Below are 144179 nucleotides of genomic sequence, written 5' to 3' on the forward strand. Positions count from 1 at the left end.
ATCTAGCCTTGTATCTTTCAATTGAATCATCTAGCCTCATTTCCTTTTGAAAATCCACTTGCACTTAATAGGATTACTTCCTTTTAGAAGATCTACTAAATTTTAAGTTTGATTCTATTGGGATTGATGCCCTAAATCTCGTAGGATCCTATAGTTTGTAATAGTATTGTACAAACATTTTATTTTTGTAATAAAATATGTGATGTTTTATTTTAAAATTAGTTGCATTAACCACAAACCAATAAACTAACATTCAAGGTTATCTTGTAGCTTAAACATGTATGTAGAGACATACGAGTGGATCATGTTTAAGTGATAACCTAAATGGTTTGTAGTAGATGGATAAGGTTGGATACCTTATCCTGGTGACACAACGAGTATGACTTATTTTGTAGATGTTACAATTGTTGTAAAGTGCTACAAATGATCTGATCCTAATCATTCATGTGGAGACATGTAAGTGGAGATATTCTATATAAAGGAGTTTGTATAGGACTGGACCATGATGTTGGGATTGGTGTCCTAATTCTCCTAGAGTCTCGTAGTTTGTAAACTGTACACATTGTTATGAATAAAATAAGAGTTATTTTATTTGATATTTACTCATATCCAATAAACGAAGCTCCATGGTTATTGTATGAAAACTTAAGATATACAATTGGATCATGCCTTAAGTGATAACCTAAAAAGGTCTGTAGTATAAGGATTAATAAGGGATACCTGATCCTAGTGACTCTATGGATACGACCCGCTTTGTAGAGGTTTGTAAGTGTTGTGAACTACTACAAATGGTAGATCTTGACCATTCATATGGAGACATGCAAGCAGGGGTGTCCTATATAAAGAGTTTGTATAAGATCGGACCACGAGATGACTAATCTCTTTATATAACGTCGTTGATACTTGAGACTTACATCTCACCTAAATGACCATAGGTGACATGACCTTAATCCTGAGTGTTTTGAGAACTCATGCCTTTGAGGGTGGTCCTTTGATTAGCATAGGTAAGATTGGCTAGATTGCCAACTCAACATGCCTACCTTTTAGGGGATTTGTCTGATTTGGGAGCTGGAAACTCAGTTACACAAGATGAAATTCACTCCTTCCCTAAAGCAAGGGTAAGTAGATAGATTGCTCCCTTAAGGGTTGGTTCCGAGTCTTGAATATAGTGGCCACAATCTCTCTTTGGAAGAGACTCCTTAAGTACCACTGATCCCTCTAATGAACATAAGTCATATAGGACTATGACTTATGTTCATTAGAGGGAGCAGTGGTACTTAAGGAGTTAGATGTAACAATAGAAGCATAACGGTTTATTGGTCCAGCTGTACTTACGAGCGATCTGCGAAGGGTTATCGCACTGTTGATTGGTTGATATGAACACAGAATATATCTGTAGTAAGAAGAGTGCAACTGTCGGTCTTTAGTGGAGTGTCCAGCAGTTAACGGATTGTGGATATCTTGGCTAAAGAGTTTAGTCAGTTATTCACGTACCATTGGAGTTTCAAGCTATAGACATAAGGTCCTCTTGGTTTGGTAGCTCAATGAATTCAAGTCGAGAATCAATTCTTGGTGTTGATTTGAAATGTTCAAATTGGCTAGAGAAAATTCAATTATATATGATATGATCGGCGTGATATATGAGATACATCAAGTGGAGGATTAATGTAAATGTGATTTACATTAAATACCATAAAATAGAAAAAGAACTATGGTTTATACGTTTCATGAGATGAAATATTAAATCTATAGGTTATAAATATAATATGGTAAGTTAGTTACCATATATATTTATAATAATATTAATTATTGGATAATTATATATTTTTCTCTAATAACCAATTGAGCGGGAGGTTATTGGTGGTTTTATGGTAACCGTGAGATAAAAGGAAAAAGGTTTTCCTAAATTTAGTAGAGTTGCTATTCTCGGAAAGAACTCACGGAATTGTTGTCAAGTGAAATGGTTTCACTAAACGATAGCTAAAAGAGAGACTAAACGATCGTGGAGTATTACTATACAATAGTTCACTCAGCTGGTCGTAGCTAAACGATCGTCGGGCATTTTCTATACGATAGGTTGCCTTCTTATAAACGATTGAGCATTCGTCTATACAATAGACACTTTTCATCTCCCACTTGCTCAATCATCTACACGGTTGTTATTTGTAATGACCGACCCCCTAGGACTTAAGTTAGGCCATTACTAAACACATGCATGCGTGAAACTTAAAACGACACTTTGTTGTGGTGAAATAAATGCTAATTAAATAAGATAAATTTAAAAGACTTATGCATTTAATTTTAAATATTAAAAACAACAGTAAGGTACCCATAAAACATAAATGATAATAAATCTGGAAGCGATTCTAAATAGTAAGTTTTAAGCATCAACACTGAAAGCCAAGAAAAACATGAAAAGAAGTTTAAATCTCATGAGCGGAAGCATAAAATTGGTCCCAGTGGCTCGATCACGAATTCCGTTTGTCATTCGCCGGCGCGTCCCTACTTTTACCTGAAACATAAACATGAGAAAATGGTGAGTATAAAATACTCAGTAAGTAACCCCACTACTGGGGTCAGGCTAGGCATTTATGTCCTCTAGATGCCTACCTCTAGTGGAACATATAAATTGCTCTAGTCCTCATGGGACACATATATACATGAAAAACTTATTTCTATCCTACTGTAGTTGAGTATGTCCACTGCCTTTAGTAAGTCCCATAGGACCCACAACCTCTGATGAATCCCGAAGGAAACACAATCTCTTACATACGCATGGTTATGCATACACCTCTTTCGTATACATATAAACCCACTTAATGTGTACCTCTTTCGTACACATGGTTATGTATACACCTCTTTCGTATACACATAACCCACTGAAGGTGTACCTCTTTCATACACCTGGTTAAGTATACACCTCTTTCGTATACACCTAATCTACTAAGTATGTACCTCTTTCGTACATCTAGTTATGTATACACCTTTTTCGTATACACATAACCCACTGAGTATGTACCTCTTTCGTACATCTAGTTATGTATACACCTCTTTCGTATACACATAACCCACTGAGTATGTACCTCTTTCATACACCCTAGATCCTCTCTATAAATGTAGGGATGCGTACCTCTTTCGTACACATGGTTAGGCATACACCTCTTTCATATGCACATAACCCACTGAGTATATACATCTCTCGTACACCCCAGTACCCTCTAGGTATGTATTACTTTCATACACACCAGCCCTAGTACATCTCTTTCATGTACTAGCACCCTTGGACGTGCATTACTTTTATGCAGTCACATAGTCTGGAAAGGAAAGGAGATTGCATCTAACTTCATATTACATATAATATTCACCTAATCATGAATCCTCTAAAATCTCCTTATTGTCAACCTCATGTTAATTAACCTCAACATACGTATTTAATCTAGTTTTAAATGGATCAATTGTAGCATATCACTTTCATGCACTAAATCATGTAAACAATACAGTATTCGGGATTTCGTAATATATCATACAATCTATACATTCTCATAATAAATCGCAGAACTATATAGATTAGTAAATGTCCAATGCTCATCTAGCTTTAAGGCACTCCAATAGGAGTGCTACTTCACTCGTAATTTAAGGGTCATGCTCAATCATCATTTAATATAACTCATAAAATTCCAAATCAAGCTCATATGTAATTATACTCTGATATATTACCACATGCTCATATATCCTTCATAAGTAGTCCATCCAACCTCAAAACAATCAAAATTATTCAAAGAAAAACTGCTGCAGGATCCTCAATGTTAAATCTACAGTATATCGCCTCGCACAAAAGTGATTCCAATAGTAAGATTACTTACCTTAATCGAAATTCCACAGATAAAATCAAACAACCAAACGATGACCACAGTTTGAAGTAATGGCCCCAAAGAACTTGATCAACAACCACTCCCAAGATTTTAACTCCAAAATCTTCTACTAACAGATTTTTAAATCCCAATGGACGATGACTTGGAACCTTAAAGATACAAAGGTTAAGTCAAACTTAATTCAGTAATCAAAGCGTGCCCACAAACTAACAATAAAGACCATAACTCTTATCAACACTCTTGTCGAACGATCTTGAATCCGCTGGACAGTCGTTGCTGTGATTTCTCAAGTTCAAATATAAAATTAAATAATGCGTCTAGTTTAATCCTTAATCCAACTTAGTGGGCATCCAAAATCTTTCAAGAAACCCAACCACCAAAATAGATCTTACTAACAACTAAAAGTCAAGCTGCAGAAAGACGGCGCAGAGCGTGGTGGTTAGGGGGTTGGATTGGCTGCGCAGACGGCTCTTCTACTGGGCGAGTGGTACAACAGGCGGTGGAGTAACTGGCTAGGCGCACGATGGTGAGGGTCTGGGCAGTGAAGGAGGCGGCGGTGGCATTCGAGTCTGGGCAGTGAGGGAAATTTTGGGGGAGAAGGTTAGTGCGTGAGAGAGAAGACAGTTCCTTTTTTTATATATATAATAACTAAAAAAGGAAATAGTATAACTATAATTAACTCATTTTCTTATTCCACTTTATACTATTTAATTTCTTTCCTTTTCCAAAGAAAATTAATTCCTACCATTAATTTTCAAATTGAATTTCAAAATTGAATCATTTTCACGTCAACATTTAAATTCTCGCACTTATACTTCAAATCCAAAATTCCAAAAATGCCCTCCAACAAAGGACAATTACTGAATTTCCAAATAATAAAGTTACTGAAAATTATATTATTATTATATAAAAATGTGTGGGGTGTTACATTATTCCTCCGGTCTCTTCCTCTAACCAGGTCCACACAGAGCCCACACTTCTGGATTCTCACACAGCGAATACCAAGGTGACACTTGTGGTGATGTCCTCACTCAACTCGACTGAGTTTGAGGTTTTAGAGGCCATTCGTTTAGTTCGTGTTTGCTATTGATCATGTTGTGTTGCGGTCGTTGTGTTCAAGCGTTTGTGTGTTGCTGTCTTGGAGACTGATCGAGCGTTCGTGATCGAGGGAGTTTGAAGAATGAGTCTTCAAAGGTATGATATTCTATCCTTTGATGATCTTAAAGCATGTTGTAATTTCGTATTGTGCATGACCTGTAAGTTTTCGTTTCTTGACTGTAATTGTTCGAGTTCAATTTTGAATGGAAATTAGAACGATCATTTCGCTGCTCATGGAAATTCTCACGTCTAATTTCCTTCCCACGAAATTTTTAGTCTCATTATATAACGCCGTTCATAATAGAGACTTACATTTCACTAGGATGACCATAGGTAACATGACCTAAATCTTGAGTGAGTTGTGAACTCCTGCCTATGAAGGCAGTCCTTTGATTTGTATGGACGAGAGTGGTCAGATCGCTAACTCAAAAAATCTACCATTTTGGGGATTCATCTAATTGGGGAGATGGGAACACAGCTACACAAGAAAGAATTCACTTCTTCCCTAATGTCGGGATAAGTATATAAATTATTTCCTTAAGAACTGATTCTAGGGCTTGAACAATGTGGTGTCACACCCTCTCCTGGTTTGAGAGGGGTTTGGTCATAGTTAGATTATGATTTATTGTTCATTAGAGAGATTAGTGGTACTTAAGAAGTTAGATGTAACTAAAAGGGCAAAACGGTAATTTTAGCCCAGATGTACTTACAAGTAATTTGTGAAAGGTCATAGTATCGTTGATTGGTTATATCCAATGGACACAAAAATATATTTGTAGTACAAAGAGTGCAACTATCGGTCTATAGTGGAGTGCCCGAAAATTAATAGATGTTGAATAATTTAAGTAAGCTATAGGTCCATGAAGTCTCTTCAAGCTATAGGTCCATGAGGTCCCTTCAGTAGCTCAACGGGATTTTATGAGAATCAGTTTTTGGATTAATTTGAATTGTTCAAATAAATTGAGGGAATTGATTATATATGATATAATTAATTAATTTTTAATTATATATGATATAATTACTATAATGTATTTGATACGTTATAAAAGTATTAATTTGAGAGAAATTAAATATTTGAATATGATTCAAATATTAATTATGTGAATTGGATTCATATAAATAAATTTAATATAAATAGGATTTATATTAAATATCGTTGTTGGGAGAATTAAATTATAGGTTATATTGTATTGGATACAATATTGAACTATAGGTTATATGTTATATTTGATATAACGTATAGTTTAATATATGTTATATCATAAAGTAGTTATCACACACACACATATATATATGTGTATGTTTTAGGAAGGGAGTTGTAACTCCTTTCTCATTTTTCTCTCCACAATGTGCAGGAGTGAGGAATAGCCTTCGGTCTTCTTCTTCTTGAAAGAAATACATAGGATAGTTCTTTGTGTTTTCTTCTTTATTCTTGATCTCTTCTATCAATCCTTCTCCCTCTCAAAATCCAAAATAGCCAGAGCCCACTCCTCCTCGGTTCTCATCCCAAAAAATACTGTAATAGTCATTATGGTGCTATCCAATTGTTTGAGGGAATTTCAATTGAAGAATAATTCTTCAAAAGTAAGGGCTTTGACTTCTATTTATTTTTTTTTCTATTAATTGTTACTTGCATGTTGTATTATTTATTGTTAAATGCATAAATTTTGTTGTTTTACTGTAAAATTTTCATTTTATGAAATTTGGAAAAAAATGGGACGATCCGCTTCAGCTTATGGTTCCTTCATATTCATGATTAGATAACCCAATTCACTCTTAATAGCTTCCTTCCATAATCTAGAGTCTATAGAACTTAAGGCTTCTTGGTAGGTTTTAGGATTCTCAACTATTAGATACATATATGCAAACTGATAATCTATATCATTTGGCCTCTCAACTAAAAAAGTAGTTAAAAATTCAAGACCAAAATTTTTCTTAGTTCTCTGTCTCTTACTTCTTCTAGGTTCTATATCTAGTATTCTATCTATGGTGCTAACATCTACAATGTCAGACATACTACTAGAAGTTATATTATTTCTTGTTTCATGCATACTATTAGACAAGGAAGACACGAAAATAGAACCATTCTCACAATTAGTCATTCTAATGGATTCAGTGTTTCCCTTTTTCAATAGAAATACATGCTCAAAAAATTATGCATCCCTATATTTACATATGGACCTATCATTCAAACACATAAATTTGTATGCAACACTATCTTGTGCATAACCAATAAACACACAATCAAAATTTTAGATCCTACCATAGGTTTCTTGAATGCAGGATATGGTACCTTAGCCAAACATCCCCACATCCTTAGGTAAGAGAGATTAGGTGCATATCCTCTCCAGAGTTCATAAGGTGTCTTATCCAGTTTCTTGTGAGGTACTCTATTAAGAATAAAACAGGCCGAAAGTACAGCTTCCCTCCATATGTTATCAGACAATCCAGAACTTAACAACATAGCATTCATCATCTCTTTAAGAGTTCTATTTTTACGTTTTGCTATACCATTTTGTTGCGGTGAATAAGGTGCAGTAAATTCATGAATAATGCCATTTGATTCACAAAATTCTTTAAATGTATTATCACTATATTCACCACCTCTAGCTAATCTTAACCATCTTCTTATCTAATTGATTCTTTACTTCTACTTTATATTTCAAAAACATACTACCAGCTTCTTTTTTTTTTCTTTAAAAGATAGATTTTAGTATATCTAGAAAAATCATCAACAAAAGAAATGTAGTAATTTTTCCCACTTTACTTGTGGTGTTATTTAAATCAGCTACATCAAAGTGAATAAGTTCTAGTAATTTTATACTTATAGATATGACGGGTTTAAAAGGTTTCTTGATAAACTTTGTTTCTACATAAATAAGACATTTACTAGTTTCATGCGTTTTGGATGCATTAATCAATTGTAAATCCTTAAGTTTCTTAACTGATGCAATATTCACATGACCTAGTCTACCATGCCACATATCAAGAGACTCAACTATGTAAGCATAATTAAAAGCACTTACATTCATCATATTTGTAACAGAGACAATATTTAGTACAAAAAGACCATCAGCAAGATATTCCTTACCAACAAAGTCTCCATTTTTTGTAAGGACAACCTTGTTGGCTTCTAAGACAACCTTAAGCCCAACCCGATTCAACAGACTCGCAGATACTAAGTTCCTACGTAAGGAAGGTATATACAATACATTACTTAAGGATAAAGTTTTTTCAGAGGTTAATTTTAAAAGAACCTTTCCTTTTCCAAGCACTCATGCTATGGCCAAGTTACCTATGAACACAAATTCTCCATCAGCAGTTTCCTCGTAGTCATGGAAGAGCTCTCGGTTTGAACATAAATGTCTCGAAGCTTCAGTGCCCAAGTATCCAGTCAATTTTGTTTTCCACTAGGTTTGTTTCCACAACAGCAATGATTACATTATCTTGTTCAGTAAAATTAGCTTGTGGTGTGGGTTGCTAATTTGGCTTCCTTTTCTTTGACTGCATTGGTAGGATTTGTGCTCAGGTTTCCCCAGACATAGCAAATCAATTTTTTTTTCAATATTTCCACCAGTAGTTTTATGACATTCATTCTTCTGAGAAAAACTATTCTTTCCAAATTGCTTCTTATGATTTTTGGACTTGTCTTTGTTAATAGTAGAAAATTCAACCAAGTTAGCATTAACTGAATTTGGATTTCCAGAAATTGGCTTATCTTTTAGCCTGTTGGCTTCTTCTGTGCACATGTAACTAATTAACTCCTTGAGTGTTAGATCCTTCTTTTTGTGTTTCGAATGATTTCTATAGTCATTCCAAGATGGGGAAAATTTCTCAAGCAGTACATTTGCTTGGAGAACCTCACACATTTTCATGCCCTCAACCAGAACGTTGGCCACCAAATTTTCATATTCATGTATTTGTTCCACTACTGGTTTCTCATTTACCAACAACATACTCATCATATCCTCTATATCGGAACTCCAAAGTACTCCAAATTACCCTTGTGGACTTTTAGACCATGAACAAATCGAACATCAAATCTACATATGATTCAGCAGATGGCCAGACTGTTTTATTGTCTTTCTCGTACTTATGAGGGTCAATCGCAGAGGACTTCTTTGGTTAATCAAAAATATCAAGAGGTTGTTTGGAGGATTTTAGATTAGAGACAGTAGTCACCTTTTCGATATCAGTAGGCACTTCTGTGGTAAGGATGTAACCAATCTCCAATAGCTCGAAGAAGATTAAAAATTTCTGAGACCAACAGCGATAATTTGCTCCGTCTAGTAGTTCAAGCTTGGACAAATCAAGGAGAACCATATCATTCTTGATCGACATCTGGTTAATTACTTTCAAATTATTAGAGTAGATGTCATGAAAGGTTGTTGTGTCATGGAGAAACCACTGCCCTGAAAGTAATTACTGCACGACCTCGATGCTTATCGCTATGTCGGTTGCACCCTAAAGTTAACGTAGTCTCCAAATTCAAACGTGTACTCGTTGAAAAATGTACTAGAACCGATGAGAAGAATACTAAGAACAGAAGAAGAATTTAGAAGAAAACATAAGAAGGAAATCGAGTTGTAGTGTCTCCTCTTTTAGGTCTGATCTGTGTCTCCAAGACATTGGTCTCTAACTAGAAAAGTAAATGCTTGAGCTTTAAAAGCTTCTGGTCCAACCGGCCTGTAAAACTCGCTCGAATAAGCAGTATTATTGAACCAGACAAAATAACAAGCAATAAAATAAAAAACAGATAAAGCACTTAAACTGTACGACAAGTAAGCTTCTCCAAACCATACAAGTGTATGGTGAGCCCATGCAAAGGGTTTAGTTAAGATATGTCAAATTCCACCATGTATACAAATGGAACCTAACCATACATGTCCCCCAACTATATCTTCTAAATCGTCCACACTAACAATCCACCCTTCTCCGCCAAAAGGAGATTTTAGTAAATAACCAAATATAACACTGAAACATACTGTCACAAACGAATGGTCACAAACCAAACGGTCACAAAATGAATGGTAAAAAAAATGAATGAACAGTCAACAAAATACTAATAAAAATATTTAATAAAAAAATTATTCAAAAATAATTTAAAAGATAAGTAATAAAAATTTCAAAAGCCTACCCATCTAATTACATAGATGACAACATGTGATGAAAAGGTTATACTTCCACCACCAACACACTTTGAATTCTTATTTAAAATGCCTTGATATTTATACCCTTTACGCAATTCTAAATCGATCAATGTGGGATAAAGCTACACACTCCCCTTAACTTTTTTAATGGGCTAAGCCCAAAAGTAATTTCCAATAGAGTTCGTTAATTCTTCAAAATTGTATACCATGTGATTATAAACTCATGCTCATAAAATCCTCAAACTAAATACATATCATTTGATCGATGATCTACAAACATGAATCTAGTTAAGTGGAAACAAAGATTCATATTGGTGAAGGAAGGAAGAAAAAATAATATCATATGAATGATATCAATTATCTTTATTAGTATGAGACTTTAAATAGTTTTAAAAGTAAAATCACGAATCCATATTTTTAGTAGTCCAACTTAAAAGATGAAAGATATTAAAATCATGTAAATGTATATTTTCAAATGCCTTCCACTTTTGGATCACATCATATGTACCGTCCAAATTTGAAGAATACTATTTTTAGTGTCCACAAAATTAATTGATTCCTATTGATATCATAATGAGTATAGCTCATTTGACATTGTTTTTGTACTATTAACATCGAAATCATAAGTTCGATTCTTCCATCTCAAATATTATAAAATTTACATTTATCTTCCATTAAAATAAAATAAAATCCCATTGATACAATGGGATAACAAGAAATTGAATACGAATAAATAGAACCAAATAGACTCTTTAGACTTCCATTATTCATTATTTTAAACAATCTAAAACATACATATCGCAAAATTATTCAAAAGGTTCTTAAACTTAGTTTCTATACATTAAAGCTTTAAAGAGAGAGAGAGAGTAGAGATTTTATGTGCATAATCTTAATTTCGCAATCAAAATGCCATTTCTTCCGAGTTTTGGAAATAATGAAGTATGCCCTTCTGTTATTTATCAGAATGTGCACCAAAAACTATTAATTATCCATATAGCCACTAGTTGATTTTAACAAGTATGAAATCTAGGTCATGCATACCATAATGTTGTCACACGATAGGATTTTTCTCCATTTTTTATACGTTTCTTTCATTCTTGCACTCGCATTCAACTAATTCATCACACGTTAGAGCTCTTCCTCTTCCATTTTTTTGCACTCATTATTTTGATAACTTTCAATTAATACACTCGATAATGACAGATGATTATACTTTTAGTATTTTCAAAATTTGGGACGACTAACATCGTTACAAATCCGAAATTAAGGTCATACCAAGAAAAATTGTTTTTTTTAAAAAAAAAAAAGAAAAAAGAAAAAAAGTGGGAAAAATGGAAATTTGTGGTTTGATGTTCCCAAGGAGTTAATGATGGGAGTTATTAGGGTTTGAAAGGAAGAGGAAGAGGAAGAGGAAGAGGAAGAGGTTGAGCGGTGCAGCGGCTTGGTAGCTGTTAATGTGTACCTAAAAAGAGAATAATGGTAATAAGTCCAAATCATACTCTCTTCTCTTTCTAACATGAGATTTCATTTCATACCATTTTCATCTTTCTCTCTTCATTATTATATCATCCTTGAGTTGGCAGAAACATTCATTAGGTTTGGTTGTGGACTGAGGGAGGTACCTTTAATATCATTAAATATACCAATACATTCAAAAATTCAAATTCTTTTCCTGGTCATTCCATCATTTAAAATGGTATTAAAACAGGTTGATTTATGATGTTATGTGTTCAAATTCTTGTAATGTTATTTCTTCCTCAATTCAAATTAATTTTCACTAGTTAGATTTTCTTCATTTTTCAAACTCACAAATGAAGGGGAATGTTATCGGTGATTTAAAAGTTGATGGACGAAGGTAAATTTAATTATAATATTTAATCTTTTTCTTATTTTTTAGTTAAAAAAATTACCACCATTAATACTAAGATATTAAATATTTGTCTATGTGTCAACATTTTTCATCAATATTTCTATGTACATGTCCATAATTTCGACATTGATATTTAGAGTGAATCAGCATTTTCATTATGTGGTAAGAAAATCCACACAACATAAAAACAAATAGGGTAAAATTGTAAAAATCACCTATGATGGTAGTTGCAATTATATCCTCAAACATTCAAATTTAAAAATTGAACCTTCAAAATTATATAACAATTAAAATTAGGTCAAATTAGGTCTTCAAACTTACATAATTATTTAAATTATAACATTTGTATAAGTTTAGGAGTTCGATTTTTATCATGTTTTAGTCTATTTTCTACAATTATTATAAGCTTGATAGTCCAATTTTAACACTTATAAAAGTATATGGATCCATTTTTACAATTGAAAGTTTGAGGGTGTAATTACAACTACCAATATACTTCAGGAGTAGTTTTTGCAACTTGCCCAAATAAATAAAACAGTAGGTATCAATATAAATTATAGACATATCCATGGTTTCCAAATTTTTAAGCCTCATTTGGTAACCATTTGGTTTTTTTTTTAAAAAATTAAGTCTATTTCATCACGTTTCTTACAATAATTTGTATTTTTCTTAACTACAATAGTTACATTTTTTACCAAATTCCAAAAACAAAAACAACTTTTTGAAAGCTAGTTTTTTTAGTTTTCAAAATTTGGCTTGGTTTTTTAAACCACTAGCGAAAAGTAGATAACAAGGAAATAAATTTGGAGTAGAATTAGTGTCTATAAACTCAATTTTCAACATCGATATCGACATTTTGATAAAATTTAAAAACATCGACAATTTTATCAATATTGATATTTTAAATCTTAATTAATACTCATTCTCCAATCTCCTGAATTTATTTATTTATTTTTTTAACTCTATTTATAACTTTTGAGATGATAATTAGTATTTGATGTCCTTATTTATATTTAAGCGATGAATGGATTTCTACCACTTACATCGATTTAACAACATTAGATTTGTGTCCATTTTTTTCTCGTTCAATAATTATGATGTGGGCGAATAATAGATATCAAATTATCGACCTTTTAGAAATAATTGATGTGCCTTTATACCCATTGAGATAGGGTTGGAATGGCTATGTACTAAAGCAACAAAAACGCCAGTAATTTGAATAAAATATAGATAGTAAATATTTTAACTTATTTACAAATACTATATGACTATTTATTAAATTAAATATATATATTTTTTTCACCTTTCTTGTTTTTATAATATTTTCAAATTATTCATTTACCTCAACATCCTATCCATATTTCATCTAATTTTCATAAAATTGAAATCGATACACACCAATAACTTAGGTGATAAGTAAGAAATGTCCCATAAGCGTACAAGACTTTTGTACTGTTATTATAAATATATATGAGATTCACTTTACAAAATAAATATATTTAGTATTAATATGGCTAAATAGTGGTGAGAGCAAAAAATATGAAATGTATTTTATATTATATTATGGTATTAAAAAAATCAATTTCAAAGTGAATTTAGTTCAATGATAATTAACTTGATTATTATTTTTCTAAAAATTGAAGGTTAGATTTTTCTTTTTCGAGTTGCATTTAAAAAACAAAAAAAGAACAAAAACTCAATAAAATGTCCAGTACATACTACATCAATATGGGAAGTAATTTTCATTATTAGGACATACTATATTTAACATCAGCATTTAAAATAATTAGGACCACTGAATTAAGGCCCATTTGACAATATATTTGCTTTTAGTTTTTTTTTTAAATAAATATTTCATGATATTTATTTTTTTTTTTTTAAAAAAAAAAAGTTATATTTTCTCTTTTTCTTCTCATTCTTTTGACCCGCTAAAAACACTAAAATATGAAAAATATGATAACAAAAAATTAATTATCCAATGATCTCTTGTAGTTTTAGAAATTGAATAGATATAAAAAAAAAAAAAAAAAAAAACAAATAGATTGTTATTAATTCATTAAAAGAACCCTAATCAAATAAAAAGATGCAAGCAAACGTTAAAATAAAAAATGGAAAATTATTTCAAATGATAAAACTACTGAAAATATTTATAAATATAACAAAATTTCAATATATATTAATAAACACTGATAGACTTCTATCGGTGTCTGTCAGATTGATAGATTCTGAAACTTTGCTATATTTGTAAATATTTTGATTCATTTTGCTATATTTGAAAATAGCACATTAAAAATTCGATTTTGAATGTCTTTTTTTAGAATAATAGTAGTAGTAATAATAATAAAATATTAATTGGTAATAAATAACAATATGATATCAAATATTTTTTTAATATGGGTTCCATCTTGAAACTAATTCACAATGAGAGGAGTAACTCGTATATCTTACAAATATCGTGAGATCTTTTAATTTTTTCAATGTGGGATCCTTCAATACGTCTTTCAAAATGATATATCTTTGGATTTACTATTATTCTGATATTAGATTTCGTTTTTTTTATTTTTAGACCGAATACTCGTTGGGAACATACATATGGAAGTATGTAGACACCATTATAGAGCTAAGAAAGATTGTGTTAGATAATGAAAAGGGGTTGCTTTCAAAACCACAAAAATCTATGCAAAAAGGGTGAAATGTTTTGCTCTTTGTTTTTTAAAAAAAATAATGGGAATTAATTGTTTTTATTAGAGGCAATTTATAGTGTGAGAGAGAGTTGAAGGAAAAAGAGAGTGTTATTAAGAAGCGTGGGGTTTTGTGGGAGTGATGAGTGCGACCCATCGATAGACAAAAGGGCAAATAATTAACCATTTTCAAATTTATACTCACTCTTTCTTTCTGCCACAAACAATAACACCACACCATTCATTCATTGTAAATAAAAGGCTCTTCTTTAATTAAACCCACTCATTTAATATCATTAGGGTTTTTAACCTTTTCATTAATGTCATTTGTTACTGTTAATTTGGGAGTTTTCACAACTTGTCAAAGGGGTAATTAAATGTGACCTTTATTATTATTATTATTATTATTTTTAATAATACTCGGTGCATCTTTGAATGACATCTATCTCTGTGTAGTTCACTCCAATCACACAATAAAAAAATTTCAAAAGAGAAGAAAAAAGAGTTCGACACATGGTAAACTATAGTTACACAATTGAGTGGATGACATAGAGATAGATGTAGCTCAAAGATCAAGGATTGAAATCTTCGTCGATACGTGGATGTATCTATAAATTAGAGGGTTCGACATCAATATTAAAGGTTAATCAATACTTTTTATAAATACACATATAAAACATAACAAATCATCATTTATGAATACTAATTAATTATAAGACCTATAACATGGTTTAGAAGTAAAAAATAACTCGGTATCAATATGTTATCCAAAATTAATTTGTTGCATCTATCTCTGTGCTTCCAATGTTACATATATTTTTGTGTAGTCCACCTAAGTGCTCAATTACAAGTTGTCACGTGACAAACAGTGTGTGTTTTTTAAATATGATTTTAAACTTTTTTCTTTTGTAATTAAAGAAGATGCATAATTGCACTCAAATATATCTCTATTTTATCGATATATCTGAAATTTTGTAATTTCAATCTCGATATCAACATTGATATTATAATCTCACCTATGATGCACTTAAACTCAATTGTTTTTTTCAAAAAAAAAAAAAAAAAAAAAAAAAAAAAAAAAAAAAAGTGCATAGGGGATTTCCTAGGATTCCATACATAATGGTGAAAAACACAGTTGGACCCATGAAAGAGGGGGTGTGTGTCTGCCTTAGCTCCAAAAGTCAGTGTAGCCCACTAAACCTCTTTGTATTGACCATTGGTAAAATATATACACCTACTTACATCAAATGTGTCAAATATAATTTTCCTTTTCTTTATATATTCTTCTCTCTTTATCACCCCTATAATAACTTTGAAATTCTTTGGTCAATACATCAATGAGGACATCAAATAACATTGATATTTGTGATCACTAAGTTGGTAAGAGAGAATTTAGGTAAAGTTCTTCTATATTTGAGTAAAAAAAATAATTGATTTTTTTTATATGATACAATTGAGATGTGTAAATATGAATGCATCTTTAGGATGTACTTAAGTATTGCTCATTTTAATATGTTAATGTACCATTTTTCATATAATCATGTTAACTCTTCGTTACTATCAGAGATCTGGTTATAAATTACGGGATGGTAGAATTAAAATTTTCGTTTTTTTTTTTTTTACTTTTATGTTTTGTCAAATATATTTAAAGTCAAAGAAGATGACCTTAATGTTTGTGAGTATTAGTTGGTAATGAAAAGTGGGTTAAAAAAAAGGCATAAGTGGTGAGAGATATTGTCAATTTACTTTAATTAAATAATTAGAAGTCAAAATTTTCCCTTCCTTTAATTTCATTTTTATTTGACACACATTTCATTTATTAAAAAAAAAGGGATAAATTAATAATAATGATGATGATAACGAAAAGAAAAAAAAATAAATTCATCCTAAAATTGATGTGAAAGAGAAATGTCCAAACAAAAGAATTGGTAGTGCCATAGTAATACAAAAGCTACTCCTGTACTTGTCATGCACACGATTACCTTCTATATTCCTTTTTATAAAAGTAAATGCTTCTACTTTACAAAGTTGTACTCTTTTTTTTTCCAAAAGAAACTTTTCTATCAATAAAAATTAAAAAATCACCGTAACATATATATGTATAAATTTTTTTTTAAAAAAAATTATCTTTTTAGTCTTCAAATTTGGAAGAATATGTACATTTAGTCCATGAGTTTTTAAAAGATATATCTCAATCCCCAAATTTATAAAAATAGGTCAATTTGATCCCTAAATTTTCAAAATATACCTTTTTAGTTCTCCATTTTATAAAAATATGTTTAAAAGGTTCTTAAAATATTTTTTTATTTGATTTTAAAAAAAATAAGTATATGATATTTAAAATTAGAAAAAAAATTAGTTTTTAGAGAGTCGAAAGGATGTGATTTTTAGAAATTATTCTTCTAGTTTAAAATGTAATATACTTTTTAAATCTATCTTAAAAGTTTAGGAACTAAAAATATACATTTTGAAAATTCAAGGACAAAATATATCTAATCTTATAAGTATGAGACTAAAAAGTTACATTTTAAAAATTTATGAATCAAACACACATATTCTTTAAAAATTGAGGACTAAAAGGGTAATTTTGCCAACACCTTTTTATAAGTAATGATAAAATAGTTGATAAGGTGAATATAAACAAAAGATTTAATTTACAATAATAATAATATATAGTTTGAAAATTAAGAAAAATAAAGTATTTATTTGAGAAGGCATAGGAATAATAGGAAAGAAAAAGGGAAATTTTTAAATATAGAAAAATAAAATAAAATATTTACAAAATATAGTAAAATTTTATAACTATCGATGATAGGTGCTATATTACTAGACACGGATAGAAGTAGCATCTATTATTGATAGTTTTAAAATCTTACTATATTTTATAAATATTTTCAATAAATTTACCCTTTGAAATAATTTACCAAAGGAAAAAAAAATTGAGATGAAAATTGAGGGTGAGTTTAGTATAGTGGAAACCTCAATGGGATTGCTGGGGAAATGGTTGACAAATAAAAGCGCATGCCAAACAACAAACAACAACAATATTTGTGTGCTCTTTGCCAATTCCCATTTGTTGACATAAGTGCCCCATCTTTTGCCTTTCATTTCTTATTCTCATAATTCTATTTTCTAATATTAAAGTTGCAAACAAAAAAAAACCAAAAATCCTTTTTTTACCAAGATTTAATTTTAATTTTTAGCTTTAGTTTCTCCTTTGACAAGTTTCAAAAAGGAAAAAAATAAAGGTATAAATCTGATTTTGATCCTTGAACTTTGACTAATGTTCTATTTTAATCTCTAAATTTTAAAAAATATTTGTTTTAGTTGAATATTATTTTATCTGGGTCTCTAAACTTTTAAAAACGATTGTTTTGATCCTTGAACTTTTAAAAAGTGTTTGTTTTGGTTTTAACATATTAAGATTTTGTTAAATTTTAACAAAATGGCAAGGTGATTTGTAATATTTTTATGACTAGGCTACCAAAGTTAGATACGCTAAAAAATCTAGCGTTTCATTTTGAATGAGGTGGCAAAGCTGGAGAATTTAAAATACATTTTTAGTTCAAAATTTTGATGTGTATTATTTATTGACATTTTATTTCACCTTCATCTTACTCAATACACCTAGAGCCTACTCATCAAAAATACAAAGCTCCTTCACATTTCTCTTGAAGAGTTAATATATTTTTAATAACAAAGACCGAAATAAGCATCACTTGAAAGTTTAGGGACTAAAATGAATGTTTCTAAAAGTTTAGAGAAAATTGAAAGTTCAGAGACTAAAATAGGATTTAAACCAAAGAAAACAAACCATACATACTGAAGTATATCCAAAACTCAATATCGAGTGATACAAATTTAAATGAGATTAAATTATAAGTTTAGATCATGTACTCGTTGATATGCAAAATTTAACTTTTTAAAATTGATGTATTTATTGGATACAAAATTAAAGTTTAAGGTTTGATTAAAATAAATTAAATATTCAACAAACAAACACAAAGTAGAAAGGATTTTCATCATATATCTACATTCTTCGCATCTGTCAATGCTTGTTACTAATTCGTCCTCGTTCATTAGTGTATTAGCAATAACTTCTATTAATAAAATGATATATAAGTTGATGTATGCTAATAAAAATAAATTAAAAATAAAGATGTCATATTTACTAAAATATATTTTTGTTTGATAGTTCTGCGCAATTATGGCAATCAATTTTGCCACAATTATCATTTTTATTCTCAAAAAATCTTAAATGACAATTTATTGAAAACAAAAATGCAAAATCATAACTCTTCTCAAGAAAATAATTTAATGTGGTGTGGCCACCGCAACAAAACTTAGTTGTCTTATAATAAATAATAATAGCTGCAAATTCAAAATCTTGTATCCTTATAATCATTGGAAGATAGATTTGACCATTTAAATTACCATTCAAACGAATAAAAGGGTGATGACATATAACTTCGACACCTTTAAATTAATTGTAAATTCAAACCTAATTCAATAAATAAAATATCAATTACCTTCTTAAGGATGTTTGGCTTAAAAAATTAGGGTTGTGGCATCTACCATTTTGTTTAGTCCAAAGAATCTGTAACTTTATGACTTAATGTCTTCAAGATTAAACAACTTTCCAGACGTCACGACTTTACTCTTTAACTTGTCCCAAACACTCCCTTTAGTAGTTGATAGTTCAATCTTTAGACCACATTTACCAATTCATCATAAAAATTGGTGTAGTCGTAATGAGATTTCATTGCTAGATCAATCATAATGAGTCATAATCGCAAACGTAATTAGATTGTTTTTTTATCATATTTACTTAAAATTATGAATCAGTCACATTTACTGCTACCATTATCAATTAGGATCAAACAATAACGGTAAGAATAAATATGACGGATTTCGTGATTCTCATGCTATAACAGTACAATAATGATAACTGTAACGATAATGGTAACGTAATTTTCAAACGCATTCGAATTGATCACTCTCCGCTTCTCGATCGAATTGTAGTTTGATTTGGAAGTGAGCCCCAAATGTCAGTATAAGTACAAAACACAAGTAAACAACACCAAACGGATAATCAAATGAGATTCACTTTTCAAATTATCATTGATTTATTAAGTTATTATAAAGTAAACATGGCATCGAATATGTGATTATTATTATTATATTTCTAAAAGACCCCCACCATGCCTAATTTATGTGTCCTCGTGCCCCAATGACAAAACATAGCATAACATAACTGATACGCAAGCTAAGGAAACACATACATACAAAAAACACAACTCTAAACGCATACGTTTTAATTTTCCTTTGGCCACACATCTTCCTTCTTTCTAATCTCAATCACCTCAAACCCATCTTTCTCGATATTTGTAGATCTTCTTCTCCTCAGTAACACCAAACCAAACGCTTATTATTATTATTTTAAAAAAAATAAATTTGTAAATATTATTTTCATCTACTCATCTATTTGTTTTTTTTTATTTACTTTTTAAAAAATAAAGCTAAGTCTTGAAAACTCTAAAACAATCTTTTTTTTTTTTTTAATATTTTCATTTTTAAAATTTAACTAAGAATTTAAGTGTTTATTTAAAAAAAAAATGAAAATTATGGTAAAAAAATAATGAAAAAAGAAATATAATTTTCAAAAATATTATCGAATGGAGCTCGATAATTATGAGTGTTTGTGGTATTATGGAAAATTTTCTCTATTATCTATATTTAATGCTTGTCACTTCATGCGTTTTAAAAAGTAGAGTGGAGTTTACTAGCATAAAAAAAAATCATGAAAACAAATTTATGTTATAGACAAGGAATCTCCATATATTTTTGTGACAATGGTATGATATTTTACACTTTTAACATGAAACTTTATTTTCAGTTTCATAAAAACACATTGTAATAGTGAAAATAGTTGTTCTTACTTATATACACACGATCTTTCAATCTAGTCAATATGAAATTTTGGTTGCATTCTTAACTATTTTAGTGTAAAGAAATGGAGTATAATATGGTAGAGATTTTGTTTTGTTTTGTTTAAGTTTGCTTGAAAATGTACCAATTTTAAGGTGAAAAGAATTGGTATATTTTTTAAAAATATATAAACATTGTTATATGACAAATTATAATTGAACAAATTGATGAAATATGTAAAGATAGATACTAAGGTGATGTTCCTAAGGGGTGTTTAGTCCACCAATTTCATAAGTAGACGTCAAATGACTATTGAAGTTTGCATACATTTATGAAGTGAATTCATATTTCCCTATTTATCTATTTTGCACATTTATATCTTACAATTCTCCACTCGAAATACATACTTACTAACTCCATCATATTCATTTCAGACTTCATAACTCAATTTTGTTGAGAAAAATCTTCCAGTTATACCACATGAATAAGTAGAAAAATAACATAAAAATTAAAAGAAAACAATAAAACTGAAAACAGAGTGGAAAACTCAAAACTCAGAGAAAAACCACAACCATCATGTAAAATAAGTCTCTCTCTGATCACAATTAAAAGAACACTCTCTCAAAATCTTTATACTATTCATATTTCTTTCCACTCTCAACCTAGAGAATATATAAAGGGAATTTAACTAGAGTTAAACATACACTAAAGTTTAAAGTATCTCTAATTAGGATAAGTTAAAATCAAAGACAGAGAATCCTTTTATGATATCTGACTTTTTTTAACTTTTCGACGTGGGACAACTGCACCGTAAAAAAGCGAAAAAAAGAAAAGAAAAAAAAAGAAAAGAAAAGCGTTACTTGGTTGGTTTGTTCATCAAGAACGAGGAAAGAATAACCATCATTCATCATCCTTTCCTTTCCTCTCTCTCTCTCTCTCTCTCTCAACTGCTTCTAAATATAACCAAACTCTTCTCTCTTCTCTCTTCTCTCCATTATTATTTGCTCTTAAATTCACTCCCATCTGCCTTCTTCTTCTTTCCATCTAATCACTCACTCTTCTCTTCTATGGCTCTCTCTTTTGCCCTTTCAAGAAGGAAGAAGAACAAGTAAGAAGAAGAAGACGATGATGATGATGCTCTTTCTTGAAGTCTCAAAGCGTGTTTTCATGGGGGGTTTCTCAAAGGGTTTCCAACAGAATTTATTGGCATTCTGTCCACCTCCTTCTCTATAGAAACACACCCATAATTTAAGAGGGCTTTGGTTTTTGGAGGTGGGCATACTGCCAATTGAGCTCTGTTTGGATCCTCTTTGTAACACCCTTCTTGATATCCTTACATTTTTAACCTTTCATTATTATTTCATCTCCCTCCTCAGGTATTCATTTCAATTTCCTTTTTTTTCCTAATAAAATTTTAGTTTCTGAAATTTTTTATTTGGGCTTTTGAAAATAGTGGTGTGAAACTAGAAAGTAGGTAAAGATAAAACAAATAAACTTGTAAATCAAATGGGTTTCAAAATCTCTGACATTATGTTTTATGCATCATATATATTGTTCCTCTTTGATTTCTTAGCTTCATCAGTCTCAATTTTACCAAAATCATCCTTTTTTTTTTTTTACTTGAATTTCTTCTGGGTTTTTTGAGGTCTCATCAAATCATGGGTTTTATAGATCTTCTTTTTGAATATCTCAAACCCATGAATCTAGATTCTCAAAAAAAAAAAAAAAAAAAAAAAAAAAAAACCATGAATCTAGGGTTTTCTAAGTAGACAAACTAGACATAAGGTTTTTCATAACATGCACTTTCTTTTTTGTTATTGACTTGTTTCGAGGTTTTACTCGATGAATCTTCATTTTAAGGGTCAAGTTATTTATTTATTTTTACACTAATTTTTCTTTTTATTTTGTTGTCCCTATATATATATATGAGATTTATTTATTTATTGATTGATTTATACAGCCGCAGTCATTGATTTACGTACGTGGGCTCATGATTAAAGCCTGACAAAACCCATTAAGTATTTCTCTTAAAAGACGATTTTATCTTCTTCATGGCCTAAAAAATAAAAAAATAAATAAAAGAATACTGCTGGCCTGTTGTAACGTAATCTTAGTAATATCTCATCAGCAAGATTCTAACCTATTGGATGAAAGTGGCCAGTTTTTGTTTTTGCCGGCGATCATGTACGGCGGCGGCGGCCCTGCAGCTAGCCCTTGCTACTGTTCCTTTTATTTATTATTACTACTTTTTCATTTTGTTAAATTAGGTTCAGGTTGGTTGACATTAATTTTACTATTGGATAAAAAATGGCATTGTGTAGTATTTTGGGGATTATAATTAAGTTTATAGTAATTTTTTTTATAGAATTATAAATTAGCAAAATCTAGATCTCTCTACTAGCAATAAGGTTTATCACTCAAATATTTTGAAAGTAAAATTTAAATTTTGTTATATTTACAAATTCTTTTGTACTATGCTATGTTTACAAATATTTTGAGTCTAATTATTATATTTGCAATGACCCATTTATCATTTCTTAAACAAATGTGAAACCCACCCCATGTTAAATTAGGATTGGATTCTGAATTCTGAATCTCTTGATGTTTTGATTCTATGTCACAGATTCTAAACCATCTGGAAAATTGATAGCTAGCAGGGGGAGAATATGAAGAATTATGAATTTCAAAATGGGTGAGTGAATTTTAATTTTCTTTCTTTCTTTTTCTTTTTTTTTTTTCTTTTTAAATTTCTTGTGGATTTATTCTTCATATATATATATATTTATTTTGTGATAAAAGGTTATTACTTGTGAGGATCTGTTGATTCCATATTTCATTTTTAAAAAAAGAGAAACAAAATCGAAAATAATAGTGAGAGGGCGTGCAAATTCTTGTCCCCAAAGGCCAAAGCGATGGGCCAGCTAGTAAGAGTTTTTTTTTTTTTTTTTTTTAAATAAATAAATAAATTGGGATTTTGGCGCGGTAATGAAAAGCCTTTTAATTTCAAATTTTTTATGGCAAAATTATTATGGGAGTAACTTATAACAGCAATAATTGTAATCTTTCAAAAAAAAAAAAAACAAAACAAAAAGAAGTAATAATTGTAAAGTTTTTTTTTTTTTGGTGGGTTTTGAAAAGAGGAAGAACACTCCTTGAAACAAAACAAGTTTTTTAAGGTTAAAAAAAAAACAATATAGGAAAGAAACAAGAAGTTCTAAAATGTTTTGTAGTCAGACTTGAATTTTTAACACTTTTGGTCTTGTTGAGTTTTCAATTTTGGCTTTTATTTATTTATTATTATTATTTTTACTTTTAGTTATGTCTTGAATGTGAAACAAAAATGTGGTTTGATAGATAATGGTCATTTTTAATCAACAGATGGAGTAAAACTATGTTTGGTAATAATTTTGGTTTTCATTCCTTAATTCTTTTAGATGAACGTTTGTGTGTTTTTTTTTAATAACTTTTATGTTGTACAAGCAATTTTAGAGTTATAAATATTAAACATTAAATTTTTTAAACGTTAGAAACATGAAATATATGAAAGAAGATATATATGTATTTATATGATAAGAAAGTACCCAACTCTTATTTGTCAACAAATATAAATGAAGAAAACAAGTGTTTAGGAATTAGGAGTTGCCAAAACAGCTTGCTAATAAATGTTTGAAGTTGATGTCTTGGGATCTAGTGAAAGGATTCCTATAAAAGGTTTCATTAACTCCTAATTCATGTCGAGTAGACCTTGTTGTTGCGAGAATTCTTAATTCATGAGTTGTAGGGAGGCATAGATTTATGCTCATATAAGTTTTAAATTTGAGGTTGAAGTTTTTTAATATTTTTCTTCTAAGATTATTATGATGTTTGTATTTGATTAATGTTTGTATTTGATTAAAGTTTGTAATAGATATCATGGATATTTGGTATTTAATATTTAAATTTCATGAGATTTTAATGATTAGTATGTGTTCTAGATAAATTTAAGTATTTTAAATTAATAAGACAAGAACCCAATAGTGGGTTGGAGACTCTGTTTGACTTTTTTGAGTAGTTAGCTCGACTAACCAGGATTTTTGAGTTGGTTCAAAAAAATCTCTCAACTCAATCTAACCAAACTCATGTACGTCTTTAGTAAAATTCATGTCCATCCTATTATATTAGGGTTGGTTGTATAAATAACAATAATCATCCCAAAATAATAAAAGATATAGAACAAGGATACACATATTAGAGATATGACCAAAAATTAGTGCCATATATCACTGATAGCAACAATTAATAATAGCTATCCGCACGTAGCACAACATTTGGTGCTTCTTCTTCTTGTTTTTTCAAATTGAAAATTATCACTGGTAGCGACTATCATTGATGATAATTGATAGTAGTTATTAGTGATAGCTACTGATAGTTGTTATGAGTGATTACTTTCAATTTGAGAAATATTAATACAGTCTTTAAATAATACTTTCAATTTGAGAAATATTAATACAGCCTTTAAATAATAACACTTGAAATATCACTTTTCAATTTGCTATCAGTTTTCAATGACTATCATTGATACACTTTGATCAATTATAATCAAACTTGAAATATTAAATACCTAAAGCTATCAGTGGATATCAATGATAGACTTAATAAGTAGTTATCAAGTTTTGGAAGGAAACTATCATCTTTAAAAGATTAACATTTAAAGCTATAATAGATAGAAGTCAATCAATAAGAGGTTTATAAGTGACAATCTCTCTGATATTTACTTAAGTCATATTACCAATATCATTAATATTGTTTATTTTATTGATTTATACCTAAGTCATATCACTGATAGCTATGACTATCATTAATAGTTTTAATCAATGGTTATCACCAATAACTTTTATCAGTGGCTATCAATGATCATCAAATGGAGTTGATTTTCTTTGATATTATCAATACAGGGATATCACCTAAATTCTATCATCATATCATTTATATCACTTATATTTTAGTTATAGATGATAGCTTCTATCATTGATAATATGTTATTAGAGAGAACTTTTGTCATTCTTTTTTACCATCAAATAACATATCATCGTTGATAGCTTTTATTACAGATAACATTTTATTAGTGATAACTTCTTAGCATTCCACTTATACTTTAGTTCGAGATTCAACTTTATTAATTAATTAGCTAAGTTGGTTATCAATGATAGACTTCTATAAGTAGTGGGTATTATTTGTGAAAAAAATCATCAAAGGGTAAGCTATCAATGATAGAAAATATAAGTGATTATCACTTATAGACTTTCATTAGTGATTTTCGATTTTGAAAGATTAACACTTAAAGCTATCAGGGGCTATCATTGAGAAAGTTTTATCATGGTTATCAATAATAGGCTTTTATCCCTAATAGACTTTTATCACTTATAGACTTTTATCACTATTATCTACCTAAATTCGATATTGCTAATACATGAGTATGACTGATATTTGTCTAAGTTTTATCAGTAATATCACTAAAAATTGTTATTATCAATACACAAATATTATAGTACACAACACAAATATTTTAGTTTGTGCCCTTCATTTTGAGCCATCTATGTCATTTTTTCAAATTTATTTTTGATAGACATCATATTCTTAAAGTCCTATAAAAAGAAAAAAAATTATTGGCATGTTTGATATCGTTCACATTTCTTATTTTTGGAGAAATAAACATATTTAATAACTATTATTGTTTTTTATTTCAAAATTTTAAGAAATATTTCTAAAAATGGTGGAAATTTGTGAACTAAAAAAAAGTAGTCTCTTTCAAATCTGTTTTCATTTGTTATTTATATTTAATGTTTCATTATAATAATCAAATTTGATGATTGACTTGTTAGTATTAAGTCACATATGAATTGGATACTTTAGAGGGTATAGAAAACTAAGTCTCATAATTCTTTTGAAAAAAAAATGTAAAAGTTAGATAAGGGAAAGAAAATTAAAAAAGAAAGAAAGAAAGAGAAGAAGCAAAAATTAGAGAGAACACAATCTTTTTTTTAAAAAAAAGAAGCAAAAATCGAAGATAGAAGAGAAAACAAAAAAGAAAAGAAAAGAAAGGGAAGCAGTAAAAACCAAAAGAGGGAAAGAAAATTTTTAAAAAAAGAAAAAAAATAAAGGAAAGAAACCGAAACGATTAAAAAAAAGAAAGGGAAGAAGCAAAAACTGGATAAAAGAGAAAGAAAATAAAAAAAGGAAAGGGAAGAAGCAAAGTCATAAGAAAGAAAAAGAACAGGAAAAAAAGAGAAGAAGAAAAAAAAAAAGAAAGAGTAGAAGCAAAAATCGAGAAAATAAGAGAAAAGAAAAAAAGAAAAAATATCGAAAGAAGCAAAAATTGAAGAAAATAAAGAAAAGAAAAAAAAAGAAAGGGAAGAATAATGTGTGCAACAAAATAGGCAAGGGAGGGTTAAATTGAAAATTAGAAAAAATTCAAAAGTTGACTAGTCAACATTTCTATGTTTGCAAATATTTTAGAGATGTGATATATTTTTAGATATGTTTCTCTTATTTTACTATCTATTACAAATATCCACTATATTACTAGGTAAAAAGCAATACCGAGTCGTGCATCACTTCAATTATAAAGGAAAATACAATTAATTTTTTTAAGAAGAAGAAAAGTTTTGAGGAAACTGTGACTGGACATTTGAGTGGCGGCACAAAGAAAGGTGCATCTGGGGATTTTCTTAGGTAAAGTAACTTTTTTGTCTCAAAGTTTTGGGTTGAATTTTCATTTGTTTCTTAGGTTTCAAAATGTTACAATATTAATACTTAAGTTTCGAGTTTGGTTTCAACTTAGTTTTAGGTTTCATAGTGTTATAATTTAGTTATTAAGTTTCAAGATTTATACTTTTAACTTCAATTTTTACTAAATACTCAATTTTAATGTTTAGAGTTAATATTTATTGATTAATCGAGGAGAATCATAATTAATTAAGTTTCACTATTTTTTCAAACGATATTAAAATTAATTTAAAATTTTTATTTTATGATTATTTTAAATTAATTAATAGACATTAATGCTAAAATTAAAGTGACTATTTAGTAAAAAATCGATGTTAAAAATATAAATCTTGAAATTTAAGGATTAAATTGAAAAAAAAAAAAAAAAAAATCACAACTCAAGACTGAATTAAAGTCAAACCTAAAATCTAAAAGGTTATACGTGTAACACTTGGAGAGAAATTAGTTCCAAAACCATGTTGTTTTCTTTTGTTATTTTAATGACTTCTAATTATTTCTTAGGAGTATTATAAATTGAAAATGATGTTATTAAGCACAATAAATTAACATGTATCTTAAATTATTTTTGCAGTTGGAAAAAAAAAAATAATTATGACTTCAAAATTTAAGAAGCCTCACCATTCAAAATTAAATTCTCCAAGATGATTATGGAGTAGGTTTGAAAAGATTATAAACTTTCATTTAATGTTCTCGAGAGTAAAAGCTAAATTTAAAAATTAAAACAAGTAGTTTTCTAATATTTGCTTTTGTGTTTAGAATTTGATGAATAATTTAAGTGTTTCTTTAATAAAAGTGAAATTTAGAATTGAAAAGTTGGGAAGAAACAAATATAAATTTAAAAACTGAAAACCGAAAATGTTATAAATTAGGGCTAGTATGGTTATCAAACGAAGACTATTTTGTGTATATTAACAAGCAAGAAGATGCAACAAAGGCTACATTAGCCACTGCCACATTGGAAGATGTTACTACCACATCAAATTCAAAAAGCTTAGACAACTCAAGGCCACACCAACTTGGCAAATAACTCAACATTTGAATTTTGTGCAGTTCTGAATTTCTTAATATTACCACTCTTCAGCTGTCCTAAATTAAATTACTATAGAAACCAATATAGAAATAATTTTCAAATATTTGGAGAGTGGGTTTGGGATGATCTTTGCCACCAAATATTTAGGGGACGTTCGGGACAAGAGTTATCATTAAAATATAATAATCACCTCTTGCTATGATAAAAACTATTTCAAAACCTCTCATTAGCTACCGTCAACACTATTTCAAAACCCCAATTTGTTACCGTATTTACTATTTATTACCGTTTTTACTATTTTACCTTCATCATTTTTTTTTCTATTATTTGCTATGGTATTTACTATTTTCTTCTCAAACTAAAATAGTTTACACATCAAATACATAACTAAAGTAATCTACACCCCAAATGTAAACTATCGTAACCCAACTATAATAATCTAGGATTATAATAATTAACTCATTGTCCAAAACGCCTTCGTAAATATGATTTTGATACTATCTGATTGTGAATCACAAATCAAATTCACAGCTTGATAATTGGTTAAATGGGGATGGCATAGCTACGAGGCATGCAATTTGATATTATATTGTAATGAACATCTTCATACCCTCATCGATTAAGAATGGCAAATACAAAGGGCGATTTGTTATGGGCTTTGAGGTATTCACCCAAGCCAACCATTAACTTCATTTGCCTATTCACGTACTGGCGAATTGAGATTTGGATGGAGAGCTTCCACAAGGATCTTGACCAAGTTTATGATAGACTTCTAAGTCTTGGCCAACATATGATCATATCAAAGTAAAAATACTTGATTGCATTCTAAATACTATATTTATCTTTGCACATTTTGTTTAATTGTTAGAACAATATTTTGTCACACGACAAATTCTTACTTCTTTATGTGTGATTAGAATAAAATGCATATGCTTCCATTATTTCTCTGTTTCTACTTAATTTTGTTACTTTCATTGTCTGAGAAAACATATTGGTATTCTGGACTCTAGACGATAGAGAAAATAATCCGATCCTTGATTATCTTTCCATCGAATAAAGTGATACGTGTTGGGTTTTTTTTTTTTTTCCTTCTTTTGTATTTTGTATTTTGTTATTCTTATTCATGTTAGGTAGACCAATCTTTGTAGGGGCAACAGATTTGTTGCCAACTGCATTATTCAAAGGAGAAATAGTGGAGTTGAGATGCAAGAATGACTTCTTAAAATGCAAAAATCTCTCCCTTTGTGTTCTCACCTTGAAGTTGAGAGAACTATTAACAAAAGTCAAATTTTGGTTGAATGAAACTATAGTGTAAATGTTGAAAGCAATTGATTTTTTGTAATTAAACTACAAAGAAAAGGAAAGAAGCAACTAAGGAATTCTACCTCACTGTGGGTTAGAGGTGTACATGGGTTAGAGGGATTTTTTGGACCAATCCGAAATTTCGAGTTGGCTACCTGAATGACAACTCGAATAAGGTCTCCAACCCAATCCTTAAAATTTGGATTGGATTGGATTGGGTTATCGGGTTATTCATTTTTTTCTTTTTTTATTAACTTAAAATACTTAAATTTGTGCACGCCACATACTAATAATTAAAATTTCATAAAACTCAAATATTAAATATCAAAATCCAAGATAACTATTATAAACTTCATACAAACATCATAAAAATATGAGTTAATATATATATATATTAAAAATTCAGGTTGAGTTGGATCAACCGAAATTTTTAAAAGTGTAACTTGAACCCAATGCAACCCGAAAAAACATAAAAAATTCAACCAAATTCAACAAGATTAAAACTAGCTCAACCTAACCATTACAATTTGAATTATATAATCCAAATTGTTAAGGTTGTCAGGTCACTTGAATACCCTTACTACGGACATCTAAATATGGATGTCTAATTCGACTTGCAGTTTTTTTTTTAATTGTTTGTAAAGAAAGCATACTCTCAGATGATGCTCATATTTAGAGGAATGGACTTGCATGTCATTTTGAATCTTTGATAGAGATAGAAAATCTTTTGAGAATAGTGGAACTTGTAGAAATATAATTTATTGTGAGATTGAAAAAGTTTATTGTGTGGCGACTAAAATTCTTTACGTTGTACAATGATGCACACATTGGCACACCCACACCACACCTTTAGGAATGCTATTAAGATGTTATTAGAGTAGTACTTAGGATGTTATTCCAGTATGAAAAATATTTGGATGCAGCTCTCGCATCTCTTGCTACACCCAATTAAAAATTAACATCTGTCTATTTTTTTTTAAAAAAGTGATTATATATATAAATATATATATTTATGTGTATGTACAGGAAAGGGGAGTATGGTAGAGTATTGCACTTCTTATTCTTGTCTGATCAACCACTTCTTCATTTCCATGGCAGTCGTGTAAATAACAATTCAAGAATAACTGATCTAATATTCCTCTTCTCTTTAAACTACAATCAGAATTGTTCTTCACTATCATGCTATCATGTATAACCATAAAATTTAATTCAAGAAGAATCCAAATTGAAGGGGGGGGGGAATGGAGATAAAATCACAAGCAAATTTATGAATTCCATTCACTGCATTACCCACATACGTTTGAGATCTTTATTCTGCCAAGAAGAAAGGGAAACATTCCAAAACAAATAAGGTACAGTCGTGTGATTTACTAGGGAGCTTAGTCATATGAATTACCCTAAAGAAGCAGAATGATCAGAGGTCAACTTATTCATTTCCAACATATTATATATGAAGGTACCTTCATAATAAATTTACAGAGACGAAGCTACATGATGAAGATCCACGTAGCCAGATAACACAGCCCGGTTTCGCTCCTTTACCTTTGTCTGATAAAGGACCCTACATTGTATATGGGCAGTTCTCTCATCAGTTTCAAGTCTATTTAGAATGGAACTTTTATCACTTCTAGAATAGTATAGAGTACTTCTAAGCTCAAAAGCACAGATACAAATATAAATATAATATACCGATACAATAGAACAGAGTGATGCGCCAATTCCTAAAACTAACATACGGATACATTGAAGTTACGTTATTTTTTAAGAGAGTGGGAAAAAAGAATCTAGCAGCGTGGAATCATGGTTAAGCAACTAGAGCAAATAATAGAGGAGTAAGAGAAGAAGAATGAAGTTGAAGGTGAAGGGAGAGGGGCATGAATCATGATTTAGATAGTGAGAGAGAAAAGAAGAATGAAAATTTAATTACTATTGCAGTTTTTTCTTTTACCTTTTCTGTTTTTATTATTTTATTATTTTATTTTTAATCTATTTTGTTTGGTTTACTAGATTTAAGTGAACTTTAAATAAAATAGGTTATGAGTTGGAATTTTTAAATGGTTGGACTTAAATTTAGAAAGAAAAAAAAAAGATCCAGCATATCCCCTTCACGTATCTAGAAGGGGATACGCACATCTAAAAAATAAAAAATTTAAAAAAAATTAAAGAAAAATCATATACCTCAAAACACATATTTCTCACGTATTTGGACGTATCTGTATTTGTGCTTCCTAGCTTCTAAGTAAAAACACTTTTCAAATTCATCATAATCTTTAGGCTTAAAACTTTAAAGTATTTTGAAAAATTGAAAAAGCATTTCTATGTGCCTTCTGAAAAAAAAAAATATCCCCTAATTTGTGTTTTCCAAAAGTGATTATAGGAGCATTTGACTTTTTTTAAAAAAGCTCCTCTTGGGTTATTTTATTCGATGTCTTCAAACATATGATTACAAAGTAGTTAACTTATGCAGTAGAAAAGAAGCAGAAGCATACCTCGAGCCCTCAAGCCACATCTCCGTTACCAAAATTTCACCTGGGTACACGTGCAAAAGAAACTTTCCTAATAAGCATTTTATTTTGCTCAAGTCTCCTTTACACACACATTTAATTACTGCCCGCACAGCAAATCCCAATGTACACAATCCATGAAGTATTGGCTTCGAGAACCTATAACATTGCAGTTGAATAATTTTTCAAGTGAATAAAGTTGCATTTGTTTCAAAAAATATGTGATTATAAACCAAAACTCATATCAAGTGATTTACAAGACTACATTTACCAATGAAATGAAATCAAAACTCCATTCCTAGCATTACAATAACCTTCCTAGCATTACAATAACCATTAAGTCGATTCAACATGGCATGTAGTGTCGTTTCGATTATAACTTGATGCAGACAACACTTTCACCAACCCAAATATCGGTTTGACCTCCCACCCAAAAATTGTTCAACTAAAAAAGAGATATATAGCAAGGAACAAGGCATCAAAATCTAAATCATTATCATTGTACTCATTGTACTCATTGTCCTTAAGGTAACTTCCTAGTTCCTGCACTCTGATCATACATTAAGGATGAAGATCTAGCCAGTTTTATGGGCATTGATGAAAGGACATATTGAATATTTCCCGCTAGGTTTATAAAGATTGATGAACATATTAAAAACGATGACGATTCAAATTCCAAACACTGACAACCAAAAACATAGGAAATTGGATCATATAGCAGCAAACAAGAAGTGAGTGAGATACTAACCCTGCAATCTTTGCAACTACAGGATCAGAATGAAGAGGATTATAGTCACCTGATAAACTATACAGTAATGCCTGCAGATCAAAATAACAAAAAGAGAAAATTCTGTATTAATGAGATAACAAGATTAAAGTATGAGAACAATACTGGTATTTGTATAGTGCAATAAAAATAACCACCCATGAAAAACTGTTAAGCAATGATAACCTGCAATATATAAAAAAAGGAGGAAAATAAAGGTTACATATATTAGAGGGTCCCTTATCTTTTAAATTTTTTTCTCAATTTGATTCTAAATCTTTTAAAATTATCAACTTTACCCCCATATTAAAAATTATCAATTAAGTCTTTCTATTATAAAATCCAGATAAGTTTCGTTAATAGAAAGTTATGTTTCATTCAATTATTGTTTTGTTAATATATTCGAGCATATTACTTACAAGATATGAATTTTGATAATGGACACAGGTTGGATTCTATCAAGCAGGTTGGAGGAGTTTGTATGTCAAATTGTCCATTAATAATCAAGTAACATCATGTCCACTCATCCAAACATGTAAATAAAAATAAAATAATAATTTAATGATATAAAGATTTTTCTTGACAGATTTTAACAATTATATTTTATGGACCTGATTGAGAATTTTAATATAGCAAGGCACTAAATTGAAAAAAAATTAAATGATTAGGAACCATTAAATATATTTAGTCCAAAGTAAAAGTAAAAGTAAACAAACAAAAGTTCGTTGTAGCAGTCATTGCCAACTTACCTGAGATGGTCCAGTATAATCCTCATACACAGTAAAAGGCGGTGTCTTTGGAATTTTTCCTACCAATCCTTGATCTTTCGGGTAGTTTGTATAGGAGAACGGGTGAGAAGAACTTGAGAATCCGCCGGCACCTCGCAGAAAGAGACTTGTCCTGCCAAGTTTATCCAGCCATAGTCAATCCCTCCCATAACCACCTTAAAAGCTTTAGTAAAATATAATAATTATAATAAATCAATAAATAAAAAGAAGAAGAAACACTGCTTACCGATTCATGCATAATAATTGTCCAGACTTTTTGTCATAACTTTTTGTCGCAATCTCAAGAATAGCTGCTTTTCCTGAAAATGATTATGAATATTTATTGACACTTCAAAGAAAAGGTCTAAAATTAATAGATTCGTTCTCTCATAAACCTCTTATATGGGACTTCACTTTTAATCATTTGCATTCAACTATAAGCAACAAAAATCAAATAAATATCGTACAAAAAAAAGTCAAAATAACAACCAGTCGAACAAGTACAAACCTTTGTCATGCAGCCCAGCAAGAGAGACTTTATTCTCCAACTGCGCAGGTAAAACCCCATGAGAATAAATATAAATATATTTCAGCATTAAGGAATGCACATACAAACCTGATATGGGAACTACTAAAGATAATCAAACATAGATTCAGTACGGAGCCTTACATATCCGCTTGATGGCAGTGGCTTGTACAATTCAATGTATTGCTGACCATGAAGAGCGAGCTTTGGGTCAAACCTGATGACAGGGATAAGAAAAGAAAAGATGGCAGAACAACTTTAACAATAGAAAATAAAGATTACACTAGCATTAGCACACAAAAGAACCTTGCTAGCTTCTCAAATGAATACATGAGTACTTACGACAATCCAGGCAAGCTCAGACCCGTTCTCATAGTATCATGGATAAATAAAGCAGAAAATGTTGGCAGAACCTACAGAAAGAGAAACTTCAAGTAACAAATAATTGATGAAGAATCACAGCCGTTTGCTGTGTATTAGAGTTGTAAAAGTGCATGCCCTATAAAATTCTATCAATTGGCTTATAAATTGGCATCTCTGCTCTATGTTGAGCGTGCAGGGAAGAAGATGATGAATCACATGAAGTATTTGAATTACAGATGAAATATACTTTTTAGGAGGAGTGAGCCAATTAATAAAAAGATACATAAAAGGACAAAACAAGCATAATCTGAAGGTAGGGGTCTGTTCTAACAAAGAGGAAAGGACAAATTGATCGAAGGATTAAGAATGAGAGGAGAAGTAGGGGACACAAGTGAGGTTCACGCCTCCAGGGTAAAACACAATAGAGAAGGCAAAATTGTGTAACGGGAATGCAAAATAAGTGGGGGTATCTTTTGGTGGAGAAATGGACGTAGTTGAAGAGCTTCTAGTATCACCATAGTTATCCCCTTTTTATAAAAACCAAATATGGACTCTCTCCTCCATCCCGACACACTCCCCCTCCCTTCTGTATCCAGCAAACATGATTCACCCATCCACCTCCCGGTTTATCTACAGCCGAAATGTATCCGCCTAAGCCTTCCTCTGTGACCATCAACCGGAAAGTCTTCTCCATCGATTCCGACGATCATTATAGGGCTTCCTGCATCCGCCTGACCTGATCCAAGTCCCTTTCCACCTTACTGACTGCCCCATTAAACCAGAAAATTTTAAAAAAATTTCGCTTCGACGATCAAACGATCTGGACTGAAAAATCTTCAAACAGAAGAGGCATCTTGGCCGAGATTGCCAAACTAGATAACAATGGTGGCCTTAACAAGATCCTTATACCGATTGGTGAAGACAGAAGGGAATGGAAAGCTTTTTATACCCTTCTGCAATCCTTCTCACAAACAGCAGCATGGCCCACAACCAGCCACCATTATTGCCCCAACTATCTGGCAGCTCTATACCACCCCCCCACTCTAAAGGTCGACACTTGACGGGACAAACAATCTTTGGAGTACCCATATATGGCACAATCCATTTCAGCACGACTATTATCATCAAGAGGCAATGTTTCCACGACGACTGGTATAACATTATGAGAGCGTTACAGATCCACGTTTGTGATTGTTGCGCCGTTAACCCGATACAAGCCGATGGCACTCTTTTATGATGTGAAAATACTGACCAAGCCAAAATCCTTGATGCAATCAAGGATTGGTACAAGGTGGGTCCTCTCTTTCTTAAATTCTCACCATGGAGCAACAGTGCCGCAAAAGAAAACCCCGTCATTCCCTGTTATGGAGGCTAGATCAGAATCAGGAATCTCCCGTTGGATCGATGGGACGACACCACTTTCAAATTTATTGGGGACGCCTGCGGAGGTTTTATTGAGGCGGCCAAGATAACCCTCTCTCGTTTGGATCTCTTAGAAGCATCGATAATAATTGAGAAAAATTCCCCACGCTTCCTTCCGACAGAAATTGGATCTCTTCCCCTTCCTCGAATCCGGTTACAGTTCAAATCAACTCAGTTTTTTGTAGTGATCATTTTCTAGGTTTTGTCGTCGAAATCCATGGAGCCTACCCACCAGATGATCTCTCCTCTCCGATTAGCACGACGCCCAATGAATCTAAGGATTTGCAGAAAGGTCTCTTTGGACCGTACCCTGTCCCCAATGGTAGGCCTGCCACACAGGTACGTTCTTCTGACTCCACACCAAACCCTTCGTCCTCTCTCCTCTTGACTTAACGTTTCTCTTGCTGACCCACCCGCCACCCCCCAAACCCCTTCTCCAACTCCAACTGGCCCACCAATCTTTTCACTAAAGCCCATCCACCACCCGCTCCTTTTGACACTACCCGATCCAAGCCCACGTCCCCCAAACAATCCATAGGCTTATCTACCTTGGTTGACTCCTTCGCTCTCGCTAACTTCATCAACCCAAATTACCCTTACCCCAACCCACCCTACCCATTTACCACCAACCCGCAAACGTGCACTGATCCATCACCAATTGCCCCACCCGACCCACCCGCCTCCCTACCCCTCACTCTAACCCATTTGATTTATGCCAATCACCTCGAAAACTCTCCATTTCTATCCAAAACAAAGAATTGTACCTCATTCTTGGAACAAAATTCTTATCCTTAGCCTCTTGCCCTAATTTCTCCGACCATGAGGATTTATCTAACAGTCCTCTCCCTCTCTCCACTGCCCCCCCTTCTGCCTTCTCTAATCCCCCTCCTCCTTCCTAGACTGTACCTACATAATACTTTGATCGAAACTACCGTCTTGGCCAAGAGTGACCTTGACCCAGAAGAGGATATGGAACCATCCACACTTGACCCAACTTACCATCTTTGGATTGTGGTCCCTTGGCTCTTGGAGCATAACCTGCGCATCACGGCTATCCCTTCTTCCTCTAAAAGAGTCAAGCGAACATAGAAACAATCAAGAGGCATAAATGAGCTAAAAATGCTCTTTTCATCTATCGACTATGAAAAGATATCCTCCAAGGCCATTTCTGGTGGGTCGACATCAACTAAATGATTATTCTCTCCTGGAACGAGCAAGGTATAAATGCCTGGGAAAAACGAGCTATGGTGAAAAATCTTATCCTTAAACACAACCCTATGATAGTTATCCTTCAAAAAACCAAACTTGAAGAGGTGGATTGTACAATTATAAAGTCACTCTAGAGTTCGAGACATATTAGCTGGCCTGTGTTGGAGGCTTTGGGTACTACTAAAGGTATCATCATCATATGGAACGACCCCTCCTTTGTTTCCAGAGAAGTTATCAAAGGTCTCTTCTCCCTTACTTTGCGTTTCTACTTGGCTGACGGTTTTCCCTTTTGGCTTTCTAGTATTTATGGTCCGTCTCGTGCTAGAGATAGACCCCTTTTTTAGCAAGAACTCTATGATCTCCTGTGCACAAAAAATTGGATCCTTGCAAGTGATTTCAATGCATCTCGATGGTCATATGAAAAATTAAGTGGCAGACCATAATCGGCGTGTATGAAAGCATTTAATTGTTCTATTGATATGGCAGACCTGCTGGACATCTCTTTACACAATGGCTTGTACACTTGGTCTGGTTATAGACATTACCCTGTTTTCACCCTTATAGACAAATTTTTTATTATAGATAGCATACAACAAAAATTTGCCTATACCACATCCAAGAGATTGGAAAGACCCATCTCTGACCATTACCCTATCTTGCTATCCATTGGTGCAGACAAATGGGGCCCTACACCGTTTCGTTTTGAAAATGTGGCTAATGCATAGAGATTTTGGAAGCACAGTTGAGTATTGGTGGAGGAATACTCCTTTGCACGGTCGACCTAGACATGGTTTAATTGTCAAGTTAAAAGGCCTTAAAGAGATTCTCGGAGTATGGAACAAATCCACTTTCGGTTGCGTTCGTACATAGAAAAACCAACTCATGGCTAAATCACTCTGTTGGACAGCCTTGAGGAGTCACATGATAGCCTGCCTATCCATAGGGAACAGAAAAAGAGTCTCAAGGCTAAACTCCTCATTGTGGTGGCCAAAGAAGAAACCCTTTGGCGGCAAAAGTGCAAATCCGTTTGGCTTAACAAAGGTGATCTCAACACCTACTTCTTTCATCGTGTTATGGCCACTAGAAGGAGGCAAACACTATACTTGAAATTATCTCCTCTGATGGTGTGAGCCTTCTTTCGAAACCTGACATTGTTGATGAATTTTTGAATTTCTACACCAGGCTTTATACGAAGAAGGACAATCTACATGCTTTCCCCATACTTGCTTGGCCCTCCCTTACTAAACAGCAGTCCGGTTGTTGGAATCTCCCTCCACCGAACAGGAAATTTGGTGTGCGGTCTGCACTCTTGGCACAAGCAAGTCCCTGGGCCCTGATGGTTAAGTTCTATAAAAAATCTTGGCACATCCTTAAGAACAACATATTGAGGTTGTTCTAGGATTTTTTAATGAAGGGTATTGTAAATGCTAATCTTAATGAGACTTATATTTGCCTCATCCCCAAGCGTGTTGATGCCAAGAGAGTTGGTGACTTCAGACCTATCAGCATCACTACTGGGATCTACAAGATATTGCCGAGAGTCCTCTCTTTTAGGCTTAAGAGTGTTCTCCCCTTCCTCATTTTCAAGCACCGATCAACCTTTGTTGAAGGCCGTCAGATTCTCAATGCATCACTCATCGCAAATGAGCTCATTGAGGAGTGGAATAGAAAGGGCAAGAAGAGCATTGTTATCAAACTCGATACAAAAAAGGCTTTTGATACCATTGATTGGGCCTTTTTGGACTCCATATGACAAGCCAGAGGCTTCGATTGTCTTTGGAGAAAATGGATCATGGGATGTTTTTCATCTGCAAATTTCTCTATGATCATCAATGGTTGTCCTAGGGGGAAAATCCATGCCATTAAAGGTATTAGATAAGGGGATCCCCGCTCACCCTTCCTTTTCAATATCATTATTGATACCCTTAGTAGGATGTTGTCACAAGCATACTTGGATGGGAGGATTCAGGGTTTCGGGGTGGACAAGGGCAAGCTCACTATCACATACCTACAATTTGTAGACGATACCCTACTTTTCTCCACCTACGACCATGCACTTATTAAAAACGTAATTGACGTTGTTAAGTCTTTTGAGTCTTATTGGGGGTTATCCATTAATCACCATAAATCTGAAATTATGGGTATTAACCTCTCTGCTAGTGAGCTCCATACACTGCGGATTTATATGATTGCAAGGCGGATTCGTGGCCAAGTTCCTATCTTGGGCTTCCCCTCCATGGAAAACCTAGAACTTTATCGTTTTGGGCCGTGGTTGAAAAAATTGAACAAAGAATAAAGGCTTGGGGTTCATCTTACATTTCTAAAGGAGGGACGTTGACCCTCATTCAAGCATCCTTGAGTTATCTGCCTACATACTATCTCTCCCTTTACAAACTTTCTAGTAAGGTGGCTCATACTATGGAAAAGCTCTATAGAGATTTCCTCTGGAAAGGGAAAGACGATGGTTTGAGCTTGCACCTTGTTCGTTGGGACAAAGTTACCTCTCCCCAATCTTTTGGTGGCTTGGGTGTCACCTACCTCAAGCTTAGGGACGAGGGCCTTCTTGCAAAGTGGATTTGGCGTTTTAGGGTGGAGAAATCTGCTCTCTAGAGAAGGGTGATTGCTGCAAATTTTGGCACTTCTAGGTGTGGCAACAAGGCCGGTTCCCGCTCTTTGTCCATTGCCAAGGGCCCATGGAAAGCTTTGTCATACCTTCAACCTTGGATAATGGTCGATCTATTTCCTTTTGGGGAGACTCGTGGGTGAATAACAACCCTTTGAAGGTTGCTTTTCCCAATCTATTTGCGTTGTCCCTCGCCAAGGGTGCTATGGTCTCCGAGCTATGGAACTCAATGGAGGGTGGGTGGAATCTTTATCCCCATAGACACCTCAATGACCTAGAAACAGAAGAATAGGTTGTCTTCTCACATTTGCTTGCATCACATCCGCCCCTGCAAACAGAAGATAAGTGGTATTGGAAGCTTGAGCCATCGAGGACCTACACAACAAAATCTTGGATCGACAATAGTTTTGATAATGGCACCAATTTATATGAAGGCCCGATAGGTGCTATTTGGTCTGACCAATATCCCAAAAAAAATTAAAATTTTCCTTTGAGAGCTTGCTCATAAGGCCGTCCTCACTTCCGACAAACTGTAGTGCTGCCTCCCCACAATGACACTTTCACCTTATTGGTGCTCCCTTTGTCAGAATGACATGGAAAACCAAAGTCATCTCTTCATGTTCTGCCCTTTCTCCAAGAAGTTTTGGAACCACATTTTTCGTGCATGCAACTGGTGTGTGGTCTTTCCTGCTGATGTTACCCATTTTCCATCCCTTGTTCTTGACAGCCACCCTTTCAAGGGTAGAAAGGGCCTTATCTGGAAACAGCTCGTTAGAGCTTTTTTGTGGTCGATTTGGCTTGAACGTAACAATTGTCTCTTCAACAACAAAGCCCAACATTTCAATGTTTTCTTAGACCATGTGATCTACATTGCTATCTCTTGGTGTAAATTGTCTAAACATTTCAATTCGTATAGTTTTGATTCTCTTTTGTCCAAATGGAGATGTCTCTTGTAACTCCTTTGGTTCGGGGACTCTCTCCCCTTCTCTTTTGTAATTTCATATATCAATGAAATTTTTTCTTATCAAAAAGAAAAAAAGTTAACCCTTTTTTAAGACTTCGTGCTTGTTTCCTTTGAATGTGTGAATGTAATACTAGTTCCTATTGTTTTAACCACCATGAATGGGCCTAGTAGTCAATAAGGTCCCATGTAAATAATAAAGAGCTTAGATTAAATGAGTTCAAGCTAAGATGCATAGTCACAAACATGGGAGATGTACATAGCAACAAATCAGTTTCTAAAAATATTAAAAACATAGAACCACCATGGGTTGGCCTAGTGGTCAAAAAGGGTCATGAGTATAATTGAGGACTTAGAGGAAATGAATTCAATCCATGGTGGTCATCTACCTAGGATTCAACATCCTACTAGTTTCCTTGGGACCCAATGTTATAGAGACAGGCATGTTATCTTTATCCCGTGAGATTAGTCGAGATAGGCATCCTAAATACTCATGGATATCAAACAAAAAAATGTAGTAGATAAGAGCCCTTTGGGATACATTTAAAAAAACAAAAGAAATATATGTATTATTGATTCATCTTTAACATTAGAAAAGCTCAAAGGCTTTTATTTGCCATGGCTATGCTTAGAGGTGGAAGATGTCTCCTACTGGATTTTATTCGCCAAGGCTATGGTTAGGATGTTATTCATCTTTAACATCTTTAACGTTAGAAAAGCCCAAAAATCACAATAGTGCACTTCCTCCAGATCTCTATCAATTGACTGATCACGACCCCCCAGCCCATTGAAAATGGTAGTCTCAGCCCCAAATTCCCACCATGCTCTGCCCTCTTTATATATCTCAATACATATTTTACAAATTGTAGATGAAGTACCTTGATGTATTCTTGACCATTTTCATTGTAAACATATTTCAGCTCATCAGCATCCACAGCTTCCTGACAACACACTCCAATACCCAGAGCATAGAGTGCAACATCTCTGTCAATCAACAGCAAGAAGCACACTAATCGACAGCAACACTAGCCTCCCTCAAGTAAAATAGTTGAATGCATAAGCTTAGTAATAAGGATTTACCTCTCAGTATAGGTGGATGTCGTCTACAGCAAAAATAAATTAGAATAAATCAATTTCTACACGTCTAATGGAAAAGAAAATCAAAATAACATGTGAAAATTAGTAAATTTTCTTCTCCAACCAATAGATGCAGATCGATAGCCTCAACTAGTGATGTATTTGAAACTAAAGTTGGCAAATATATACATATATGTGTGTGTGTGCATGAACGCATGCATGCACGGAGCTGGCTGTCCAAACCCAAACTTTTAAAAGAAAACAGCAATAAATTTATGATTCCTTCAGAACTTGATAATATACCATCTTATAACATCCAAACCCAAACTTCTAAAAGAAAACAACAATAAATTTATGATTCCTTCAGAACTTGATAAATATACCATCTTATGTCAACATCCAAAAGCTAATGTTAGATAAAGGTGAAAACATACAACATTATCAAGAAGTTGAAGGAAAAAAAAAAAATTATGTATCCAAGATGAAGCGATGCCTTAAAAAAGGTTCTGAAAATGCAAAACCGAACTATCCTTTTTCAAACCATTCAGTATAAGAAATAAAATTCAAAACCAATTATCTTAATACAGCACAATACAATTCACTTAAAATTAACTAATCCGTCGTGTTTGATTATATATCAAACATGGACAGTATCCAACCAAATGTGTCCACGTGTTGTAGAGAAGAAGAAAGCCTAGGTTGTTTATCTATTCACCTTCCAGATCCACTGACAAAAGAGAATAGGAATCAAAAGGCACTGGCCACCAAGAACTCACCCCTGCACTCTTCAATATGAAATTTTCTGTGACAAAATTATTCGCTTCGTGCGCAAGCACAGACCACTCGTCAAAACTCCTGATCCTCACCGAGAACACACAAAAAAAGGGCTAAGTAACAAAATCTATAGCTAAGGTAAGAAATTGGAAGAGAAAGTTAAGTCCACAGTGAATTATACCATTGAAAAAAGAGAAAGACGAGAACAAAAGCAAAAAGTTCACTAAGAAAGATAGAAAAGCCTCGACACAAAAGTTCCTGTCACTTCTAATTCTGACAGAGAGAACAGAACAAAATCCAAAACGACATCGAACTCAATAAGAAACCTAATTAAACAGACTTGAGAGTCAAGAGATGAACAATTCTTCGTGTTCATATATTGTTCTATGTTAATGAAAGCTAGTTCGATTACAAAAACACGAAAGCGAAAGAAAGAGAGCGTAGATTGAACAGAAGAAGGTGAATGAATGGAAATCCCAAACCTCAGGAAATTTGTGAGCAAGAATACGAGCAGGATCAAAGGGCGATGGATTATCCGCCATGAGAAACCTCGAAGCAGCCTCAGTCTATGGGAAACTGAAATCGGCAAAACCAGTTTTACAGATTGGAGAGGATAAGGGGCTATCGATCAGAGCACGGAATGGGGAAGGATGGCGCAGTGACGTGCCAAACCAGGCAAAGTCAGAGACTAATGCTGACCTCCATGCTCAAATGGATAATTTCTAGTGAACCACCCAAAATCAAAATCCCCCAATTTTGGGAAACTGCCAATTCCAACAGTAATGAATCAGAAACTCACCTTTGTATCCACCAAAAAAAACAAAAAAAAAAACAAAAAACAAAAAACAGAAAAAGGTTTATTTTTGGAATCGGATACTTTGTTTGCAGTTTGTCACATAACCATGTGGCAACTCGTTTAGATTTTTTGGTCAGTTTTCGAGCTTGGTGAGGGGATTTTTCCCCATGGATCCGGATTTCTAATGTGAACTATTGCTTTTCTAGTTCATGTTAATTTGGTTTGTGATGTCTTGTTTTTAAAAAAAAAACTAATATATAAATTAACTATTGAAGAAGCTTGTTAAAATTCATAGATTTTAGAAAATAAATCAATTATCTTTGATGTTGGTTTTGTAACAATTTTACATGGTTCACGTGTTTATCAATTTATTGAACACGCAAGAGATTTTTGTTTTTAAAAATATTTGTAACCACGACTTATTAAAGGATTACAATTGCAACACATTCAAAAATTTAAGATCAAAATTGTAATACTTTATGGTTGATATAAATATATTTTATTTTTACAAAACGATTTTCTGTATTATATTCCTACCTCTTCCCTACCAATAAAATAATATAGAATATAAACTCATACTTAAAAGAGGGACCATAAAATTAAATAGGTCATCGTTCAACAAATTAAAAGTTCAAATCTCTATCCTACATAAAGCTGAATTAAAAAAAAAATCAAATATATTTTTTTAAAAGACTATTTTCAAATATACAAAATAAACCAAAATATTCATAAAATATAGTAAAATTTTAGAATCTATCTATGATAGACTTTGACCGACATTAGTATAATAATATCTATCATTGATAAACTTTGAAATTTTGCTATATTTTGTATAAATTTTCAACAATTTTGTTCTTTGAAATATATTTTTTTTAATTTTCTTTTTATGATTTGTCTAATAGATGCCCATTGTCACTAAAGTTCAATATGTCAATAAAAATTTACAAAAAAATAAGCCACAAACGTATTATCTCTTAAATAGGCAATCTACTATTACTTGGTGAAGTATTTTCAATACGAATATAATTATATTTCGAAAGAAATAGTATTTAAAAATAAGATATTTTAAATATATCGTAAATTTATTAACAAAGGATTGAATCCAAATATATATGACATATATTAGGGGTTTGCAGCCATCATTTGGAGTCAACTTTTCGACCAAACCATCATAGTCGATTTAGTAAATGTTCAAACCGACCTCGATCGTCGAGGAGTGTAAAGCAGCCATAGGTCAATTGATTGGTTTTATTCTTTAGACTTTTTTAAAAAAAATTGTCAGTTTGGAACACCAACCGAGTCCCTCCTTTTCTCCGACCGACCACCTTCGATTCCATTGATTTTAGTCAGTGAGCCCGATTTTTTTGGTCTATCATACTCATCCCTAATATATATAGACTTATTGAATATTATCTAATTATATTAGACATACAAATAAAAATAGCTTATTACTATAAAATAAATATATAAATAAACATAAAGTATTTTAGATATAATGTCTTATAAGGATGAATTACTATTTTAAAGATTGGGATCAAACTAAGAGTAGAGATACAAGACAATGTCATATATTTAGGCTTTATCATAACTTTCAACTTGTAAAAATAAGAATATCTATGACCTAATTAACGAGAGGGGGGGAAAAAGAGTTTGCAAGGAAATTGAATGAAATAGTATGAATATAGAAAGAAAAATAAAATGAAAATGACCTCGAGCTAAGGACATTTTTTGAGAAGCAAATAATAATAAATGGGTTGTTCCCAAGCAGAAGAAGGCGTAAATATGAAATGGCAAAACGTTTAGGGTTGGAAGAGAGGCTTATTAGAGTGGCCTGGTTCGTCTCCCAGTGGCTCTGCCACAAAGCAGAGCATTCTTTGGAATTGGATACTCGTCTCTCAAAGATGTCGATGGAGTGTAAACTCTTAAGTAAAATTGTTGCCCTAAGTACTGCCTTGCCCAGAATTCTGACCTTAAATTCCACATTCCTACGTTGTCTAGCGCCACATATATTGCAGTCCATGACTTTGGATACACCTGCCATTAACAATGGTTAACTTCACATCTTCCTTCCAAAAATTATTTTAAAACAATAAATCATAGATTTTAGATTTTTTTTTTCATATTTAAAATCACTATAAAACATATCTTTAATTAATGCATTTTTCATATTATTGAAATTGATTTTGAATGGGTAAAAAAAAAAATTTATATTTTTTAAAATGACAAAAGTGATTTTTTAGGAAAAATCTTATAAGTTAAAAATTTCCAAAAATATTTATATTTTATAGCAAAAGTTTCACAAATGTTTTGTATTTTTAGATCTTTTTGCTCTAAAATGTAAATATAATATTTTTTATATTTAAAAAGACCCCATTTTTTTAACCATTTTACAATCACTCCTAAACATGTTGTAACTAGCTAATAAACTTTACTTCCATCTTCAAATTTCTTATCTATTTTTTACCTATGTTTTTTAAATATGACTTAATTTTAAAAAGTAAAAATAGTAATTTTTAAAAAATTATTTTTTAAAAAAATTAACTAAGAATTCAAATGTTTTATTTAAGAATATTAAAAAACGAAAGTGAAGAGATTGGGAGGAAAAAGCATAAATTTGAAAAGTAGAATAAAAACAAAATTGTTATCAACGGTCTTAAGACTCATTTGATAATTATTTAGGCTCTTTTTGATAACTATTTCATTTTTTATTTTTGATTCTTGAAGATTAAACTTATTTCCTCTCCATTTCTAATAATGATTTACATATTTCTTAAGTACAATGGTTGATTTTCTTAGCTAAATTCAAAAAATAAAACACATGTTTTTAAAGCTACTTTTTTAAATTTTCAAATTTTGACTTGGTTTTTTTAAACCGTATAAAAATTAGATCACAAATGAATAAATTTGGGAGTAAAAGCAATGTCTCTAAGTTTAATTTTCAAAAATAAAAAAATTTAAAACAAAATATTTACCAAAGATTAGTTTTTGTTTTCACAAAAGAAAAAAAAAATGTTTGTTTTCTTCCGATTACTTTCCATTGTTTGTCTTCTTTTTTCCAAGTTAACATTTGAATTTAATGCAAAATTTAAAAAAAAAAAATTAAAAACTATATTTTTTTTCCAAAACTTACACTGATTTCGGAAACACTCTCAAAAAAGTAGACAACAATGAATTAATTAGAGAGTAATGTTTATGAACACATTTTAAAAAAATAAAAGACAAAATATCAAATGGCTATTAAACTATCGTTGGTTTCTTGTTTCGGAAAAAATTTAGCTTATAGACACACTTTTCCTATCTGAGGTTCTCTATTTTGTTATCTATATTCTAATCATGTTTTCAAAATTCATGTAGTCTTGAAAATTAAAAAGAAAAATTTTGAAGTATTTGCTTTTACTTATGAAATTTGATTAGGGATAATTGTTTCTTGAAGACCACACATTTTAGTAAAAACTGGAGTTTGGTTGTACCTGAGTGGTACAACGTGCAATAGCGTCTCGTAGATTGTATTGGTTTCTGCTATTTGATGTCCATTGCCCTCCATCCATACTGAATTTCACAAACATTTGTTTTCAGATTTAAAAAAAAAAAAAAAAAAAAAAAAAACCAAGAGAAATGAAGAAGAAGAAGCAGGAGATGAGAGGTTAATTACCCAACAACGAAGAAGGAGTAGCCATCGAGATGCCAGCTCTGGATGAGGTCTTCGTTGTTCTGGAAAACAATTTCGACAAAAGCTCTGTAATCAGCGCCCATAACAGAGGTGTCTTGGTAGATTCCTCCGCCGTTTGGCCAGTCGGAAATGCTTCCCACCCGGAAAACTCCTCCTATTTTGAAGAAGTCCGCCACCTTCAGGGGAGTATCTGCCGGGATAAATGACACGCTGTTCACGGCGTATCTTTGCTTCCCATTCACAAGCCCCGCTGAGTTCGACAGAACAATGGTTCTGGTTGTGCTGATGAGACCATAGTGATAAGACCCTTGTGGATTCGGCCGAGGCCCACTGGCTGTAAGATTGGTTCTGCAATTCGCATGCCAAATTAATCACATTATTAAAGGCTGCACCATCTAGACAATCTTTTTTTAAAAAAAATAATTATATATTTTTTAAATTCTATTTATAGTGGGTAAGGAAGAGAGGTGGAATTAGATGCAATTTACTAATAAAAGATATAGTGTTTATATTATCAACCTCGTGGTCTGAGATTCGATTCTCCCATCCCACACTTTAATTACAATACATTTGCAAACAAAAAAAAAACTGTTTAACATTTTTATAGAAAACATCTTATTTTTATTGATATTTCAATAAAAGAATTATTACAACATTTTTTATTTTTTTTTTTTTATGATTTTGAAACATATTATTATTTATATTATATTTACATCAGTAATATTTAATTGTTTATTTTCATGTTTCTTGAACTTTTTCTAAGATATAATAAAAATATTGGTTTATTTCTTATGTTGATAAATCTATGAAAATGTAGAAATTAATGGAAATATGATGTTCACCAAAATTTAATATCATAGATAAACTATAAAATTTATCAAAAGTGAAAGATTGAAATTTATGAAATTGAATGCTTCAAACGAAAAATTGTGAAATTGAAGTTTAAGGTAAAATTGGCATGTCTGACTCATTTTTTCCTCAATAAACCAAACATTTTTTCCAAAAGACGATCTTTCTAAAATGATTTTTTTTAGTTTTTCGGACAACGTAATCATCAAATAGTTATCTAACGTACCTCAAAATTTGATTTTGATTAATTTATAATAAACAAAAGTAAGTTAGGTAGGTGGGTAGATTAATTACCGGATGGCTCGAGCCTGGTTAAGGGACCAATCAATTTGGATAGTTGGGCCACCAGGAGGCGGTCCTTGGACGGAGCCGGCGGAGTTGGCATAACGGAGAATAGCGGTGGTGGTGAGGATAGGAGTGGTAAAGCGAGAAGAAACAACAATGTAAAAGTCCTGAGCCGGCTGATCTGTTGTGACAAGAACGGAATAAGATTGGCCGACGTGAATGTCAAGGGAAGAGAATTCCGTTTGGAGGGTATGGGTTCCTTCAACTTCCACCACCTTCATTCTGTGGCCTTGAATTCTGAAGTTGAGAGAGCTTTGAAGCCCCACGTTTGAGATCCTCAGCCTGTAAGTTTTTCCTAATAAAACACATACACAACCAATCAACCAATTAATGATGAGCCCCTCCGAATCTAATTATCCCTTAATAACTACTAGTTAAAACACCACTTTTATTTTCTAATCCATCAATGATGATCTGAAAAGTGGATCAATTTCGTCATATTTGTTGTTGTTACATGTATGTTCTATAATCCTAATGAAATGTGATTATCATGTTTGTTGATACGTAGGACCCGTTAGGACATACCATTAATATTACTGTTACCGATATTATTATTGTTACTTTTATAGTTATCGTTACTGATTGACCTTAAACGACAAAGATAACTATAAGAAGATAATGATACCAGACAACACAAAGCAAACAATCTCAATCGTAATCAAATTACGTTTGCAAAATACTTAAGTAATCGTGATCTAAAGCAATTCAATTATGTTTATCGTTGAGGCTCAGTAGATTGATCTATCAATAAAATTCTATCACGATTAGACTAATTTTAATTACGGATGGACAAACATGACTTAAATTCGACTTGCTTTCACTGAAAAGTTATTAGCCAGAGCTTTCTTAATTACCTTGTTCCACATTGAAAGAGGCAGTTCTATTGGGCCCACGACCATTGATGAGGATTCCGTCGGGGAGTGGGAGCATTGAGCCATTGTCTAGTTGGGCCCTCAGCGTCTGCAAAAACAAATCCAAATTGTTGTATTTTAAAATGGCTAAATTTTAGGGGAAAGGAATACTTCTATAATATAATGCTCAGATCTATATTTAGTTATGTAGAAGATTCTCTCTCTACATTCTACATAAATCGTATATGTTTCTTCTTCACATGAGATGGAATCACTTTCCTAAAAACAAATAGAAAATAGTTTCTCACGTTCCCAATCCTAGTAATAATGGCCCCCCTGATTAAAATTGGTAATAAGCAAAAAAGAGAGACAAGAGCAAGAATGAACAGGACGCACCTTTTTGTTTTGTTTTTTCATTTCCTTGTCAATTGGACTATTTGGAGAATGGGGTTGGTGAAATTCATGTATAAAAAACGTTTATGTTAAAATACTATTTTCGTCCATATATTTTGGTTTCTCAATTTTAGTTGTAATTTTAAATGTCCAATTTTAATTCTTTTCAATAAATCTTAAATTCAAATCCTTACTCTTAGTTTATTGCTGGTTTTTTTTCTTTTAAACTCTCGCTATCTACGTGTATTTCAATATAATTTCTAAAATATATTCACATATTTTAACTTTGGACTATTTATTATTTAATCAATTTTGAAGAAAAATTACCTTTAAGGAACTCAACTATGATTGTAAATGAATTAAAATTAAGCAAATTCAAAATACAGACCAAAATAGTATATTTGTTTTTTTTTTTTTTTCTTTTTGGAGTTTTATATGAAAGTTGGAGATTTATATCACTCACATTAAAGTTGATAATAAATACTCGATGCTAGTTGAAATATTGTCACTTTAACAATGTTTGGCTTTGAGGTATTCCGAGAATCAAACTCAGGAGTTCGCACCCAACCCAAAACTTATTAGAAGGCCAAACCAAACAGAAAAGGACAAGAAAGTGGATTAAAGTTGGGCTTAGAATTTTTTTTCCTTTTTTTAGTATGTTATATTTGCACCGTTACAAATGTGACGCCTTTTTCAAAACGAACCGATCGACCATTCTCTTTCAAGTGTTTCATTTCAGATTCAGAATTCTACCTTCTAAAAGTTACCTTAAACAGGGCTAATAAATTAGCGAGAATTGGTTTATCTCATATAAAGAGAGAAGAAAGAAAAAGCCTATAATAATGACTTAGGGACGTTTGGTATTAAGATTATCTTAAGACTATAGTAACCATCTTTTCTTATGATAAATACTATTTCAAAACTCCAATTAGCTACAATAAACACTATTTCAAAATTCTTATTTGCTATAGCAAATCTATTATTTTTTTATTCTTTGTTATAATATTTACTCTTTCATTCTCAAACTAAAATAATTTATATCTCGAACACATACAGTTATAATCAAAACTAAAATAATCTACACCAAAAATATAAATTATTATAATTTAACTATAATAATTTAGGATTATAATAATCATCCCTAAGAATTAGGTGGGTTGAATACAGTTGTCTTTTCTAATTATGGGGAGAGTTTCATATGGTTAAATTAAATTAAGGAGGATCCTAAGTTGGGGGAAAGCGCGTTTAGGGGAGCCTAGGAATCAGTGCCAAAACGGATTCGTAAGGGCGCTTTCGTTGGCTGGAAAATCTGGATTCCATACAGCCCAACAATACAGAAAGCTCCTTTCGAAAGGGAAAAAAGAAAAAAAACAATGAAAAAGGCTTTTCATCAAATAGATGCACATGTCAACAAATCAATTAAATTCAGCTTATGATTATCGCACTGACAGGCAGCCATGGCCCTCACCATTGAAGAAATAAAGTTCCCTTTAATTAATCCAGCTGTTAATCTGAGTAGAGAGAGACTAGAGAGAGAAGCATAAAGGATATGAAGAGAGTCAAACATTACAGGTCAAGCAGTAGAACAGCAATGGTCTATGTCTACCGACAGAGGCAAAAGGGAAAAGAAAAAAAAAAAGTAGATTATAAAAAATATTTTAAAACTTTGTTATTTCTTTAGAAAAATATCCTCAATGTACTTATTTAAATATATATTTTCAAGATTGATCCATACAAGCATCTTAGTCACTACCCTTCGTTTCACTTCACTCAATTTTTCATCCATCTTCAAAGAAATTTTTGTGCAACTGCTTTTTTTTAAATACTTTTATAATTATTGACCCACTTCCTATAAACATAAAATGAAAAAAATATAACAAATTGTGAGAAAATGAAAATTGCAATAGAGATGATTATTGCATTAGGGTTACCATACACATGTTCATCCCTAATGCAACACGTTATAAAATGTGATAGTACACCCTGAAATAAGTCGAAGTTTAAATTTCATACATTTGTGGGAGATAGATCATTAATCATAAAGGAAAATGGTCATCCGTGAAAAGAAAAAAAAAACTCATATTTAATATTTGAAATATTTTAAAATAAACATATCTTTGTACATCATATATGAATTACCAAAAAAATATTAAAAATATTTTTTTTTTAAAAAAAAGAAAAGTTTGTAGTATTTGTGCGAGATGCACAAAAATAGACCATGGGTTAGAAAAGAATGGTTATTTTTCTTTTTTATAATTTAGCAAAAAAGGAAGAAAAAAAAAGTCAAATAAAACGGCGATTCCATTCCCTTCTATCTGGCCTTATCCCGCGACTATTATTCAATACTTTTTCACCTCTTTCACATTTGCCAGAGCTCAACTTTGAAACTAATATGAATGATTAAAAGTTCAATCTAACGAATAGCTTAATTCTGAAAAGAAGTTTAAAAAACGGGTTGAATAGTGATTAATTACCGTATGATTGGCTTGGTACCAGTCACCGATGAGGACAGTGTAATCGCCGGCAGGATCCGGGAACGGAACAGGAATTCGGGGGCGGCTGAGAATTCTAATCCCACCAAAACCACCGGCGGCCTTATGGAAGCCAAGAGAAGGGAAGTAATAGAAGCTTCCGATCTGATCTTTCATTTGAAGAATGTAAGTGAAGTTCTTCCCTGGAGGAATTGGGCAAGTTGTTCCGTACACACCGTCTTCGTATGAGTTTCTTCTCTGTTGAATCCCATTCCTAATTATCCCACAGTCCACACACCATTTTTCAGTTAATCAAACTTCCAATTAAGACAATAGATCCAATAATAACGATAATTTGTAGGCATTGTCTCAAACACCTTCTTCAACTAATTAAACCAGATCCAACCCCTAAATTTGACCAAATTAACTAGGAAGCATATTTTCACATTCAGTAACTAAAATGGAGATCTCGAGTCACAGATAAATTACCAGGAGAGGAGAAAAGGCTCATCCAAACTATTGAAGACATTGATAATGATATTATCATTAGTAACAGAGTGAATATCAGGGCCAGGAAACTGACCATTAATCAGAATGCCCTAAAAAGAAAGAACAGAGCAGATTCAGATCCATTCTCAATTGGACGAAGAACACAAGAATCAATGAAATTGAAGCGAAAACCTAACCTGCTGGGGGACGCCGAGGGGGTAAATGGTGCCGTAAGTTACATTCCAGTCGAAGAATCTGTAAGGATCGTCGGCTCGAACAATGGCGAAGAAGGAAATGCAGAGGAAGAGGAGAGGTGGAAGAGAGGATCCCATTAAGGCAATCGCCATTGTGAAGGGGGAGAAATGGCGATTGAAGGATTGAGAGGAGTGAGAGAGGAAGAGAGTGGAGGTTTATATTTAAGCTAGGTTCAGAGAGTAGGTAGTGAATGTACAAAGCCAGAGGACTGAATAGCGGGAGTGAAAGTGACGTAGTTTTTTTTTTTGGCTGACTAGACAAATTTAAATCTGGAAATGGATGGGTAAGAAATAAGAATTGCAACAACTTTTGGGGGGAAAATGAAAAACGGAGGGATAATAGATTTAGTTTGGAATGAGTCTAGTTAGAAGGGGGAGACAATTGCCCAAAAGACCCATTTTAAATGTTCAAAATGGTAAATGACTCCGTTTTTGAAAAAAATATCAAATGTCCTTTTGTTGATATCGTGATCATGTGAAGTTACGATATTACCCTTCTTTTTTCTTTTTTTCTCTTCTCAGTGCGAGAAATCTTCCTCTGCATGTCTTCTTCTTCTTCCCCACTTCTTTTCCTCTATATATCTTCTTCTTCTCCAGCACGATGAGTCCACACGAGCAGCTTTGACGTGACCACCCCCGGTGAGCGAGACTGAGAGAGATGAGTGATTTTGTGAGTGAGGAAACAAAGAGAGAGCAAAACAAGTGAGAGTGAGAGAAATAATGATTTGTAAGTGAAAAAGAAAGTGAGAGCGATACAAGCAAGAGCCAGGTGAGCGAGAGCGAGACTTCTTTTGCATGTGTGTGCAAATATATTTTGATAATTTCACCCGAATTTGACGTCAGCAAAGGATCATTTGACTTTTTTTTATTAAAAAAAAAAAAAAAAACCAGATCATTTCACATTTCTTACCTAATTTTTGGGTCATCCATCCGGCGTACCCAAAAGAGGATAATGGCCATAACTTATAAGAAATGTTTTCAAGTTTGTATAAATAAGGTCCATATATTTTAGTTTCTCTATTTTGAAGATAATTCAATTTTAGTACATGTATTTTCAAATATCAAATTTAAGTTAATGTAATTACAATAAATATTAAAGTTAATTTTTATCGAAATTGACTAAATAATAATAATAATTTTCATATAAAGAAGTATAATATGTGAATATTTTTGTAAAAATTATAGTGAAAACACGAATAGATAAAAAAAAAAAAAAAAGTTTATGGAAAAAATCAACATAACAAGCATTAGGACTAAATTGAATGAGTATAGGGACAAAAACAATATTTTAACCTATAAATAGCCCCTTTAAATGAACTTGTTTGTGTGAGTTTATTCAATGACAATCCCAACCATAAATGAAACTAGGTAAGAAAAAAAAAAGCTTAAAAATATAACTCCTCAATGGAAAAACCTCTCATTACTGAATGGAAAAATATCTAATACTATCGTGATACATATTTCTCTCATTTATTTTTTGAAATGTCATAAAATAATTTATTAATTTATCATTCATTTATTTTATAGACTTCACATAATTCTTGAATACTACATTTGTGACAAACAATGAAGGAAGGTATTATGAAAAAAATTTCCATACACCCTCATAGAATTGGGTCTTATTATAGGGTGTGATTCCAAAGGCCATTGTAGATTTGATCTTATGCTTATATATACCATATTGGTGTTTCTTAATTTGAGATTTTTTGCAATCTATGCTTTATTTCAATATCATTTTGTCAATCCTACCCATACAACTCACCATCAGAGAGTTGTCAATCGTGTGCAAATCTAGAAATGGCTAGTGTTTATTTTAGTGAAAAAAATAGGTATTTTAGGAAATAGCAGATGAGCTTAATTGATTAAATAAATTATTCAGTACAGAAGGATCCAACAAATAATACAGGGATTGCAAAGGAAACCCAATGAAAAGATAACACGTATACAAAAGAATAACAAATATGTAACCAAACAAACGACATCATTAAGAATAAAGAATAGAGAGGAAAAGAAAAGGATTAATGATTTATTGTGATGGTCTCTTTGGGCTCTGTTAAGTTGGGCCCCTCTGTTCTCACATCCCCCCTCAAACGAGAGGGTGAAGGTAGAAGCCTGAGTTTGTGGAAAAGAGCAGTGAAGTGGGCCTCTATCAATGGTTTGGTTAAAGCATTTGTTAGTTGATCTAAAGAAGGCACATATCGAAGGTCGATTGTTTTAGGAACACCTTGTTTACTGCGAGAGTGAAAGACCAGATTGGCAGCTAGTGAGAGGGCACTTAAGTTATGAAACCAAATGATAGGAGTAGCAGACGGGCAGAGGTTGAGTTTTTGAAGACGAGACTGAACCCAAGTGATTTCAGCTATAATCTGAGCTAAAGAACGGTATTATGATTCTGTACTTGATCTAGCAACCACTTATTGATTTTTTGAAGACCAAGAGATCAGGGAATGGCCAAGAAAAAGGCAATGAGCTGCAATAGACTTCCTATCATCAACACTACATGATCAATCAACATCAGTATAGGCAACAAAATCCACGTGTTCTATTTTTGGGAGAAACAAACCATAATAGATAGTGCCCTTAAGATAGCGAAGAACACGCTTAGCTGCTTGCCAATGGAGAGACATAAGATGCTGTAAAAACTTAATTTATTTACAATGTATGAAATGTTTCAGTCTGGTGTGTGTGAGATACTGAAGAGCACCCAAAATGTTTCGATATTGAGTTGGGTTGTCCATAGGTTCCCCATCAATAGCAGAGAGCTGCTTACCTATGATGGCTGGGGTTGAACATGGCTTAATATAGGATAACTCAAAGCGATCCAATAGATCAACAATGTACTTTCTTTGTAGTAAATGCATCCCACCAGGAATTCAGAGAACTTTAACCCCCAAATAATAGCTCAACATACCTAAATATTTCAGAGAAAACATAGCATTTAATTGTCCAATGAACCTGTTTATAAAGAATGAGGAGTCACCTGTGATTAGTATATCATTAACATAAATCAACACAAATACCATGTGACCATTATTTCAAAAGAAAAAGAGTGAGTTATCAGCTCAAGAATTGACGAATCCCTAGTGAAGAAGAGTATGTTTGAGATGATCAAACCAAGCTTAAAGTGCCTACTTGAGACGATATAAGGCCTTGTGTAATTTGCAGATATGGGTTGGTCGTTGCAAGTTAATAAATCCATCTAGTTGCTTCATATAAACATCCTCTTCAAAAGTTCCATTAAGGAATGCATTGTTTATGTCAAGTTGTCTGACAGCCTAGTCTTTTGAGACAGCCAGGGAGAGGGTTATACGAATGGTAGGAGCTTTTACAACTAGACTAGAAGTCTCATGAAAATCCATGCCTGGTAATTGATAAAATCCTTTTGCAACCAAACGAGTTTTTCATCGTTCTATGGAACCATTATGAAGTCGCTTGACTTTGAATACCCATTTGTTACCTACAAGGTTGACACCCGAAGGGCAAGGAACAAGACTCCACATTCCATTTTTTGCAAGAGCAGTCATTTCAGTATCCATAGCAGCTTTTATTAATCTTATGAAAGCGCCTCAGAAATAGAGAGAAGCTCATGTGCAGGGGAAAAGGTAGATGCATATAGAGAAGTCCATTATTTTGGCTTAAAGATGCCACTTTTGGCTCGAGTCTGCATTAAATGGGATGGGGTTAAACTTGTAATGGTAGCAGGCCTGAGGGGCAGAGGATGAGCATCTGATTAAGAGGAATAGATGCCTCAACATAGGGAATGATAATATCACTATGAGTAGGTGAGGTGGTGACAAACCGGGGAGATAGAGAGGATGACGCTACACTGACCACAGAAGAGTGAGCTATATTTGTTGAAGACATAGAAGAGGGAGGAGTAGAATACTGAAGGAAATCAGACTCGAGATTTCCATGAGCAGTGGAAAAAAGTTATTCCAAATCACAATCATGAATGAACATTACATTTACAGTCGAACATAAACAAGCGGTTATACAATTAATACAGAAATTATAGCATGAAATCTCAAATGAATAAAGAGAAAACTCTACGAACATTTGAAAATGCATCTCCACACTCCTTTGCGCTCGACCGCTCGAACAACAGCAATCTTGAACGCTCGATTTACATGACCGCAACACAGAACGAACAATTCATACTCGTCCTCAACGATCGCCTCAGTTATGAACTCCTTAGCAACACGAATGACCTCCACAAGATCTCGACGGTGTCGAGTTGAGTATGACACCACCAACAAGGCTACCTTGGTATTCTCGATGTGAGAATCCAAAGGTTGGGCTCTGTTCGGACTTGGAATAAGGAAGATGAAGGAGGAAACACCGATCGTATACATGACTGGGCAAATGGGAGATGGCAGAGACCTATCGTATAGGTCAATGCCCAATCGTTTAGCTAAAGCTATGCGATCGGCTATGCAATCGTTTAGTAAATATTGTACGATCGTTTAGCTCGCAAATGCACGATCGTTTAGTTTGCCCAAGTTGTCGTTTAGTTTATCTATATTTACTTGACAACTCCGTGAGTTTCTTTTTTTTTTTTCTAGAGAAAAATCTCAAAAAACTTACTAAAATTAGGAAAACCATTTTCCTTTTATCTCACGGTTACCATGAATCACTAATAATCACCCACTCAATTGGTTTTTAAAGAAAATAATTAATTATCCAATAATGAATATTATTATAAATATAGATGATAACCAACTTATCATACTATATTTATAATCTATAGTTTTAATATTTCATCTCATGAAACATATAAACCATAGTTCTTTTTTTATTCCATGGTACTTAATGTAAATCTCATTTACATCAATCCTCCACTAGATGTATCTCATACATAATACTGATATAATCAAAATACCTCTTGTCAATTTGAACATTTCAAATCAACACTAAGAACTGATCCTCAACTGAATCCATTGAGCTACCAATGGGACCTTTTGGACCTGTAGCTCGAAGCTCCAACGGTATATGAATAACTGACTAAACCCTTTAGTCACGGGATCCACTATCCGTTAACTGCCAGACACTTCACTAAAACCAACAACTGAACTCTTCTTACCACAAATATATTATGTGCCCATCTTAACCAATCAGTAGTGCGACAACCTTTCACATATCGCTCGTAATTACAGTTGGGCCAATAACCATTGTACCCCTGTAGTTACATTTGTCTCCTTAAGTACCACTAATCCCTCTAATGAACATAAGTCATAGTTCTACTATGACTGAGTCTTCTCTTCCAAAGAGAAGCTGTGGCCACTATGTTCAAGCCCCGGAATCAGCCTTAGGGGAACAATCTCTCTACTTATCCCTGCTTCGAGAAAGAAGTGAATTCCATCTTATGGATTGAGTTTCTAGCTCCCAGATCAGACAAGTCCCCAAAAAGGTAGGCATGTTGAGTTGGCAATCTGGCCACTCTCACCCATACTAATCAAAGGACCGCCCTCAAAGACAAGAGTTCCCAAAATACTAAGGATTGAGGTTGTGTCACCTATGATCGTTTAGGTGAGATGAAAGTCTCTAGTATCAACCGCGTTATATACAAAGTCTAGTCATCTCATGGTCCAGGTCTTATACAGACTCTTTGTGTAGGACACCCCGCTCACACGTCTCCACATAAATGGTTAGGATCTACCATTTGTAGTAGTTTACAATACTTGTAAACCTTTACAAAGTGGGTCGCATCTGCAATGTCACCAGGATCAGGTATCCCACCTTAATCCTTATACTACAGACCTATTTAAGTTATCACTTAAGTCATGATCCACTTGTATATCACATATACAAGTTTAAGTTTATATAAGATAACCAAGGAGCTTTGTTTATTGGATATGAGTAAATGTCAGAATTAAATAACACTTACTTTATTCATTAATCAATGTGTATCTTTACAAAACAACGAGACTTCGGGAGAATTAGAACACCAATCCCAATAGATACGCAAGTGAAGGAGAAGAATTTGGTACAATGGGCAATTGTAATGAAGGGAAAGGAGACCAATGGATAACAATGGAGGTTATGGGATTGGAGGAGGATGTTGAATGGTTGAGAAAGTCAGAATTGAAAGGGAAGGAGGACTCATCAAACACAACATGTCTAGATATATAAATTCAATTGGTGGAGCTGAGACATTTGTAACCTTTGTGGGTTTCAGCAAGGAAGACATGCTTGGTGTTATGAAATTGGAATTTATGAGATTGATATGGTTGAAGGCAGGGATAACAGGCTTCCCAAAGGTACAGAGAAGAGAATAATCGGGCAATTGATTGAAAGCTTTTTGCCAAGGGGAGAGATTTTGTAGAATGGGGGTAGATAACCGATTTATTGGAAAGATAGTAGAGACAAAGGCATCCCACCAATACCTCAATGATATGGAAGCTTGTGCTAGAAGAGTAAGGCCCATTTCAATAATATGATGGTGTTTGCGTTCAACCATACCGCTTTTGGCTGGTATGATGATAGGGGTGACGAAACTCAATCTCATTCTGAGTTAAGAAGGAATGGAATGAACGAAACTCGCCATACCAATCACTGTGATTAATTTTAATTTTTTTTCTCAAATCTATTTTCTACAAGAGATTTAAATTGAATGAAGGCAAAAAGAAATTCACTATTGTGTTTAAGAGGATAAATATAGGTTAGTCTCGTGAAGTCATTGACAAAACTAATGTAACATTGAAAACCCAAGGTAGAAAAAATAGAGGATGGTCCCCAAAGATCATAGTATACAATTTCAAGAGGTTGAGAAGTACGGGAATTTGATCGATTAAAGGGTAGTCGATGCAATTTGTCTAGTTGACAAGCTTCACAAAACTCAATTGCTTCATTAGAAGAAGGATTCAAATTACACAATTTAAATACTTAACTTAAAACACGATTTGAGACATGACCTAGTCTTTGGTGCCAAATAGACTTAGACACCTTACATGAAGTATTATTATAAATATGAAAGTTAGATGGACTCACATGTCTGAAGGCAGTAGAAAGATTATATTTGGACTTTTAATTGAAGGGAGACTCTAGAGATGGTTTTAATATAGGAAGATTCAGCTAATATAGCCCATCCTTAAGTGTTCCGTGCATCATTACCTTCTTCGTGTCCTTGGCCTTCACAAGACAATAATGGGAGTGAAATTCAACGAACAGATTATTATCAGTAGTTAATTTTGTAACGCTAATGAGATTACGTTTAATCTATGGAACATGAAGTATTTCCTTTAAAACAATGCATGAATCCTTACTTGTTTTTTAGTTAATCAAACTATTTTCAATGTGAAAGATAGGTAAATTAGTGTCATCACCAACAGTTAAGGTTTTTTCACCATTATATTCAGCTTTCTGGTTCAAGTTACCAACATTAGCAATCACATAGCTTGTTGCTCCACCCTCAGCAAGCCATTTTGGATCATTTAGAATCTCTGGTGTGGCAATGTAAGCCAAACCACTACTTCATTGGTTATTTCCAGCACCAGCTCCATGAGGGTTATTGAACTCTTCATCATAGCGAGAATAGTAGGAATTTGCAGAGTGACCATACCTGTCACATGCTTGGCAAGTTGGATCGATTGTTACCTGAACATCCACATCCTCATCCACGCAAGTTTCCACGATTACTGTTGTTGTGATTGTTTGAGTTTTTTCCATTACTACCCCTAACTTGATTGTTATTTCCATTATTGTTTTCGTTGTTGTAGGGTTGATTTCCATGGAACTGTCCTTGTCTGTTGAAAGTTGTTGATGGTTTAACTAGTTCTGATATAATAGGGCTAAGGCTGAAGTGAGCCGAGTCCGTTCAAAGGTTACTAGGGTAGAGTGAAGTTCCTGCCAATTAGAAATATCTTTTCCTTCTATCGTGTAAACTATTGGAACATACTCAGCATCCAGACCTACTAGTACATATGACATAAGATCATAAAAAATGACCAGATTACCTACTAATTTTAGGTTATTAGAGGCTTGTTTCATTATAGTCAGATAATCAACTACTCTATTGTTCCCTTTCTTGGTATTCTGAAGAATGCCCCTGAGTTGATTTATCCTAGCTTTGCTAGTAGCACCGTACATTATTTCTAGTGCTTTCGAGACCTCCCAAGAGGTTTTGAGACTCACTATATCAGTAGCGATTGGAGGGTTCATTAACCCGAACAACCATCCCAGTAGAGCTTGATCGATCATGACCCATTCTTCAAAAAGAGGGTTTGGCACCAATTCTTTCTTTCCATCTACGACAACAATTCCAACAGCTCTGATGGTGGAGCTTTTGTACCGAGGACATGACCATCAACTTGTCCTTTAAGGCTAGAACCATTCCTATCCACAGAAGATAATTTTTCTCGTCAAGCTTCATGGTCAAGACAATGTTTAGAGGATGGCCAAAGGAGGAGCTTATCACATTGCTCGCGGAGGAAGAGGATGAAGTAGCCATGGCGTTAGCCTTCTCTAGCTCTGATACCAAGTGACAAAATAGGAATTTCAGGAAATAGTAGATGAGCTTAATTGATTGAATGAATTATTCAGTACAGAAGGATCCAATAAATAAATCAGGGCCAGTAGAGGAAGCCCAATGAAAAGATAACACATATGCAAAAGAATAACGAATATGTAACTAAACAAACGACATCGTAAAAAATAAAGAATAGAGAAGAAAAAGAAAAGGATCAATGATTTGTTGTGATAGGCTATTTGGGCTCTGTTAAGTTGGGCTCTTTGGGCTCTATTATCACAATTTTGAGTAATATATAGGTACAACTTGGTATCTAACTATGTTCATGTATCTCCTTAATTTTTTTTAAAGAGGGCAAATATCAATTTATACTCCTGAACTTTGGGTGTTGTATCAATTTAAGTCCTAAACTAATAATTGTATCAATTTAAATCCTGAACTTTCATAATTATATCAACTTAAACCCTCCATTATGTTTTATTTGGATACACTTATGAATGTTCAAGATTTAAATTGATATAATTATTAGTTTGAAGTTTAAATTGATACAAATTCCAAAACTCAGGGTTTCGATACAACCCCAAAGTTTAAGGTTTAAATTGATACAATTCTTAATTTAAGATTTAAATTGATATAATTCCCAAAATTTAGGGGTATAAATTGATATTTGTCCTTTAAAAATCATTATCAAATTTACAAATTTAAATGACCCTTTTATTTAGTTGTATTTGGCTCAAGAAATTATAGTTGAGAGATGGAGAGAGTAAAGTTGTAAACTTCACTTCAGGAGTGTTTGACAACTAAGGAGAGTTAGATTGAGTTGGTAAAAACAATGTTTGACAACCAACTTTAAATGTTGGTGGAGTTGAGTTGGTTATTTTACCAACTCACCCCAACTCTCCCTCCAATGTTTTTAATGGTTCCATCCATCGGTTTTCGTTGGTGATTACCGCTACCACACTCCAACGACCACCTTCGAGTGGCCAACTCCGACAACCAACTCCGAGCTCCGACAACTACCTCCGATGACACTCCGGCAACCAATTCCAACAACCACCTTGGTAAAAAAAAAAACTTTGACTTCCACATTCGCACGACCAACTTCGACGAAGAACTCTGAGCTCCACCAACCATCTCCGCCGACAACTCTAGCGACTAACTCAAATGACTACCTTTGCAAACAACTTCGACGACATACTCTACCTACCACCTTCATGTGCCCAACTTCGATGACCAATGATAAAATAAAAACAGTGGGTTTAATTATCCATCATTCTATCACTCTCACTAGTTTTCCCACGCATTTTCATTGTTCACCCAACTCCCTCAATTACTTTATCGTTTTTCTCTCTCTCATGCTCTCTTCACATTTACTCCACTTCTCTCATCTTCTCTCTTCTTTCATCCTCTAATTCGTCTTTCTCATTTTTTCTCTTCTTTCTGTCTGACTCGTATGAGCTTTATTTCCATTTTTTTTCTCAACTCCACATTTCTCTTTTTTTTATTTTCTTTCTATGGCTGTTCTTTTATATCTAATTATTCTTCTTCTATTTCATTTTTTTCTTAGATCTAAAAAATATTACGTACGACGTCCTATTATTGTTTCACTAAACAAAAGTTCAACGATATGTTTTAAACAACCTATCACTTGATATTTTAAAATATTAGATAATTCTAATGAAATAGTGAAATTTAAAATTATGGCTCAAGTTTTTTTTTTTTTTTTTTTTTTTTTTTTTTTTTTTTAAAAAAAGGATAGTTTGTATAGTGATGCAACATAATAATAGAAAAAATAGACATCAATATTTCTAAAATCATTTCATCGGTTTTAGAACAAGGTAAATCCATATTCCACAATGGTAAAAAAGACTATCTAATAGTTGGTTTTATGATTTAAATTGTAAGATTTTGATTTTTTTTTAAGATTAATATTTAAGTGTCATCTTTTCTATCTAAAACAATGTCAATAATTTTATTTGATGGCACTAATCCTTACAGTTTCTTTTAATTTTTACGGTAATTAATGATTAAGTTGGGTTTTTGAATTGAATAGTCACTTCTATTTGAGTGTTTAAAAAATTGAATTCAAAATTTTGTGTTATGTATATGAATATTATGTAGAGAATTTGTTATGTTTTCAGAATGGAAAAGAATTGGAAGTTTTTTGTTTTTGTCTTATAAAAGTTAGAAAAAATATGTGTATAGTTGAAAAATAACATCAACAATAGCAAAAAAAAAAAAAAAAAAAAAAAAAAAAAAAAAAAAATCAATTTCATTTACAAAAACAACACCAGATATCAAACTCAACTCTGCATTCAAACACAGACAATAATTACCAACTTAACTCAACTTTGCACACCAAACACAGACAATTTAACTCTTTAGATAATAATTATCAACTCAACTCTCTACTTTTATCGCGCATCAAACACCCCCTTCATGTTTAGTCCAAAGAGTTTGACGACTCACAGACTCAAAACTATCAATTTTATGCTTTATTAACTGAGTGTGGATCCCACAATTCCATAACTTCACTCCTTACTTCAAAACACTAAAAAATATTTCACGGTTTTGTTTTTATTTTGGATTAATATAATAATATATATAGTACAATAAATCAAAAGAGATTCAAATCAATAATCTCTTGGTTGCTCGCACAAACTATATGTCACCGAGTTATGTCGCCGTAGCGATTATGAAATAATTATTGTAACATGATTAAATGTAATAATCATTTCTCTAAATCTGTAGATGATATATTTATAACTTTGTGAAACATATCACATGCAACATAAAACTTATTTTTAGAAAACTGATGGTAGACAAGGAATATATATTTTATTTTTATTTTTTCAAAAGTAGTATACTGGTTCGCTAAGTATATATTAAAAAACTTTTTAAATTCTAGAAAAAACCAATTTGTAAGAACTATCAAATAATTTGCAAATTTTAGAAAGAATAATATCAGTGCACACATTGAAGTACCTGAGTCCAAAATATCATCAACATTTTGTTAGTCTTCTCGTCGTAGTTGTCTTTAAATAGTTTAAAATTAAAAAAATATATATATTAAAAATAATCTTTTAAATGAGAATAATGATATTTTTACATTCTAAGAAAATACATAATATTTGCAAACGGTTGTTTATTATTATTTTTTAGCTGAACAATCAATTGATTGATTTTTTTTAATCAATGATATATATTTTAATTAATTGAGTTATGTTTTAATTAAAAACTATTTGAAAATATACGTTCTACTTTTTAATTATATTAATTTTCTAATGAATTAAAAGTGATGAATAAAGTAATACACGAAAGTTAGTCATTCCAAAGTCTCACCATTTTGTAAATTCTCTATTTATTAATTCCTTCTATTTTGGTTTCTAAATTTTTAAAATATCTATCAACTATTAAATTTTTACATTTATTTTAGTTTGATCCTCGTGTTTATTTTAATCTTTAAATTTTAAAAAATAACTATTTTGATCTCTACCTTTGTTTTGATTTTAACAAAAATAACATAGTTTCAATTCGACGTACTAATTAGGACATACGATATTAAATTGTTAATATGAACATGATTACACAAACAACATAAATTAAATGCGAACATTCAACAACGGTTACTATCAAATTGAAAATAATTTGGCAATGACCAAAATGGATGTTAGAAAACCAAACATTTTCAACCTCCGATTATCACAATGGAACAAACTTAAACGTAAAGGAACTAAATTACATATTTTGGAAATTAAAAAAGTTGGAACTAAAATGAAATTTAAACATATATTTAACCTTCAACTCATTTATAAAATTATAATGTACAAAGAAATTGAATTTGAAATTTGATATTATATTACCAAATAAGCTTAGCTCAACAGTAATTAATATGATCTTCCTATGTATAGGTTGAAGGTTAGATCTCCATCATTGCAATTATTATAGTGAACAAAATTAATAGGTTTAAATCCTATTTTAGTCTTTGAACTTTGAATCTTGTTCTATTTTAGTCTGTAAATTAAAAAAAAAAAAAAATTATTCTAGTACCTAAATTTTTAAAAAGTGCTTATTCAGGTTCCTACTATTAAGAATTTGTTAACTCTCAAGTCTCAAATAAAAAAATGAAAAGATGACATGTATTTTTAGATAACTAAACTGTCAAATAAGTTAGCCACATTAAAAATATAGGGTTTGAATTTTGAATTAGGCAGCAAATTGATTTTCTATATGAGAACTCTAAAGTTATTTTATGTTCAAGATTTTGTATTTTGGTGTATTGGTTGTAGTTATTTTACTTCACCTTCATTTTGCTAACACATGTTAGACACAATTTCATCAAAGAGTTAACAAAATCTTAATGGTAGGAATTGAAATAAACACTTTTTTAAAAGTTCAGGGATTAAAACGATAATTTTTTTAAAGTTTATGGATCAAAATAGAATAAGATTCAAAATTGAATGACGATGGATCTAGGATTTAAACCAAATTAATATTATATTATGGATGTTGAGGTTGGTTATTGTCGGTGCGTGGGGTTGGCATATAATTTGGACATTGCAACTTTGAAAAAAAAAATGGGTGTTTTGGCTAACTGGCCTTTGGCTTTGGCCCCCCACATGGGATAGCATTGGCTCTTAGCAAAAGCATGTGATGAAATTAAACATGTGGGCCTCTTTCTCTCTATTCATATTTCTAAGCAAATCCAATTCCCCATATCCATCTCCAAGTTGACAAATCCAACCAAAATCAATCTCCTTTGGCAATACAATGCCAAGAGAATGAGAATGAACATATGTATCTAATGATACCCTCACCTTTTCCACCTTGTTTTGACTTGAATGTGTATGTTGTTGGGTCGTTTTGATATCTCCTTTTCAGACTTGGAAGTAATTACGAGCAAGGATGAAAATATTTATGGATATGTTGACAAATCGACGGGTTCAATATCAATATTAAATATCCATGAATATCTCTAACATATTTTATAAATTCTCGTAAAACATAATAAAAATGTTATCTATTTAGCCCATTATCAATATGACTATGAATAACAATATTCATAACTAATTTGGAATAAAATAACTTAATTATTAATTTAAATAAATTTTATAAATTTTTTGACTTACAGAAATATCAATTGATATCGATATTTTATTGATATATCTGTAAAATTGAAATCTCAATATCGATATTGAAATCGGCATTTTAATCCTTGATTATGAGAGAATCTTATATAATGGAGTTTTCTTAGGTCTCCAACAATGTATTATTAAGGCTAAATTAGGAAAAATACTCTAGAATTTTTTCCTTTATTTTAAAAGTACTCTTATACTTTTAAAAATTGCAATATTACCTTTTGCCGACTTTTATAAATGTTCTAAAACTATTATTGGCATAGAAATTCTTTAGAATATTGAATATAAATTGGAGCTTAAACTGTGCGGTAATGAGCTAAAATGACGTTGTGATCCAAATTTTCGTTCTAGGTCATTGTCACGCCATTTTATGTCTCAATTTTTATCCAAAATTTTAAAGAATATTTTCTACTTTAAGAGTATTTTTAAAATTTATGAAATTTCAAAGGAAATATTGTAACTTTTAGAATTATAGAAATATTTTTGAAACAAATGGAAAAGCTGAATGATTGATTTAATAATATTATCCACTTTGGACATGGACTCTTATGATTTTTGTTTATTTTGTTTCATCTAACAATGGTCGATATAGAAAGGTGAACAGTTAATTGTAACGATCGTGTTCATTTTAATTATTGGACTTTAAAAGTTTCAATTATTTTCATTGTTGAGTTCTATGCCCTAAAATTCGTAGATAATAAATGAAAATAATTAACCGTCATCATAAAGAATTATCGATGTTATTTCAATAAGTATTATTGATTGTGTTGTATTCTATTTTATCTTAATAACCCTAAATCTAATAAACTAATATCTTAGGTTGTCTTATGAGTCTTGAACTGTATGTGGAGACATACAAGGATCAATGTTCAAGATACAGTCTAAAGGGTATATAATATAAGGATAAGGTTGGGTACTTTATGCTGGAGACACTATGAATATGACCCACTTTATATTTGATACAAACGCAATGATCCAACACATTCGTGTAGGTGACATGTGAGTGAGGATATCTTATGCAATGAGTTTTCATAAGATTAGACCGCGAAATAATAACCAATAGATGTTACATCGTTGACTAGTTAGGTTTCTATTTTAATAGGACGACCTAGGCAACTTAATCTTAATCCTAAGTGTATTATGAACTCTTGTTCACAAAGAATTATCCTTTGATTTGTATGGGTGAGAGTGGCCAGATTGCTGACTCAATAAGTCTACCATTTTGGGGACAAGACCGAGTGGGGAGCTAGGAACATAATAATACAAGATGGAGTTCACTCCTTCCCGACTTTAAGGTAAGTAGATGACTGTTCCCTTAAGTAGTGTCTCCAGGACTTGAACAAAATATCCTATCGTCTCGCTGGATCGAGAAGAATTTCTATTTAATAGTTGAACCATAAACCAGTAGTTCATTAGAGAAGCTAGGGGTGGAAATGATCTGGTTTGCTGGTCAAACCGGATAAACCAAATTTTCTAAAATGTGAAACCAAATCGAATCTATGCGGTTTGATTCGATTTTGGTATTTAAAAAAAAAAATCTATAGTATATTTCTTTTAATTAAAAAACGGTCCGGTTTGATTCGATTCGGATTTAAATTCAGTTTTGTTCTTTAAATTAAAAACGATTCAATTTTAAATTCGGTTTTACTCTTTTTTTAATATATATATATATATATATATAGTTAAAAACAGTTCGATTCGGTTTCAAATTCAATTTTTGAAATTGAAACCGAACCGAACTGAATTAATTCGATTTCAAAATTTCTTCAAACCGGACTGAACTGCATTTTCGGTTCGGTTTGATTTGATTTTTAAAAATAGTTTGGTTTTTGCGGTTTGAATGGCCACCCCTAAAAGGAGCACTAGTACTTAAGGATACAGAGGTAACCCAAGGGTAAAACAGTAATTTGATCCAATTGATATTAAGGACACTCTTGAAGAACTAACTTGCTATTATTCGTTTATATCTGTAGACACAAAAATATATCTATAGTGAGAAGAGTGCAACTATGATCTTTAGTGGAGTATACCCACAGTTAATGAATATTGATTAATTTGGTTAATAAGTTTAGCCAATTAATCTTATATCGTTGGAGTTTCTGCTTTCTAGGTTCACAAAGTCTTCTTGTTAGCTCATTAAAGTTATTAATGAGGAATGATATGAATTGTTCAAATCAATTAAGGAAATTTTATATTAATGTGATTAATGTATAATTAGTTATTGATGTGATCTACAATTCAAATTATGGTAGAAAGAAATATTTGAATGAGATTCAAATATTTAATTCATGTGAATTAGATTTATAAAGAATTAATTAATTATAATATTAGATAGGTGGAAGCATATAAACATGTAATGTTTAAATATTAATTAATTAATTAACTATATATTAAATTAGATTTAATGTGGGGTTATTCAATTAATATGCCAATTAATTAAATAAGGGGTCATTTAATTAATTGGCATCAAGAGTGAAAATGAAAATATTTAGAGAAGGTGTAAACCATTCTCCATATAAATTCATTCTATTAGCCCATTTAGGGCAAAGATTCAATTTGTGCAAAAAAAAATTATACCATAACCTCCAAGGGAATTCCTCTTACACTTTATCTACAATCTCTCTCTTCCTCTTTCAAGCGTTGGAGACCACTAATCCAACTCTAGGAATCCTAGAGAATAACAAGGTTATTTTTGTAGTGGTGTCGGTGATCGTTGAGAAGACGTTCGTGTGAACAAGAGGAATTTCGAGAAGTTTGGGAGTCTAGAAAGTAAGAATCATTTTTCCCTTTCGTTTCTCCTTTATAATGCATGCTTATTATAATGTTTATCCTATTCTATTCTGTTTTAGTTTAATGTATTTTATTTCTTTAAAATCGAAAACCCGAATGCAAGAAATTCTCATGCTTTCGCTCGAGATTCGATCCCTACAACTGGTATCAGAGCCAATGCTTGTATTTATGTTTTTTTTTTCACATGTTGGAAACAAAAATCAGTGTAGAAAGATGGGTTTTAATTTGAATTTCGAATATGAGGTATGCAATATTGGATGTTTACATTTTTTGGCATATAGCTTTACTTTTTAATCTGATTAAAATGTAAGGGCTCATTGTTTTTTGGGCATTTAAATTTTTCTATCGAGTCTACAAGTTCGTATCGATCAAGAAGTAAGAGTTGCTAAAAAGATCGGTGAAAAACAAAGGTTTTCGGTCCAAGTTCGAAGGAAAACGTAGCAAAAGAGAGGTTTCTGGATTGCAACGTCACAATACTACTATCAAAACGTTGCAACACTGGGAGGCTGGGCCAGACGGACAATATCACAATGCTACCCCCCAGCGTTACAACGTTCCGAACTTCACAGGCGCGCGCGAGGAGTTCAATAGTCATGGGTTTGATCCTCCTCTTCGGTGTTTGCAACAGTTTTTTCTTGTTTTGTGTAATTTTATTTATTTTATTAATTGAATTAATATAAATTAGTTATATTGATTTAATTAATTTTTTTAGGGTGCCAAAATTTGGTCCACAATTTGCTATTTAATTTATTATGCATTTGATGTATGTATAAATTAATAAATGAATTTATCTTACATAATGTATGTCATATAGATTTAAAATCTCACCTTAGGATAAACATTTTCATGCATTATATTTAATATAAGAGTTATATTGTTTATAATTGTATGATTTAATTAGCATGTCCATGCATCATAATATAAGTGTTATAATATTTTGTTGTATGATTAATTAAGTATGTTCATGCATCATACTATGCTATGAATGTTATAATGTACGGTAGAATGATGAATATATATGTTTAATTTTCATGGATAACAAATATAAACGTTATATTTTTCCAATGAAAATGAACCTTGCATTGAGCATGATACTACTTATATAAATATAATTTATATTATATTTGATCAACGTCATTAAATGCAAATTATAGGTTTTAATGTGACATTAAAATATAAGTGTTATATGTTTAATGTGATAGATTAAAATTTATAATCATTGTATGCAAACATAGGTCCAGATTATTTTAAATGGTTTAAAATTAGTTCTCCTACTTATGTTAGAAGTATTTCTAATGAGATTAGAAATAGGTTAATATTTTAATTTATTTTAATAGTATTAAAATTAATTCCATTAAAAGATTAAATTCATAAAATAATTGTCCATAAGGGACCTTTGTCTTAGGAACGTTCTGTCTAGGTGGAGTATTTAAGCTGACGAAAACAGAACACCTCCACTTAAGAATCGACCTGGAAGGTGAATTGGGCAAATATTTTACAAGCATGCAATAAATGATTGATTTTATTAAAGAGTTTAATAAATGTAATCAAGTATCGTTAAAATATTTAATATAAATGTTATATAGAGTAAATTAAGAAAGACTTAGATAGATTCATTAGCCAGAATTTGACTAAGTATAATAAAAACCTAAAATAGTAGAATACTTTAGTGGGAGAAAAATAGTATATGGGATATATCATTTTTAGCTCTCACGTCCTTAAGAGTTCACACTGTGAGATTCATGCTCAGCTTCGTGTCCCCCTGGGAGAAGGCGCGTGTCAACGTATTATACGATCTCCTCCATTAGGTTGCACCGTGAGATTCCTATGGTCTGCCTGTGTATCATCATGGAGCGACCATCCCTTTGGAGGGTCTGATCATAGGATTCGGAACAACACAAACTCCAGTGATGCATAGGGTTTTTCAGGTTAATCTTTGACAGTTGTCTTTCTTAATGGTAGCCTGTTGAAGCGTACCTCTGGGATTTGAAAATGGTAGGGTCACACTTATGGGATGAATTAAGCTAGTTAATGAATCATTGATCGAAAAATGGTAGCTAAGAACTATAGAAATAAGAGTTATTATGGTATTAGTAATTAACTATGATTGTCTTAATTTAGGGAAGAGGTAATTGATCACCCTTCGATGATTGTTGCTCTAAACTTTGAAGTATCATTGCAAAAACTAAATCCATAGTTTAATTAGGGTTCATTGATTACATGTTTTTACTAAATTGATTGGATACTTGGTTCCATAATGTGTTAAGACAAATATAACTAATATGGTCAATTATTATTATTCGTTGAAGCATGTCTTCCATAATAATTTCTTTACTTAAGAACGAAAAACTAACCGAAGAAAATTATGCGGCGTAAAAATTTAACTTGAATACAATTCTAGTTATAGATGATATATGGTTCGTCTTAATGGAGGATTTTTCTCCAATTCCCGCTTGTAATGCATCCCAAGCATTAAAGGATACTTATGACCATTGGACAAAGGTCAATGAAAAGACCTGAGTCTATATCTTGGCAAGTCTGTCTGACGTTCTTACCAAGAAACATGAGGCCATGATCACTGCACATTAGATCCAAGAGATGTTTGGACCAAAGGAACCTATAGATAGGGATCCTTGAGCGGAAGCGAATCGTCCCAATTTCCCAAAATTCATATAACACAAAATTTTACAGAGAAGAACAAAACCAGGCATTTAATTCAGAAAATTACAACATGCTTAAAACAAAATACAAAGAAAATAAAATAAGTTAGAAAACCCTTACCTTTGAAAAACGTTTTTCAATTGATTCCCACGAACAAATGAACAACACTGCGAAATTTTCTTTGTATTCTCAGGAATGAGAACTGAGGAGTTTGTGGACTCTGACTATTTTGGTTGAGAGAGTTTGATGAAGAGAGAAGGAGGAAGATGATGGAATTCCTTACCGGACGTTTTTGTTTTTAGAGAGAATATCTCTATTTTCGATTTTCACACACTCCACAGAATAGGAAACCCACACCCACTCATACGTCTGAGAGAGTAAAAGAAGGAACTCCCTCCCAAAAAATAGTTTTAATAAATTAAATTAAATAAATAAATTTATTTAATAAAATATTTAATATATATATATATATATATATATAATAACTATCTTATCATATAATATATATTAAAACTATATGTTATATCAAATATAACATATAATCTATAGTTTCATTCTCTCTTACCAATGACTTTTAATATAAATCCCATTTATTTTAAATTTAATTATATGAATCCAATTTATACAATTAATATTTGAATCATATTCAAATATTTATTTCCTCTCAAATATATTTTATATGTTATAATATATCAAACACATTATAGTAATTATATTATATATAATTAAAATTAAATTAAATCAATTATATCATATATAATCAATTTCCTAAATTAATTTGAATAATTCAAATTAATCCAAAAACTGATTCTCACTAATTTTCGTTGAGCTACAAAGGGGACCTCATGGACCTACAACTTGAAGCTCAAACGGTACGTGATAATTATAATTAATTAAACTCTTTAATTAAAGTATGCATCATCCGTTAATTGTCAAACATTCCACTAAAAATCAACAGTTGAACTTTTCGCACTACAAATATATTTCTGTATCCATTGGATATAACTAGTCAACAATATAATGACATTTCACAAATTGCGCATAAATACAACTATGCCAAAATTACCGTTTTTTCCCTATAGTTACATCTATCTCTTTAAGTACCACCGATCCCTCTAATGAACAATAAATCATAGTTCAACTATAACCAAACCCCTCTCGGATCAAGAGAGGGTGTGGCGCTACATTGTTCAAGCCTCGGAATCAGCCCTTAAGGGAGCAATTTTTCTACTTACTCCGACGTTGGAGAAGGAGTGAATTCCTTCTTGTCTAGCTGTGTTCTCAGCTCCCTAATCAAACGAATCCCAAAATGGTAGGTTTGTTGAGTTGACAATCTGACCACTCATACCCATACAAATCAAAAGACCGTTTTCATAGGCAGGAGTTCACAACTCACTCAGGATTTAGGTCATGTTACCCATGGTCATCCTGGTGAAATGTAAGTTTCTATTATAAATGGCGTTATATAATGGGACTAAACATTTCGTGGTTCGGTCTTATAAAAACTTCTTTGTATAGAATATCCTCACTCACATATCTCTACATGAATGATCAGGATCAAATCATTTGTAGCACTTTACAACAATTGTAACATGGTCATACTTGTAGTGTCACCAGGATAAGGTATTCAACCTTATCCATCTATTACAGATAATTTAGGTTATCATTAAAACATGATCCACCCATATTTCTCTACATACCTGTTTAAGCTACAAGATAACCTTGGATGTTAGTTTATTGGTTTGTAGTTAATGCAACTCAAATTGAAATAAAACATCATATATTTTATTAAATAAATAAAATGTGTATATATTACAATTACAAACTATAGCACTTTACGAGATTTAGGGCATCAACCTCAACATAGACAACCTTTCTCTCCAATACGCGATCCTCAAGTACGTTTATAATGTACACATGAAGAAAGGCCAGTTAGTGAGAGAACATGTTCTTGACTCGATAGTCTAATTCAATATTGTTGAGATGAACGACATCATCATCGACGAGAAAAGTTTGCAATCTCTTCCGAAGAATTACCTCCAATTCCGTAGCAATATGGTTATGAATAAAATAGAGTACACTATGACTATCTTTTTAAATGAGTCACAGACTTATCGGTCTCTTATGAAATGTAAGGGACCGGTAGAAGAAGAGGAAAATGTTGGTCATTCCAAGAAGTCCCACAAGGGTTCATCCTCTGAAACTAAGTCTGTTCCTTCATCTTCTAGTTCAAAAAAGATCCAAAAAAAGAAAAAAGAAAAGGGAAAGGCCCCCACTGCTCGGAAAGGCAAGGGCAAAGCTAAAGTGATTGACAAGGACAAATGCTTCCACTGCAATGTGGATGGTCATGGGAAACACAATTGCCCTAAGTATCTCACCAAGAAAAAGAAAGAAAAGAAAAGTAAAGACGATTTACTTGTCTTAGAAACTTGTTTAATAGAAAATGATCATAATGTCTAGATACTTGATTCAGGAGCCACTAATCATGTTTATTCTTCTTTATAGAGAATTAATTCCTTCCAACAACTCGAGAAGGTCGAAATGATGCTCAAGGTTAGAATGAAAGACACTATTTCAGTTCGTGTAGTGGGATCTGCTAAGTTTATTTTTAGAAATAGATACTTAATTTTGGAAAATTTGTATATAGTTCCCAAAATTAAGATGTATCTAGTTCTTGTTTAATTGAACAATCATATTCTGTTTCTTTTTCATTCAATGAAGCATTCATTATGAAAAATAGTGCCACGATTTGTTTAACTAAACTAGAAGATAACTTATATGTGTTAAGACCAACTGAATCAAAAGCACTTTTAAATCATAAAATGTTTAAAACTGCGAATACTCAAACTAAAAAGCAAAGAATTTCTCCAAGTAACAATAATACGTATCTTTGACATTTGAGATTGGGTCACATAAATCTCGATAGGATCAGGAGAGTGGTAAATAATGGACTTCTAAGTGAGTTAAAAGATGATTCATTACCTCCATGTGAGTTCTGTCTTGAAGGAAAAATATCTAAAAGACCTTTCAGTGGAAAAGATTATAGAGCCAAAGAAGTTCCTATATTCAGATCTTTGTGGTCCAATGAATTTAAGAGTTTGATAAGGGTACGAATACTTCATCTATTTCATAGATGATTATTAGAGGTATAGTTACTTATACCTAATGGGACATAAGTCTGAAGCCCTTGAAAAGTTCAAGGAGTATAAGGTTGAAGTTAAAAACCTGTTAGGTAAAACGATGGGGTGGAGAGTACATGGATATTGCATTCCAAGACAATATGATAAAACATAGAATCCAATCCCAACTTTCAATACCTGGTACACCTTAGCAAAATGGAGTATTAAAGAGGAGAAATAGAAACTTGTTAGACATGGTTCGTTCTTGATGAGCTATGCTCAAAGCTCATTTTAAGGGTATACAGTAGTGATTGCAGTTCATATCTTGAATAATGCTCCTTCAAAAAGTGTTTCTAAAACGCCTTTCGAGTTATGGAGAGGGCATAAACCTAGTTGGCGTTACTTTAGAATATGGGGTTGTTCTACACAAGTGTTAATGAAAAATCCTAAGAAGTTGAAACCTCATTCAAGGTTATGCTAATTTGTCGGTTACCCTAAGGAAACGAGAAGTTGTCTGTTCTATGACCATCAAGAAAATAAGATGTTTGTATTGACAAACGTTACATTCTTAGAGGAAGATCACATGAGAGATCATAAACCATGGAGTAAATTAGTATTGAATAAAGCTACTGAAGAATCAACAAGGGTTGTTGATATTGGGATTGGTGTCCTAATTTTCCCCGGAGTCTCGTAGTTTATAAAGATTGTACACATTGTCATGAAGATAATAAGAATTATTTTATTTTGCATTTACTCATATCTAATAAATAGAGATCCATAGTTATTGTATGTAAACTTAAGCATGTATATGAGATATATAAGTAGATCACGCCTTAAGTGATAACCTAAAAAGGTCTATAGTATAAGGATTAAGGAGGGATATTTTATCCTAGTGACACTACAGATATGACCCGCATTGTAGAGGTTTACAAGCGTCATGAACTACCACAGATGGTTGATCCTGACCATTCATGTGGAGACATGTGAGCGGGGGTGTCCTATACAAAGAGTTTGTATAAGACCGGACCACGAGATGATTAGTCTCTTTATATAACGCCGTTGATACTTGAGACTTATATCTCACCTAAACGACCATAGGTGACATGACCTTAATCCTGAGTGTTTTGGGAACTTCTGCCTTTGAGGGCGGTCCTTTGATTAATATTGGCGAGAGTGGCCAGATTGTCAACTCAACAAGCCTACCTTTTTGGGGATTTGTCTGATTGGGGATTGGGAACTCAGTTATATAAGACCAAATTCACTCTTTCCCTGAAGCAGAGGTAAGTAGATAGATTGCTCCCTTAAGGGCTGATTCCAGGTCTTGAACATAGTGGCCACAACCTCTCTTTGTAAGAGAAAACTCAGTCATAGTAAGACTATGACTTATGCTCATTAGAGAAATCAATGGTACTTAAGGAGTTAGATGTAACTACAGGGGCATAACGGTAAATAGGCCCAGCTGTATTTACGAGCGATCTATGAAGGGTTATCGCATTGTTGATTGGTTGATATGAACACAAAATATATCTGTAGTGAGGAGAGTGCAATTGTCGATCTTTAGTGGAGTGTCTGGCAGTTAACGGATAGTGGATCCCATGACTAAAGAGTTTAGTCAGTTATTCACACCATTGACGCTTCAAGCTATAGGTTCATAAGGTCCCTTTAGTAGCTCAATAGATTCAAGTTGAGAATCAGTTCTTGGGGTTGATTTGAAATGTTCAAATTAACAAGAGAAAATTAGATTATATATGATATAACCGGTATGATGTATGAGATACATCAAGTGGAGGATTATTGTTAATATGATTACATCAAGTACCATGAAATAAAAAAAGAACTATGGTTTATATGTTTCATGAGATGAAATATTAAAACTATAGGTTATAAATATAATATGATAAGTTGGTTATCATATATATATTTATAATAATATTAATTATTTGATAATTATCTCTTTTTCTTTTATAATCAATTGAATGAGAGGTTATTGGTGGTTTTATGGTAATCGTGAGATAAAAGGAAAAATATTTTCCTAATTTGTGAGAGTTACTCAATTCAGAAAGTACTCATGATGAAGGCTATCAAGTAAACTAAGCGATAGCTATTAGAGAGACTAAACGATCGTGGACTAAAACTATACGATAGTTCATTCAGCTGGTCGTAGCTAAACGATCGTGTTGCATTGTCTATACGATAGGATGCCATCTTCTACACGATCAAACATATTTTCTATACGATAGATTATACTATCTTCTACTTGCTTGATTATCTACACGATCGTTGTCCTCCTGTCTCTTCCTCAAGTCAAATTCATACAGAGCTCACAACTCCTGGATTCTCACACCGAGAATACTAAGGTAACCATTGTGGTGGTGTCCTCACTCAACTCGATTGATTTCGAGGTTCTGGAGGCCGTTTATTGGGTTCGTGATCATTGTGTTCATTGTGTTCGTGTTGTACGGTCGTTGTATTTGAGAGCTGTGTTGCTGTTCTTGGATGATTGGAAATTGATTGAGGGAGTTTGAAGAATGAGTATTCAAAGGTAAACATACTATAATTTCTAGTTGTTGCATGACCTGTTAGTTTCCATTCTATGACTGTAATTGTGTACGTTCAATTTCGAATAGAATTTGGAACGACACTGCTCATGGAAATCCTCATGTCTGATTTCCTTCAGTTGATGCAGCTGGTTCTTCATCTATAGTTAATGAAGAAGCATGTACTTCATGTTAGTCTCATCCTTCTCAATCATTAAGAGTGCCTCGATGCAGTTGGAGGGTTATATAACAATCTAACCGTTACTTGGGTTTAATTGAAACTCAGGCTGTCATACCATATGATGGCATTGAGGATCCATTTTCCTATAAATAGGCAATGAATGACGTAGACAAGGACCAATAGGTCAAAGCCATAGACCTTGAAATGGAGTCTATGTACTTCAATTCAGTATGTGAACTTGTAGATCTACCTGAAGGTGTTAAACCCATAGACTGTAAGTGGATTATAAAAGAAAGAGAGATGTACCTAGAAAGATACATATCTTCAAAGCTAGACTTGTAGCAAAGAATTATACCCAGAGGGAATGGGTAGACTATGAGGTAACCTTTTCCCTATTGCTATACTTAAGTCTATAAGAATTATCTTATTCATAACCACATATTATGACTATGAGATATGGCAAATAGATGTCAAGACTACTTTTCTGAATGGTAATCTTAAAGAGAACATTTTTATGTCTCAGCCGGAGGGGTTCGTAGCCCAAGATTAGGAGTAAAAAGTTTGTAAGTTGAATCAGTCCATTTATGGGTCGAAGCAAGTGTCCAGATCTTGGAAAATTAGATTTGATACCCGATAAAATCTTTTGGTTTTGATCAAAACGTTGATGAACTGTGTGTCTACAAGAAAATCATCAATGGTAAAGTAGCTTTCTTAGTAATTTATGTGGACGACATCCTACTCAATGGGAATGATATATGATACCTTATTGATATTAAAAATTGGCTGGTAGCCCAATTCCAAATGAAAGATTTGGGAGAGGCGCAGTATGTACTTGAGATCCAAATTATTAAGGATCGCAATAACAGAACGCTGGCTCTGTCTCAAGTAACTTATATCGATAAAATTTGACTCGACATTCGATGCAGAAGTCTAAGAAGGGTTTATTATCTTTCAGGCATGACGTTCACTTGTCTAAGGAACAGTGTCCTAAGACACCTTAAGAAGTTGAGGATATGAGACGTATTCTCTATGTTTCAGTTATGGGCAGCTTAATGTATGTAATGCCCTGCATTAGGCCAGACATTTGTTATGCAATGGAATAGTCAATAGGTACTATTTTAATCCAGGGTTAGACCACTGAACTGCGATTAAGAATATCCTCAAATATCATAGAAGAACGATAGACTACAAGTTTCTGTGTAGGTCTAAGGATTTGGTTCTTACAGGATACATTGACTCCAATTTCCAAACTGACAAGGATTCTAGGAAATCCAAGCCAGGATCAGTGTTTACCCTGAATGGAAGAGCTGTAGTATGGTTTAGCATTAAGCAAGGATGCATTTCATAATCCACTATGGATGTTGAATATGTAGTTGCTTGTGAAGTAGTGAATGAAGCAATTTGGCTCAGGAAGTTCCTAAGTGATTTAGAAGTGGTTCCGAACATGGACTTGCATATCACCTTATACTGTGACAACAGTGGAGCAGTAGCCAACTCTAAAGAACCTCATAGCCATAAAGAAGGAATACATATTAAGAGGAAGTATCACCTGATACGGAAGATCATGTAATGAGGAAATGTGATTGTCACAAAGAGCACAACATTGCTGATCCTTTCATGAAGGATCTCTCGGCTAAAATGTCGAGAGTGATCTAGAGAATTTAGATTTGTGAGACATGTACATTGTATAATCTAGGGCAAGTGAGAAATGTGTAATGAGTATATGAATGCCCTAGTTTATTGTATTTATTTACCATATTCCTGCTGTTTTGGATTTTGATATTATATACATCTCACTAACTAGAGTTTTAGTTTAAGTGGGTGTTTGTTGGATTTTATGCTCTAAAACTCATAGATAGTAAATTTAAATAATTTACTGTCATCAATAAAGAGTTATCCATATTATTTCAATAAATGTTATTGATTGTATTGTATTTTATTTTGTCTAGGGGTGGAAACGGCTCGGTTCGGTGGTCAAATTCAATAAATCGGTTCGGTGGTCAAACCGAACCGAACCGAATTTTTTAAAATGTGAAATTGAACCAAACCGAACCGCATATATACGGTTTGGTTCGATTTCAAATTCGGTTTTGACATTTTTAAAAAATTCATGTTATATATATTTTTTAATTAAAAACGGTTCGGTTTTGTTCTTTAAATTGAAAGTTGTTCGGTTTTAAATTCAGTTTTACTCTTTTTTTTAATATATATATTAGTTAAAAACGGTTCAGTTCGGTTTCAAATTTGGTTTTGGCATTTTTAAAAAATCAATGTTATATATTTTTTTAATTAAAAATGGTTCGATTCGGTTCAGTTTTAAATTCGGTTTTACTCTTTTTTTTAATATATATATATATATATATTAGTTAAAAACGGTTCGGTTCGGTTTCCAATTCGATTTTCAAAAGTGAAACCAAACTGAACCGAATTAATTCGATTTCAAAATTCCTTCAAACCAGATCGAACCGCATTTTTCAGTTTCACTGAGTTTTCGGTTCGGTTTGGTTTTATTTTTAGAAACGGTTCGATTTTTGCGGTTTGAATGACCACCCCTAATTTTGTCTTAATAACCCTAAATCCAATAAACTAACATCATGGGTTGTCTTATGAGTCTTGAACTGTATGTGGAAACATATAGGAATCAGTGTTCAAGATACAACCTAAATAGTCTGTAGTATAAGGATAAGGTTGAGTACGACCCACTTTGTATTTGATACAATAGTGATCCAATGCGTTCGTGTAGATGACATGCGAGTGGGGGTATCCTATGCAATGAGTTTGCATAAGATTGAACCGGGAAATAGTAATCATTAGAATCGTTGACTAGTTAGGTTTCTATTTCAATAGGATAATCTAGGTAACTTAGTCTTAATATTATGAATTCTTGTTCACGAGGGATTGTCCTTTGATTGTATGAGTGAGAGTGATTAACTTGTTGGCTTAATAAGCCTACCATTTTGGGGATAAGACCGAGTGAGAAACTGGGAACATAATAATACAAGATGGAGTTCACTCTTTCTCGACTTTAGGGTAAGTAGATGAATGTTCCATTAAGTGGTGTCTATGAGACTTAAACAAATGGCCCTACCTTCTCACTGGCTCGAGAGGGGTTTTTATTTAATGGTTGGACCATAAACAGATTTTATTAGAGGAGTAATGGTACTTAAGGATACAGAGGTAACCCAAGGGTAAAACCGTTTTTGACCCAATTAGTGTTACGAATATTAGTGAAGAACTAACTTGTTGTTATTGGTTTATATCCATAGATATAGGAATATATCTAACGTGAGAAGATCGCAGCTGTGGGTCTTTAATAGAGTGTACCCACAGTCAACGAATATTGATTAATTTAGCTAATAAGTTTAGTCAATTAATCTCATATCACTGGAGCTTCTGTTCTGTAGGTCCACATGGTCCCCTTGTTAGCTTACTAAATGATATTAATGAGGAATGATTTAAATGGGTCAAATCAATTAAGTAAATTGTATATTAATGTAATTAATATATAATTAATTATAGATGTGATCTATAATTCAAATTAGGTAAGAGAGAAATATTTGAATGAGATATAAATATTTAATTCATGTGAATTAGATTCATGAAAAATTAGTTGAAGCATATAAACATGTGATGTTTATATACTAATTAATCAATTAACTATATATTAAATTAGATTTAATGTGTGGCTATTTAATTAATGTGTCAATTAATTACATAAGATGTTATTTAATTAATTGGCATCAAGGGTGAAAATGAAAATACTTAGAGAAGGGGTAAACTCTTATCCATATAAATTCATCATATTAGCCCATGTAGGGCAAAGATTTAAATTGTGCAAAAATATATATATATATATATATACCCTAGCCTCTAAGAGAATTCCTCTCTATGTTTTCTCTACAATCTCTCTACCTCTTCCTCTTCCAAGTGTTGGAGACCATTCATCAAACTCTTGAAAGCCTATAGAATAATAAGGTTATTCTTGTGGTGGCATTGATGATTGTTGAGAAGACATTCGTGTGAAGAATAAGAGGAATTTCGTGAAGTTTGGGAATTTACGAAAGTAAGAATCGTTCATCTCTTTTATTTCTTCTTTATAATGCATGTTTATTATAATGTTTATCCCATTCTATTCCATTTTAGTTTGTTGTTTTTTATTTCTTTAAAATAGAAAAACCGAATGTAAGTCGTTTTCACGCTTCCGTTCGGAATTCAATCTTTACATTCATAACCTTACGATTTTCATTGTAATAAGCCATTGCCGTCAATATCATTATTTAAAAGGAAAAAACTTGGGTGCACCCACACAATATTCTATAGCAATGTGCTATGTGACAATTTTTTTTAAAAGATGATTTTTTTATTTGATTTTTAGACCATGTTTACATCTTTTGAAAATTAATCGATCAACGGTAATGCAAAAAGTGGGTTCCAGTTGATTACTTTTGTTGTTGTTGTTTACCTGTTTTCCATACTCGTAATGAGTTGTAGGCTTGCCTTCATGTAATCTGATTGAGTAATAAAATGTATTCAAACTGATTGCATTTGAAAATTATGTGGGATCCACTACCTTTACATTACAAATTGTTACTGTAATAGTATGAAAATTATGAACTTGCCACATTTATTATTACCTTTGCCATTACCGTTAATGTGATAGATTCATTTTTTTTTTGATAAATACAATCTAATTGTATTTTTTATTTTAGACGTATTACGATTCATCCATCAATAAAATCCTATTTTAATTATATCAATTATCATTACGATTTGACAAATGTAACCTTAGTAAAGAAAATTTACAATCAAGTGGTGGTTTTAATTTTACCAAGAATATCTCGTGATTGGGCTTTCCTTCTGACTTCAATGTATTGGTAAATTGGAAATATAATAAAGTAATGAAAATGAAAAGACAAATAAAGAGGAAATATTCGGTGGGCTTTCAATGAATGAATAATATAAAGAAGGCTAAACACTGTATACGAGGGAACTGGCTCAGACAGGACAGAAGAATTGGGAAGCACTTTGTCGTTCACATTGTGTAAGGTAAGGATTAAGATAGCTGCTTGCGAAAAACAAAAGCACTTTTCGTATTATTATTATTATTATTATTTTCTCAATCAAATTCAAACCCCACTCGAGATTTGCACACATCACATCGCCAACCTCAAACGCACATAATGTATTTGATTTATTAGTTCCATATTTTATAAATTTGAGAAAATTTGAGAAAACTATAATTATTGTTTTTCTATGAAAAATTATAATTATTGTCACACTCTAAATTATAACTGTTGGGTTCAATAATAGCAATGCTATGGTTTAACGATGATTTTGTGCATTTTATAATAAATATATAATGGTTCAATTACAACTATTTTGCAAATTTAGTGGGTAAATAATTAAACTAAACTTTTAAAAATAGGACCATAAAATGTGAAAACAGTAAAAAAAAAAGTAGGGATAAAAATTGTCAGAACGAAATAAGTTTAATATTAGACCCAAAATGCTCAATCTAAATATAGGTTTTGGTTACAATTCAAACTCATTTCATTATAGATCCCAAACAACCCCTTAGTTTATGGATGATTTTCACAATGTCCTCTATAAACTTGTAAAAACAATCTATTCTTAAAAACAATCTATTCTTATGTTGCAATTTGCAAATATGCCATTGGAGAACTAATAAGATTGATCGATCAAGTAAACATCAAGGAATCAAGAGGGTAATTTGTTATAAGAAAGATAGTCAAATAAAATTCAATTTGATTATTTGTCTATTTATTTTTAATGCATTCAGCGTACAACTAAAACATTTTACTTTATGTAAATTAAAGTTAAAATGTAATGTCAGCCCTAGCACTCCGTCTGACTTTTAAAATATCGACTTTAATATTAAACTTTAAAAACCAAAAAGTATAACCTTCTAAAAAATAGATCCTAAATTTATGTTATACAATGAGATTTCTGGGGGGGGGGAGGAATAAAATTGCTACATGGATGCCCATAGTTTCCCAATGGACTTCATTGTTTGTATTGCTGGTGTCGAATCAGATATGTTGAATGCTGAACTATTCCTTTTTCTCCATTTGCCTTGTTTCTTCAATCACAAACAATGAAGAATGTCTTAGCGCATGCTGATTCTTGTTAAGATTATTCCTTGGCCATCATACAAAAATGCTTCAGAAGTCGAGAGTTCCACACTGTTTGCTCTCAATGCTTCTTTTATGTCCATTACTACTTCCATTCGTTTCCCTCTTCCCCTCGCTATCATGCCCTCGACTGCGCCCAATACCCAACTTTGGCAAACCTCGGTTTAGGCCCTCGAGCAGAACACAAGCTTTACACCATTTCTGCATCAAGGAAATGGAGATAACAGATGCTCAGATATCCAATTGTACGAGAGTTAAATTTGAGAAGATTAAAAATGAATGCCAAATTGAACGGTATGAGCTCTCCTGTAGATGTACATAAATAGGTGGAAGACGTAATTCAAGGCTACCACTTGTAAAAGAAACAGAACAACAGAAAATCTGACAACTTTCGATATATCATTTGACAGTAGGTTGCATCCAAAACAAGTTCAGCAGCTTCGTAAAATGTTTATTAGGGGGAAAAACTTTTACAAAAGTGGATTTATTTCACCAATTGTGGTGATTCTCAATCTACACAATGTGACTATGTGGTGATTCTCAGTCTACACAATGTGCCCATGTGGTGATTGCAATTTGCAACTATATGGTAAGTAAAATAGATCCAATTATAGGCTGACAAGATCTATACCAATGAAGGGTTGGGGAAACATAATACAGAGAATAGCTACAATTTCTTGTACACAGAAATCAGTTGATAAGTTTCTGAGGCTATGGTTAGAAATGGAGGACGTGATTGAACAAAGATGATAAATACTTCAAGATCTAGTGGAACCATACAATCTACAAACAACTGAATTCTGGAGGTGGAGATGTATGATCAAATTCAGATGATGTCATTAGCTCAAATCAGGTTGAGAATGCGTTATAGCTATAAAATGAACAATCCCCTACTAGGTCTATATGGGCAATTTTGTATTCTTATCAGGTAAAATAAGAGCAAAGCACACCTGGCTTGAAATGTAGCCGCATCGTTCACACATCCCTTGCTCAGGCATTTTTGTTGAAGTGGAAATCCTGAAATCCTCACCGGATTTAATTATGTCAAGGATGGCCCTAGGTCTGCAGTAGCGTTCATAATACAAGCAGCTTAATGAGAGCAAATCATAGGGAATACAATCCTTGTCAGGAGAAGGATAGCTTTTTGCCAAGCAATAACAAGGTGAATTGAAACCTGATTCGTTCCAAATCTTTGATAAATTCGCGAGCAAAACCACGATATGCATTTGGAGAATAAATGCCTGCAATGTCAAAAAACAGATTCAAACACATGTAGAAATGAACAAAGTCGAGTCAAATTTTCAAGAGTCTGGAATAAGATACAAGAGTACTTGAGCATTTCGTAAGAAAGAACATTGTAGATCCAAGCATAATAACAATGCAACGATTCCTATTGGATAAGGGGATAAATACAAAGTCTGAAGATGAAATATTTGAAATTCTTATGACATCAACACATCTTCAGACAATAACACAACACTATAGAAGCAAATGATTACCTTAGAACAATGAAAAGTAATCATAGATATAACTAGGTCTGGAACCTATAATTGATCAATTCATTCTCGAGAATGTTCATAGTTAATTATGCCAAGACTACGTCAATTTTGTAGCAACAAAATTGAATATAATGAAGTTGAATTTATTATCAATTAGTAGACACAAAAGTGTGGAAGACAAAAAACAAAAAAACTTACTAAAATAAATAAAGGCTTACACTCGGTGGAGAAGTAGTCCAGCTTCTTAAAATAGGCATACGTAAACATCTATAGTTAAGGTTTACAACTAGCATCGACCAATACTCAAATTGAATGGTGCATGATGCAAGAATTGCTCAAGACCTATGAGACTACAATAAAAGGATATATTACTATCTCCTTTTCATATGTATACTTGAAAGGTTTGCATCTTGGGATTGGTCCATCTTCACCTGTTATTATTGCAGTACATCTACTCAATCTACAAATACAGAGCATCAGTTCAGTCTATTGCAGCCCAAATGAGGGACAAAAGTAATAGACAAAAGATTAGACTTCTTACTATTACAATACCTTGCAATATCACCTCGTAATATATTTAATAAAACTGTTTCAGCCATGTCATCTGCATTATGCCCCGTGGCAAGTTTGTCTACTTTCAACAATGCAGCACCTCTATCAAGAGCCTTCAGGAGAAAAAATCCATCAATACAATGAAACCACACAAAAAACACATCTCAGCCCATTATGGCTCTGGTCATATTTATTACATGGAATGAACAAACACAAATAACTAATGTCTACCAAATTGATTTTCTATGGCTGATTATACATCTCAACATCCTATATATATCTTCTCAAGCATACCACAAAAGAATGAGAGTCTGATTGATTAAAACGACAATATCAATAGAACCAACCATAGTTATTTTGGCCTATGGTTCCTCAGTTTCAGTTTGAGGTTCTTAAAACTGAACTATGAAACTGACCGACTGAACTAATAAAACATCAGTAGCCTAGAAACCCAAATAGCAGTTGAGCCCTCGTGAGTCCCACACCTTCTTTTCATGGTTCAACCTTACCCAACCCAAAGACCCAACAACATTTCATCAAACTGCCAAACCAAACCGACACTTTGATCAAACCATTGGTTCTGTTTTCAACTAAAACCGCATATAACCCTAATGATAATTCACAAATAAATCAAACAAGAGAAAGGGTGATTTTCTAAGATCCAGTGAGCTGAAAAAGAGGCCATGAAGCCTTAATAGAAGCACACAGAATCCCCGTCCAAACTGCCAGCAATAACATGCAAACAGTTCATCAAGAATTATAAAAGCACTAACACAGGAATTCCCGTTCCTCATGTTATTAACCAGAATAATGGTAAAAAAACAACAAAGGGAGTACATGATATGCAAGTGCTCGACTCAGAGCAGCCATACACTGCTCAGCATTACAATGCCACCATTACCTGGGCAATTTTTTTTTCAGTTGCAGCATCAACACCATATCCTAAATTAAACACTGTTTTGTTTCATTGTATAAAAGTTAAGGACATTTACTGTACCCATGGCAGAAGCTCCCTTTTCCCAATGTTGAAGAGGTTCGTATAAGATAACAACTACTTTTAGAAACAAAGTGGAACGAATGGTTTGTAATCCTTTCCTTTAAAGAGCAGAAAGATAGAAAGCATGCACATACTACCATTGTAAAGTCATAGCAGGAGTTGTTGTTTCAGACCTGTCGACGGAAAACTCCACAAAAGGTACAATTATTCTTTAAACCAATCATCTTCACTATCTCATCCATTGTCCATCCATATAAATCCTTGTATGATACAATTTGTAGTGGCAATCCGTACTGAAAATGAATAATTAAAGTGAGAATGAAAGATTAAAAAATGTAACCTCGTAGTTGGGGGGGGATCACATTCCCAATTCAGTAATTGAAGCCCACACATTTCTAGTAGCAAGAGAAAGGGGAGAATATATCCAAAGGACGTGAGAAATATCCTTCACCTGAATTTCATTTCTTTTCACAGTTTCAAGAGAGTCATCTCTGTATCCGGTGATGCCCTCATCTACTGATAAGAGAAAAAGATCTAAACCATAATTGTGCCGCTGATTCAATTCTGATAACACATAAGCAAGAACGGTAGAATCTGCATAAAGTGGCAAGAGTAAATATAATGAAGACATGAACTAAAAAAAAAAAAAAAAAACCAACCTCTTTTAAAATTTCTCTCCTGTATAAGAGAATACAATTTACAAGCTAGTATATTTTCACATAATCTTAAAGACTAAAAATGATTTAAAACTAGAAAGAATCAGTGTTCACCTTTTCCACCAGATGCACCAACAGCAATGCGTTCCCCAGGTCTGAACAGCTGATTCTTCACAATAACTTGATGGATCTCTTCCTCAAAAACCTCATAGAAACATTCTCTACATATCTGTAAAAGCAATACACGTGTTGATACACAGCATCCTCCTTGAACTCTGTTAAAGTACTTGATATATCAAACTCATCAGCCTAAGCTATTGAGTTCAGTGGAAATTTAGAATCCCTGTAAAGTTATTTGCTCTCCACTTAACATTGACAATCACAATCACCAGTTAGGCTTGTTGCAAATTGGCGAATCTGAGACTATTAAAATATATATGTGAAACGCATCAATTAAACCTTATTGGGTTCAATGGTAGATGAACTGAAGGAGAGAAAAATAAAGAATTCTGCCCTTGGAAATCACATTGACATCAAATTTACATCTTAATGGAGCCAAGTAACTAAGATAAATCAATAAGATGCATATCGACGATTAGTTAGATGAGTGCAAATTAGAATCTGTGGTTCATGAACGATTTCGGAGCCTAACTAACACAAGTATGACGGAAACTGACAGAGAAAGAATTAAAAATTGGAGAAGAGGGGAAGAAAAATTAACCTGTTGCAGGGTTTTGGGCCTCTTGAGAGCAGCTTTCCTGTTGTTGCATAAGCAGCAAAGAGAAGAGACGGCCTTCTTGGGTTTGGGACCGGCTTCCTCCATTGTCAATTTTGATGGCACTTCCTGGGAGATACTACAAACGACGACGGCGACAATGGACTAATGGAGGTTTTTGACATTTAACCGGCGAGAATTTTGATTGACTCTACGACGTTTATGAATCATTGATTAAACGTCTGTTGATTCGGTTTTCTCAATTTCGGCCCAAAACTAACAATCAAACCGAGAACTTCGGTTTTACCTCTATTTTCCTTCACGCTTTCGTATCTCAAGCTTCTCTTTCTATTTCGTTTTTAATACTTTGTATTTGACGAAATGGACATTTTGTCAATTGAACTTTTGTTGATAAATTAATTTATTTATTAATTTATTAATTAATGCAACAACTTTCAAACAATTAATATAATCATGTTTAATTAAAAAAATCTATTTATTTATTTTAGTAATTAATCTTTGAAACAAATACTAACGAAAATCTTTTGCAACAACGGTAATAGATAGTAGAATAAGAAATAAACATATATTATTTCCAATTTCGTATCTCTTGTCTTGTTGCACAACTTTTTTTTTTTTTTTAGTTTTTCTTTCTCCTCTGCTTCTTCTCTTTCTTTCTTTTTTCTTTTATAATTTTTTTACTTCTTCTCTTTCTCTTATTTTTAAAATTTTTCCTTTATTTGAATTTTTTCTTCTTCCCCTTTTTTCATAAGAATTATGAGATTGAGTTTTGTACCCACGACTTGAAAGTACTCAATTTGTAAGTGACTTAACAAACAAGTCAATCATCAAGTTTGATTACTATAACAAATAATAAATAGAAATAGAAAATGAAAGTCTATCAGTAATAGCCACTAATATTTTCTATCACTGATAGCTTAATCTTTGATTATATTTTCAAGTTAATAGCCGCTTATAGAAATCTATCACTGGTAACCAACTTAGTGAATTTAATTAATAAAGTTGAATCTTGAACTAAAATATAAGTGAAATGCCTAAAATTTATCAATAATAGCATGCTTATCAGTGATAAAAGCTATCATCGAAAAGAAAAGGGACTTATAAATATTTGGAAAGGATAAGAAATGGGCAAAAAGGTATTCAGTGACTATGATTGATAGAAGCTACTACTGATAACATGTTACCATTGATAGAAGCTAATACTAATAGCATGTTATCGATGATAGAAGCTACTCGATACCACGTTATCGGTGAGAGAACCTACCACTGATAGCACATTATCAGTGAGATTATTGATAGCATCTTATCAATGATGTTATCAGTGAAAGAAGCTATCACTGATAACCACAATATGAGTGATGTTAGTGATATCAGTGATAGAACTTAGGTGATATTTATATATTGAGTCTTTTTCAAAGATGATAACAAGTTATAGAAGTCTATCATTGATAGTATTAAGTGTTAATATTTCAAGGTTGATTTTAAATGATGAAAGTCTATCAATGATAGTGACTGATTGCTGCTATCAGTGATAACCATGATAAAAGATTATTAGTGATAGCTGTTGTGGTAATCAAAGTTATTGGTCTTCTTTCAAAGTTGATCACTATTCATAAATCTATCACTGATAGCCATTAATAGCCTTAAGTATTGATATTTCAAGGTTGATTCTAATTGATGAATGTGAATCAATGATAACTACTGATAATTGATAGCAAATTAAAAGCTAATATTTCAAGATTGTATTAATTTTTCTCAAATGGAAAGCTATCGCTGATAGTAACTATCATCGATAGAAATTGATAAAAGCTATCAGCAATAGCAGCGGGTAGTAGCTATCAGTGGCTATCAGTGATAGCTTTTAATTTGAGAAAACTGGGAAGAAGCAAGCAAAATGGTGGCTAGGCATGAGTTTTTTAGTCTTTTACCATTTTTTGATCTATATATGCAATTATTTTATCCTTGTACTACATATTCTATTATTTTGGGCTTGAATTCTACTTATGAAACTAGCCCTATTAAATATCCTCTTCTCTCCACCTCTTCCTTCTTTCTCACCAATTTCTTCTTCTATTCTTCCATTTTTTTACCTTTAGTTTGTAGGTGATGGCAACCGTCGTGGATCTTCGCCAGAAGTTGCAATAATCTGCTGGAATGGAGGTCTGCCCATCGCCGGAGTCCCTGTTCGCTGGATTGGTGCTCGCCGGAACACTTCTTTTCCTTTTCTCTCCTCTTGTATACTTTTCACTCTATTCTCACTTAGTCTCAATATGTTTATTTCCTTCTTCCTTTTGTCTTCAATCTTTTCCTTCCTTCTATTTTATTTTTTCTTTCTCTTCTTCCTTTTATATTTTTTTCTTCATTCTCCTCCAACACTGTGATTAATTTATAGGAGAAGGAAGGTGAGGAGAGTTTTTTTTTTTTTTTTTTTTTTTTTTTTTTTTTTTGTAGATTTAAAAGGAGAGAAAATGGAAAAGAAGAACATTGGGAGGAAGAAGTGAGAGTTGTTGAAGAATGGTTAAGAGAGAAGAAACAACAACAACAACAACAACAACATAATAATAATAATAGTAGTAGTACTAGTAGTAATAATAATAATAAAGTGAACTAAATTTGAATAAAATCAAACACACAAGTCACCTAAAACTAAGTTAAATTAACTTAAAAATAAATAAATAAAACATGAAAAATAGAAAAAAAAACATAATAATAGTAATAATAATAAATGCCGGACCAAAAACAGTATCTACAGTATGAAAGATAAAATCGTAGTTTCTTCAATTTAAATGAATTATGTTTGATTTTGGTCAAGTAATGACTCAATCGAGTTAAATTTGACAAATGTTTCCATTTTTATATTTATTTGATTTGATTTTATATTTTGGAGAGTTACTAAATTGCTAGTTTATAAATAATAACTTGTTTCTTCCTCTATAGCATTTCACTTCAAATTGAAGAGTTTTTTTTTTCTTTCTTTCTTTTGATCTTCAGTTGAGTTGAGAGCAAGTATTCAAGAGTTCTGTCGGATTCGAGTAGTTCGATGTTGCAGTTTTATCGGAGTTAGTCATTATATCCTACTGAGAGGATCGTTATAATCTGCTTGTAGCCCATGCAAAACAAATAATTGTCTTTAGGACAACACTTATCAAAAGCGTGCCTCGACTACGTTTTGAATCTACAAAGATTTTGATGTTTTTTTTTCAACTCTTTAATTATTTTCATATCTAAACATATCATCTAATTTACGTTTGAATTTGAATATTATACATTGAATATATTGTTTTGTAATTGAAGTATAATGAGTTTGTCAGTGATAAAAAAAAAATAATAAAGTGGTACATATGCCTAAGCCTAACCCACTATTTGACTTGCAATATATTAAATGTTCAAGTTGGCTACATTTGACCAATTGTGGCTGAGCTATATATCTTAATCAAAATGTTATAGGGTTGAATCTTCACCCTACTTGTTAAATTATGAAAAGAAAAATTGTTTATATTAATTTTTTTTTTCATTTCTTTTGATATAACAAAAAAATTAACATTCTCAACGGTACACAATATAATACTGAATAACAAAAAAGGGAGGAAAAAAAAATTCAACTAGTTAAAACATATATTTTTTGAATTAGAATCAAAGGGTTGACTCTCAATCTCCCTTATCATTTACCTCGAAAAATTAAAATAATAATGATAAAATGTAATTTATTTAATTATTTAATATTTAAACCATAGTTTGTATAACGATCCGACCCCCTAGGACTTAAGTTAGGCCGTTACTAAATACATGCATGCATGGAACTCAAAACGACACTCGGTTATGGCAAAATAAATGCTAATTAAATAAAGTAAATTCAAAAGTCTTTCATGAAATTCAGATACTAAAACAATAGTAGGGTACCCATAAATCATAAAAAACAATAAATAAGTCTGAAAAATAATTCTTAAAAGTAAGTTTTAAGCATCGAAACTAAAAGTTAAGAGGAACATGAAAAGAATTTTAAATCTTATGAGCGGAAGTGTAAAAACTAGTCTCAGTGGCTCGATCACGAATTTCACTTGTCCATCTCCGGTGCATCTCTACCCTTACTTGAAACAACAACATAGAAAGAATGAGTATAAAATACTCAGTAAGTAACCCCCCTATTGGGGTCAGGCTAGACATCTATGTCCTCTAGATACTCACCTCTGGTGAAACATATAAATTGCTCTAGTCCTCATGGGACACATACATACATGAAAAACTGAGTTCTATTCTACTGTAGTTAAGTATGCCCACTATCTCTAGTAAGTCCCGTAGGACCCACAACCTCTGGTGAATCCCGAAGGAAACACAATCTCTTATATACGCATGGTTATGTATATACCTCTTTCGTATACACATAACCCACTTAATGTGTACCTCTTTCGTACACATGGTTAAATATACACCTCTTTCATATACACCTAACTACTGAGTATGTACCTCTTTCGTACATCTAGTTATGTATACACTTCTTTCGTATACACATAACCCACTGAATGTGTACCTCGTCTGGTTAAGTATACACCTCTTTCGTATATACCTAACCTACTGAGTATGTACCTTTTTCGTACATCTAGTTATGTATACCCCTCTTTCGTATACACATAACCCACTGAGTATGTACCTCTTTCATACACTCCAGATCCTCTCTATAAATGTAGGGATGCGTACCTCTTTCGTACACATGGTTAGACATACAACTCTTTCGTATACACATAACCCACTGAGTGTGTACCTCTTTCGTACAACCCAGTACCCTCTAGGTATGTATCACTTTCATACACACCAATCCTAATACATCTCTTTCATGTACTTGCGCCTTTGAACGTGCATCATTTTCATGTAGTCACATAGTCTAGAAAGGAAAAGAGATTGCATCTAACTTCATATTACATATAACATTCACCTAATTATGAATCTTCTAAAAAATCTCCTGATCAAGGTTAGGCTAGTCAACCTCAACATACGTAATTAATCTAGTATTAATGGATCCACTCTAGTACATCACTTTCATGTACTAACTCATGTAACAATCAAACATTTGAAATTTCAAAATACATCATATAACTTACACACTTTCATAATAAATCACATCAATAAGCACACCAACAAAATGCTCCAACTTTCACCTAACTTTAAGACATTTCCGTAGTAGTACCGTTTAACTCATAATTTATGGTCATGCCCAATCGTCCTTTTAATATATTTCATAAAATTCTAAATCATGCTCATAGATTAACATATTTCAGTCATATTATCACATGTTCATATATCTTATCTAAATGGTCTATTAAATCTCAGAACAGTCTAAATTATCCTTGTAACCAGTCTTACAATCCTCAACATCAACAGATTAAATACAACCATATGGAATCACATACCATCTCATGCTAGCATTCAAGTGCCTATGTGCATAAATAAATAATTCGGATCTCGTAACAGAACATACTTTAATCATGTTATACTATCAATCTTTCATGCTGTCATTCTGCCATAACCTTCATTTAACATGCTAGCATACATCTAATGTCTGGCCCGTGGGCAGTTCCAGTAGTAAGATTACTAGGTCGAACCAAAAAACAATTGAATCTTTGTGAAATTCTTGAATCCTTAAGCAAGCCTAAACATAAACCAAGCTTTAAAATTAATAGTTAAGGCCAAATTCCAAACACCCAAATATTACAAAATATTTCCAGATAACCTTACCTAAGGTGTGGTCCAATTCGAATTCACCTTCCAAACCTCCAATTTTAAGCCCAAATAATTAGCAAACCAAACTCTTCTTCATCTTGAATGAAATTCTTGAATCAACCCCCTAATCATAATTTGAAATTAGGCTTACATGATTAAAGCTTGAATCAAATACATACTTCACTACCAATGTCTCAAATAAATTATCCATCTGTAGCTTCGTAAAAAAATCACTTCCAAATGACTTTACCAAAATTTCTCAACAACTAAAATTAATCCACAAGAGGGTCATCAAAGCATAAAACTTACCAAAACTCGCTAAAACAAACTCCAACTTCACTAAACAACACCTCAATACCTTCACAAACTTGAATCCAAAGTTGAAACACAATGGGTATCAACCAATTGATGCCAAAAGTAAATGAGTATTCAAGAATCAACTGAAAACAACCCAAACAGCAGAAATCTTACCCAAATTGATAGATCCAGTGACGGCAAAAGCGAACAACGCTTGAGCAGTGGTGGATAGAGGTCATAAAGAAGAAACTGACGCGGCGGCTTTGGGCGACGTCGGACGGGCTCACGAACGTGAGGAAGAAAAGGGGATGGGGTTTGACTTTTTATAAAAAACAACAACAATAATAATAATAAAAAAACAAAAAAAGAAGTAAATATAATTACATTTAATTCCTTTCTGTTTTATACTATTAAATTCCTTTCCGTTTCAAAAGAAAATTAATTCATGCCATTAATTTTCCATTTGCATTTCAAATTCAATAATTTCACGCCAACAATTAAATTCCGGCACTTACACTTGAAGTCTAAAATTCCAAAAATGCCCTTAAACTAATAACAATTACTGACATTCTAAATAATAAAGTTATTGAAATTACATTATTACTAAAAAAAATGTGCGGGGTGTTACAGTTTGATAATCTACTACGATTGAGTTTGTATCATAAATATACTAATAAAGTATATTATCTAGGTTAAATTACAAACTTAGTTCTTATGATTTGGAGAAAGTTATAATTTTGTCTTTATGGTAAATAGTCTCAATGTATGGTTTGATAAAACCTTCATAAACAATCCTCATGGTAAGGATTATTTATGAAAGTTTATCACAATGTTTGGACTAAAATTCCAATTATAAATTATAGGGACTAACTTCTAACTTCTCCAAATTATAGAACCAAATTTGCAATTTAACTAACAATCTACTATAGTTCAACTAACATATAATATGTATTAGCAGAGATATCATATATGGATTGATTTCTCCCGCTATCATACTAAAAAAGGTCATGAAATTTATTTCGATATAGGCTTCAATTTATTGTGTAAGACAATTATATGACTAACATTACAACAATCATACACTCATAATCTGTTGGAAATGACTCTTTGATAGTATTGACATTCAACACACGAAAGCAATCAAGATCTTAAACACTCTAATTACATTAATTTGAGATTCAGAACATGCTTGTTCATAACAAAATAATAGGGTTTCAGAAATTATTTTTGATGAACTCTTCAATTGATCCAATCTTGAGGTGATATCTCATCTCCAATAGCTTGTAGACCATCACAAATATCTTCACTACTATTTTCTGACCTTAGATTGGATTGTGGGATCCAAAACGAGAGTTAATTTAGGGAATTTATAGAGGATTTTCGGTTTTGAGTCATGAACATGAGAGAACCATTTTTCTCATGAACTTCCAATTGCATGATCAATTCTCTCAGCCAAAACCATCCTTTTGTTAAACAAAATCATACAAATGTAAATGAAAGAGGAGATGACACCCAAGCTCACTCAAATTTGGTGGAATCAAATGGTGTCTCAAGTGAGAAAAACCCACTAAATAATCTTCACTTTTAATTGAATTTTAATCAAAATTCAATTTTCAATTTGAAATCTAATTTTAAAAATAAAATGAAAAATAATTTTATAAATATTAATTCAATAATTAATATTTAAATAAAATTAATTAATTTTAACAATAAAATTAATTTCAAATAATTAATTAAATAATTTTAATTAATTAAATTAATTTAATATCAAATATTAAATTAAGTAAATACCAATTCTTAACATGAATCCCTATTCATATATTTAATATTTAAATAATATTTAAATGTTCTCCAACTCTCCAATCTCGTTAATTTGGTAATTAAGCATATAATTATATCGTATATAATTAAAAATTTTCGTAATTCGAATTTGAATGTTTCAAATTCTCTCGTCACACTATTTTAAGATTTAGTCTGTTTATGAGCTAGTAAGGGACCTAATAGACCTATAGATCATGAGCTCCAACAATTTGATATTAATTGACTAAACCCTTTTAACTCAATTAACCAACATATGTTAACTACAAGGTCACTCCAATAAAGCCTAATAGTTGCACTCTCCTCATTGTAGATATATTTCTATCCATCTGATTTAACCATGTCAGTAAGTTGATCCTTCACAGGTTGTTTGTATTTACAGCTGGGTCAAAATTACCGTTTTACCCCTGTAATATATCTTGCTCCTTAAATCTCAACTGATCCATTAATGAACAATTGGCTTATGGTTGTACCATTAAACCGAGTCCCTCTCAGTCATAGAGAGGGTGGGGCCTCTTATTCAAGACTATGAGTTAGTATTTAAGGGAACAACTTATCTACTAACCCTGAAAGCAAGTAGGAGTAAGTTTCATCTTGCAGAATTATGTCTCTAGCTATCTACCCGGTCTTACCCCTAAAATGGAAGACTTATCGAGTGTCAATGTTGAGGCACTCTCACTATTACAGATTAAAGCATAATCTTGAATAAACAGAAGTTCATAGTTAGCTTAGGATTGAGATCAAGTTACCTTACGTCATCAAGTTGAAATAGTCAATTTTAATAGTAAAATGTGCTATTAAAAAAGTGGCTATTTCGTGGTCCAATCTTATGCAAACATCTTTTGCATAGGATGCCTCCACTCGCATATCTTCACATGAAAAATTTCGGGATCACAACATTTGTATCTTATAAAGCAGGCCACGTCCATAGTGTCCCCAAGGTAAGTCACCCAACCTTATATTTATACTTATAGACTATTTTGGCTATATACTCAAACTTGATCCTTTTTTATGTCTCTACATAAAATTTAAGTATTCATGTTATAGCCAGGGGTTCGTTAATTTATTAGATTTAGGCTTTACAAGTGCAATTTATATGTTCAATAACAACGTTATTAAATAAACCTTAATAACAACTTTATTGCAAATAGAATATGTTTAAAGATTACAAACTTCGAGTTTTAGGACATACATTCCAACACTCTTGGGCTTAGACCCATAACAAAAGTAAAAAGATCCTACATTGGAGAATTAAGCATTGCTTTAAAGGTATGAATACCAAAGCATGCTTAAGATAACTCCAAAGTGTGGTGGTGGTAGAAGTATAATTTTTTCACTATACACGCGCCCCGCCACTGCTGTCTGGTCAGGTTGGAGTAATCGCACTTACACGAAAAAGAACCAACTTTTATTACTTATTGTTTAATCTTTCCAACATAAAAATTAAACATTTCTTCCCGTTTATGATTTATTTTTTGTGATTGTTTCTTTCCGTTGTGACTGTTCAACCTTAGTTGTTTTGATTAGCTTCTTCTTTAAAAACCCAGAAACGCCGATCTGAAAAATCATGTTTTCCCAATATTATTTTCTACACTTGCTTCTATCTGTTTTCTATTATTAGCATCGTTTTCCTCTTGATTAATCTTAGGGAGCAATCGACATAACGGTTGACACCGAGATTGCATCGTAATTGCTTTCAGGACAATAGTTTCTCCACGGCGCAAAAACTCTTTCACATCTGGTTTTACATTCTAAAAGCAATTAGATTTTCAACAGATGTTGATCAAGAATGATAAGGTCCTCCCAGATTTGTCCAAGCTTGAACCACACGATTGAGTGAATTACCGCCGTTGGTCCAAATTTTTTTTTTGATGTAAATTCATGCAGCTGGAGGTTGATTTGTCCTCACCACAAAAGCGTCTGCTACTATAATGATGGTGCTACTGCCACTAATCTAGAATCCGTTGCTGTTTTTGACCAACCGAGGCCCTCCAAGATTGATCCTGATAAATACGAGAAAGAAAACAAAATGATCGTGGCCATCTACTCAACTATACGACATATCCCATGTTTGATCTGTTGTGGTCCAAAAATCCACTAAAGAAATCTAAAACACACTAGAGTCTCAATACGGAGGAGATAATGCTGGACGAAAAAATACGACGTCCAAAAGTGGCTACAATTCCAGATGATCGACGAGAAACCCATTGTTGAACAAATCCATGAGTATCAAAACTTGGTAACAAGCGTTCTATCTAAAGGTACAAAGATGTACAAAATACTCCAAGGAAATGTGTTGCTTGAGAAATTTCCCCCATCTTAAAGTGAATATCGAAATCATGTACAACATAAAAAAGAAGGATCTGACACTTCAGGAGCTGATCAGTCACATACGCACAGAAGAAGCCAATAGGCTAAAAGATAAGTTAATTTCGGAAAATCTGAATTCAATTAGTGCTAACTTGGTTGAATCATTTGCTATTAACAAAGACAGGTTAAAAAATCACTATAAGCAACCTAACAAAAATAATTCCTCTCAGAAGAAGGGACATCACATACCTGCTGATGGGAAAATTGAAAAGAAGAAATTAATTTGCTATGTTTGTGGGAAGTTTGGGCACAAATTCTACCAATGCAATCAAAGGAAAGGAAGGTCATATCAGCAATCCACCCCACAAGTCAATCTTGCTAAACAAGATGACATAATAGTTGCTCTTGTGAAAGCCAATTTGGTGGAAAACAAAATTGATTGGATTCTTGATACTAGACTTCAAGACACTTTTGCTCAAACCGAAAGCTCTTCCAAGACTACTAGGACTCTACTGCCGTAGAGTGTGTATTCACGGGTAACTCTGCCACGAAAAAAATACTTAGAAAAAAGGAAGATTCTTTTAAAATTAACCTCTGAAAAAACTTTATCCTTGAGTAATGTGTTGTATATATCTTCCTTATGTAGGAACTTGGTGTCTGAAAGTCTATTAAATCGGGCTAGGCTTAAAATGTACTAGAAGTTGACAAGGTTATCCTCGTCAAGAATGGAAACTTTGTTGGTAAGGAGTATCTAGCTGATGACCTTTTTGTCTTGAATACTATTCCTGTTGAAAATATGATGAATGCAAGTACTTCTAATATTGCTTACATAGTTGAGTCTCTTGATATATGACATGGTAGATTAAGTCAAGTGAATATTGCATTGGTTAAAAATCTTAAAGAATTAAAACTGATCAATACATCTGAAACACGTGAAATTAGTAAATGTTCTGTTTGTGTGGAAGCAAAGTTTAACAAGAAACCTTTGAAACCTGTTACCTATAGAAGTACAAAATAGCTTGAATTGATTCATTCTCATTTAGCTTATTTAAAAAAACCACAAGTAGAGGCGGGAAAAATTACTACATATCTTTTGTTGACGATTTCTCTAGATATACTAAAATCTACCTTTTAAAAACCAAAGATGAAGCTGACAATATGTTTTTGAAATATAAAACAAAAGTAGAAAATCAATAGATAAGAAGATTAAAAGGTTAAGGACAGACAGAGGTGTTGAATACAATGATAATTCTCATAAAGAGTTTTGTGAATCAAATGACATTACTCATGAATTTACTACATCTTATTCACCACAAAAAAATTGTATAGCAGAACATAAAAATAGAACTCTTATGAAAATTATCAATGCTTTGTTGTTAATTCTGGACCATCTGATAATATGTGGGGGGAAGTTGTGCTTTTTGTCTGTTTTATTCTTAACAAGATACCTAAAAAAAAATTGGATAAAATACCTTATGAACTTTAGAGAGGTTATGCACTTAATCTCAATTACTTGAGGGTTTGGGGATGTTTAGCTAAGGTATCATATCTTGCTTTTAAAAAACCTAAGGTAGGATCTAAAACTTTCGATTATGTGTTTATTGGTTATGCTCAAAATAGTGCTGCCTATAGATTTATGTGCTTGAATGATAGATCCATTTATGAATATAAGGATTCCAAATTCTTTGAACATATATTTCCAATGAAAAAGGCAAAATATGAATTAGATAGAACATCTAGTTATGTTAACGTATTTAATTCAATGCATTCTTCATTTCATAGTATGCATGAAACTGAAAATGATAAAACTACTAGTAGTATGCTTGAAACTGAAGATGTTAGAACCTCTGATAGAATGCACGGAATTGAACCTAGATGATGTAAAAGACAGAGAATTGAGAAAAATTTTAGTCCTACTTTCTTGACTACGTTTTTTAATTGAAAGGGCAGATGATATTGACTATCAGTTTGCATGTATGTATCTAATAGATGAGGATCCTAAAACTTACCAAGAAACTTTAATTTCTATACACTTTAGCTTATGGAAGGAAGCCATTGAGAGTGAACTAGATTCTCTAACCATGAACCAAACTTGGGACTTAGTGGATCTTCCTAAAAGAAGTAAGCCTATTAAGTGCAAATGGATTTTCAAGAGACAATAAGACCATATGGTTCAATTGAAAGATACAAGGCTAGGTTAGTAGTAGTAGAGTATACACAAAAAAAAGGTAGTGACTACTTTGACACGTATTCCCCGTAACAAAAATAGTAATGATTAGAGCTGAATGCACTAGTTGCCATCCATGGACTTTTAACTCATCAAATGGATGTCAAAATTGATTTTTCGTAATGGTGATCTAGAAGAAGAAATTTATATAAAGCTTGAGGCTTTACAATTGTCGGTCAAGAAAATAAAGTATGTAAACTTAGAAATCTCTTTATGGTCTTGAGCAAGCTCCCAAACAATGGTATAAAAAAATTCAACAATACTTTAATAAAAATGGGTTTAAAGTGAACTCCTCAGATACATGTGTTTATTCAAAATTATTTGAAGTAGAATGTGGGATTATATACTTGTATGTTGATAATATGCTCATCTTTGGAACAAACATAAAGGTAATAAATAATATCAAGTTGTTATTATCATCATATTTTGCAATGAAAGACCTAGGGAAAGTTGACATAATACTTGGTGTTAAAATAAGGAAAACAGAAAATGATTTTTCTCCGTGCCAATCATACTACATTGAAAAATTATTAAAGAGATTTGACTGCTTTGATGATCCTCCTGTAAGAACACTTTATGATGATGCTTGTATAAGTCTTAAGAAAAATAAAGGAGTTAGTGTGTCTCAATCTGAATATGCAAAGATCATAGGTAGTGTTATGTTTCTAATGAACCTTGATATTGTATATGCTGTGAGTAGATTGAGTAAATATACACATAATCCTGATAAAGATCATTGGGTGCTCTTCGTCGTTTGTTGAGATATCAAGGGCACAATAAACTATTGTTTGCGTTTCAATAAATTCTTTATTGTGTTAGAAGGTTATTCTGATGCAAATTGGGTAGTTGATAATAACAAGGTTAATTCCACTACTGGATATGTATTCTTACTTAGCGGAAGAGCCATCTCGTTGAAGTCTGCAAACAAACGTGCATAGCTAGATCCACCATGGAATTTGAATTTATTGCTCTAGAGTTAGCAGGACAAGAAGCTGAGTGGCTTAAAGTCTACTAGGAGATATTCCATTGTGGGGGCCATCAGTACCACTTTTGGTATATTATGATTCACAAACTGTCAAAGGAATTGCCAAGAATAGTGTATATAATGGCAAGAGAGGCATATCCGTCTTAGACATAGAGTTGGGAAATAGTTGTTAAAAGAAGGAGTTATTTTCTTGAAATTTGTGAAGTATGAGAGGAATCTAGCTGACCTTTTTACCAAAGGACTATTAAGGAAAATAATTTTAGAATCCTCAATGAACATGAGGCCTAAACCCTTATAGTAGTCCATAGCCCTCTATCTAGGTGGTCTATTGCAATAGACTTGATGGTCCATAGTCTTTTTCTTTTCAGGAGGTCTATTGTGATAGTCCTGATGATCCATAGCCTTTTATTTGGGTGGTCCTAGTATAGACTTGATAGGTAAAATTAAAACATTTAAATGATCTATAGCTCTTTCTTTGGGTGGTCTTGATATGGACTTGATGGATAATATTGAAATCTTCATAGTTTAGTATCTGAGTGGTTTGTCTCTGACAGACTTGATGAAGTTGATTCTGGTATGGACTAGATGACGAAGTCTTCATAGCTCAGTTTTGAGTTATTTTTTTTATAACAAACTTGATGAAACATTTGACGTGATAGTGAAGGTGTAGTCGCATTTTATGAAAGAGTTTAAGGGTCTCTTTCTAGAGCTTTCACAGTGACCCGAAGTTTATGTGCATGGCCTTAATTAGCACATTCTATATGGCTGAATCAAGGAAAAATATTTGGAGTAAAACGTGTTATGGGGGTTTCAACTAATGTTATGGAAAGTTCAAAAGATAACTCACTTTCTCTAATGAAGTTATTGCCCCGCTTCACTATGCATCAATTCAAATCGTTAGCTATTGGTGTTTAAGTTTGATCTCCTATCTTTACTCAGAACATTTTCTTCAAATAATTGTTTTGTGTTGATTTTGCTATAACAGTCATTTGTAGGAGATTGTTAGAAATGACTCTTGGGTTTAGGCTTATAGCAAAAGTGGATCGTTCCAAATTCCAGTCAGAATGAACAAAATAATTACAAACTAACCGAAAACTAACAGATTATGCATATATTGAAATTACAACATGCTATAATAGTATACAAGGGATGGAGTATACGTACCTTTGAAGAACCATTCTTTAAGTATCCCTTGATTAGTCTCCAATGCATCCAAAGCAATACTCGAATGCAACAAACAGAACACCAACGACACAAACGTCTGGATGCCCCTCACACTCAATCGAGTCCAATCGATTCACGAATGGAGTGAGAACACAACCACAAGTGTTATCTTGGTATTCTCGGTGTGAGAATCCAAGAGTTGTGGGCTCTGTATGATCTTGGCTTGAGGATAATAGGAGGTATATGATCGAGTAAGTGGGAGATATGAACACTGTCTATCGCATAGACGATGTACTCGATCGTTTATTAAATGGAAGCTTATCATATAAACTTTGCTACTCGATCGTGCAGCAATGATCAAAAGAGTAACTATCGCATAGTCAACTCTTAAACGATCGTTTAGACTCTCAACGACTATCGTTTAGCAAAAACAATTTTTACTTGATAGCCTTTTTTCGTGAGAATTTTCCGAATGAATTAACTTCTAATTTTGGAAAATAATTTTCCTTTTTATCTCACAGTTACCATAAAACTTTCAATAACCTCCCGCTCAAAATGGTTATTAGAGAAAAAGAATTAATTATCATATAATTAATATATTATAAATAAATATGATAACCAACTTATCATATTATATTTACAACATATAGTTTTAATATTTCATCATATGAAACATATAAACTATAGTTCTTTTTCTATTTTATGGTACTTAATATAAATCATATTTATATTAATTCCTCCAATTAATGTATCTAATACATCAAACACATCATATCACATATAATTGAATTTTCTCTTATTAATTTAAACACTTCAAACTAACCCCAAAATCTGATTCTCAACTTGAACCCATTGAGCTACCAAGGGAACCTCATGGACCTATAGCTTGAAGCTCCAATGGTACATGAATAACTGACTAAACTCTTTAGTCACGAGATCCACCATCCGTTATTGTTGGTCATTTCATTAAAGATTGACAACTGCACTCTTCTCACTGCAGATATATTTCTGTGTCCATATAACCAATCAACAGTGCGATAACCCTTCATAAATCGCTCGTAAATACAACTGGGTCAATTTACTGTTTTGTCCCTATAGTTACATCTAACTCCTTTGCTATTTATAACATGCTATCGGATAGCTTCTATCATCGATAACATGCTATTAGTATTAGCTTCTATCACTGGTAACATGCTATCAATAGTAGCTTCTATCAATCATAGCCAATGAACACCTTTTTGCTCCTTTATTGTCCTTCCCAAACATTTATAAGTCATTTTTCTTTCCGATGATAGCTTCTATCACTGATAAACATGCTATTAGTGATAATTTTTAGGCATTTCACTTACATTTTAGTTCGAGGTTCAACTTTATTAATTAAATTCACTAAGTTGGCTATCAATGATAGATTTCTATAAGTGGCTATTAACTATGAAAATATAATCAAAGATTAAGTTATCAGTGATAGAAAATATTAATGGCTATCACTGATAGATTTTCATTTGCTATTTATATTTAGGGACAGTTGCAAATATAAACATTAGACCAGAAGTATTAGTAGATATAAAATAATGTAAATAGAATTGCAAATATGGCCAAATATAAATAGTCAATCAGTGATAGACCATATTATTGATAAGAGTCTATCAGTGATAGACCATATCACTGGTAAGAGTCTACTAACGATAGAAGTCTATCGCTGATAGACTTGTCTATATTTGCATTTTTTTTAAATGATGTTATACACTTGGTTATTATTCTTAAAAAATGCTATCAATTGCAATTACCCTTATATTTATTATTTGTTATAATAATCAAACTTGATGATTAGCTTGTTGGTGTTAAGTCACTAATGAATTGAGTATTTTCAAGTCTTGGGTACGAAACTCAACCTCATGATTCTTGTGAAAAAAAAGGAAGAAGAAAAATTCAAATAAAGGAAAGAAAAATTTTAAAAATAAGAGAAAGAGAAGAAACAAAAACGGAAGAAAGGAAAGAAGATTAGAATAAAAAAAAAGAAGTAAAAACCAGAGAAATGAAAGAAAATTAAAAAAAGAAAAAAGAAAGAGAAGAAGCAGAAAATCGGAGAAAGAAACGAAAATAAAATAACAAAAAAAGAAAAGGGAAGAAGCAAAAATCGAAAAAAAGGAAAGAAAAGAAAATTAAAAAATAAAAAGAAAGGAAAAAAAAAACTAGAGAATTAAAAAATAAAAAGAAAGCAAAAATCGGATCAAGGAAAGAATAAAAAAAAAAAAAAGGAAGAAGCAAAAACTAGAGAAAAAAAATGAAGAAAGGGAGGGATGAAGCAAAAATCGAAGAAAAATAAAAAAATAAAAAGACTAAAAAAAAGAAGCAACTAGACAAGACAAGCCATAAAAATTTATTGGTGTTAAGTTGAGCTACCAATAAATATCTTATATTTTTAGATTTTATCTTTCATTCTATTATCTATTACAAATATCCTATTTAATAAAGGAGTGGATCCTTCTCATTATTATTTTTTTTTATATTCAATAAATATAGTGGGTCTCACATTTTTATATTATTAATTTATTTAATAAATATAGTGGACCCTATTTCTTTCATTATTATTATTATTATTTAAATGTGATGGACTTGACTTCTTCATGTAAATATGTTTTTTCTCTTTTCCTATCTTCTAGACTTTCATATTTTTTTCTTTTTTATTATTTATTTATATTTAGATTAATTTTATTATTTATTTGGCTCATTCTTTCCCCTCAATCTCACCCAATCTTTTTAATTTTAATTTATATTAATTATATTATTTATTTTGCTTTTTCTTTCCCCTCAATTTCACCCAATTTTTTTATTGTCTTTATTTATATATTTATATATATATTAGGTTCTTAATCTCTCAATCCACTGGATTCTTGATTTTTGATCTTCTACGAAATCTCCATTACATGATTTTAAGTTTTGATGAATTTTAAACTAGTTTTAAACATGAAATTTAAATAGATTGTAGTTTAAAATTTCTTTGAAACATTTAAACAAAACTTTTACTTTAAAGTTGAATATAGATTCTAATTTAATATTGTTAAATATGATTTTATTCAATTTTTAGTTTTGGAGATTCTTAATAGTATTCCAAATTGTTTGAATTTAAAACTTTAAATATGAACTTTAAATAAGTTGTAATTCACATTTTTGCAAAATGAAAATTAATTTTACTTGAACTTATAATTCTATAAGTATATCTTATTGAGACTTAATCTAAGAATCGTCTTTCAATTTCAAACTTCATTATGTTTTAAATTCCTAGATAAGTTTTAAATTAGCATTGATTCAGTTTCCAAAATAAAACTTCAACTAGTTTTAAATTTCAAATTTTCAAATGAATTCCAAACGTTTCTTTTGAATGGTTTGCACCATTTATAATTATTAATATCACATTTTTCTAAAGTGTGAATTATTTTACATGAGACATTTTCATAATCCTATTATTGAGTTGACGTTGCTAAATGCCTAAACTCTAAAGGTCAATATTTTATAAGAGAATCCAAATATAAATTGACAGACATTTGTTATTCACAAAATTTAACTATACTTTATTCTTAAAGTTATAGTGAAACCTATTGAGACATCTTTTTTTACCAAATACCTTTTAAATATTGTTGACTAAGGTAAAAATTCTGTCTAGGCCGAGGTACTTAAGTTGACCATAAGGGAGCACCTCTATTTGGAAATTGTTTAACTAGTCAATTCTCATAGGTTTTCATTTTATTAATTTTCATTACAATTTTAGATAATAGAATAAAACTTTTTTTTTTAAACGGGTGTTGTAGGGTGTTAATACCTTCCCTATACTCATTAACCCACAAACCTATCTTTGAAAAAGTATACCGTTTTTATTTTCATTTTTTTAATGGGTGACCAATCACACCTTAAAATGATTGGTGGCGACTCCAAGCCTTTCACCTCGAAAGAAGACTCTAGGGAAAGATGTCGGCCACTCTGCATCGCAATGACATTGTGACACATATATGTTAGATTTGTACATGAAACATCATCTAATTTGAAATTTCAATCCAATTTAAAAGTTTCTAACTTTAAATTTAACCTACATAATTAAATTCATTTGTTTATGTTCCAATATTCAAATGTTAACTTTCTTTCCCTATAAATATCCAACAAACTTACAACGTCATCATATATATTTTTATAATTAACAAGTCAACAATTGGTCTGAAGTAACCAACTTTAACATTTAATATATTGCAAGTCAAATAGTGGGTTAGGCTTAGGCATATGTACCTCCTTATCGTATTATCTTTTTCATCATTGACAAACTAATTACATTTCAACTACAAACAATACGTTCAATATATAATATTCAAACTTAAACGTAAATAAGATGATATGTTTAGATATGACAATAATTAAAGACAATTGGAAAAATCTCAAAACCTTTAGATATTGAAAACGTAGTCGAGACACGCTTTTAATATGCATTGTTCTAAAGACAATTATTTGCTTTGCACGGACTATAAGCAGACTATAACGATCGTCTCAATAGGATACAATGACTAACAATGATAGAACTGCAACATCGAAGTACTCGAATCTGACAGTACTCTTGGATACTTGTTCTCAACTCAACTTAAGATAAAAAAAGAGAAAGAAATAAATAAAGAGAGAAATGAGAGAACTCTTCAATTTGAATTGGAATGTTATAGAGGAAGAAACAAGTTACACTACTACAAATCTAGGTTTAATGTCGGTTTAAAATTGACATTATAGGGGTCCAATGTCGGTTGAAAATTGACATTTTAGATCATGTTATAGAAGGTCTTCAATGTCAATTGTCTTTAATGTCGGTTTTACACTGATATTAAAGATATTAAAGACAATCGACATCGAAAACATTAAATAACATCTTTTTTAATGTCGGTTATCTTTAATATCGGTTGTCCATGTCTATTTTTTTGATAGATAATGTCTGTCTGGTTTTTTATTGAAAAATTAAAAAAAAATAATGACAAAAATATTTACTTGCAAGTTAAAATCAATAATATTTCTCTTTTACTTATACATGCATAAATTAAAGTCTTAAGTGTTTTTATATATACAACTCACCTTTCAACAAGCACAAAAATTAACTAATTCACAACAAAGAAAGTGACAAATTGTTTAACTAAAAAATCTATTAACAAATTATATTGATCAATAATACATACAACTCTAAAGTTTAAAGATCAAGAGAGCTGGTTATCTACTCTTGCAGAGTCCAAATCAGTCCAAAATCCTCCATAAACCTTAACTAATCATCCGAATTAGTCCAAACCCACAACCAACAACCTTTCACAAGTCGGAGATTTTCAATGGTTTGGAAGTGAATATGCAGTATCTTAATTGACTGATCTAAACAAGATTTTAACACATAAAACTTACCGAAAATGACTTGGACCCTAGCTGAAAAGTGATTGAAGGAGTACAAAACTAATTCAACAAGCTTCAAGTGTTAGGGAAGTCTAATTTGATAGAGAAGTAGCCAATATCTTATGAACCCAAGCAAGTAACATTACAAAACTTAGATAAAAGACTAACAAACACCAACTTTGTTGGAAAAAATGCATAAACATAAAAAAAAAAAAAAAAAAACTCATAAACAATAAGCACAAACAATTCAACTTAACAAAAGAAATAATGTAAAAAAAGTTCATAACATTAAGCTTATAACATGGTAGTATGCCTATATGCATTAGTTTCCTAATTAACTTGAATACCTTCATTTCCGCAAGGAATTCCCTTGAAGCTGGAAAGAGCTAAAAGAACAAGGGATCAATAGAACCATAGTTACAAATCACCAGTTGTACCATTTTACGGATTTATACAATGAAATTATAACTCACCTCGCTAATGAAAACAACATTCAAGCACCAAAACCACTACTCCAAATTCACTAGTCGGACAACATAATTTAGCATTAAGGTGTTCATCATGCCAAACAAATAGGCACAAAGTACAACTTTGCAATCTCATCTTGTTATCAAGTAAAGCAAGCTCTCCTATATATGCACCTCAAAGACCTGAAAAATAAGTATACTGAAGCTTTAATAATACTATGATACTAATCATGATAATAATAATGATTGCAACAATAACAATAAGAATAACAATAATCATTCTAGATTCAACGGTTTATCGTTTTTCTCATTCTACTATCTTCCTTCAAACTGCAGCATGTAAAACAGTAGATAACAAATTACCAGTGTTGGTCCTTGAAGAAGTTAGAAGAGCTTGGCTATAGATTTTCTATGACAAGACCTTAAAATTGGTTCAATTGTTGCCTTCACCTTGGAAATATAGTGGCCAATATCATGACCTACTAATACAAAAAACTTAATTAGATTAAGAAAATATAGATTTCAATAAATTTAGAGGCTCCTAACTAGTTGGTTACCTTTAAACATCTCCAAGCCAATGTGCTGGCCTGAAAGAGATGTAACAATGGCAAGGAGCGCATAAAGACCAATAAATTTTAGGCATTGAAGTTCGAGGCTCATAAGAGAGAAATCACATACCTCATAGTCATGTGTTACGTAGAGAATAAAATTTCACTCATTTGTAGGTTGGCAACAAGGCCGGGGGGAGGACTCTCTATCCCCATGAGAGTATTTTCCCCCATCCCAGACCCCATTCTTGCCACTTGAATGCGGGGACGGGGACGGAGATTCCCCGTCGGGGAAACAGGTCCCCGCAGGGACCCATCCCCATTATATATATATATATTAAAAAAAATAAAAAAGTTAATCGGAGACCCGATTAGAATCCTCAGTTTGACCCCTATCCTCGGTTTCCCTGCCTCGATCACCCGACCCCATGAGAATTTTTGCCAACCCTACTCGCTTGATTAGCCACAAACTCTTCCTTATTGTTACAAACAACCATAATCAGAAGACCTTGCATGACCTAAACACAGTTACTTGGTTAAACACATGACTCAGGCATAAAAATCAATGTTTTTGTATGGTGTGAACAAACCTATTGTCAACTTACAGAATTGCAACATGTTGATTACACCAACATGAGTCAATACACAACCAAAGCGATTGGATCTCTGCCAAAGAAAGATATTCAATGCCTCATTAAAGACTCAGTTTGATATTAGATATGGTTTTATGCACTCTCCTTCATGAGTAGAGTCTATTGGTGCTTGAGGAATGGGAAGATTACAATTAAGTTTCCTGTTTAAAGGAATGGCCGATAGACGATCATCCACAGTACTGATAACTACATCAGTGACATTATCAATAGCTATAATTTGGAGTTTTTTTTTTTTTCCTTATGAGGTTGATTTCCAATGTCTCCATCCTTGCACTTGCGCTTCCGCTGCTTTCCTGATCGCCTGTTGAAAGCGTTGACGAGCCAACTCTAAATTCACTCTAAATCTCACAAACTTTTAATAGAAGAAACTTGTTCTCTTACAAAACTCAAGAACGCACAAAAGAGGAATATTGTTATCTTGAAACTCAGTTTCTTTTCAAACTTCAATTTGCTTCTATTGATTTTGATTCTTTTCTCTTGCATACAAATGAGAGAAATGAACTCTTTATATAGTACTCAAGAGACACTTCCTAAAAGACACAAAATAAATGAAGTACATGTATACATACCATTCATGTACTTGAATAATTACATGTATCTAGAAATGCATGTATCTTGAAATTAGAAATGTATCTAGGAATGTGTTATCCATAATGTATCTAGCTTATTAATTTTTAACATGCCCCCTTAAGCTAGACTTCCCTGACTCCGAACTTCTCTTTCATTTTCAAGAATAAGTCTGTCTTTAATGCTTTTGTGAATATGTCTGCAACTTGATCTTGTGTCTTGCAATACTTGATATATACTTCTCCATCTTTGATCAATTCTCTGATGAAATGATACTTGATCTGTATGTGTTTGTTTCTTCCATGAAAAACTGGATTCTTCAAAAGTGAAATAGATGATTTATTGTCATAGAGCATGATGGTCCCTTTTTCTTGAGGACACTTCAATTCATGTAGTACCTTTCTAAGCCAAAGTGCTTGACAACTAGCTGCAGACAAAGAAATGTATTCAGCTTCCGTTGTTGACAATGCTACAACATCTTGCTTCTTTTATGCCCATGAAACTGCTCGAGAACCAATATTAAATACATACCCAGAAGTACTTTTGAAATCATCAATATTTCCTCCCCAATTACTATCACTGTAGCCAACAAGAACGTTATCCACATTCCTTTTCTAGTGGATTCCATGATCAACAGTTCCAAGAATATATCTAAGAACTTTCTTTCCAACTTCCCAATGACTTCTCTTTGGTGATGCCATAAATCTACTCAATAAACTTACTGAGAACATAAGATCAGGTTGTTGTAGTTAAATACATTAAACTTCCAACAAGACTTCTATAGATGGTGGCATCAAAAGCTTCACTATCATCATGCTTGCTTAACTTTAAACCCAGTTCCGTAGGAGTACTAGTAAGATAAGCATTCTCCATTTTGAACTTTATCAACAAATCTTTTGCATACTTCTTTTGGGAAATTGCAATCTCATTATCACCTTGTTTAACTTCAATACCAAAAAAGTAATGAAGTAAACCCATATCAGTCATCTCAAATTATTTCTTCATGCTCTCTTTGAACTCGTCAATCATCATGTTTGATTTTCCCGTAAAGATTAAATCATCAACATATAGAAAAATCATCAAGAAATTATCATTTTCGTCTTCTTTGGTGTAGAAATCATGTTCATATGGACATCTTCTGAAACCATCCTTCAAGAAAAAAATCATTGATACGTTTGTACCACGCTTTTGGTGCTTGCTTTAGCCCATACAATGCTTTCTTTAATCGACACACCTTATTTTCTTCTCCAATTTTGGCATAACCAGGGGGCTATTCAACATAAATTTCGTCCTCTAAATACCCATTTAGAAATGCTGACTTGATATCCATTTGATGAACTTTTCAGTTATTTTGTGTTGCAAGGGCTAACATCAAACGAACAGTCTCCAATCAAGTTACTGGTGCAAAAACTTCTTCATAATCCACACCAAACTTTTTTTTATAACCTTTTACTACGAGTCTGGCCTTGTATTTCTGCACTTCTCCATTTTGCTTCAATTTTGTTCTCTAGATCCATTTGACTCCAAGAGCTTTTCTATTCTCTGGTAATTTGACTAACTCCCATGTCTCGTTTCTTCTGATTGCATCAATCTCTTGATCCATTGCATCTTTCCATTTCTCATCTTGAATTGATTCTTCAAAGTATATAGGATCAACATCTGCAAATAAAGTAAAATCAGTATGTTCATCATCTTGTATTCTTCTTGAAGTATTATAGATCTCTTGAATATTTCTTGTTTTCCTTGGAGTAGTTTCTTCATCACTTGTGGAGTGTGATGAAGAAAGTAAAGTCAGTGGTTGAATCTCTTCAAGTTCCAAGTCTCGAGCATTTTTTTTGCCATTCATGTCAACAAGTAATGGATTTGAACTTTATTTGGTGCATCCCATTGCCAGAATTTTGCTTCATCGAACTTGACATCTCGACTAATAATAACTTTCTTACTTACAGGGTTGTATAATCTGTAAGCCTTGGAGTTCTCACTGTACCCAACAAAAATGCATTTTTCTGATTTATCATCTAGTTCACCTCTTTTCTCATCTGAAATATGAGAGTAAGCAATACACCCAACTACTCTTAGGTGACTAACAATTGGTTTCAATCCATTCCATGCTTCTTGAGGAGTAATACCTTGCACACTTTTAGTTGAAGCTCAATTTAGGAGATAAACAACACAAGTTACTGCATCTCCCCAAAATTGATCTGCAAGCTTCTTGGCCTTCAACATACTTTTTGCAAGTTCCATTATTATTCTGTTTTTCCTCTATGCAACTCTGTTTTTTTTAGGAGCTCTTCGAACAGTCTTCTGATGCTTGATTCCATTTTCCTTCAAGAAATCTACAAAGACTATATAATCTTCTCCACGATCCGAACGCAATGCTTTCAATTTCAAGTTACTTTCATTTTCCACCATTGCTTTGAATGTCTTGAAACATTTGAAAGTAGAGCTCTTTTCTTTTAGCAGATAAATCCATATTTTCTGACTGTAGTCATCAATAAATGTGAGAAAATAACGGTTACCTCTATGTGTAGTGGTTCTCATGGGTCCACATAAGTCTGTATGGATAAGCTCGAGAGATTTTGATGCTCTCCAAGAACCTCCAGTCGGAAATGAATTTCGATGATGCTTTCCGAAAACACATGCTTCACAAAGTTGATCTTCATTTTTAATTTTTGGCATTCCTCTCACCATATGTTGTTGACACATGTGAGACAAAGTGTCAAAACTCAGGTGCCTGAATCGAAAATGCCACAACCATGAAGAGTCATTTACTAAAATCTCAAAACAAACAAGCTTCTCATAGCATATTTTAATTGGAAACATTTTGTTGTGAGTCATGCGTACCTTCATTATGAGACCTCCATTCTTGGTTCTAATATCACATATGTTATCTTTAAAAATAACACCATGTCCTCTTAGGAGAAGTTGCCCAACACTTAAAAGATTGTGTTTAAGACCTGAAACATAATACACATCAATAATTCTTTTTGCTCCATTTTTTGTCTTGACAAGAATATTTTCTTTTCCATTGACCTCAAGCTTTTTGTTGTCACCGGTCTTTACTACATTTTGATGAGATTCATCTAAAGATATAAAAATATCCTTTCTTCCTGTCATGTGGTTACTACAACCACTATCAAGATACCATATTTCTCAGTGCTTGTTTTTTGGACGTTGAATGTGAGGAAGAGAAAACCTTGATTATTATCTTGTTACTCATGCATTAGAGTAGTTTCTACTTGATTAGAATTAGCCTTCTTAGACCAACAGTCTATTTGAAAATGTCCATAATGTCTACAATTGAAACATTGTATGTGAGAAAAATCTCCATGACCACCACTTCTGCCTCTTCCTTTATTTGAACTTCTTCCCCTTCCTCTATTTGAAGAAGATTGATTGTCTCTACTCTCTGACTCTGAATTTGTTACGACGTTGGATCGTCCATTGCCTTTACCGCCACGTCCACCTCTTCTTCCACCAGATCGCCCTCTAGAGGAAGATTGTATATGAAAAGCTTCTTCTAAAGGAGTAGAATTAAACAACTTCAATATGAGCTCATGAGATTGAAGAGATCCCATTAAGCTATTGATGGAGAGAGTTGACAAATCTTTGGATTCTTCAATTGCTACAACAATATGCTCATATCTTCTAGTCATGCTTCTAAGGATCTTTTCAACCACCCTTTGATCTTTGATTGTTTCTCCATTTGATCTCAATTGATTAACAATTAAGAGAACACGGTTGAAATTTTTCTAAATAGTTTTAGCATCTTTCATTCGAATGGTATCAAATTCAGCTCGAAGTGTTTGCAATCGGACCAATTTTACCTTTTCTTCTCCTTCGTATAAATTCTGCAATGCATCCCATGCTGCTTTAGCAGTAGAGACTCCTGATATTCTTTCAAAAATATTTTCATCCACAGCTTGGTAGATGAAAAATAATGTCTTCTTATCTTTTTTTCTAGTATCTCTCAACTCATTGAGTTGTTGGGTGAAAGACCATCCTCAATTTCTGGCTCCGAATATCCTTTGTCAACAATATCCCAAAGATCTTGAGATCCATAAAGAACCTTCATTTGTTGGCTCCATCGTCTATAGTTTTTTCCCTCAAAGCAAGGAAGTTGAGGCTGCAACATGTTAGATGACATCTTTCAATCCTTTTACTCTGATACCACTTTGTTAAAAGCGTTGATGAGCCCACTCTAAATTCACTCGAAATCTCACAAACTTTTAAGAGAATAAACTTGTTCTCTTACAAAACTCAAGAACGCACAAAAGAAGAATATTGTTCTCTTGAAACTCAGTTTCTTTTCAAACTTCAATTTGCTTCTATTAATTTTGATTCTTTTCTCTTGCATACAAATGAGGGAAATGAACACTTTATATAGTACTTAAGAGACACTTTCTAAAAGACACAAAATAAATAAAGTACATGTATACATACCATTTATGTACTTGTACAATTACATGTATCTAGAAATGCATGTATCTTGAAATTAGAAATGTATCTAGGAATATGTTATCCATAATGTATCTAGCTTTTTAATTTCTAACCTCGCCACCTACAAAAAATGAACAAGAAGGAATCAATTCCAAGTTGGGAGGAAATTTTCTAAATCACATTTCCATTTGCCATACATTTTCTAAAAATAGTAACCAATAAGAATATAATCTATATTTCACAAAAGAAAAAAAAAAGAAAAAAAAAGAATTGGTTTTTTTTTTAATTCTAACATTTTTGGTTGAATGACCACGACGATAATGATGATGATAATGATGATGATGATGATGATAATAATAATAATAATAATAATAATAATAATAATAATATATTATTATTATTATTATTATTATTATTATTATTATGATTATTATGATGATGATGATGATGATGATGATAATAATAATAATAATAATAATAATAATAATAATAATAATAATAATAATATGCTGCTTGTAATAATAATAATAATAATAATATGCTGCTTGTAATTATTATTATTATTATTTGTAATAATTAATATTATCATAAATAATAATATGCTTCTTGTATTTCAAATCTTCCAAAATTAATGGTTTGAATAGATATTTTGGTTGAGTGAGCTCCCAAAGAATACCACATTAATAACAATGAAAATTTTTCAGAAACCATAAAAACTAAAGTCAAAATTAGGTTTAATGTAAACAATAAAAATTAATCTAAGCCATAAATCCTAAATAATTTCAAACCCTACATCCCTAAACAAAACCCCAAACACTCCTAATCCCTAGAAATCCTAACCTTGTTAAGTAATTGAATGCCTCAACATTCTAGATGTAGAACATTTTTATTTTGTTATAATAATGTTAAGTTTTTAAAAGTGAAAAAAATTCAGTTTCTAAGTAATTGAGATTAAAAATTGAGGACGACGAAGTAGAGAAAATGTTCATTTTATTGGAATATGACATGTCTTGAAGAAATTAAAAAAATTGTTATACAATTGAATGTTCAAATTGTTTGATGAAAATATGTTACATTTTTTCAAGAAAGAAAAAAAATTGTTCAATTTTTAAGCTTCTCCAGTATTCATGATTGAAGACTAAGTACATCTGAGAAGTTTTTATTTGTTTGGTGCTTGGTGTTTGGGAAGAGGGAAAAATATGTTAGGTAATCGAGTGTTCAAAATCTGAATACAAAATTTGTGTTTAGTATATGAGTACTTTGTGGGAAATTGTTATGTTTTAAGAAGAGAAAAAAATTAAACATTTTTTAAGGTTAAAAATCTTAGGAAAATATGTGTATAGTTGGAAATTTAAAAAGTAACAAGAAGAAAAACTCTAATACAAAACTAAATTCACTTAGAAAAATTGCACCAGATACCCAAAATCAACTCAATTCTACATAACGACCATAAATTTTTTTGCTCAACTCAACACCTTAAATACAGACATTTCAACTCAACTCAACTCAACTCAACTCAACTCTTCATCCTAAATACAGACAATTTAACTTCACATATAATAATTATCATCTCAATTCTGATTGTGCGTGCCAAATGTCTCCTTATAGTTAAAATAGCATTAATCTAGTTGACCAACTATTATCTCTTTCCATCTCCAAATTCCGTTGCACCAAACATCTCCTTGTCTATACTATACATACAAAAAGTGTAGCTTATTCTCTATATATAGTTATTAATATTTCCTCTTATTACCAGGTTTAATATCCAAAGTCATAACGCTCCTCATTTTCTAAAGGCCATCAAGCAATTCCTACCAATGAATGCGGCTGAGAATGGTGGTTACATACAGAGCTTGCAAATGGCTCCGGGGATCAAAGGGAAGAAAATCACTTGGATAAATAAAAATGGAATATTGGGTTTTGTTGAATCCATTATTTTGAGCCAAAAAGAAGCCAGTGAACCCTTTTACATCCTTGACCTAGGACTCCTCATCAATCTTGTTCACAAATGGGCTCATGATCTTCCAATGATTCAGCCATATTATGCTGTCAAGTGCAACCCTAACATTGAATTTCTTGGTGCCATGGCTGCCCTCGGCTTTAGCTTCGACTGCGCCAGCCGAGCCGAGATTGAAACCGTTATGGCTCTTGGTGTGTCATCCGATCGAATCATCTTTGCCAACCCATGCAAGGCGGAGTCCCACATCAAGTATGCCGCTAGCGTTGGCGTTAATTTGACGACCTTCGACTCTATAAATGAAGTAAGAAAGATCAAAAGAAGTCATCCAGAATGTGCATTGTTGATCCGAATCAAAGTCATGGACGATAGTACATTTCGGAGTCCATTGAGCTCTAAGTATGGTGCACTCCCGAATGAGATAGAGTCGCTCCTACAAGCTGCTCAAGCTGCGCAACTCGACGTTATTGGTGTTTCGTTCCATATTGGAAGTGGAGGTAACGATGTTTATGCTTATCGCTATGCCATAGCTGCCGCCAAAGAAGTGTTTGACACAACAGTTCAATTAGGGATGCCAAAAATGAAGGTTTGTATTGAGAAACTTATTTTATTTTATTTTTATTATGTTAAGAGGAATATTGAGTTAAGTGCAGTCACTTAAAGATATAAATTACTTTGATACTACGTTAAATATTTACTATTTTTTTTTTTCTTTAATCATAGGTGCTCAATATCGGAGGTGGGTTCACGGCCGACACACATTTCAATGTGGCCGTCATGGCGATTAAAGAAGGAATCTCGAAGCACTTCTCGGAGGAAGAAGGGTTGATTTTCATGGCGGAGCCGGGGAGATATTTTGCCGAAAAATGCTTTACATTGGCGACGAACATAATCGGAAAGCGAGTGAGGGGAGATTTGAGAGAGTATTGGATAACTGATGGTATTTATGGGTCAATGAATTGCATTGTCAACGATCATGCGGTTGTCACTTGCTCCCCATTAGGCACCACGTCAAACCCTATAAATCCGACGTGTACAAATGCTGAGCTGTACAAATCGACTGTGTTTGGCCCCACATGCGATGCTTATGATACAATTTCCACTAGTTACTGGCTACCGGATTTGGAGGTGGATGATTGGTTGTTGTTTCCTAACATGGGTGCCTACACGTCAGCAACTGGATCCAACTTCAATGGGTTTACCACCTCCTCCATACCGACCATTCTTTATTACTCCAATATTTCTTGCGTAAATTTCTAGTACAATAACTTATTAAAAAAAAAAGTTATTTTTAATAATTCTTGGTTGAGAAAGAATTTTAATTAATTTACATTTTAGTTTGTCTCAATTTCATTTGATTATTACTTGTCGTTTGTAATCATTCAGTCAAAAAAACTTGGGTACTCTCTTGGATGCATCTATCTTGGTACATCCTAAGTATTGTCCAACGAAATGCTGCCATGTGACATTTTCATTTTGTAAAAAATATATATATTTTTTTTATAATTTTTATTGTGTGGTAGAGAAGTGGGAGCATAAATGGGTTACACCTAATCATTGCTCATATTTAATTTATCAATCTATATATTAGAAATTCATGGTACATGATCGTCTTTCTTGACTATGAATGAGTGTGTTTTTGTTGGAAATTTATATTTAGATATAAATAAAATGCGAAAACTAAACTATATCTAAAATTTTCACTTCCATAGGTTAGAACCAAAAAGATTAACAACCATAAAATTACCAAAATAATTAAAGAGTATAGAAAAAGAGAACGACATCGAAAATATACTGATTTCACCCCAAACTCGGGACTATGTCCAGTCTTCTGCAACTGTAGGTTCTACTATGATGAAGATTACAAAGTTTAAAACTCACGTACAAAAACTCTCCCCAAATAGTCCAACGCGAACTATTTGATTCCTTATAACACAACTTGGTATCTTGGAATTAACAATAGAGAGAAATACCAAAACTAAAGAAAAATACACACTAAAGATACACTATATTTTTCACTCCTCACTGCCGCACTCGAGATACTCAAAGGTGTGCTTTCCTGTCGTTAAAAAAAAAAATATCTTTTTGGACACCTTGCGGCACTCACCCCACCCAAGAAACCCTCATAAAACGCATGTGTGTGTATATATATATATATATATATAGAGAGAGAGAGAGAGAGTAAAATAAAATGGGTCAATGTTCGTTAAATTCGTGATGTGAGTTAGGAGTGTATTGTATAAAGTAATTGGAAAAATAAGTGTAAATGTGGATGATACGTTGATGTGTTTGTGATGTGTCAGTGATGCATTAGTGATGTGTAACAAGATGCATGACACTCCTCTATAGGCGTTCAAGTTTTCCTAAATCAGATCCAAGTATAAATCCAACTCAGATTCCTGGCAAGTCCAGGGTCGAACTCAGGGATTTAGATTAAAGCTAACGCAGACCTTGCGTTGTAACTATTGTGGAAATATCCTAAGTAAATGTAGAAATGAGTTATTTACACTAAGCTGTTGTGTGCGTGTAAGAAGATACAAAAGGGTTAAGTAGAGAATAAAGGGTCGGTGTGAAAATGGAGTTTGATGCAGGGGCTATGCATCGATCTAAGTTAGATGTACACGAACAAGAATATGATGCGGATGAGATGACTTGCTTATCTCCATTTATGCGTTAGACTTCTATTCGGCACTGCTCAATGCGAATGTCATGCAATACCTATCTCTAGGATGTATGCGTCAGTCACAGGATGCAATAAAACACCAGTGCATCTATCTCTAGATGTACTAAGCGTTTCTAACTTAATGTTGGTTTGCTTATTCTCTCGAATAATTTAAGCTAAAGCTGCTTTTACCAATTAATTTAGTTGGCTTAAGCGTTTTGCAATGAAATTTTGCATGAATATATAGATGCATCCAACATAAAACAAGAAATAAACAGTGGCAAAGTAAGATAGATCAAATATGTAAATTTATAAAGAAACTGATTGTTTTTACAAAACCAACACTTAATCAAATGAGATGACTACAACGATAAGTAAGATGAAATGAAAGGAGTCAAGCCGCAAAGTACAATCTCTTGTCCTCTTTGGCTCAATTCTAATTCGTATACAACAACTTGTGGAAGAATTGGAAGAAAGTTCTCTTTCGAGCTCAGCTTTCTCCGTTCCTTGATCGACGGTGGTGGTGGTTCTCTTCTCTCTTGTTCTTCTCGTCACCACAACATAGCTCTAAGATCTCAAAATTTTAGAATTATAAAATAAGCTAAAAGATCTCTTCATCTAGTGGGATTTCTTTTATTTGTAGGCGTCGGTCTTCTCCAACTTGAAGATGGGCAGCATTAAATTCCATACCCCGGTCAGCCGCCTGACACTCAGATGCTTTTCAGACGCCGCTAGCTGCAGATGTCCATGCTTGCAAGTGGTGATTTAACACAAGCAGCTTGAATCAATGAATCCTCCTTGCGTTGAATCCCTACGACGCATGTCCATGCATTTGTCATTTCCATTGACACTTAGAAGATTTGTTGAAATCCTGCAATATCATTCGTTAGTGCCACAATATTTTAGCAATAAACATTCTTTTGCATGAGTTTGATAGTGTTCGAGTAATTCCATGCGTTTTCTCTAAAAAAGATGAGATTTTATCATTAAAGACCTTAATTGTTCCAACTTTTGAGTCATAATAACTTGTATTTCTACAAGTTATCACACCCCCAAATTTGAACAATGCTTGTCCTCGAGCATTCCACAAATAATTCTTTGTTATCTCCATTGTCTTTTAAGTGTGCAAGGTTCACCTCTCATCATATTAACTTACAAGCTTGAGATTGAAGTTTGGAAAATGTAACGCAGGTTGATTCTTTTCTAAAAGGCAAGAGTCTCGTTGTTTGTAATTATACCACGCAGGTTGATTCTTTTCTAAAAGGCAAGAGTCTCGTTGTTTGTAATTATACACATTGTTTTATGAATAAAAGAACTGTTATTTCATTTTGGCATTTACTCATATCCAATAAACAAAGTTCCATGGTTATCTTATGTAAACTTAAGCATGTATATGTGATATACAAGTGGATCATGACTTAAGTGATAACCTAAATAGGTCTGTAGTATAAGGATTAAGGTGTGATACCTGATCCTTGTGACACTATGGATACGATCCGTTTTGTAGAGGTTTGCAAGTGTTGTAAACTACTACAAATGGTAGATTCTGACCATTCATGTGGAGACATGCGAGTGGAGGTGTCCTATATAAAGAGTTTGTATAAGATCGAACCACGAGATGACTAGACTCGTATATAACGCCATTGATACTAGAGACTTACATTCACCTAAACGACCATAGGTGACATGACCTCAATCCTGAGTGTTTTGGGAACTCCTGCCTTTAAGGGCAATCCTTTGATTAGTATAGGTGAGAGTGGCCAGATTGCCAACTCAACATGTCTACCTTTTTTGGGACTTGTCTGATTTGGAAGCTGGAAACTCAATACACAAGATGAAATTCACTCCTTCCCCAAAGCAGGGGTAAGTAGAGAGATTGCTCTCTTAAGGGTTAATTTCGGGGCTTGAATATAGTGGCCACAACTTCTCTTTGTAAGAGAGGACTCAGTCATAGTAGGACTATGACTTATGTTCATTAGAGGGATCAGTGGTACTTAAGGAATTAGATGTAACAACAGGGGCATACCGATTATTGGTTGAGCTGTACTTACGAGCGATCTGTGATGGGTTGTCGCACTGTTGATTCGTTATGATGGACACATAATATATCTGTGGTAAGGAAAGTTCAGCTGTCAGTCTTTAGTGGAGCGCCTGCCAGTTAACGGATGGTGGATCCCGTGACTAAAGAGTTAAGTCAGTTATTCACGTACCGTTGAAGCTTTGAGCTACAGGTCCATAAGGTCCCCTTGGTAGCTCAATGGATTTTAGTTGAGGATCAATTCTTGGTGTTGATTTGAAATGTTCAAATTGACAAGAGGTAATTTGATTATATATGATATGATCAGTATGGTGTATGAGATACATCTAGTGGAGGACTAATGTAAATGTGATTTACATTAAGAGCCATGGAATAGGAAAAGAGCTATGGTTATATGTTTCATGAGATGAAATATTAAAACTATAGGTTATAAATATAATATGGTAAGTTAGTTATCATTTATATTTATAATAATATTAATTATTGGATAATTATCTCTTTTTCTCTAATAACCAATTGAGTGGGAGATTATTGATGGTTTCATGATAACCGTTAGATAAAAGGAAAAATGTTTTCCTAATTTTAGTAAGCTTGACATTTTGTGAATTTGAAATATCCTTTATTGAAAATATTCTCACGGAAGTTGTCAAGTAAATAGGATTTACTAAGTGACAACTTAGATGAGATAAACGATTGTGGAGTATTAGTAGGCAAAAGACACTTAGCTAAGTGATGAGTTAAACGATCGCATAGTTTTTTCTAGATGATCGCTTAGCTTTTCCTAAACGATTGGGCATCGACCTATACAATAGGTTCTGCTATCTCCCACTTGCTCAATTATTTACACGATTGCGGTTTCCTTCTTGTTCTGCCTTAAACCATGTCCACACAGAGACCACCCTTTGGATTCTCACACCGAGAATACCAAGGTAACCTTTTTGGTGGTGTCATACTCAACTCGACATTATCGAGGTTCTGTGGAGGCCGTTTCGTGTTGTTCGGGGTATTCGTGACTTAGGCGATCGTTGAGTTTGAGTGCACGGTGATCGTGCAGTGTAGTGGTCGTGTCTGACGAGCGTTCGTGTGTTGCTGTGTTGCGGTGATCGAGCATTCGTGATCAAGGAGCTTTGTGATGAGTCTACAAAAGTGTGTAGCTTTTGTCGTTGGTCTTATGTATTACATGCTATAATTTCTGTATTTAATGCATAACCGTGTGTTTCTGTTTATGATTGTAATTGTAAGTTCATATACAATTGTAATTTGGAATGATCTTTCCGCTGCTTATGAAAATCCTTGTGTTCGATTTTCTTCAATTGGTATCAGAGCCAGGTTTTCTGATATTCTAAATTTCAATTTGGTTTTGAATTTATTTTACAGTCTTGATGGGTTTTCTGCATTTGTATTTCATTGTTAAGTGCATTTGTGGTTGGAGTTGATGAATGTTTTCGGGTTTAATTACCTTTAGTCTTCAATTATAAAGTGTTAATTTGTAAGGGCCTCTATGTTTTTGGGTGTAATTAACTTGCGGCCGAGTCTGTAATTCAAAGAGTTTGAGTTAGTCGAGTCGTTCGTGATGAAGTTTCGAAGCATGGAGACACGGTTCTCAACAAGGAAGAAGACTGAGAATTGGTCGTATCGTATAGCCTAAGGTAAACGATCGTTGGGATTTATCTAAGCGATCGTGTAGATTTTTCTATACGATCGTATAGTATTTACTAAACGATCGTTGTGCTGAGATAAATTGTTTACTCTATCGCGTAGCGTTGGTTGCCCGATCGCATAGGCGTTGGAGGTAGACGATCGTAGTGGGAGCATGTGATGCTCATCGTTTAGTAAAAGGCATGCGCTAGACAATCGTGTAGTTAGCAAGCCTCATCGCTTAGTTACTACCTACACGATTGCGCAGTATATGATAAGACGGCGTTTGCTAAACGATCGTGTAGGCGATGGTGCTTTTTTGCATTGTAATCGTTTAGATGATTGCGTAAGGCGGGCGTTGTATGGAGCACGCTAGGTGATCACATACCTTTGGATTCATCGCTTAGTAAAAGGTACACGATCGTGTAGTATTTGCTAAATGATCGCTTACTGGGAGCGTTGGTAAACGATAGAGCGAAGCGTTTGTTCTTTCATGTAGACAACCGCGGGGAGTTTAGTACACAATGGTTGGAGACGCGTTGCTTCGCCCGGACGGTTCAAGACTCGATTCGCCTGTTTGAACCAGAGACTCCTTGTTTTTCTAATAGTTAGTTTTAATTTTTTGGTTTTAAGGCAATTCTACCCAGTTCAACAACATTTGTTTATTATACATGTGATGTATGGTGCTTATATGGAAAAGTGTTTGACATATAGTTTAAACCCCACCTTAGGTTGTGCAATTATTGATGCATCATGTATTATAAATGTTATAATCTAGCATGAATAAATTACATAAAAGCATGTAAATACATCATGAAATATAAGAGTTATATTTTGCATGCAGTGAGCATTATCATGCATCATCCTTTTATTATAAGTGTTATAGTCTAAGGGTAAATGGAAGTATGTTGTGCTTGTTTCATTGTTGTTTTGTATAAGTGTTATATAAAAGAAGTAGCAATGAATAAACAATGCATTGGGCATGATACTTAGACTGTTTATAATCATTATGAATGCCTTGCATGTGTTATCTTAGCATTGTGGTTTTGGTTGTTTCCATTTATAAGTGTTATAAAGGAAATTAGAACTAAAATCAATAAGAAAGAGTTGCATGCAGACTTAGGGTAAACTCAAGTTTTTTTTAAAAGGGTTTTAAAATTGGATTGAGATAGACCTAAGTTCAGTTGGTTTTAAAGAGTTTAATAACCTAGATTAATCTTTTAAATCGGTTTAAAGGATTAAATTGATTGGCCTAAAAGATTAAATTTGTTTTAAATTTATCTATAAGGGACCTTTTGTCAAAGGCGGGTTCTGGCTAGGCTGGGTTCTTAAGTTGATGGAAACGTAACACCCCTACCTAGGAACCTATGGAAAAGTGAATTAGATATATTTTCAACATACATGCGACAATTTGGTCAAAGACTCTATTAAAGAGTTTAATGGATGATGATCAAAAGTTGTTTAACTATCCAAGATAAAAGTTACTCTTGGGCAAACCAAAAAGTCACTTAGTTAAAATCCTTAGCCGTGTTTTTTCTAAGTAAACTAAACTCTAGGTTATAAAATACTCAGTGGGAGGAAGAGATGTATCTGATATGTCTACGATTCCACTTACATTTCTCCCTGTATGTTCATACTGTGAGATTCATGCTTGGCCTCGTGGTGCCCTGGGAGCATCCCCCTTCGGATGGTGTTTGCATGAGTCAATATCAAGGTGGACGGAGAGAGTGTTTATTGTAAGTGGGTGAAGGGTGTGTGTCAACACGTCCTATGGTCTCTGTCATTGGTTCACACCGTGAGATCATTTTGTACTCCCTCGTGGTGCTCTAGGAGCGTGGATGGGTTTTGTGCAGTTGGTCAAGATCAAGGTGAACTTCAAACATGGATAGGGTCGCTTTAGATTTTACCCCAATTGGATTTTTTCCCTTCGGATTGGCTGATTAGGGCAGATCTCTAGGGCCTAAAATGGCAGGTCACACTTATAAGAGATTGTTAATGATCTCTTGGCCAAATCGATAATGGCTAGTCGTTATAGGAGCAAAAGTTGTTCTGGTATTAATGACTGGTTGAGAACTTCTCAATTCAAATGAAGGATAATTGACCTCCTTTTGACGGCTTTTATCCTAAACCTTTGAAGCGTCATTGCGAAACTAGATGTCACACGGGGTTTATATTAGTTTTGTTAAAAACTTATTGGATGTTGTTTGTTTTACAACAGGTATTTGATTAAAACCTAACGTAGGTCAATGTGTTTTTCTTTTCAGCAACTTGTTAGTATTTTCGTTTAGTGCTTTTAATATGAACGATTTCATACAGTGGAAAGAATTGTGTAAAACGTATTTAGTGGAAAACGACCTCGAATTTGTCATGGTTGAGGAGTGTCCTCAAGTCCCAGATGCACCGCGAAGTGTTTGCAATGCATATAAGGTGTGGATGAAGGCTAATTCATTGGCCCGACTTCACATTTTGGCTAACATTCCTGATGTTTTGGCCAAAAGGGTTGAGAACATGGTCATTGCACGCTAGATCATGGACTCAATGCAAGATTTGTTTGAATGTCAGTTCTTACTTTTCGAGCATAAAGGGATGGATGATGAAACCAGTAGTGTCAGTTGTTCTGACACTGATCCAACTACTCTCCAAAAGAGGAGACAAGACAGTAAATCTGATTTTTTAGTCTGGATCTTAGATTCTACTTGGATCCCACTACTCTCAAATCTGGTAGAGAATGATGATTCTGCTTGGATCTTAGATTTGGGTGCTACTAATAATGTCAGTTCCTCTTACCAAGGATTCAACTCCTGGCAAATGTTGCCACAGGAAGAGATGACTCTACGAGTCGGTACTGGTGAAGTTGTTTCAGCTGTTGTTATAGACAGGTTGGAGTTATTTGTTGACAAGAAACGTTATCTGTTACTGGATAATGTTTTCGTAGTTCCTCATATTAAGAGGAACCTAATCTCGGTTTCTTTCTCATTGAACAAGGGTATACCCTCTCCTTTTCTGAGAATAAAGTGTTTGTTTTCAAGAATGGAATGGAGATTGGTTATGGTTCAATGGAAAGTAACTTATATGTACTAAGGCCATTAGTCATAAAAGCCTTGTTTAACACTGAAATGTTCAATACAACAACAACAGCTAAAAGACCCAAGGTTTCTCCTAAGGAAAACGTCCATCTTTGGCATCTAAGGTTAGGTCACATCAACCTCAATAGGATTGAGAAGTTGGTGAAAAGTGGACTTCTAAAGAGTTTAGAAGAAAACTCTTTGTCAGTGTGTGAATCATGCCTTGAAGGCAAGATGATCAAACGACCTTTTATTGGAAAAGGTTACAGAGCCAAGGAAGCCTTGGAGCTTGTACATTCAGACCTTTGTGGTCCAATGAATGTTAGAGCTCGGGGTGGATATGAATATTTCATCTCTTTCATAGATGATTATTCAAGGTTCGGGTATCTCTACCTAATGCATTGTAAGTCTGAAGCCTTTGACAAGTTCAAGAAGTATAAGGTTGAAGTTGAAAACTTGTTAGGTAAGAAGATAAAAACACTACGATCTGATCGTGGAGGAGAGTATATAGACCTCCAATTCCAGAACTATATGATAGAATATGGAATTGCATCCCAAATCTTGGCCCCTAGTACACATCAGTAGAATGATGTATCAGAAAGGAGAAACAAAACCTTGTTGGACATGGTTCAGTCTATGATGAGTTATGCTCATCTTCTAGACTCGTTTTGGGGTTTTGCAGTGGAGACTGCATGCTATATCCTAAACAATGTTCCCTTGAAAAGTGTTTATGAAACACCCTTTTGAGTTATGGAGAGGCCGTAAAGATAGTTTACGCACTTCAGGATTTGAAGTTGTCTGGCATATGTGCTACTGACTAACCCAAAGAAGTTGGAACCGCGTTTGAAGATTTGCCTCTTTGTAGGCTACCCCAAGGAAACGAGAGGTGGATACTTCTATAATCCGAGTGAAAACAAAGTGTTTTTTTCTACAAATGTTATCTTCTTGGAAGAAGACCACATGAGGGATCATAAGCCACGAAGTAAGCTCGTTCTGCATGAGATTTCTAGTGAGACTGAGACTGCTGAGGGTTCAACAAGAGTTGTTGAACAAGCCGACAGATCAACCAGAGTTGTTGAGGTTGGAACGTCTAGTCAACCAGCTCAAGAGTTGAGTCTGCCTTGACATAGTGGGAGGGTTAGAAACCCACTGAATCACTACATGGGTTTGACTGAAGCCCAAAACGTCATTTCGAATAATGGGATCGAGGATCCGTTGTCTTTTAAGAAAGCAATGGACGATGTTGACAAAGATGAATGGGTTGAAGCCATGAACCAGGAATTGGAGTCTATGTACATCAATAACATCCGGGAGCTTGTTGATCCACTTGATGGGGTAAGACCCATTAGGTGTAAGTGGATCTATAAGCGAAAGAGAGGTGTAGATGGAAAGGTGCAAACCTTTAAGGCTAGACTCGTGGCAAAGGGTTATACTTAGGTCGAAGGAGTTGACTACGAGGAAACTTTCTCACCTGTTGTCATGCTCAAGTTTATTCGAATTCTCCTGTCCATAACCACATTTTATGATTATGAAATATGGAAAATGAACGTCAAGAATTTTTTTCTTAATGGTAATCTTAAGAAGACCATCTATATGACTCAACTAGAGGGGTTTATAGTTCCGGATCAAGAGCAAAAAGTTTGCAAGCTTAATAGGTCCATCTATGGGCTGAAACAAGCATCTAGATCATGGAACATCAGATTTGACACTTCGGTCAAGTCGTTTGGCTTTGATTAGAACGTTGATGAGCCTTGTGTCTACGAGAAGATCATTAACAACTTACTTGCTTTCATGGTGTTGTATGTGGATGATATCATACTCATTGGGAATGATGTAGAGTATCTAATTGACATTAAGAAATGGCTAGCTGTCTAATTTCAAATGAAAGATTTGGGTGAGGTACAATATGTTCTAGGGATCCAGATCATTCGGGATCATAAGAACAAACGGTTAGCCCTGTCTCAGCCATCGTACATTGATCAAATGTTGATCAGGTACAAAATGCAGGATTCCAAGAGGGGTTTGTTACCCTTCAGGCATGGAATAATTTTTTTAAAGGATCAATGTCCTAAGACACCTCAAGAGGTTGAGAAGATGAGATGGATTCCCTATGCTTCAACTGTAGGAAGCTTAATGTATGTAATGTTGTGTACCAGACCCGAAATTTGCTATGCAGTAAAGATTGTTAGTCGATATCAGTCCAATCCAAGATTTGATTACTGAACGACAGTCAAAATGATCCTCAAGTATTTTGGAGAACGAGGGACTACGTGCTCGTGTATGGAGATTAGAATCTAATCCTTACAGGATACACACACTCTGACTTTTAGATCGATAGAGATTCTTGCAAATCGACATCGGGGTCAGTTTTCACTCTGAATGGAGGGGCTGTAGTGTGGCGAAGCATCAAGCAAGGATGCATCACGAACTCCATTATGGAAGCTAAATACATAGCTGCTTGTGAAGTAACTAAGGAGGCTGTTTGGCTGAGGAAATTCCTTTCCGATTCGGAAGTTGTTCCAAATATGGATTTTCCTGTCACTCTGTATCATGATAACAGTGGGGCTATAGTAAATTCAAAGGAGCCTCGGAGTCCTCGTCGGGGTAAGCACATAGAGCGGAAATACCACTTGATCAGGGAGATTATGCATCGCAGTGATGTGATAGTCACGAAGATCGCATCAGAGCATAACGTTGCTGGCCCATTTACAAAGGCTCTCACGGCTAAATTGTTCGAGGGTCACCTGGAGAGTCTGGGTCTGCGGGACATGCAGCACCTTTTCTAGGGGAAGTGGGAGATGATACTGGGTATGTCCTAGTTTATTGTATATAGTACATGTTTTATATTGTATTGTACATTAGTCTCCCGAGGCATTAGGACAAATGGGAGATTATTGGGATTGGTGTCCTAAGTCTCCCGGAGTCTCGTTGTTTATAATCATACACATTGTATTATGAATAAAATAACTGTTATTTCATTCTGACATTTACTCATATCCAATAAACAAAACTCCATGGTTATCTTATGTAAACTTAAACATGTATATATGATATACAAGTGGATCATGACTTAAGTCATAACCTAAATAGGTCTACAGTATAAGGATTAAGGTGGGATACCGGATCCTTGTGACACTACGGATACGACCTGCTTTATAGAGGTTTGCAAGTGTTGTAAACTACTATAGATGGTAGATTCTAACCATTCATATGGAGATATGCGAGCGGGGGTGTCCTATACAAAGAGTTTGTATAAGACCAGGCCACGAGATGATTAGACTCTGTATATAACACCGTTGATACTAGAGACTTACATCTCACCTAAATGACCATAGGTGACATGACCTCAATCCTGAGTGTTTTGGGAACTCCTGCCTTTGAGGGCGGTTCTTTGATCAGTATGGGTGAGAGTGGCCAGATTGCCAACTCAACATGCCTACCTTTTTAGGGACTTGTCTGATTTTGAAACTGGGAACTTAATACATGATATCTGGCAGAAATGCTAGTTATTATAAGCCTTTTATCTAGAATTATAAGGGCTAACAAGTAGAAAATGTGGTGATAATATTTAGAATTTGTGAAAAATTGAGCTTTGCGTCGATCAGCACCTAAATTCTCACTAACCCCAATATTATGCGTTATTCCATGTCAAAATGTCTATTTTTGTAGCTATCGCAGGAATCAAACGCATGTGCTAGAAATGAGCAATCACAAAATCAAACGTTTGCACTGAAGCCAGGCGACCACAAAGACAATCGCATTCAGTGAAGGCCGAGCTATCGCATAAATGGACGCATGCGGTAATCGCATGCGTCTATCGATCAAATGCGTTCATCACATGGAGATTGCGGTGATCAACCAAATGCATCCATCGCATGGAAGTTATGGCTATCGATTGAATGCGTTCATCACTTAGAGATTGCAGCCACGAAGTGATAACCATAAATAGAAGGGCGATCGCAAGATGGGTGGAATATATACTTGGGAGTATCGACAAGATAAGATGATGTGACACTGCCCATACCGCGACAAAGGCAGTAATGAGACATAACGCAATCATGATTGGTGTCGGCGTTTAAACTCTATAAATAGCCCTTTGAACCTTCATTTCAAATCATCTGAATTTCTGCCTTAAGGCAGAGGTTTGCGATCACAGATGAGAGCATGAGCGAGATTTTCTATGAGGATTCTTCATCTCCACAAACCAGTCCGAGTGACGATCGGAGCTTTCGCTGGAAATAGAGCCCGAGAGAGACGTCTCAACCATCCATCCATCCATGCACCACCAGTAGCCTTGACACAGAGTCTTTCATTTCTTTTCTGATCTCTGTATTGTATTACATTTTAGCTTAAGATATTAAGACATTTTGTAATCAATACATATCTTGATTCCTTCAATACCATCTTCTTCATTGTCTTTATTTTTATCATCGTTTACCTTCATCGTTTATTTGTCAAAGGCGATAACATACTCAATCGTGTAGCCTAGAGATAAGACGCATGTAGCAACTCACCGAGAGGTGTGCGTTCTGCGAGTATAGTGAGTTAATCCTCTTTACTTGGTGAAAGGTTGTAGCAACGCTTGTTGATGGGTTGTTGCAATGCTTGTCTATAAGTTAAGTAGCCGCATCTAACTGCCTAAGAAGGTAAGCGATGGAACGTACTAAAGCAAAGTATGAATTATTCCTAGAGATAGGCACGGTCTTATGCTCGACGCAACCATGCACTATAGAGATATAGTCATGCGGCTAACCACCGAGAGGTATGCGATATGTTAGTGTGACGAGCTGGGATTACTCGAGCGATTTAAGATAATAAACATTATTATGCGTTAACAGTTGTTGCATATCTACTAATTCTCATTGCAAGTCTTCCATTGCTCAATCTGTTTAGTTAGGAGTAGGAGTAGTGTGTAACCTATTAACTTCTTCTTTTTACTTTTATCCATCGCCTCAAACGCATTGCTTCACAAGAATTATTGAGTGACAAGTCCCTGTGTTCGACCTCGGATTACCCGAGAAACTTGCGTTCTCGTTATACTTGACGAGAAGGCAAGAAAACTTGTGATAGGAACGCATGGTCGTTGCATACTAGATTAACACATACTTTCTATTCCAACGCATGACCTCCGACACATGGGCTTAAACGCATAGCTTAAAGACATGCAACACGCATAATTGCGTTCATCCCAATTTTTATCAACAATACACAAAATGAAATTCACTTCTTCCTCGAAGCGGTGGTAAGTAGAGATATTTCTCCTTTAAGGGTTGATTTTGGAGCTTGAACATAGTGGCCATAGCTTCTCCTTGGTCCATTGGATATTACCAGCCAACAACGAGACGACCCTTCAAAAATTGCTAGTAAATACAGCTAAGGCACTCCACTCGAACCAGGAGAGGGTGTGGCACTACCTTGTTCAAGCTCCTCGATCAGATGAATCTCCAAAATGGTAGGCTTATTGAGTCCAAAATGGTAGACTTATTGAGTCGACAAGGCATGAGTTCACAACTCACTCAGAATTCAGGTCATGTCACCTATGGTCATCCTGGTGAAATGTAAGTTTGAATAATAAACGGCATTATATAATGAAACTAGTCATTTCGTGGTTCAGTCTTATACAAACTCCTTTGTATAGAACACTTTCGCTCACATGTCTCTACATGAATGATTAGGATCAGATCATTTGTAGCACTTTACAATAATTGTAACATCTAGAAAGCGGGTCGTATTCATAGTGTCATTAGGATAAACTATCTAGCCTTATTCATCTACTACAGGCCATTTAGATTATCACTTAAACATGATCCATCTGTAAGTCTCTACATACATGTTTAAGCTACAGATGATTATTGGGGTTGATGTCCTAAAGTCTCGTGTCCTATAGTTTGTAAACAGTTTGTACGAATGCTTGTGATGTATAATATATGACATTTACTTCACTTCTTGATTTTTCTCATCTGAATGTTTTAATTTTCTTTACCACAAACCAATAAACTAAAATCCTTGGTTGTCTTTATGTAACATAAGCATGTATGTGGTAACATACAAGTGGATCATGTCTTAAGGGATAACCAAAATGGTTTGTAGTATATGGATATAGGAGGGAAACCTTATCTTGGTAACGCTACGAATGCGGTCCGCTTTGTGGAATGGTTACAAGTTTGTTACTTGTCAGAGATGGTCTGATCCTGATCATTCGTGTAGGGGACATGCGAGCGGGGGCGTCCTATACAATAAGTTTGTATAAGACCTAACCATGAAGTGTTAACATCTCATTATATAACACCGTTCATGACAGAGACTTCACTTCACTAGGATGACCATAGGTAACATGACCTCAATCCTCAGTGAGTTGGGAATTCCTGCCATTGAGGGCGGTCCTTTGATTTGCATGGGTGCGAGTGGCCAGGCTACTGACTCAAACCTACCACTTTGGGGATTGGTCTGATTTGGTAGCTGGGAACTCAGCTACACAAGATGGAATTCACTCATTCCTTGAAGCAGAGGTAAGTAGATAGATAGCTCCCTTAAGGGCTAATTCCAGGGCTTGAATGATATGGTGTCACACACCTTATCATGGTCTGAGAGGTGTTTACACATAGTTAGACTATGTTGTATTATTCATTAGAGGGATCGGTGGTACTTAAGGAGTAAGATGTAACTACAGGGGCAAAATGATAAATTGGCTCAGTTGTACTTACGAGCATCTATGAAGGATTATCGTACTCATGATTGGTTATATTCGATGGACACATAAATCTATTTGTGGTAAGAAAAGTTCAACTGTCGATCTTTAGTGGAATGTCTGGTAGTTAACGGATGGTGGATCTTGTGGCTAAAGAGTTTAGTCAACTATTCACGTACCATTGAAGCTTCGAGCCATAGGTCTATAAGATCCCCTTGGTAGCTTGGATACAAGTTGAAAATCAATTTTTGGGTCAGTTTGAAATGTTTAAATTGAAAAGAGGGAGTTCGATTATATATGATATAATTGAAGTGGTTAATTATATATGATATGATTGACTAAATGTATGAGATACATTATTTTGGAGGAAATTGGATATAAATATGATTTATATCAAGTAGAGGAGAATTATATATGATATGATTGACTAAATGTATGAGTACACTATAGTTGATATATGATATGAAACTATAGGTTAAGAATATGATATAGTTATATTCATTATTTTAATAATTAGGCAGTTATAAGATAATTGGCCGAAGTTTTCTCCGGGTTCGTGCGATATTGGGAAGTTGAATTCAGTTCTTGTAACTGAAGAATAAAATGAAAATAGTTTTCATTTTGCTATATACACGTTAGACCGCTCACAGTGTGATTACTATACAATCGATTAGCGTTGAGAGCCTATACAATAGCGCCCGCCAACTAAACGATCGCACACCCGTGTTTCTAAATGATCGCCCGGGATTTCTTAAACAATCGCTTACCTTTGCTAGACAATCACTTAGCGCGCCGAGCGTAACTACCTATTGATAGACAATCGTTTAGCTATACCTATATGATCGTGTACCCCGACCTAAATGATCAATCACCCAACTTTATGATAGTCTCTCTTTTCTCCCATTTACTTGTTCGTAGTACACGATCACCTTTTCTCCTCCCCTCTACCAATTCCATCAAAGTCCACCCTTTGGATTCTAACTACGAGAATACTGAGGGCTTCGAGTGGTTGTGTCGTCCTCGTTCGCATGTTGTTCGTGCATTGCTGATCATGTAGACGACCGTGGTGCTGTTAGGTGACTGCTTGTTGGATGAATAGGAATGAGAGGAGTTCGTTCACATTGGACCGAGTTTCTGTGAAGATAGTCTTTAATTGGTACGTTCTCTCGGTCTTTTGTATTTATTGTTAAAGCATGCCAATAATTAGTGTTTACAATGCATATCTGTATGTTAGAATGTATGTATGGTAATTCTATCACAATAAAGTCGGAAAGATCTGCTTCCACTCATAGGCACTCTTGTTTAAGAGTTCCTTCAATAATAACCTTGGATGTTAATTGATTGGTTTGTGGGTTTAATACTACTAAATGTCAAATGAAACATCTCATATTTATTAAATAAATAAAATGTTTGTAAAATACAATTACAAACTATATGAACCTACGAGATTTTAGGCATCAACCCCAACAATCTCCCACTTGATCTAATACTAGTGGGGTGTACGATATAAAAGTCATACTAATTTACAAGTACACAAAGCAATAAACTAGGGCACAACACGCACCCACAAAAAAATCTACCACTTGCCTGAGACTAGATGTGGCCTATCCCATAGACCCATACTTTACAGATAACCCTCAAATACCTTAGTTGTGAGGGTCTTTGTAAACGAATCAGCAACGTTGTGCTCCAAAGCTATCTACGTTACGATCATATTACCTCGATGCACAATCTTTCGGATGAGATGATACTTTCACTCTATATGCTTATTGCGTTTGTGACTCTGAGACTCTCGAAAATTAGCCACAACACCACTATTATCACAATAAAGGGTGATAGACTTTGACATGTCTGGAACCACTTCCAGATCAATCAGAAATTTCTTGAGCCACACAACTTTTTTAGCAGCTTCACAAGCCACTACATACTCAGCTTCCATGGTGGAGTCAGCAACACACCCCTGCTTGATGCTCCTCTAGACTATTGCTCCTCTGTTAAGAGTGAACACTGATCCTGATATGGATTTCCTAGAATTCTTATTAGTTTGAAAAACAGAGTCTGTGTATTCTCTAAGGATCAAATCCTTAGAACCATACACGAGCATGTAGTCCCTTGCTCTCTTTAAATACTTGAGGATGTTCTTAATGGCGGTCTAGTGATCAAATCTTGGATTACACTGATATTTACTGACTATCCCTATTGCATGACGGATGTCAGGTCTAGTACATAACATCGAATACATCAAGCTGCCAGCAACCAATGCATAGGGGATCATCTCATTTCCTCAACCTCTTAACGTGTCTTAGCACATTGTTTCTTAGAAAATATAACTCATTGTCTGAAAGGGATTTAACTCAATGTCTGAAAGGCAGTAAACCCCTCTTAGAGTTTTGCATCGAAAATTTGACAAGTATCTTGTCGATGTATGACACTTGAGACAGGGTTAGAGTTTTTTTTCTTTCGATCTCTAAGGATCTGAATGCCCAGAACAAATTGTGTCTCTCCCAAATCTTTCATTTGGAATTGGGTTAATAGTCAATTCTTAATTTCAGTCAGTAAATCTACATCATTCCCAATGAGTAGGATATCATCTACATACTGTAGGATTGATATAGCAACCCTAGAGGGAGGGGTGAATAGGGTTTATTTAACTTAATGAAAACTTTTTACTAAATGAACCCAATTAAACAAGTTAATACACTTTTTGCTAACAAGTAATTTGAACAATAAATTCATGAAAATTAATTCAACTCAAAATAATCAAGAAGTTAATAAACTACTTTAAAGTACCCAAATTGGTTCTCATAACAAGATTGATAATGGATGTAAAAATTTTTAAAAAACCAATCAATAATCCAATATGAACAATTAGTTTCAAACAATAAAATATAATAACAAATTAATTGCAAAATTAAAGAGAAAAGGGATAAAGAAATTGACATCGATAATTTTATAGTGGTTCGACATAACCCAACCTACATCCACTTCCCAAGCTCCTCCTAGGTACTTCATTAGAAGTATTTGACTATTTCCACAACTTAGAGTTCAACTGCTACAACATTCTTTTTCTGGGAGCAAGAACAGAACCGATCATTTCCACGGTTGAAGATCAAACCGTTACAACAACTTTTTTTCAGAGATCAAGAGCAACCTTTACAAAATGTTTGTAAAATTAAAGGACACAATTACAACTCTCTCAATAGAGTGGATTTACAAGTTGTAGCACTCAACAAAGTAATTCTCACAATATAAAATATGTCTCTCAAGAAGAAGATGAAAAGAAGAAAATTGAAGCTCAAAGATAGTAACAATGGAGGCTTTGAGTTATGAGAATTGAAAATAATGTAAAATTATTATAATGACTTGGAGAAGAAGATGAGTTTAAATAGAGAAGAAAAATAGTTGAAAACCACATTTAATTTTGATCGTTAGATTTTGGAAAAAAAAATTAATGGTGGAGATTTTAAACTAAACTAGTGGTTAGACACAAACAAAATATAATATTAAATTCTCTTTCTTTCTAAATCCATTTTCTTTTTTAAAAATCAACAGAAAGCAATGTCCACCATGTGTCCAAAACTAGTAGTTAGACACAAACATAAAATAATATTAAATTTATTTTCTTTTTAAATTCATTTTATTTCAATCCAAAAATCAAAAGCTCACCAACCATGTGTCACTCCTCCATTGCTCCAGGTGGCATATTTCAATTGTTCCATTTTGATGAGAAAACTTTTGCCACGTCATCAGCTTGGGATTGTTCCATAGACTTGCTTCGACTGTATCTTCTTCGTTTGAACTCCGATTTGAGCGATTTAAATTGTATTGGAATCATTGTTTCAAGCTCTACTCAATAGACACTTCAAGAAACTCAAATTGTCAATAAATAAAAGTAGGTTTGTTATCATCAAAATATTAATTAATTAATTAATTAAAATAATTAATTTGAGGTTAAGGGCCAAAAAGCCAACAATCTCCCCTTTTTGATGATGACAAATAAGTCAAGAAAAATAAAATCCAAATTGGTGTATGATATGAAATATGAACAAGAATCACACCTAACACACATATAATTTCAATTAAATTGAAAACAGTGAATATTTCAATAACATGTTTTCATTTTTCTTATTACCTCTCCCCCTTTTGAAATCAATCAAAAAGGACAATTAAGAAAAATAAACAATGACATGAAAGCCTCCTCTATAATCATAAGCACATACTTTATATTTCTTCTCATATTGACATGCCTTCTAAAAAAATATAACAAATAATATCTTAAATTCAGGAGGCTTAAAAAATTAACCAAGCTCAAGCTTAATTCTATTTAAGAGCAAATTTCATAAAATTCTCCCCCTTTTGAAATCAATTTACACTCCCCCTTAATGGGACAAAAAGACTTTTAGCACATATTAAGGTAGAAATATCAAAACAAGTTTTAAAATATAATTTCTCCCTAAAAGGATAAACAATATGAATAAGAGAGTCACACAACAATAAAATAATATGAGAATCAATTTTATTCATACATGAAATTCATATATAAAAGTATATAACTTCCCCTAAAAACAAGTAATCTCCTTCTAATAGAAATATGTAAATAAAAACCAAGGAGATGAAATCAATCATCTAAAATTCAAACAATTGAGATATCAAAATATCAACAATTATAAGATAAATACTAATTGTTGTAAAATAAATGATACCAAATAATAGCAAAGTCATATTAGTAAATCAGTATAAGCATGGAAGCAATATAAATGAATTTGTGCTAATTTTGAACAATATGCTACTCGGGATTCAAGAATGTAGCAATTTTATGAATACTCCCCTTATGGAAAATAATTTTAACATCTCTTAAAAAAATGCTCAATGATCAATTCTTTTTAACATAGAACAAATAGCAACTCAAAATTATTTCATTTAACGATGTAAACCATAGAATATGCATACCTTCATTATAGAAAATGCATAACTTCATGCTCAAAAGGCATTTAATAAAAACTCTAATCAATTTCATCCAAAGGATAATCAACATATATTATTAATCATCAAAACAAAGATAATTTCTTTTTGCAAAACTCAACATCCTTTTTCTCAATATTTTCCAAGAAAAATACAAGAGTAGAGCAAACATCTAATTAACCAAAAAGCCAAATAATAAACAACATAGATAAATGTCAAAATCAATCATTTCTCATGGACATTGAATTCTATATATAATATAATTCAAGAAAGCAAATTTAAACTACTTCCATGCTTATACTGATTGCCTTCCAAGCATGCTTATACTAATTATCTAGCATTACCATGATTATGAACACATTTAGCATTATGCATACATTTTGATTTTTCATGAACATGTTTATGCATAAATTTTGATTTTTCTTGAAAATCTCTAGCATTTTCATATGTATTCACAAATTTTAAATTATGAACACATTTCGAATTTCCATGGGTATGTCTAACTTTTTCATGCTTTGGCACAAATTTAACTTTAACAAAATTAGATACATTAGACAAAGCATCTTGAGATATACAAGGTTTATCTATGTCAGTAATCTTATCTAGTTTTGGTGCACCAATAGTGAATTCCTCTATAGACTCTTTTACAGTTACAAGTCTTTATTAGCAAACAATTCTTTCTCTTTAAGCATATGCAAAAGATCATTTTTCTCATAAATATCACATTCAAAAATTTTTATTTTGTCAACAAGAGACAACATATCTTTTTTTAAACATTTATTGCTATTTTCTAAATCAAGAATTTTATCTTTTAAGCTACTAATTTCATTTTTCAACTCTAAAGAACAATATCTAATTTTCTCATTTTCATTTCTCAAGTGATTTACTTCAAGTTTCAATTCACAAGATAAAGATTTGAGTTCATCATTCTCTTTTTCAAGAAAAGTAATTCTATCATTCAATGAAATTTTCTCATTACAACACTCATCATGCAACAAAGAGTTATTAGCTCTATTCTTTAAACAAGAATTTTCATCTATCAAAGATTTATTTTCAAGAGATAATGCTTTATACTTCTTTGATAATTTCACATATCTAGAGCTAACCTTTTCAAGATTATATTGCATACTTTCAAATGCATCAAATAAAACCAGGGGTTTTATGATTTACCTTATTTTTGTCACTTTCATCTCCGGAGTCATTATGCGAATGAGCTATTAAGCACAATGAGGATCCATCACCTTTTTCTTTTTCTATTTCATGGACTTTTCCTTGATTTTGAGAGTTATAATTCTCCTTCACATCAAATAAATCATTAGTACTACAAGGGGAATTTTCTAAGGTATACATATTATCAAGAAAATTTCAAATATCATATACATATTCAAAATGTAAGATTTTATCACATATTTGTCTATTCAATGCACAATATATGATATTTATGGCTTTGGCATTAAAAGTGAGAAACTCATTATTCAAATGCGATTTAGATAAATCATGCTCAAACATACAAAATGTTAAAATCCATACCAAACATAAAAGCTTTCTAAAAAAATATTTTTTATTACAAACAAGAGCAACTGGCTCTGATTATTTAATTTAATGAAAACTTTTTACTAAGTGGGTTCAATTAAACAAGTTAATGCACTTTTTTTTTTTTGAAGGTATTGTAATTAAAGTGCAGAAGTTAATAGTATAAACATTGTGCCAGTTGAGCTACACTCTTATTGGCAAGTTAATACACTTTTTGCTAATAAGTAATTTGAACAATAAATTCATGCAAATTAATTCAACTCAAAATAAACAAGAAGTTAATAATACTATTTTAAAGTACCGAAATTGGTTCTCATAACAAGATTGATAATGGATGTAAAAATTCAAGAATAACCAATCAAAATAATCCAATATGAACAATTAATTTCAATAACAAAAATTGTAATTAATTTCAAGCAATAAAATATGATAACAAATTAATTGCAAAATTAAAGAGAAGAGGGATATAGAAATTGACACCGGTAATTTTTATAGTGATTCGGCACAACTCGGCCTACATCTACTTCCCAAGCTCCTCTTGGGTACTTCACTAGAAGTATTTGACTCTTTTCATGGCTTAGAGTCGAACCGCTATACCGTTCTTTTTCTGGGAGCAAGAACGAACCCGATCCTTCCACGGTTGAGGATCAAACCATTACAATAACTCTTTATCTGGGATCAAGAAGAACCCTTACAAAATATTTTTAAAATTAAAGGGCACAATTACAACTCTCTCAGTAGAATAGATTTACAAGTTGTAGCACTCAAAAAAGTAATTCTCACAACATACAATATCTCTCTCAAGAAGAAGATGAAAAGAAGAAAATTAAAGCTCAAAGAGAGTAACAATAGAAGCTTTGAGTTAGGAGAATTGAAAAATAATGTAAAATTATTGCAATGACTTGGAGAAGAAGATGAGTTTAAATAAATAGGAAAAATAGTTGGAAATCACATTTAATTTGGATCATTGAATTTTAGAAAAGAAAAATCAATGGGTGAGATTTTAAGCTAAACTAGCCGTTAGACACAAATAAAATATAATATTAAATTCTCTTTATTTCTAAATTCATTTTCTTTTTAAAAACCCAACAAAAAGCAATATCCACCATGTGTCCAAAACTAGCCGTTAGACACAAACATAAAATAATATTAAATTCATTTTCTTTTTAAATTCATTTTATTTTAAAACCAATCCAAAAATTAAAAACTCACCATGTGTCACTCCATTGCTCCAAGTGACATCTTTCAATTGGTCCACTTTGATGAGAAAACTTCTACCACGTCATCAACTCGGGATGTTTCCATTAGACTTGCTTTGGCTGTATCTTCTTCATTTGAACTTCGATTTGAGCGATTCAAATTTCTTAGAACCATTGTTTCGAGCTCTACGCAATAGACACTTCAAAACACTCATATTGTCAATAAGTAAAAGCAGATTTGTTGTCATCAAAATATTAATTAATTAATTAATTAAAATTAATTTGAGATTAAGGGTTAAAAAGGCAGCACATACAACACTAGAAAGGCTACTGAACTGTTGATGATTCTCTTGTAACACAAGACTCACAATATTTTGATTAGAGCCATAAGATTTGATCGCAGTATCAAATCTTATATTCTAAGATCAAGAAGCTTTCTTCAATCCATAGATGGATCGATTAAGGTTGCAAATCTTTTGCTATTGACTTTGGGTTATGAATCCCTCAGGCTACTCCATATACATGGTCTCTTGAAGATTGTTATTCAGAAAGACAGCCTTAACGTCTATTTTCCAAATCTCATAGTCATAATATGAGGCAATGGACTGAAGGATCCAGATAGACTTCAACATGGCAATAGGTGAGAAATTCTCCTCATAGTCGACTCCTTCAACTTGGGTATAACCCTTTGCTACAAGTCTAGATTTGAAGGTTTTCACCTTCCCATCAGCACCCCGTTTTCTCTTATAGATCTATTTGCAACCTATAGGATTAACATGAAGGAAATCGATTCACAAGATCCATGAGTGGAAGCAGATCGTCCACATTCCATTTTGATTGAAAACAAATATTTATAGTAAAACATACAGATTATGCATCTTAAGTAAAATTACAACATGCTTTTAAACAAGAAATAAAGTTCAGAGATTATACCTTTGAAGAACCCTTCTTCACGTAAATCCCTCGAACTATAACAAACTCTTCGAGCACTCACGAACCCCTCGAACAACAAGAAAGCTCGAACCAAAGATAGAAGACACTACCATTTGGTATCCTTAGGATTCTCAGAGTGAGAACTCAGGAGTGGTGGGCTCTGACTATTTTGTTTAGAAGGGAGTTTAGGAGTTTAGAGGAAGAAGACGATTGAAGAAGAACACAATATCGCATAGAGTTGCTTCAATCGTTTAGACAAAATAACCTATCGTATATGCTCTCCAATATCTGTAGCTTTCTTGTGTTGCATTAAAGGAAAAAATAGAACTAACTTCTTTTATTCCTTTTGCCATAAAATCCTACTTAACCACTCACTAAGGTGGTTAGAGAGAAAAATGGATTAATTATCCAAATAATTAATAATATAAAATATGTAACTAACTTATCATATTATATTTATAACCTATATTTTTAATATTCCATCATGTACAATATAAAATATAATTCTTTTTCTTTATTTTATGGCATTTAATATAAATCATATCTATATTAAATTTAACAACTATTTGAATCTCAGTCAAATATTTATTTCCTCCAAATAAAATATAATGTATCAAATACATTATATCAATTATATCTTATATAATTGAATTAATTTAACTATATCATATATAATTTAATTAATTTAATTATATCATATATAATTAAATTCTCTCATTAATTTGAACAATTCAAATTAACCCAAAAACTGATTCTCAACTAAATCCTTTTGAGCTAATAAGGGGACCTTATGGATCTGTAGCTTGAAGCTCCAACGGTGCGTGAATAATTAATTAAACTCTTTAATTACATTATCCACTATTCGTTAACTGTCAGGCACTCCACTAAAGACCGACAATTGCACTTTTTGCAGTATAGATATATTTTTGTGTTTATTGGATATAACCAATCAATGGTACGATGACCCTTCATAAATTGCTCGTAAGTACAGCTGGGCCAAATTACTATTTTGCACTTATAGTTACATCTAACTCCTTAAGTACCATTGATTCCTCTAATGAATAATAGATTATAGTCCCACTATGACTAAACCCCTATGAGGCCAGGAGAGGGTGTGGCACCACATTGTTCAAGACCCGGAATCAACCCTTAAGGGAGCAATTTATCTACTTACCTTTGCTTCGGGAAGAAGTGAATTCCATCTTGTGTAGCTGAGTTCTCAGCTCCCCAATCAGACGAATCCCTAAAATGGTAGGCTTGTTGAATTAGAAATCTGGTCACTCTCACCTATACAAATCAAAAGGACCGCTCTCATAGGCAGGAGTTCATAACTCACTCAGGATTAAAGTCATGCTACTTATGGTCATCCTAGTGAAATGAAAGTATCCATTATGAATGGCGTTATATAATGAGACTAAGCATTTCGTGGTTCGGTCTTATACAAACTCCTTTGTATAGAATATCCCCGCCCGTATGTCTAATACATGAATTATCAGGATCAGATCATTTGTAGCACTTTACAACAATTGTAACACCTACAAAGCGGGTCATACTCGTAGTGTTACCAGGATAAGGTATCCACCCTTATCCATATACTACAGACCATTTAGGTTATCATTAAACATGATACACTTGTATGTCTCCACATACATGTTTAAGTTACAATGATAACCTTGGATGTTAGTTTATTGGTTTGTGGTTAATGCAACTAAAATATCATATATTTCATAGACAAAGTGAATAAAAGATCATATATTATTAATCACATACAAGTTTGCTCATACAAGGTTTACAAACTATGGGACCCTAAGAGATTTAGGGCATCAACCTCAATAATCTCCCACTTGTCCTAAAGCTAGTGGGTTGTACAAGATAATAAAATACAAGGACACAAAACAATAAACTGAGGCATAATACGCCTAGTACAAGATCTCCTACTTGCCCTAATCCAACCGTGGTCTATCCCATAGACCCATACTCTGCAGGTGACACTCAAACACTATAGCTGCGAGGGTCTTCATAAATGGATCAACAACGTTGTGCTCCAAAGCTATCTTCGTGATAGTCACGTCCCCTCGATGCACAATCTCTAGGATGAGATGATACTTCTGCTTTATGTGCTTGTCATGCTTATGACTTCTAGGCACACAGGAATTAGCCACAGCACTATTATCACAATAAAGTATGATAGGCTTTGACATATATGGAACAACTTTCAGATCAGTCAGGAATTTTCTGAGCCAGACAACCTCTTTAATAGCTTCACAAGTCGCTACATACTCAGCCTCCATGGTGGAGTCCACAATGCACCCCTGCTTGATGTTTCGCCATACTACAAACCCTCCATTAAGAGTGAACACTGATCCTGATGTGGATTTCTGAAAATCCCTATCAGTCTGAAAATTAGAGTCTGTGTATCCTATAAGGATCAAATCCTTAGAACCATACACAAGCATGTAGTCCCTCGTTCTCCGTAGATACTTGAAGATGTTCTTAACGGTTGTCCAGTGATCATATCTTGGATTAGATTGATATCTATTGACTATCTCCACTGCATAGCTGATGTCAGGTCTAGTATATAACATCACATACATCAAACTTCCTATGGCAGATGCATAGAGG

The 144179-nt window shown here is 32.9% G+C and overlaps 4 protein-coding genes and 1 long non-coding RNA gene across 6 annotated transcripts; 2 read left to right on the forward strand and 3 right to left on the reverse strand.

The window, feature by feature from the left end:
• Positions 1-21495: 21495 nt before the first annotated feature.
• LOC120075127 (uncharacterized) lies at positions 21496-29333 on the forward strand. The gene is made up of 3 exons (XR_005481197.2): positions 21496-21975; positions 23223-27310; positions 28926-29333. It is a non-coding gene; the product is annotated as an uncharacterized LOC120075127 (long non-coding RNA).
• A 1616-nt stretch (positions 29334-30949) lies between these two features.
• On the reverse strand, positions 30950-43823 carry ECH2 (enoyl-CoA hydratase 2). Of its 2 annotated transcripts, XM_039028493.2 has the most exons (12): positions 43566-43823; positions 43171-43452; positions 41918-41940; positions 41716-41821; positions 34602-34672; positions 34404-34476; positions 34242-34281; positions 33981-34053; positions 33716-33866; positions 32949-33019; positions 32186-32359; positions 30950-31257 (listed from the first exon to the last, which is right to left on the reverse strand). In XM_039028493.2, the coding sequence occupies exons 2-12, from the start codon at positions 43228-43230 to the stop codon at positions 31170-31172; spliced, it is 930 nt and encodes a 309-aa protein (XP_038884421.1). In that variant the 5' UTR covers positions 43231-43452; positions 43566-43823; the 3' UTR covers positions 30950-31169. The 2 variants fall into 2 exon arrangements, with proteins under 2 accessions (XP_038884421.1, XP_090168650.1); XM_090312524.1 differs by lacking the exon at positions 43566-43823 and having other exon boundaries at positions 43171-43509.
• Positions 43824-44968: 1145 nt separating this feature from the next.
• On the reverse strand, positions 44969-53066 carry SKS5 (SKU5 similar 5). Its single transcript, XM_039030457.2, has 8 exons — positions 52750-53066; positions 52553-52662; positions 52067-52337; positions 49203-49308; positions 48298-48643; positions 47137-47502; positions 46955-47033; positions 44969-45518 (listed from the first exon to the last, which is right to left on the reverse strand). Exons 1-8 carry the CDS (start codon positions 52897-52899, stop codon positions 45306-45308), a joined length of 1641 nt encoding a protein of 546 aa, XP_038886385.1. The 5' UTR covers positions 52900-53066; the 3' UTR covers positions 44969-45305.
• A 30503-nt stretch (positions 53067-83569) lies between these two features.
• On the reverse strand, positions 83570-88598 carry LOC120076610 (cytoplasmic tRNA 2-thiolation protein 1). Its single transcript, XM_039030487.2, has 10 exons — positions 88274-88598; positions 87667-87781; positions 87348-87490; positions 87070-87189; positions 85900-86012; positions 85715-85807; positions 85566-85606; positions 85023-85089; positions 84799-84910; positions 83570-84049 (listed from the first exon to the last, which is right to left on the reverse strand). Exons 1-10 carry the CDS (start codon positions 88373-88375, stop codon positions 83879-83881), a joined length of 1077 nt encoding a protein of 358 aa, XP_038886415.1. The 5' UTR covers positions 88376-88598; the 3' UTR covers positions 83570-83878.
• A 28092-nt stretch (positions 88599-116690) lies between these two features.
• LOC120075473 (ornithine decarboxylase-like) lies at positions 116691-118162 on the forward strand. The gene is made up of 2 exons (XM_039028889.2): positions 116691-117425; positions 117563-118162. The coding sequence occupies exons 1-2, from the start codon at positions 116700-116702 to the stop codon at positions 118097-118099; spliced, it is 1263 nt and encodes a 420-aa protein (XP_038884817.1). The 5' UTR covers positions 116691-116699; the 3' UTR covers positions 118100-118162.
• Positions 118163-144179: the final 26017 nt, after the last annotated feature.

The sequence above is a fragment of the Benincasa hispida genome, chromosome 4, assembly GCF_027475165.1.
Source record: "Benincasa hispida cultivar pf3 chromosome 4, pf3_genome.v1.1, whole genome shotgun sequence".
Lineage (NCBI taxonomy): Eukaryota > Viridiplantae > Streptophyta > Magnoliopsida > Cucurbitales > Cucurbitaceae > Benincasa > Benincasa hispida.

Coding starts and splice junctions, on each gene's coding strand:
- ECH2 (XM_039028493.2), bottom strand. CDS start 43,230: ATGGCGGATAATCCATCGCCCTTTGATCCTGCTCGTATTCTTGCTCAC. Junction 34,054..34,241: donor TGCTGGGCTGCATGACAAAG/GTTTGTACTTGT, acceptor AATCATTTTCAG/GAAAAGCAGCTATTCTTGAG. Junction 33,867..33,980: donor CAATTATTATGCATGAATCG/GTAAGCAGTGTT, acceptor TAAACTTGGCAG/GACAAGTCTCTTTCTGCGAG.
- SKS5 (XM_039030457.2), bottom strand. CDS start 52,899: ATGGCGATTGCCTTAATGGGATCCTCTCTTCCACCTCTCCTCTTCCTC. Junction 52,663..52,749: donor CCCTCGGCGTCCCCCAGCAG/GTTAGGTTTTCG, acceptor CTTTCTTTTTAG/GGCATTCTGATTAATGGTCA. Junction 52,338..52,552: donor GAGCCTTTTCTCCTCTCCTG/GTAATTTATCTG, acceptor TGGGATAATTAG/GAATGGGATTCAACAGAGAA.
- LOC120076610 (XM_039030487.2), bottom strand. CDS start 88,375: ATGGAGGAAGCCGGTCCCAAACCCAAGAAGGCCGTCTCTTCTCTTTGC. Junction 85,090..85,565: donor GGACTACTTCTCCACCGAGT/GTAAGCCTTTAT, acceptor TTGACATTGCAG/GCATTTATTCTCCAAATGCA. Junction 84,050..84,798: donor GCGGCTACATTTCAAGCCAG/GTGTGCTTTGCT, acceptor TCCTTGATGCAG/AAATGGTGTAAAGCTTGTGT.
- LOC120075473 (XM_039028889.2), top strand. CDS start 116,700: ATGAATGCGGCTGAGAATGGTGGTTACATACAGAGCTTGCAAATGGCT. Junction 117,426..117,562: donor TAGGGATGCCAAAAATGAAG/GTTTGTATTGAG, acceptor CTTTAATCATAG/GTGCTCAATATCGGAGGTGG.